Source organism: Paramisgurnus dabryanus, chromosome 8, assembly GCF_030506205.2.
Source record: "Paramisgurnus dabryanus chromosome 8, PD_genome_1.1, whole genome shotgun sequence".
Lineage (NCBI taxonomy): Eukaryota > Metazoa > Chordata > Actinopteri > Cypriniformes > Cobitidae > Paramisgurnus > Paramisgurnus dabryanus.
Window position 1 is genome coordinate 4,295,680 of NC_133344.1, and position 121,896 is coordinate 4,417,575.

A 121,896-nucleotide genomic window follows, 5' to 3' on the forward strand; every position below is an offset into this window, starting at 1 on the left:
TGTTTTTTGTATCCACTTTTTTATTTAAGCCATAATGCAGGGCTCCAGGCTAACATTTAAAAGGAGTGGCACTGGCGCCACCAAATTGTACAGCTGGTAGCGCTGGGCCTTAATTTGGTGGCACCAGTCACTGGTTGGTGTAAAAACAAAAAATAAACACTTAAACTAAGTCCAAAAAATTTTTACTGCAACAATAAATTCATTACAAATACAGATAATGTTTTTCATTATATACGTTTTTATTTTCACTTTACGTTTCACATATATTTGCCTTACTGTAACTATCAAACTTACAATCAACTTTTTTCTTACTTTGTTGTAAAAGCTTAAGGCTTTTCAACCACATGGGGGAGCTGTAAGTCATTTTTACATGGAAACTACATAGTGTTGCTTTAACACGTGAGACTGGATTGTTTTTGTGGTGTGAACGCACATCTGTTCGAATGTCTTCAAATAGCCACACAAGTTCGCCTTTTCTCCCCCGATTTATCTAATCTGATGCACTGAGCACAATATTTGACATCTTTTCTGACTTCTAGCGCAAACACACAGTGTACAGCGCTATCTTTAGGCTTTCATTGATAAAACTAAAGCGGCTGATCTCCACGTCTTTCATTAGTTTCATTTTGCAAGCGCGTAAAAGTTGTGCGATCTTATTTCATCAATTGTGCTGAAATATCAGAGAAAGCTCATAAAATATTCATGTAAAAAACACTGTGCAGCATGTTTACGTAAAACACAAGCAGCGGACTCCCGCTCCGTTTTAAAGGACAGCAGAGAGACTCGCCCACAGTCTCCACAGACCACCCTTACATCATTCAAAAGCATTTCTTTGTTCTGTGAAAACAGCTTGTATAAATGTGCAAATTACTTGCAAGCGTATTCTGTGTCTGTACGCTGACCACTCCGTCAGTAGGAGATGTCAGTAGCATGTGTCGTAGCCTAGTCATGAACGCACACTGAACAACCAAGGAGGAGAAACAAGTGAATAAAATCTTTCATATAGTTTTCTTTGAGCACAAAAGTGTTTTCGTCACTTCATGATAATATTATTATTGAAAGACTGATATGGCGCATGGACCTTTTTGGTGATGTCCTTCATTATTTTCTAGGGAAAAGAATTGTGAAACTAACTGAAGTCAATGGGACAGACAGAAGACTCACAGTTTTCATCAAAAACATCTAAAAATGTGTTGTGAAGACAATCGGAGCAATTTGGGGTTTAGAACGACACATGTGTAAGTGATTTATGATAAAATTAACATTTCAGGGTGAACTATCCTTTAAAAAAGACTTAATCTCATTCTAGAAGTATCTCCATATAATGCAAAAAGGATTTTGAAAGTCTCTGAAAATAAAAATAATAATAAAAAATTGCTCCATTTGACAACTACTACAAAATAGTGGAATACTCACAAATAATCATGCATTACATTTATGTTTTGTTAATCACTAGTTATGTTGTCTCTATTTTAATAAAATATTTGGATATGTTTACAAATGTTGATTTATTTGATGTGCAATGACCCAGCTGTAATAACAGGACTGACACCTGTCTTCTGTCTATATGTGTGAATCTAGAAAAAGATACAGAATCTCAATTCTTCATCCTTCTTTGTGTAAATAAGAGTGAAAAGACAATTTAATTGTTTCGTGTTTTTTTCAGATGTGAAGAGTGATTCATGTTTGGATATAGAAATAACGTCCTCAACATCAAAAGAGCGAATGACAGCACAAACTCTTTCCTGCATCACCTGTGGAAAGACATTCAGCTCACAGAGACATTTAGAGAGACATGAGAGAAAACACACAGAACAGAAACTCTTCACCAGATCTGAGATCAGCTTTACTACCTTACAAGAGAAGAAACTTCATTCAGAAGACCACAGAGAGAAGAAGAAGAAGAAGAAAAAGAAGAAGCAGTTTCACTGTGAGCAGTGTGGGAAGATTTTTGGCTCTTCTTCTAATCTAAAAGTTCACATGAGGACACACAGCGGTGAAAAGCCTTTCAACTGCACTGAATGTGGAAATTCCTTCAAAAACAAACAACATCTTAAAATTCACCAGAGAGTTCACACTGGAGAAAAACCTTACGAGTGTCCTCACTGTGAGAAGAGATTTCGCTGTAAATATAATCTGAAGAGACATGTGCTTTCACACACCAATGAGAGACCGTATCAGTGCAGTGAATGTGGAAAAACCTTTAGGGATTCACGCTCATTAAAAAAACACGAGAATACTCACAATAAAGAGAAACTCTATCATTGTTCACACTGTGATAAACGTTTCTTTCATAAATATCAGCTGATAGTCCATCAGAGAATTCACACTGGAGAGAAACCTTACAAATGCTGTCAGTGTGGAAAGAACTTCACTAGTTCATCTAAATTCAGAGATCATCAGAGAGTTCATACTGGAGAGAAACCTTATCAATGTAGTGTCTGTGGGAAGAGTTTTAGTCGCGGGTATACATTACTAAATCACAAGAGAATTCATACAGGTGAAAAACCTTTCAAATGCTCTCAGTGTGACATGACGTTTTCTCATTCAGGTCACTTCAAAATCCATCAGAGAGTTCACACTGGAGAGAAACCTTACGTCTGCTCTCACTGTGGAAAGAACTTCATTAATTCATCTCATTTCAGAGTTCATCAGAGAGTTCATACTGGAGAGAAACCTCATCACTGTAATGTTTGTGGGAAGAGTTTTAGTCAAGGGTCTTCATTACTAAAGCACAAAAGACTTCATACAGGTGAAAAACCTTACAAATGCTCTCAGTGTGACAAGACGTTTGCTCAGTCAAGTTCCTTAAAATACCATCAGAGAGTTCATACTGGAGAGAAACCTTATCACTGTAGTGTCTGTGGGAAGAGTTTTAGTCAAGGGTCTTCATTAGTAAAGCACAAGAGGATTCATGGACCCAATCCATCGTGCCATTTGCTGTTGCCAGTTATAGGTCTCATCACTGTAGTGTCTATAGGTCAAACAAGAAGCCATATCTAAACATAACTCAAAAGCGCATGCGTTTTCTCTGGGCCAAGGCTCATTTAAAATGGACTTTGGCAAAGTGGAAAACTGTTCTGTGGTCAGACAAATCAAAATTTGAAGTTCTTTTTGGAAAACTGGGACGCAATTTCATCTGGACTAAAGAGGACAAGGACATCCCAAGTTGTTATTAGTGCTCATTTAAGAAACCTGCATCTCTGATGGTTTGGGGCTGCATGAGTGCGTGTGGCATGGGCAGCTTACACATCTGGAAAGGCACCATCAATGCTGAAAGGTTTATCCAAGTTGTAGAACAACATATGCTCCCATTCAGACGTCGTCTCTTTTTCTCTAGGGAAAACCTTGCATTTTCCAACATGACAACGCCAGACCACATACTGCAACTATTACAACATCAAGACTGCGTAGAAGAAGGATCTGAATACTGAAATGACCCGCCTGCAGTCCAGATCTGAAAACATTTGGCGCATCATAAAGAGGAAGATGCGACAAAGAAGATCTCACACAGTTCAGCAACTAGAAGCCTGTTTTAGACAAGAATGGGACAACATTTCTATTCCTAAACATTGGTCCCCCTCCAGCTGTTCCTTATATGTACATTTAACTTTCCGGCCTCTTATTGCTACCTGTCCCAACTTTTTTTTGGAATGTGCAGCTCTCATGAAATCCAAAATGAGACAATATTTGGCATGACATTTCAAAATGTCTCACTTTCAACATTTAATATGTTATCTATATTCTATTGTGAATCAAATATAAGTTTATGAGATTTGTAAATTATTCCATTCCTTTTTTACTCCCAATTTCTACAGTGTCCCAACTTTTTCTGATTTAGGGTTGTACAACAACGCCCTCACTTGTATGATGTCACAGCAGTAGGCAGCGCAAATATAACGACATGCCTGTAATCCCTCCCACTCTGAAGTAATACTACCTCGATGGAAAAGCAAATCAGTGCGGCTCTGACGGCCTGGTAGAGTAATAATTTGAATGAGAAATCATTTGTATTGTGTACAGTCGTGTATCGACAGTCGAGTCCGGCCGGACAGTTTACATTGGTCAACTTATCTGTTACCGTACACCCAATAGACTGAATGGATTTTTTAAATACTTTTTTCTCTTTATATTGTTAGGATTTTACTGTAGAACCATAACCAGCATCTAAACGAGGTTATTAATAATGAACAATCTTTGAAATCGTAGACCATAGCTTTAAGTCTGCTCTCACTGTGGAATAAGCTTCTGTAATCCATTTCAATTCAGAGATCATCAGAGAGTTCATACTGGAGAGAAACCATAACACAGTAGTGTCTGTGGGAAGAGTTAATCAACAGTCAAACTTTGTATACCACCAGTGACCTTAATAAGGTTATGACACAAAAAATAGCTTTAAATATTATTAAATAGTAACTAAACCCTAAACCAACTTTTTTAGTTAATGATCTGTAAGAATGGGGCTGTATTGGTGCTGTTCATTGATTTGAGTAACTTTTTTGACATTTGGGTATAAGTTATTCAATGCTACAATATATGGTGTAAAAATGCCTGACTGCTGCCCTCCTCAGGTCGATCGGTGGCTACTGAAGTTGAATTTTCCTATTGGATGTTGCGGTACTAAGTTACTTAAGCTGTACGATGTGACGTAAGCAGTATCAAGCGTTACGATCTCACCACACCCTTGACAAAATTCTCCATTGCAGCCCCCAAACTTTTCTTGCATTTTGAAATATTGCACTGGGTAGAGTCAGGGGTTTAGTTACCCTTTAATAGTAAAATAAGAACAAATAATCAAATGATGAGCAATATCGCAGATAAATACAACAGAACAAACATACAAATGAAATAAAACTGTGCTGCTCATGTTTTCAGATTGATCTAACAGTTCTGTATTTTGGAGGTAAGGTGCCAAGCTGGTAAAGGGTGTATGTGTCTGGGAGCAAACATACTGTTCATAACTATATACAATAGTGTTAATTCATGTTGTTTTTCATATTTTATTTACACATTTATCATTTTTATCTCTTTTATAAACTATTTTTTATGTGTCAAACTCTTTTATTTTATATTGTGTGCTGTGTGATTTTACATATTGGTTTCAAAGTTTTAAAGTCATGGGACCACAATGTCATTAATTGTTCATTTAAGAAAGGAACTGTTCAGATTATTCAGTAAATGCTTTGTTCATTTTAACAATTATTATGTCTTTTGACTTCAGCTATAGGTCTATTATCTGGGCTGGTAAATTAAAGTGTACATAATTATTCAGTATTTTGTCAGTCTTCTTATTCTTTCTAGGAAAGCTAAAGGAGCTGTTATTGCATTGAGATCATCTTGACCAGATGCCAGTTTGATATGGTAGCACAATAGAAATGAACTGCAAGAGCTTGTAGAGAGGAATAAAGACTGCGTAGAGGAACACCACTATATTTTGCATAATGGACAAGTTTGTCACACTTTCACTGCACAGATACCATATATTGTATTGAATAACAGGTTTCTTTTTACTTTATTATTAGTATTTTAATGACAATCACAGTTAAATGTAATGTTGTAATAAAAAAAGAAGAATGTCATTGTAGGTATCTATACAGATGAAAATGAAGGCTTTGAACTTCAACTGCACTTTTAATTTGCATATTCAAGAGAGAATAATTAAAAATATTTATTTGGTTCCTGTTTATTAAAAGGAAACTGTAGAATTCATAATCTTAAAACAGAAGTTATATGATAAAAATAGAGAATAACAACCTACCAGGGATGATAGAATAGAAACAGTTTTGCTACTGTATTTGTATATAGCCATGTATTTGTAGTAAACAAATGGCAATCAAACAGCTTTACTGTATGTTTATTTTTTTATGAGGGAGGATAAGTAAACTTGATTATGAATTTAGGTCAGATAGATAGATAGATAGATAGATAGATAGATAGATAGATAGATAGATAGATAGATAGATAAAGTGTTGCGGTGACTGCCAATCAGTCACTCACAGAGGTTGTGGGCGAATGCTGTTTGACTCGTGTACCAGTAACAATGTCCATATCTTCATGTTCTCATTCTATATTTCGTTTATTCATATATAGTTTAAATATTAAAAAGAGTTTACAAAGGTCACAAATTCTTACAGATGTTACATATGGCTTTTCAATGCCATTCTAATCACGGTCAAAACTGGTATGCTCATTACCCGCACCTGTGCAGCATTACTTCTTTACTTATTTTATACATTTCCCAAACTCAATAGTCCACCTAGTGTACAAAATAAGAATAACACCATAAATGGCTCTTACATGAAGAGTTTCGTTGCAGAACGAGATAAATACGTTTTATCTCATTTTTGGTTCTTAATTCCAATTAATATCAATGCAACTGCAGTTGGTTTGTTTTGATTTAAACCTTCATAACTTTAAAAATACAGCTAAGTAGCACCATAAAACAAAATAATAACATGATAACATAATAATAAACGTGTTTTTACAAAAATGTTAAAAAATTGATTTTTCTCGGTTTTTATACGTATGTATGTATGTATATATATATATATATATATATATATATATATATATATATATATATATGTACGTACACACACACACACACACACACACACACAGTGATGGGAGAAATTAAAGGGGCCATGGCATGAAAATGAGACTTTTTCCATGTTTAAGTGCTATAATTGGGTCCCCAGTGCTTCTATCAACCTAGCAAATGTGAGTTTTGGTAAACCATTCTCTACAAGCACATACAAAAATAGGTCGTTGAAATTTGGCCTCCTTTATGATGTCATAAGGAGCTCTTATTAGAGTAATACTGCCCCCTTAATCTGCACTATCCAATCACAGCACTGCCATTTAGTGCAGAGAAAAAGAGGGAGAAAAAATAATTCACAACACAATTGAGTTTCAATTGCAACAAACCACCATCATTGTGATCAGTGTTTGCACTTCATCAGCTCATTTGCATTTTAAAGGACACACCCAAAACGGCACATTTTTGCACACACCAACAAAGTGTCAATTTTAACATGTTATAATAAATTATCTATTTGGTATTTTGAGCTAAAACTTCACACATGTGCTCTGGGGACACCAAACATTTATTTGACATCTTAAAAAAGTCTTGTGCCATGGCCCCTTTAAGCTTTTCGAAGCTTCGAATCAATTGGTTCGAAACACCACACACGCTGGCGACCCCTGCTGGTCAAAATAGTGTAAAAGCAGATATGTCCAAACATTTTACACTTTTTTAACAAAATAATAGCAAGATTTGTATTAAAATATGTTTAAAAAATTATTTAACTTAATTAAGACATATTTAAAAGTATATTATGTGTTTTTAGTTTTATTTAGGGCAAACAAATCATACAGTGTACCGCAGGGATCAGTTTTAGGTCCTATCCTGTTCTCGTTATACATGTTACCCCTAGGAGACATTATCAGGAAACATAACATAAGTTTTCACTGCTATGCGGATGATACCCAGCTTTACATCTCCTCGCATCCCAGCGAAACACACACGTTTTCTAAGCTAAAAGACTCCATTAGCGATGTTAGTTACTGGATGGCACGTAACTTTCTTAAGCTTAACTCCAATAAGATAATAATACTTATTATTGAACCAAATCGCTACAAACATAATATGTCAGATAACAAATTGCACATAGATGGCTGTACTGTGGTGCCATCTTCCACGGTTAGGAACTTAGGTGTGATGTTCGACAGCAACTTATCCTTTGATAGTCATATCGCCAACGTCTGCCACACAGCATTCTTCCATCTTAGAAATATCTCAAAAATACGCCATATACTGTCTACATCTGATGCAGAGAAGCTTATTCATGCTTTTATGACCTCTAGAATAGACTATTGTAACTCGCTACTCGGGGGATGCCATTCAAATCAGGTCAACAAGCTTCAGCTAGTTCAAAACGCTTCTGCAAGGGTACTTACTCGATCTAAGAAGTATGACCACATAAGCCCAATTCTGGCATCTTTACACTGGCTACCAGTTAAATATCACATACAATTTAAAATATCACTAATCACCTACAAAGCTTTAAATGGCTTAGCACCCTCATATCTTAGAGAATTGCTATCAGAATACAATCCATCACGCACACTACGGTCGCAAAATTCTGGCCTATTGATTATCCCTAGACTATCAAAAGTGTCTAAAAGTGGAAGATCCTTTTCCTACTTAGCCCCTAAGCTCTGGAATGATTTACCAACCGATGTCCGAGAATCAGACACAGTCGATAATTTTAAATCTTAAAACTTAAAACTTTTCTCTTCAACAAAGCATTCGCATAATTTGTCTAGTAAAGGTACTTAACTCGCAATAGTTATTTTTACGGAACAAAGCACTCACGGTCATAACACAGATCAACCAAATAAATAAATAAAACCCTTTTCTGCATGAACACTTAAAATGAATTGCATTAAATAGTTTGCCACCGTTTGCCACTTAACCTGCATTAACGACTACAGTGGGGCTTCCGGCCTTAGTCAAACGGTTTGGCACGTATGGTTGGGTTGCGATTTTGGTGCTTTTGTGTGTCTTGTGAATAGTATGCCATACCGACCCGTTTGCCACTGAACCTCCATTAACGACGACAGTGCCTCCAGCCTTAGTCAAACGGGTTGGCACGTACGGTCGGGTTGCGTTTTTGGCCCTATCGTAAGTCTTGTGAATAATATGCCATACAGACCCGTTTGCCACTGAACCTGCATAAACGACGACAGTGGGGCCTCCAGCCTTAGTCAAACGGGTTAGTATGTAGGGTCGGGTTGCGTTTTTCGCGCTTTCGTGTGTCTTGTGAATAGTATGCCATACATACTCGTTTGCCACTGAACCTGCATTAACGACGACAGTGGGGCTTTAGGCCTTAGTCAAATGGGTCGTCAGGTTTCATTTTCTCTTAAAGATCGGAAGGTGACCCTTATTTACCATATATACCTTGGCACTGGGCCCCCAGTTTGCTAAATCCTCAACTGTGGATAATATAATTATGCCGCAATAGTTAGTCTGTCTGGAACTAAGCTGAGTTAAACCACATCACTGTGTGACACTTCAATACATATGAACGGCCGCTACGCTAATACGATTTTGTTTTTCTCTCCCTGTCTCGTCCTCGACCCGAGGACAACGAGACAAACAGACCCAGTCCCGGTAGATGTGAAAGTCGGCACACCTCTGATCTACTGGCCGTCCTTCACATGATGCCCAGCTGATGCCTGACCAACGATCACCGGCAGAACCAGCTTAATCTCCGCTAAATCTCCTTATCCGTTCTCCCAAGGGTTTTTCCCTCCTAGGACTTATTTTTCCTCGGATAAAAGCCCGGGGTTTTTTTTCTCCTAGGGGGTATTTCACCCCGGGGAGGCAGCCTTTTTGGGCTTTACTTAGCTTCCTCTTTTAGATGTTACTTTAGTAATACGTTCACTTATAATATTGAGTCATAGCCGCAGCAAATTTAACTGCTTATGCTATCATGTATTTTGTTGTGCTATCTGTAGTTTTTCTGTGCTTTTCACTGCTTCTATTTATGTAAAGCTGCTTTGAAACAATTGACTTTTGTGAAAAGCGCTATATAAATAAAATTGAATTGAATTGAATCATTAAAACTAACTACCCTTTTAATTATGCAAATTTTTGTCATTAAATCTGTCTATAAACAAAAAGTAGACAAAATGGCAGTGTTATTAGTCAGAAGGATAAATGTATATTATAAATACATATATACATATGTACACACACACACACACACACATATATATATATATATATACACACATACATACGATCCCGCCATCCAAAGTCACACCTCACTTGTTTTGTTAAATCCATTGTAAAGCAGTGAGCGTCTTCTCTCTCCAGTACAGCAGGAGGCGCTGCAGCTCTTTAGTCCGCAGATAAACTCACTAAAGAAAGAAAGAAAGAGCGCGACTCTAGTACCACACTTCCAGTCCGGATGGTGGCGGTAATGCACTATTAAAGTTAGTTGCCAACCACCATTAAAACGGAAGAAGAAGAAGAAGAAGAAGCGCGCGTGTGACGTGTTTGTGTATCCTCGGTGTTTTTCTCTCTTGCGTGTTTCATTGAGTGTAAACGAAGTATTGTCTCGGTGTATTTAAGTGTTAAGACGATGCGGGACACTGCAGTGTGTGACAGTAAACAGAGCTTACAGGAGGATCAAACCTCCACAGAATCTCTGGATTCTGTCTGTAACGCTGGAGAACAGCAGCAGATCCTGCAGACCAAACTGAAGATGTGTTCAGTTAAACTCATCGACTGCACGAACCTAATGAAGAAGATTAAAACTGAATCCACAGAAATCAAAACTGAACCAACAGAAATCAAAACTGAACCAACAGAAATAAAAACCGAACCCACAGAAATCAAAACTGAACCCACAGAAATCAAAACTGAACCCACAGAAATCAAAACTGAACCCACAGAAATCAAAACTGAACCCACGGAAGAGGAAGATCGCACTGATGAAGATGATGATTTTATTCCATCAGGTATGTCTCCTTTTATTTTTTGTTGTGTTTTTTACACTTTTAACTGTCATGTGAGCACCTGTTTTGCGTTTTCAGTCACAAACTCACTAATCAAAAGACCCAAAAATGTAAATTTTAAAGGCTTCCCTGTCAACACACCCATGTGGGGCCCATAAGGGATGGATATGGGCTGGTGAGTGGGCCCCATGTGGGCTGCCCAGATGGGGCCCAGTTAGTTTTGTCTGGGGGTTCCATGGTGGCCCCACATGGGTTTGCCCACATGGGCTGAAGATGGGCTCTTGATGGGCCCCTTATTGGGCCCATATGGGTAGACCAGGTAGATCCCATATGGGACCCACATGAGACTACCCACATGGGTTAATGATGGGGCCCAGATAGGACTTATTTAGGGCACTTATGGGTTACAACTGGTATATTTATGGGCTACAATATTTGTTGGTTTGGGTTACCTTATTTTACAGTAAACCCCTAAATACAAAACTTCCAAGCATTAAACTTCAATAAAATGTTAAAGGTATTCAATAAACAGAAAACAGCAGTTCATGATTTACTTCATTATGCAGTTTATTAATAATTTGAACATGACTATTAGGACTTGTACATTTAAAACTTTATAAAACACAACTAAAGAAAGGGAAAAAAATTACATTTACAGGGTTATGTTTATCCAAAATTTAAATTTCTCTCATTAATTAGTTACCCTCATGTCATTCCAAGGTTTTGCCTTGTGTGGAAAGACATGAGGAAAAGTAAATACTTACAGATTTTTCATTTTTTGATGGACTAACGCTTTAATTCACTCTTGTAAAACTTTATTTGGAAAAACTTGTTTTTATATATGCATATCAGAAAAATCTAAAATAAAGGTTTTTACAAACAAGACAACATTACTGCAGCTCCTCACTCCTATGTTGTCGCTGTCCCAACGGCCCTTTGAAAAAAAAATATAAAATTACCCTTCATGACATTATTTTAAAGGTTAAGTTCATCCAAAAATGAAAATAATGTAATTTATTACTTTCCATCATGTTGTTCCACACTCGTAAGACCTTTGTTAATCTTCAGAACACAAATTAAGATATTTTTGATGAAATCTGATGGCTCAGTGAGGCCTGCAAGGCCAGCAATGACATTTCCTCTGTCAAGATCCATTAATGTACTAAAAAGATATTTAAAACGGTTAATGTGAGTGTAGTGGTTTAATATTAATATTATAAAGTGATGAGAATATTTTTTGTGTGCAAAAAACAAAAGAAAAAGAACCCCACTTATATAGTGATTAGGGATGTTAACCGATGACCGTTTGACCGATGGTTGACCGTATCAACGTTAACCGGTCAAAGTTGTCGGTTGTCGGTTAAAAAAAGGGATCTGTAAATTAGGCTATTATAGACAGTGGACTAAACCCTACTACAGTTAGTCATCTCTTTCTTTCCAAGATCATTTTGTGTGAAGTGAACAAATCCCTCACACTCAGTTTTTCATAACTGGTCTGTTTGTACTTTATAAACCAATAAAAAAACATTTGGCGCGAGGTCACTGCGTTTGGTTTCGCATGCTCACAAGGTTTGCGAAAAGTAAATGCTACAGGCTATTTTTTGATAAATTCCTTTATTCGAATAGTAAATAAAATACAGCAATAAAATAATTAAAATTAAAGTCTCTCCTGGTTGTGTTCCAAATTATTAACATTTATGTCTTTTAGGCTAACAGTAAAGTGCAGAGAAAGTTTTGTTTCTGTAAATCCTCAGCCATGATTTTTACCACTTTATTAAGTTTTGCTTTGTAGAAAGCATTTCTTTAAAGTGAATTTCGTTTTGTATAAATTGTATCTTAATTTTAATAAATGTTTCATCAACCAAATGCATGTATTTAATAAATAAAAAGCAAATATAGCAGAGTATATAATTACCGGTCGATGCATGAAGGCGCCGGCACGGCGCGTTCACTTGCATTGCATTGTTAATTAGAACGCACCTCATCATAAATAAATAAAACTCAGCGTAGGCCTATATGCCTCATACAAGCATTAAATATCTTTGCTGCATTTGTTCTAGAACAAACACAGTCCGAGACCGGTGCGTCTTTTACACATTCTGAAGGTGCCCGTTTAATCCATTGGTTTTATCGTGTTGCAGTCTATTAGGCAACATTCCGCATAAGATGGGTTTAGATTTGGAAATACATAACATCTATATTTCAGTGGTAACAGAAAAGGTGATGATGATCATCCTATGTCTTTATTATTACTACCCCAAACTAAAGCGCAGTCTCTTCTGAGCTGTCATTTTCTTAAATGAGCCGCGGCAATTTTCAAATGAGCTTCACAAACGCCTTTATTTTCAAGTTCAACGCGATCACCTAGTACCTAAACTATTTCGAAACTAAGCACGGCGCCGCGTTTGCGGGACTTATGTTTCGCGCTGTAGGGGATTTAAAAGTGTTGTGAGGTCTGTGTGTGTGTGTGAGCCGGAGGCAGAGCGCAGAGAGATGCAAGTTGCGAAATTGCAGGCGCGGCTCGAAATGGTAAGTATGTGACAAAAAAATATAAATACTAGAAAATTCATATATAATTATAACCATATGATAGATAATAAAAAGAACTTTAACATGGTTTTTAAATTATTAAAATCGGATAATTATTAAGAAAGTTATGGAATTTTTTATCTCGAAAATTAGGGGGCATTTTTGTACCCAATTAAAACGATAAAACTATGAAAAACTGTGACCTCTTCCGCTTGACCAAACACTTTAAAATATCATAATTTCCTCATTTCTTGGTCTATTTGCATAATTCAAACACCACATTGTAGGTAATTAAAAGCCCAACAATATTAAGATGACATCTTTTTAAAAGATATATAAAAATGTTATTATTTTTGATTAACCACTAATTAATGAAACCCAGAGCATCAATCCACGCATATCTTTCCATATGAAATCTCTCAAATAATATTGCTGTATTTTTATATATTAAAGAAACATTTAATTGTTTCTTTAATATTTCTTAATTGACTAATAATGCTGGCGAGCAATTTAAATGGTCAGATATTATTAATACATTCATTGATGATTATGTTATTTATCATTCATAAATCAATAAATGCATGCATGTTGCATGCATGCATTTATTTATATGTTTGACAAAATTATGCCAATAATGTAATCTAGAGAGTCTAATCCTTCGTTCTGTATGATTACTTTGAAAAATACTGCACGGATTGATGAAAAGGGAGAAGTTTTGGAAGCCAATATGATTGAATGGGCGATTCTGCTTTTGACAACAACGTCACTTGCGGATCTTAAAAAAGCACATGCGAATGTTACAATCAATCCCAAACTTCACCTAATTCAAGTTAAATGTATTCAAAAGTATTTGGTTTGAAACAAAAAAATACTCGCCTTCATAGAGGATTTCAATGCCAAACACGAGAGAAATTTTGCTTCACTTATAACTTTCTTCTTACGACAGCTGTCTTGGAAATTCGAACGTGAGAATCAACGTGAGGAAGTAATTTATGTCACTAGTATATGGGCTTTAGAGGTATTCACAAAGCAAAGATATTACAGATTTCCTAAGTCACCAACGTGTCTGGCGCTGAATACCTGCTGGAAGCGCTCGTGCGTATTACGTCATTTTGTCACATACCTAGAAATGGCTGTTATTTTAAATAGCATAGCATATTTTAAACTAATAGGCCTATCGGTTAACCGGTTTCAACCGGCTAATGAGGCTCGGTGGCCGGTCAAGAAAATTTTTCGTTTTCGCCATCCCTAATAGTGATTGCTAATTTCGAAACAGTGTTTCAGAAAGCAGTGGAGCGGTTATGAATCAGCGTGTCGAAGCATGATTCAGATCGTGTGTCAAGCCGCCACACTGCTGAAATCACGTGACTTTGGTGCTTCGAACACCTGATTCAACACACTGATTCATAAAAGCTCCAATACTTCCTTAAACAGTGTTTTGAAATCAGCCATTACTATAAGTTGTTACTTTGTTTTTTAGGTACACCGAAAATATTCTTGTCACTTTAAATTATTAACATTGAACCACTGAACTCACATAAACTGATTTTAATATGTTTTTAGTACATTAATCAATCTTGAGAGAGGAAATGTCATTGTTGTCAATGCAGGCCTCATTGAACCATCGGATTTAATAAAAAATATCTGAATTTTTGTTCTGAGGATGAATGAAGGTCTTACAGGTGTAGAACGACATAAGGGTGAGTAATTAATTAACTTTTTTCATTTTTGGGTGAACTTACCCATTTTAATCTCAGACAGGTCAGAATATTTAGAATACCCATGATTCAATATCTTTTGGCTACGATCATATTAGGATTATGTTCCCACAACCCAGCTAACAAAAAAAGTTCTAAGAATTTTCCCTGAAAGTTCCCATCGTTTCCCAAAAATGTTTTGCCAACATAAAAAGTGTCCAGTTTTCTTGACGCTCTAAGAATGTTTCTGGGTTGTCTGAACGTTAGAGGAATGTTACAAAATGTCATGATTTTAATGTTCACACAATGTTTAAAACAACTGTTTTTTATTTTGACTTGTTGTCTTGTTATGTAAATGATAGAGAAACATTGCATTTTATTATTTAAAAGAAACATTATTTCTAAATGTTCGGTAAAAATGTTGCTGTAGAAAACACTATTCACTTATTTGGTTTAGATGTTGATGTTTTTATTTTAAGTCACAATTATTTAAGTCACCATTATTGTGACTCTTGACATTTTTTCTAGCTTTCCCTGGTTGTGTTTACTTTGTGTTTATGAAACACATTTGTTACAGTAATGTAAAGTTAGTGCAATTCTGTGATGGTTAGAATGTAATGGTAAAGATCATCATGTAAATAATTGTTTTACTGATCAAAAGTTTTTCTTTTAATAACGTCTATGAGATCCAGCACTATCACAACAGTTCGTCATTAAGGAGTTTTAGAAACTTAAAAATTAACAGCTGTATATTTGGGCTGCACAAACATTAGGAATTGGAGTATGATTCTCAGCCATGGTGACAAAGAAAATTGTAAAAAACAATAATTATTTATCCACGCTGCAGTGCATTCTGGGAGTCCTGGATGAGATTTATAGTTTGTTAATACCAAGCATGCATTGCAGCATGAAGCTTTTCATTTAATTGTCACCATGGTTGAGATTCATACTCTTAATTCTTGATGTTTGAGCGTCCCAAATATAATGCAGTTAATTTTTGTCCATAGTTTTAAATATCCTCAATGACAAACTGCTGTAAGATTGCTGGATCTCATATACATTACTGACAGACAAGAAACTTGATGAGTAAATCAACTAATTATACTGTGTGTGATCTTCGTTATTATGTACCAACCACTACAAAATTGCACTAACTTTACATTACTATAACAAATGTGCTTTATACACACAAAGTTAACACAACCAGGGAAAAACTAGCAAGCAAAAAGGCAAGAGTCCAAATACAACACACACTAATCACCATAATGGTGACTTAAAATGAAACAGAACATCAACATCTAAACCTAATAAGGGAAAAATATTTTTTACAGCAGTATTTTACTGAACATTCAGAATAATGTTTTATAACCGTTTAAAATAATAAAATGCAACTTTTCTCTAACATTTACATAACAAGCAAGCAAACATTGTTTTAAACATTGTGTGAACATTAAAACATGACATTGTCATAACATTTGAAAATGGTAGAATGTAACATTCCTCTAACGTTCAGACAACCCAGAAACGTTCTTAGAACATCAAAAAAAGGACATTTTTGGGAATGTTGGGAACTTTCAAGGAACGTTCTTAGACCTTTTTTCTGTTAGCTGGAAAATTAAAATTCGCAAGACAAAACTAAGCTAACAGAACATGTCCCCTCCCAGTCACTGTATGTAATAGCACACACGGTATAACATTTTTGAAGTTGCATTGGGGGAAGATCACGGGGTAACGGAGTTACACTCCCACTAGATTATTTTAATGCCACTTAGCAATTGTAACTCTGTTACAGAGCACTTTCTTTCATTAAAATCATATTAAGATTTTATTTCACCAGAACATTTTGTGTTACTATTTAAGTATATGTATTGCTGAGTGACACTAAAAAATCTAGTGGGAGTGTAATGCTGAGTTTACACCAAACGCGGTTTGGGCGTCAAAATCGCGTCTACCGCGCGTGGTTTGCCGCTTGAACAATTTGGATGCATTCGCGCGTGTAGAGCGGAGTAGACGCGCGGAAAAAGCAAGCATTTGACGCGCGTCCGAAGCAAATCCGCTTCTTGTGGGAGGGGCAACTGCTGTGCGAGTGTCTGTTTGCAAGATGACTGATGTTACTTGTGCATTTATCAAGAGAGTTACCAGTTTTGTATTGGGTAACCTTACTATGGGGAAAAATAAACGCCGCGGGTAGATAAACGTCACGTGACTCAAAAGTGAAGCGTGTATTACAACTTACCAAGTTGCCCAAAGTCCTAACTCTTCCAAGCGAGGTCCTTTTTATTCCTGTCTCCTCTATAGAAATAACAACTTGTGTCATATAGCTTCGAGTGACTGCTTGAGTGAGTGACTCCGGGCGGGGCTGCCACCACAGCAGCAGGCAGGCTCCTGATTGGTTAACGCGGCGCGAAATTCCGCCAAAGTTCAAATTTTTCAACTCGGGCGTCAGCCGCAAATTCGCGTGAACCGCTAGATGCACAAGAAGCACCATTCGCGCTTACCGCGCGTACCGCGCACAACGCTCAATTCGCGCCTTTCGCCCGAGCTTCACGCGCGAAAGAGGCGGAAACGCGTCTTCCGCGCCGCGCCGAACGCCTCTTCCGCGCCGCGGGACCTCTTGACGCGCGTCAGCGCGTCTTCACATTGACTTAACATTGAAATCACTCGCGCTTCACGCCCTTACCGCGGTCGGTGTAAATGCAGCATAACTCCGTTATCGCGTGATCTTCCCCATTGATGTGCACTATCATTCGTCTTTTCAAACTTTGTATTTCCATTTAAAATGTAAATCTTAAGACTCACCCCATTTGTTCTCCAACATGTGCCCTTGCAGTGCGATTCCCTCCTATTTCCCGGCACCAATTAGCCACTTTGACACAGCCTTTTCTGCCTCTCTTCTTGTTATTTTGTTTGTTAGGGCATTTTTTTCAAGTTTCCTGTAAAATCCATAAAGAGCATTAAAGTGAGATTAAATTTCATCTGAGCTTTGCAAGAAAGAAGCAGTCATCTACATTTTTCAAAAATACTATAACAATATCAGATATATTATTCTGTCATACACAAATGGTTAGATAGATAGATAGATAGATAGATAGACACTAGACAGACAGACAGATAGATAGAGTAAGATATTTGTCAGAAGTACAGAATGTTAAATTTTATTAACCTTTAACAATAACCTTTGATTATGTTTTAACACATACATGCATGCTTTCCTAAAAAAAGAACAACAACCTTAAATACTTACTTCTGACATTCTGATATTCATCTTTCCAATTTCTCGTTTCCACAGCAAACAGAAACACTTTGTCTGTATGGTCCCATATGTAGGGCACAGTGTGAAACTGCAACACAAACAGTACAGATTAAACAATACTTTATACAAACACAGAATAGACGAGCATGTAATTAGTGGTCTCAGTGTTAATGTATACAGCTTATCTGAAATATCTGTAAACCTACAGTTTTTTGCATTCCCTATGCATATTAAAGTTAACTTAGAGAATCTCTTAAGATAGTGACATGAAATACAAACCGATTTTAGACCAAACTCATGTTTTCTTATGTTGAGTATCTCATGTTGTTGTAAGAAGCAATTACAACATACAGTACAGTATACAGCGAGACAAGCATCGATCGATTTTCGTCATTCTGTTGTACAGTCACGTGTACAGTATTTCGGAGGTTGCGCACGTGTAACTATGTCTGACTGCAAACAGGTCGCGCATATAATGGCGGATACACGTGTGAAGTTTTGCTTCAAGTATTCATGTCATCCTACACTGTGTTCTGCGTGTTTCTTGATGAAACCGCACCAGATGATTCAGTTTTTGAAGCGATCTGAACAATTCATTTAAACTGATTCGCGAACCAATTCAAAACTTTTGACAGTTTGTTTTGTAAAGAATCGACTCAAAAGACTCATTCATTTGTAATACGTTGTAAGGAAACGACTCAAACGAGTCATTAATTCGCGGATACCCTAGAAACACGACAGCAATTAAAAATATACATTTAGTAATGAATTAACATCCAGTAATGAATGAACGCAAGGCAAAGTACAACTTTTCCATTAAAAAAATATACTTAAAGTAAGAGTAAACGTACTTATTTTTTTTGTAAATGTACTATATTACCAAAAATTTTAACTCAAGTGTATGTTAACGAAGTAAATGTACCACGTAACCAACTGTGGTGCACACCTATCGTTAAACAAATAAAGAAATTACTGCAATTGTGGGATTTATATTGTAAAACTGTGGTAAAATATAAAGCTAGGTTCTGAAATTCAGTCAAGTTGGACAGAGTTTGTGTATCAACAATTAACTTATTTAAAAAGAAGATCGTTTTGTAATGGCAGAAAATGGCGCGAACTAGGGAACTGGATATCTAACTGAAATTCTAACTTGACAAGTACATGTTTTGTTAAATATTATGCTTTAAAAACAATGTATTTTGATTAAAATCGATTTTTTTTTTATATATTGTGTGCAATTATTCGGTTCTTACCTTGAATACATTGACAGTGAAAGTCTCCTCCGGAAAATTGCAGCAGAATGGCAGTGAGTGTCATCATGGTGCCCGCGAGATTCAAAGAGGGGTGGGGGATGGGTATTGCTGTATAAAATCTCGCGAGATCCATCCTGCAGTTTTGTAAACTCTCAAATGTATTTTTTAGCCTTTATTTCTCTGTATCTGCATGCTCTTAATGCTTTTAAATTGCACAAAATTGGGTAAAATTGACTTTTTGATTAGATCAAAGTATTGTGTTAAAGTGGCGAAATAACAAAACATATATTTGTGCATTAAGTTTAATTATATTTATATTAAGTATATGTATATATTAAAATAAATTAAGACCATATTTGTACTATCTACTCATGTAGATAACCTTTGGGATTTACAGTGTTTGCACTTGTCTTCTTGTTAAACTGAATCAGTAGCCCATTTCCAGCCCACGTACCCCTTTCCCATTACTAAACCAAGTGGGTCCCACATGGGGAGCCCACCTGGGTTTGCCCATGTGGGACCTACTTGGTTCAGCCCAGATGGGCCCCAGATAATATGCCCATTTGGAGCCCATGCCCACTCTGTACCCAGCTAGCCCATGTGTAACCCATATGGGCCCCACATACACGTGTTTGCAGGGTACTTATTGAGGAACATGCATGTTGGCTTATGCTGCGTTCCAGGCAACCTGTAACCCGTAACTCACGACTTCAAAACCACGACTCACGACTCTGAACTGGGAGTACATCGATCTAGTACGAGTTCACGGGTGGTAAGTCACGGGTTTGAATGCCGTTCCAGTGCACTTTCACCGGTAGAAGGATGTAGAAACACGAGTTACAGGCTGTCTGGAACGCATAAGGTCGTGAGTCGTTTTGAAGTCGTAACTCACGGGTTTAAAAACCTGCCTGGAACGCAGCATTAGTTCACCCCAAAATGAAAATTTGATCTTAATCACTTATCTCTGTGTCGTCCTTAGCTCCAAATGCTTCGATCTTTTCAGAACACATTTTTAGATATTTTTGATGAAAACCGGGAGCCCAGCAAACACAGAACGTTCCCATATGGTATTTTGGTTATTTTTTTGGGTACCAAAACCTCCCTGCTATAAAATGATAGAAACCATCACACAAATTCTATCGGATGTAATAGTTTTAATGGGAGTTTTATTGGTTGTAATGGAAACTATAATGGTCTCTACTGGTATGTGTTGGGTTATTGGATCATTTTTGTGCCAATAAAAATGAATGCAAATGATTTCAACAAACGAACGAACATGTGAAATGAGATTAAAGAAAACCCAGCTAACATTTTTGGTTCTAAAAACGTTTCCCAAACGTTAGTTTTTGGTTCCCATAATGTTCTTTTTTTTAAGGTTTGTTTTTTGTTAGCCAGGAAAGTTTTCTTTACAGAATTACAACTTTATATTTAGGTTAGTTTAACGTTCCTCTAATGTTACGTTAACGTTAAAATAACGTTATTTTTAGGTTAGTTTAACGGTCCCCTAACGTTATTCTAACGTTACCATAGGTCTACCGGTGTAGGTCTTTAAAAAAGAAAGACCTACACCGGTGGGCGGGGGCATTTCCGTTTTGGCTTGTTTCCATTGTGTTGTCATTTATTTCATTGTGTTGTCATTTATTTTGTTGTGTTGTCGTTTATTTCGTTGTGTTGTGAGCTTACGTGTGCTTTTAAAATGTTGCAGTATGTGCACCAGCTGGCCACCCTAGATCACTACTGCTGCTATCCAACAAATATTTAAGGAAATTGAAAACATCAATAAATCCATCGTATTCTTTATTAGTGTTCAAGTTGTGTGCGCTCCACAGCTGCAGCACGCGCTTCTCTTCTCCGCTCCTCCAGCACGCGCTTGTGAACTCGCCTCACGGTCGTTTAATTTTACCTCAGAAACAAACATTACTTTACAGATTCCTTTTCTCTCTTTCGTCATTTAGTAACCTAAATATTAGAGAACAAATATATATTTTTGTGGTTTTTGATCGATTTGAACATCTATATGAAGAGAATATAATATTAAAAAAGCTTTTGATTGATGTAAACACGGAGATAGCTAACGTTTTACCTCCAAGACTTTATTAATTTAGCAAATTCTTTTATCTCTTTCTTTCTTTAGTAACGTTAACTTAAATATGTGTGGACAAAAGATCTGTTGTATAGGACTTGATGTTGATATCCCTTAATGCATACTTGAGGCACCGATGAGACCCTTTGGGATGGTCAGTTGAGTGACGGTGCCCTCTGCCACCCTTCTCCTCAGTCCTTCCTTCTCCTGAGGTTGCTCCTTTCATGTAAATCAGTGCATAAACCCTTGAAATGACCTAACCTCAATCTCTAATGCCATAATCTTACCACAACCCGACCATACACGGAAAACCATTTGACTAAGGCCAGAAGCACTACTGTCGTCGTTAATGCAGGTTCAGTGGTAAACGGTTCTGTATGGCATACGATCTACCGATATACACAACACCACCAGACCACAAAAAACAGGCAACATCTCACCAAACTTAATACCTTTAGAAACTTAATACTTACCTGAGATATTCATTTTTTCCAATGTCTCCCACCTCTATTTCACAATTCTTTTCCCCAAACAAGAATCAGGGTTCCCACGGGTTCTTGAAATCCTTGAAAGTTTGTGAATCTGGGGGTGGGGGAATTCAAGGCCCTGGGAAGTTTTTGAAAATATACTTGCATAGATACAGGTCATTGAAAGTGCTTGAATCTATTTTATGCAAAAAACTGGGAAAAAATCCATATTATTCCTTGTATAGGATAATATCATACAAATTTTAGACTTTTTAAGCACACATGCAATTTTTTTTAGCTTTAAATGTTTATCTTCTGTATGCAAATGTTGATTCATACAAAATGCTTTTTTGCGTAGTTGTGTTTGACAAATGAAAACATCTCTGGTTACGTATGTAACTGTTGTTCCCTGAGAAGGGAATTTGCCATACTTCCTGCATCCCTGTAATGCCGTCTTTGGCAATATTTCAGATAGTGATATACTTCCTGGCTCCCGCGTCACCCTTTTTTTTGTCATTAAGCCTCACCATTGGTTGAATTTGATATACACATTCAGACGCACTTACCCTTGGAGGCGTCCCCAAAGTGTCACCGCAGTGACGCAGAGCGAGTTCCCTCGAAAGGGAACTGTAACAATGTATCTTAAAAGGTAACACAATGTAACCTTGGCCTTAATTTGGTGGCACCAGTCACTGGTTGGTGTAAAAACAAAAAATAAACTCTTAAACTAAGTCCAAAATTTTTTACTGCAACAATAAATTCATTACAAATACAGATAATGTTTTTCATTATATACGTTTTTATTTTCACTTTACGCTTAACATATAGTTGCTTTACTGTAAACTATCAAACTTACAATCAACTTTTTTCTTACTTTGTTGTAAAAGCTTAAGGCTACATTAAAACACAGACCTGAGTAAAGAAATCACATTCTTGTGCTGTAATCACCAGTGGATCACAAGTGGGCGAGACTAAAGACAGGTGTAAACGATGTTCAAAATGTTTTAAGCTCGTCCACTTTTGACCTTTAGAGGTTTTGACCGAATTTAGAGGTTGTCGACTTAACGCATGAGACTGGATTGTTTTTGTGGTGTGAACACACATGTGTTCGAATGTCTTCAAATAGCCACACAAGTTCGCCTTTTCTCCCCCGATTTATCTAATCTGATGCACTGAGCACAATATTTGACATCTTTTCTGACTTCTAGCGCAAACACACAGTGTACAGCGCTATCTTTAGGCTTTCATTGATAAAACTAAAGCGGCTGATCTCCACGTCTTTCATTAGTTTCATTTTGCGAGCGCGTAAAAGTTGTGCGATCTTATTTCATCAATTGTGCTTAAATATCAGAGAAAGCTCTTAAATATTCATGTAAAAACCAATGAGCAGCATGTTTACTTACAACACAAGCAGCGGACTCCCGCTCCATTTTAAAGGACAGCAGAGATACTTGCCCACAGTCTCCACAGACCACCCTTACATCATTCAAAAGCATTTCTTTGTTCTGTGAAAAACTTTCATATCGGCTGCATATCTGCTGCTTTTACGCCGATACAGATATATCTGGGACGTGCTCATATTGGCTGATATAATCGGCAAAACTATAAATCGCTCGGGGGAGGGGCAGCAACAAGGGAGAGTGACTGGATGTACTGTAGACGTAATCACCAGCGCATCATATTAACATAATTATATTTCAATTTCCCAGTCGCGCCAGTGCGACCTTTAATAAAACATAGTCACATAGGCAGGAAAAATACTTTCAAAATGCGACTCTTTACTCTCAGTCTGGAGATCTACCCATTATTCAAACATTGTAAACAATACTAGAACAGCTTGTATAAATGTGCAAATTACTTGCAAGCGTATTCTGTGTCTGTACGCTGACCACTTCGTCAGTAGGAGATGTCAGTAGCATGTGTCGTAGCCTAGTCATGAACGCACACTGAACAACCAAGGAGGAGAAACAAGTGAATAAAATCGTTCATATAGTTTTCTTTGAGCACAAAAGTGTTTTCGTCACTTCATGATAATTCATATTATTATTGAAAGACTTATATGGCGCATGGACCTTTTTGGTGATGTCCTTCATTATTTTCTAGGGAAAAGAATTGTGAAACTAACTAAAGTTAATGGGACAGATAGAAGACTCACAGTTTTCATCAAAAATATCTAAAAATGTGTTGTGAAGACAATCGGAGCACCTTGGGGTTTAGAACGACACATGTGTAAGTGATTTATGATAAAATTAACATTTCAGGGTGAACTATCCCTTTAAAAAAGACTTAATCTCATTCTAGAAGTGTCTCCATATAATGCAAAAAGGATTTTGAAAGTCTCAGAAAATAAAAATAATAATAAAAAATAGGCCTGGGCGAAAAATCGATTTAATGAATTAATTCGAATTTTTTGTTGTGGGCGATTTAAAAAATAAGTAATTCGATTTTTTTGTAATGGCGCATTTTTGGCTGCCCGGGGCTTCCGTAGCGTTATTATAGCAACATCAACAACATCATAGCACACGTGAAACAGCATCAGCAAGCGACAACATTCACTGTCTAGTTTTACTCAGATTTTAATGTATTTTTAATGCTTTCGAAAATGGTGCTACTCTCAAGGTTAATGTTTGTCTCCTTTAAGTCTCTAGACTACAAAGTGTCACTTAAAACACAGCTGGGACTTTGATTCCAAGAGGGTGTTTATTTATTTATTATTCATCTCAAAAATGGGGGTTACATTTGTCTTGCTTTTGATTAAATAAAAGCAAAATTTGCTTTAAGTTGTATGCCGTTTGTACTTATTGCCTTTCTTAATAAGTGGGGGGGGAATCGGAAAAAATCGGAAGTCGAATTAAAAAAAATAAAATCGGAGATTTTATTTTTAGGCCAAATCGCCCAGCCCTAACAAAAAATTGCTCCATTTGACAACTACTACAAAATGGTGGAATACTCACAAATAATCATGCATCAAATTTATGTTTTGTCATTAATCACTAGTTATGTTGTCTCTATTTTAATAAAATATTTGGATATGTTTACAAATGTTGGTTTATTTGATGTGCAATGACCCAGCTGTAATAACAGGACTGACATCTGTCTTCTGTCTATATGTGTAAATCTAGAAAAAGATACAGAATCTCAATTCTTCATCCTTCTTTGTGTAAATAACAGTGAAAAAGACAATTTAATTGTTTCATGTTTCTTTCAGATGTGAAGAGTGATTCATGTTTGGATATAGAAATAACGTCGTCAACGTCAAAAGAGCGACTGACGGCACAAACTCTTTCCTGCATCACCTGTGGAAAGACATTCAGCTCACAGAGACTTTTAGAGAGACATGAGAGAAAACACACAGAACAGAAACTCTTCAGCAGATCTGAGATCAGCTTTACTACCTTACAAGAGAAGAAACTTCATTCAGAAGACCACAGAGAGAAGAAGAAGAAGAAGAAGAAGAAGAAGCAGTTTCACTGTGAGCAGTGTGGGAAGATTTGTGTCTCTTCCTATAAATTAAATGTTCACATGAGGACACACAGTGGTGAAAAGCCTTTCTACTGCACTGAATGTGGAAAATACTTCAGAACCAAAGAAAATCTTCAAGTTCATCAGAGAATTCATACAGGTGAAAAACCTTACGAGTGTCCTCACTGTGAGAAGAGATTTAGCTGTAAATATAATCTGAAGAGACATGTGCTTTCACACACCAATGAGAGACCGTATCAGTGCAGTGAATGTGACAAAACCTTTAGGGATTCAGGTTCATTAAAAAAACACCAAAATACTCACATTAAAGAGAAACTCCATCAGTGTTCCCACTGTGATAAACGTTTCTTTCATAAATATCAGCGGATAGTCCATCAGAGAATTCACACTGGAGAGAAACCTTACGTCTGCTCTCACTGTGGAAAGAGCTTCTCTAGTTCATCTAAATTCAGAGTTCATCAAAGAGTTCATACTGGAGAGAAACCTTATCAATGTAGTGTCTGTGGGAAGAGTTTTAGTCAACAAACTACATTACTAAATCACAAGAGAATTCATACAGGTGAAAAACCTTTCAAATGCTCTCAGTGTGACATGACGTTTGCTTATTCAGGTCACTTCAAAGTCCATCAGAGAATTCACACTGGAGAGAAACCTTACGCCTGCTCTCACTGTGGAAAGAGCTTCTCTACTTCATCTAAATTAATAGTTCATCAGAGAGTTCATACTGGAGAGAAACCTCATCACTGTAGTGTCTGTGGGAAGAGTTTTGGTCAACAAACTACATTACTATGTCACAAGAGACTTCATACAGGTGAAAAACCTTACAAATGCTCTCAGTGTGACAAGACGTTTGCTCAGTCAAGTTCCTTAAAATACCATCAGAGAGTTCATACTGGAGAGAAACCTTATCACTGTAGTGTCTGTGGGAAGAGTTTTAGTCACGGGTCTTCATTACTAAAGCACAAGAGGATTCATGAACCCAATCCATCGTGCCATTCGCCGTTGCCAGCTATAGGTCTCATCACTGTAGTGTTTATAGGTCAAACAAGAAGCCATATCTAAACATGACTCAAAAGCGCATGCGTTTTCTCTGGGCCAAGGCTCATTTAAAATGGACTTTGGCAAAGTGGAAAACTGTTCTGTGGTCAGACAAATCAAAATTTGAAGTTCTTTTTGGAAAACTGGGACGCAATTTCATCTGGACTAAAGAGGACAAGGACATCCCAAGTTGTTATTAGTGCTCATTTAAGAAACCTGCATCTCTGATGGTTTGGGGCTGCATGAGTGTGTGTGGCATGGGCAGCTTACACATCTGGAAAGGCACCATCAATGCTGAAAGGTTTATCCAAGTTGTAGAGCAACATATGCTCCTATTCAGACGTCGTCTCTTTAGAGAAAACCTTGCATTTTCCAACATGACAATGCCAGACCACATACTGCAACTATTACAACATCAAGACTGCGTAGAATAAGGATCTGAATACTGAAATGACCCGCCTGCAGTCCAGATCTGAAAACATTTGGCACATCATAAATAGGAAGATGCGACAAAGAAGATCTCAGACAGTTCAGCAACTAGATGCCTGTTTTAGACAAGAATGGGACAACATTTCTATTCCTAAACATTGGTCCTCCTCCAGCTGTTCCTTATATGTACATTTAACTTTTCCGGCCTCTTATTGCTACCTGTCCCAACTTTTTTGGAATGTGTAGCTCTCATGAAATCCAAAATGAGACAATATTTGGCATGACATTTCAAAATGTCTCACTTTTAACATTTGATATGTTTTCTTTATTCTATTGTGAATCAAATATAAGTTTGAGATTTGTAAATTATTCCATTCCTTTTTTACTCCCCATTTCTACAGTGTCCCAACTTTTTCTGATTTAAGGTTGTACAACAACGCCCTCACTTGTATGATGTCACAGCAGTAGGCAGCGCAAATATAACGACATGCCTGTAATCCCTCCCACTCTTAAGTAATACTACCTCGATCGAAAAGCTAACCAAGCCAAAGTGAAGTGAGCTGACCCGACCTGACTCGCAAATCAGTGCGGCTCTGGCGGCCTGGTAGAGTAATAATTTGAATGAAAAATCATTTGTATTGTGTACAGTCGTGGCTCGACAGTGGAGTCGAGCTTGCTCAGGAATGGCAGCAGGCAGGTGTGAGCGCATCTGCACGCACAGTGAGGCGAAGACTTTTGGAAGATGGCCTGGTGTCAAGAAGGGCAGCAAAGAAGCCACTTCTCTCCAAAAAAACATCAGGGACAGATTGATCTTCTGCAGAAAGTATAGTGAATGGACTGCTGATGACTGGGGCAAAGTCATATTCTCTGATGAAGCCCCTTTCCGTTTGTTTGGGGCACCTGGGAAAAGGCTTGTCAGGAGAAGAAAAGGTGAGCGCTACCATCAGTCCTGTGTCATGCCAATAGTAAAGCATTCTGAGACTATTCATGTGTGGGGTTGCTTCTCATCCAAGGGAGTAGGCTCACTCACAATTCTGCCCAAAAACACAGCCATGAATAAAGAATGGTACCAAAATACCCTCCAACAGCAACTTCTTCCAACAATCCAACAACAGTTTGGTGAAGGACAATGCATTTTCCAGAACTATGGAGCACCGTGCCATAAGGCAAAAGTCATAACTAAGTGGCTCGGGGACCAGAACGTTAAAATTTTGGGTCCATGGCCTGGAAACTCCCCAGATCTTAATCCCATTGAGAACTTGTGGTCAATCCTCAAGAGGCGGGTGGACAAACAAAAACCCACTAATTCTGACAAACTCCAAGAAGTGATTATGAAAGAATGGGTTGCTATCTGTCAGGATTTGGCCCAGAAGTTGATTGAGAGCATGCCCAGTCGAATTGCAGAGGTCCTGAAAAAGAACGGCCAACACTGCAAATACTGACTCTTTTCATAAATGTCATGTAATTGTTGATAAAAGCCTTTGAAACGTATGAAGTGCTTGTAATTATATTTCAGTACATCAGTGAAACAACTGAAACAAAGATATAAAAGCAGTTTAGCAGCAAACTTTGTGAAAACTAATATTTATGTAGTTCTTAAAACTTTTGGCCACAACACTACATTTCCAACACGGGTAGCTGAGTATGCTTTGAAAGCTGTGTGTGAGCTGGACACGGAAAAAGGTATACTCGGCCCTTAAGTCTGCTCTCACTGTGGAATAAGCTTCTGTTATCCATTTCAATTTAGAGATCATCAGAGAGTTCATACTGGAGATAAGATAGTGTTAATTCATGTTGTTTTTCATATTTTATTTACACATTTATCATTTTTATCTCTTTAATTAACTATTTTTTATGTGTCAAACTCATTTTTTTTTATATTGTGTGCTGTGTGATTTTACTAATTGGTTTCAAAGTTTTAATGTCATGAAACCACAATGTCATTAATTGTTCATTAACTTTGCTTTGTATAGAAACACAGTGTGTGAGGAACTGTTCAGATTATTCAGTAAATGCTTTGTTCATTTTTACAATGATAATTTCTCCTGACTTCTGCTATAGGCCTATTCTCTGGGCTGGTAAATTAAAGTTTATATAATTATTCAGTATTCTGTCAGTCTTTTTATTCTTTCTAGGAAAGCTAAAGGAGCTGTTATTGCATTGAGAGCATCTTGACCAGATGCCAGTGTGATATGTTAGCACAATAGAAATGAACTGCAAGAGCTTGTAGAGAGGGATAAAGAATGCGTAGAGGAACATCACTATATTTTGAGTATATTTTTCATAATGGACAAGTTTGTCACACTTTCACTGCACAGACACCATATATTGTATAACAGGTTTCTTTTTACTTTATTAGTATTTTAATGACAATCACAGTTGAATGTGGAGTTGTAATAAAAAAGGAAGAATGTCATTGTAGGTATCTAGATGAAAATAAAGGCTTTAAACTTCAACTGCACTTTTAATTTGCATATTCAAGAGAGAATAATTTTTTAAATATTTTTTTGGTTCCTTTAAAAAAATGTGTTTATTTTACGGGAGAAAAGGAAACTGTAGATTTCATAATCTTAAAACAGAAGTTATATGATAAAATAGAAAATAACAACTTACCATGGATAATAGAATAGAAACAGTTTTGCTACTGTATTTTTAAATAGCCATGTATTTGTAGTAAACAAATAGTAATCAAACAGCTTTACTGCATGTTTATTTTTCATAAGGGAGGATAAGTTAACCTGATTATGAATTTAGGTCATATATATAAAGCTCCTGACTATAATGTTGGTGCGGCAAATTTCGTATGGGCTGTATGACTCATGTATGATTAACGGCTAGTTCTGTACGTTTTACATTTAAAGGCAGGGTATCTGATTTTGAAAAATTCTAACTTTAGACAGTACTGAAATCACGATCCCACAAGTCATATCTCACTTGTTTTGCTAAATCCATTGTAAAGCAGTGAGCGTCTTCTGTCTCCAGTACAGCAGGAGGCGCTGCAGCTCTTTAGTCCGCAGATAAACTCGCTAAAGAAAGAAAGAAAGAGCGCGAGTGTGATGTCTTTTGTGTATCCTCAGTGTTTTTCTATCTTGCGTGTTTCATTGAGTGTAAACAGAGTCTTGTCTCGGTGTATTTTATTGTAAAGACGATGCAGGACACTACAGTGTGTGACAGTAAACAGAGCTTACAGGAGGATCAAACCTCCACAGAGTCTCTGGATTCTGTCTGTAACGCTGGAGAACAGCAGCAGATCCTGCAGACCAAACTGAAGATGTGTTCAGTTAAACTCATCGACTGCACGAACCTCATGATGAAGATTAAAACTGAACCGACAGAAATCAAAACTGAACCGACAGAAATCAAAACTGAACCCACAGAAATCAAAACTGAACCCACAGAAATCAAAACTGAACCCACAGAAGAGGAAGATCGCACTGAGGAAGATGATGATTTTATTCCATCAGGTATGTCTCCTAATTATTGTCGTGTTTTTTTACACTTTTAACTGTCATGTGAGCACCTGTTTTAGGTTTTCAGTCACAAACTCACTAATCAAAAGACCCAAAAATTTAAATTTTAAAGGAGTTTAGGCTATATTTAATAGGCTACTTATTGAGGAACATGCATGTTGGCTTAGTTCACCCCAAAATGAACATTTTATCATAAATCACTTACGCCTGTGTCGTCCTAAACCCCCAAGTTCTTCGATTCTCTTCAGAACACATTTTTAGATATTTAGGATGAAAACCGGGATCCCAGTAAACACAGAACGTTCCAGAAATTCTATTGGATGTAATAGTTTTAATGGGATTTTTATTGGTTGTAATGGAAATTATAATGGTCTCTACTGGTATGTGTTGCGTTATTGGATCATTTTTATGCCAATAAAAATGAATGCAAATTTCAAGAAAAGAACTAAAATGTGAAATGAGAATAAAGAAAACCCAGCTAACATTTTTTGGTTCCCAAAACGTTGTCCTAACATTAGTTTTTTGTTCTAAAATTGTTCCCCTAACGTTAGTTTTTGGTTCCCATAACGTTATTTTTTAAGGTTTGTTTTTGTTTGCCAGGAAAGTTTTCTTTACAGAAATATAACTTTATATTTAGGTTAGTTTAACTTTACAGTAACATTAAAATAACGTTATTTTTAGGTTAGTTTAACGTTAGGGGAATGTTAAACTAAACTAAAAATAACATTCCCCTAACGTTATTCAAACGTTATCATAGGTCTACCAGTGTAGGTCTTTAAAAAAATAACTTTTATTTTTTTAAATAAGTATTTTTAAAAAAAATAAGTTTTATTACTTTTCCTGTGTTTTGCAAATTACCTTGCCATACTGTACAAATGCATAATGTAACAGAGTTAAGACAAGCAGACAAGAAATTAAATAAAAACATACTATAGCATATTTAAAGCTAGATACAATAGATACTAATAGCACAATGCATATGTTTCTCTGCTTTTCCTGACTTCATCGTGAATACAAACGCATGTCTTGACGGTGTACTTAATAATCACATTAAGCCATTCACACCAATAGCGCATTATTATGATAATGTATCATTGCTAAGCGCGACCTTACTAATATTGCGGCAGCGTGACACATTTTTATTCCGAAAGAGCCCCCTAGTGGTCGGGGGCATTTCCGTTGTGTTGTCGTTTATTTCGTTGTGTTGTGAGCTTACGTGTGCTTTTTAAATGTTGCAGTATGTCCACCAGCCAGCCACCATAGATCAGTACTGCTGCTATCCAACAAATATTTAAGGAAATTGAAAACATCAATAAATCCATTATATTCTTTAAGTGCGCAATTCGTGTGCGCTCCACTGCTGCAGCACGCGCTTCTCTACTCCTCTCCTCCAGCACACGGTTGCGAACTCACCTTACGGTCGTTTAATTTTATCTTAGAAACAAACATTACTTTACCAATTTCTTTTCTCTCTTTCGTCATTTAGTAACTTATATATATATATTTTAGTGGTTTTTGATCGTTTTTAAAATCTATATGAAGAGAATATAATATTAAAAAAGCTTTTGATTGATGTAAAAACGGAGAAAGTTAATATTAGGCGGCTACTGCTGTGGAAAGTGAATTAAATGTTTTATTTGTCTCTCTTTTCCTCTGAGACGTCATTAATTTAGCAAATTCTTTTATCTCTTTCTTCATTTAGTAACGTTAACTTAAATATGTGTGGAAAAAAGATCTGTTGTATAGGACTTGATGTTGATATCCCTTAATGCTGTTGGACTTATAAGGCGTCCATTGCATGTTCATAATTATAGGAAAGGCACAGTATTAAAATTAAACTATTTATTGATCAGATATGAAAAAGTTTTACTGCGCGCTGGGCAGTCTCAAGGCTACAATCAGCAAGTGACTAACCACCAGCTCCGCAAATAACATGCATATTTATAAAATATGTGACGTCGATCTTTCTTCAGAAAATCTCCTCTCCAACTGGTCTTTCTGTTTATCTGACTCCATTACCACACCCAGTTTCAGCCTGCAGGCGAAGATAGACACACACAGACAAAGAAAAAACAAACTGTTCTCCGCACAACTTTGAGAGTCCTGCAATTTGTCACTTTTCCCCCAGTACTTTTCCACTTCACATATGATTGACTTCACATAGCATGTTATAATGCTTTCTTAAAAACAAATCATTAATAAAACATTCATTTATTCATAACAAGACATAAGCTGTAAGATGAAAATGATTATTATGTAAAACACATTTCAATATCATAACATCATTTCATTATTCGTAAAATTGGTTATATGAATAAGGCACACATTAACTTCTTTAGATAGATAAACACATATTAAATCTTTTACTGCAATACTACTTCTAAGCAAACACTTTAATCATTATTAATAACCATCTGTTAGGGAGTAAAACACACACACACAAAGAACAAGCACAGGAGATTCTGTTCTTCAAGGTTGAGCTGCCATGCCCCCATTAGGTTATTCTGTATGCAACCTTTATTTCATTGGTTAATACACATTTATCAAAGACAACATCTTATATTTATTACATCAATTATTCAATGATTAATACTGATTAAGTAAGAAATACATTGCATATTTTATCCTGTAAATGTTAAAACATTGGTTAATAACATGGATGTCTGTAGGGGTGACCCAGAATAGTCGAAGAATCGATGCATCGATAGGAGAAGCCTGATTCAACTACCAATCTCATAGTCGAATCGTAGCAGATGTGTTATGAAATGAGGATCATTCAATTTTGGCCGTATGGGTGCACACATTATCTGATTTCACATATAACAGCTTTCTCACAATATATTAATATACTGCATGTTATCATAATGCTGCAAATAATATGTGAAGTAGCAGCTTTCAATAAATATTTTTTAAATGCGTTAATAAATCCAACAACCCCTGTGACCGGGCTTCACGTCCATAAGAGGTCTCTATGTTAATAAACCATTGCCTCTTTGTTTCTACATTTAAAAGACAAGGCAGGCAAATTATATTATGACTTTCGTTCTTTTAATAATTTCTATATTTTATTTTATTTATAAATCACTTTGGGTTATCTGATTTAACTATTTGGCTTGTGTTTTGTTTCCGTGCACTTGAGGCATTTTGCATATTTGTTCTTCACTTTGTTACTTCTGACCTTATTTTATTAAAAAATTGTATTTATTATAAACGTAAATTCCGATCTACTTTAAGTATGTAAATTTTGGATAGCTTTTCGTTGTATCGATGTTGCGCTATTGCGTGCTGGCCATGCTGGCGCATGTAATTTAGCCGAACGGGCTAGGTGCTCTGTATGCGTCTCATATTTCGGAGTTCATCAAACTAAACATTAAAAAACGGATGTTTTTCGACGAGTATACGTTTTTAAAATGTATTTAAAACAGAGTGGTTATATTGTCTATCTTAAAGTTAAACTACAAAACAGGTAAGCCGTTTTTTTATTTCGGTGATGAAACGGAAATTAGTATCGCACCGAACCTATTTATGCCTGACACGAATGTCTTTCTTGTGATTTAATATTATGGTCAGTCGGTGTTCACTTTCAAATGATAGCAAAGAGATTCCTGAAATAAATAATATCATCCGGTCTTTCTGTATCTAAAGTTAATACAGAGATGATCAAAGTCAAAGCAAGCAAGCAGGTATTTCTGTGCTAAATAATAACGCGTAGTGTCTATAAAATCATTAATTTCAGTGTTTTTCTTGTTATAAATTAAAGTTTAATGAATTGTATATAAAGATTAGTTTTTATCATTTACAGTCACAATCACAAATTATTTGTCATTTCTCATTTATCGGGGTTTTTTTTGGGTCATGACTGCTTTGACGCGCTATCTCCAAATTAAATAAAAACACTTAATTGTAGCCGGAGTTTCCAAGGCAGGATCACCTTTGTTATTTTTTTAGGTTTAGTTATCAAATGTATTTTTGTGTGATGTTCTGTAGATCTTGGCTTTAAAATGTTATGAGGAATAATTAAACAAATGTTGCCTTACATTTTACCTTAAAATATATATATATATAAATGCATCGTCAGTTTTGTCTTCGTTTATTACTTGAAAGACAGTTTTGGTCACTTTATCAGACAGTTGTTTATGTGTGCTGCTTGTGAAAGTAAATAAAAGTTACCAATTTGTACCTGGTCTGGCCCCCTCCCAATCCATGCACACAAACATAGATGATTCGACTATCGGTCGACTATGGAAAGATTCGAAAATTCTGATTCGAATATGTAAATCCTTAGTCGAGGACACCCCTAGATGTCTGTTTGCTTTTCTCCCTCAGACCTCGCTCTTATCTTGACCAATACCAGCTGTATACATTCCAAGCTAATCCAACCGAAACCACTGCCTTGCAGCTTTTGCACACACAAACTGCTCCCTCTCAGTAACTTTCCACTCTCTTAGACAAACACAAACAATCTTTTACTTCAGCATGCTATAATGATTATTGAAAACACTTCTAAGTAAACTATTTACAAACATATAACCTTAAAATCCCACAATGCATACTTGAGGCACTGATGAGACTCTTTGGGATGGTCAGTTGAGTGATAGTGCCCTCTGCCACACTTCTCCTCAGTCCTTCCATCTCCTGAGGTTGCTCTTTTGTCGTAACTCGGTGCATAAACCCTTGACATGAACTAACCTTAGTCTCTAATGCCAGAATCTCACCACAACCTGACCATACACGCCAACCCGTTTGACTAAGGCAAGAAGCACTACTGTCGTCATTAATGCAGGTTCCGTGGCAAACGGTTCTGTGTGGCATATTATCTACCGATATACACAACAACACCGGACCACAAGAAAACGCCAACATCTCACCGAAACCATATGCGCCAAACCATTTGACTAAGGCCAGAGGCCCCACTGTCGGTAGGTTCAGTGGCAAACTATCTACCCCATTTACCCAACAATACCGGTCTATTGTACTTGATGTTGATATCCCTTAATACTTACCTGAGGCACCGTTAAGACTCTGTGGGATGGACGTCGTGAGACCGACGGTTATAGTTGAACACCGTCATTAGAACTATAACCGCCAAAACCGTGTTATTAAAATATTTTTATTTTTTACTATAAAGAATTTTTAAATACTAATTAAAACAATTGTTCTGAGTCGGTTACACGCCTCACCATGGTTCTCACGCAGTGAAAAATACACCGCAGAGCAGACATGGACAACGCACTGACATACAGGACAGACCAGGTTACTTTTCGGTTACTTTTGAGATTAAACATATTAAACAAAGTCTCACTCTCATGAACTGCCCACCCGCTCGCTCTATCACGACCAAGTGAGACAGCGGGGAACGAACCCAATCGCAGACGAGGTTGGGGAACATGAAACAAGACTTTATTCGTTTCACAATAGAGGTGGGTGATATATCGTTTAGACCAGGGGTTTTCAAACCTGTCCTGGAGGACCACTAGTACTGCACATTTTGCATTTTTCCCTTTTGTGACACACCTCATTCAGTTACCTTACACACCCAGTTCAAGTTTTGCAGGCTCTACTAATGAGCTGAAGATTTAAACCAAGTGTGTCTAATGAGGGAGACATGCAAATTGTGCAGTACTAGTGGTCCTCCAGGACAGGTTTGAAAACCCCTGGTTTAGACGATAATATCCGAATTGTTGTTTGGGCAATACGCAAAATTTGGATATTGAATATTTCATAATTTGTACAATCCGATCACCCAAACATAAAGAGCTGAAGGGCGTTAAAAAGAAAACAAATAACGCACACTATAACCTTCTAAACAATTATATGTAGCGATTTTAAGAATGTAAAGGTTTGTCGAGATGTTCATCGAGATATTCATTTTGCCAATATCTCCCACTCCTATTTCACAATTCTTTTCCCCAAACAAGAATGAAAGTTCAGTAATAATATTATGAAGCGGCGAGAACACTTTTGTGCCCAAAGAAACAAAATGAATGATTTTGTTCAGCAATTTGTTCCCCTCCTTGGTTGTTCAGTGTTCGTTCACGACCAGAAAATGGCGCATTCTGATGACGTCACCTGCTGACCAAGTTGCCAATGTTTTTTATCCGCTTTTTTATTTAAGCCATTATGCAGGGCTCCAGGCTTACATTTAAGAGGAGTGGCACTGGTGCCACCAAATTGTACAGCTGGTAGCGCTGGGCCTTAATTTGGTGGCACCAGTCATTGGGTGGTGTAAAAACAAAAAATAAACACTTAAACTAAGTCCAAACATGTTTAATGCATTAATAAATTCATTACAAATACAGACTGGATTGGTTAATCGCGCCGCAGCCGGGTTGCAGAGGTGGGCCGGAGCGCGGTTCACTTGGGCTCAGGCGCGGAAGGCTGTGGTGTGAGCGCAATCGCGCGATTCAAAAGGTGAAGACGTTGTACCTGGGGGAGTAGGGAGGGGTGACAATCGCGCTGGGGCATGGTTTGGTTTGGTTTGGATAATGTGAGTGCGCCCTAAAATAGTGACTAAACGGGACCCAGTAACGACCCACGACCCAGTAACTCTTTGTTTAATCCAATCAACTCTTTCTTTAACTGCTGCTAAAAACATGACATTGTCTGAAAAAGTCATCATACATTTACATTGAGGCTGTACTGATGTTGCTCTCCTCATCAGTGTTGTTGTGTTATGAGCGCTTGTTTATTTTATATACGAGTGGTAGTTTTATTGTATATCGCGTGTAGCGCAGACAATTTGTTGCAAATTCTGAAATTGGTTTTACTACAGAACACGTACACGGGCAATACCGCATCATAGGTAGGGAGAGAGCTCGGACACAGACCCGCATCAGAACAGGTATGTGTGGGAAACACTACTGCTAATCTTTTGTTAAGTCACTCATGATGAACTTGATCAGCCGACTTCTCTGTCAGTAACATCCGTGACTGTTGACGTTTACGCGAAAAAGAGAAAGTACACGGAGTTAAAATACTTTTCACTGTTATGTGAGAGAGGCGTGCTGCAAAGAGAGGGGAGGGGGCCAGGGGCGCGCGCCGTTAAGAACGCTGCACACAACGAGAGAGGAAGGATGGAGGCGCGCTGAGCGCTCGCTGCAATGAATTAAGCCGTTTTAAATAGTGAAATTAAAATGTAAATGGGAATCATGAAAAATCTATTTGTGGCGGCCCGCCACAGATAAATCAATATATGGGAAACACTGACGTATGTCTTAATTAACGTAATTTAAATAAACGAAAATTAGAGTATTCGTTCTTTATGAGCTTATATTCGAATATTTAATTACTGGAAAATGCCCATCCCTAGTTTAGGCTACATTAAAACACAGACTTGAGTAAAGAAATCACATTCTTGTGCTGTAATCACCAGTGTATCACAAGTGGGTGACGCTAAAGACAGGTGTAAATGATGTTTAAAATGTTTTGAGCTCTTCCACTTTCGACCACATTTAGAGGTTTTCGACTTAACACATTAGACCGAATAGTTTTTGTGGTGTGAACGCACATGTAGTCGAATGTCTTCAAACAGCCACACAAGTTCGCCTTTTCTCCCCCTATTTATCTAATCTGAGGCACTGAGCACAATATTTTACATCTTTTCTGACTTCTAGCGCAAACACACAGTGTACAGCACTATCTTTAGGCTTTCATTGATAAAACTAAAGCGGCTGGTCTCTGCATCTTTCATTAGTTTCATTTTGCGAGCGCATGAAAGTTGTGCAATCATTTCATCAATTGTGCTGAAATATCAGAGAAAGCTCTTACATATTCATGTAAAAAAACACTGTGCAGCATGTTTACTTACAACACAAGCAGCGGAGTCTGACATTATATAATTTTTTGGCAATTTAAACCGTCATTACTACCACTCCTGTTTAAATGACAGCAGAGAGACTCGCCCACAGTCTCCACAGACCACCCCCTCACAGTATTCAGGACAATAGCGGTCGAAAGTGGACAAAAGAAACTGATGTAAATGCCAGGTATAAATGGTTGGCCATGCTTCAGACCAGCCTTCCGTCAAGCGTTAACCCTGTCGCCCCTATTTGAATGTACTGTCAGAGAGTACAGTGATATGCACCTGAGATATAATAGAAAGGTAGAGCCCGACCGATATGCTTTTTTTGGGCCGATGCCAATACAGATATTAGGGAGTAAAAAAAGACAGGCCGAAATTCTTATATTAATATTAATTAACATTATTGAACAGTAAAATAATTTTTTTGAAATGATCAGTCACAAATGTGGTGATCAAACATTTAAAATGACGTGAAGATATGTAATATAGGCAGGTGTGTTTAACAATTTAACAATAAACTTTTTATTATCCAAAATGAGTCTGACATCAGTGCACAAAACCGTAAACTTGACTTATTATATATAACTTTAAAACACATACAGAACAAAAAATATATTTAGTTAATATAGTTTTAACGAGAATAACGTTATACGGGACTTATTGAAAAGGGAAACTTATGGAGTTATTGTTTATTTACTTTACAGTAAGTTATGTACTTCACAAGTTAATTAGCAACTTCCCATTAAGATGACAATGCTTGACTGACAACATACTGATGTAGGCTAATGTGTAATGTAGCCTCTTGCACAACGTTTTATAACACCCACAGAGTACGGCGCGGACTTTAGACTTTTATAAAACTAAAGTGTCTGCTCTCAAATGAATCAATTGCTCTGAAATGAACATTTCCAGTAACAACAAAAGCAGCTGTGAACTCATACTATTAGTGCCTGCCTGCGCATCAGTTTAAAAGCGTCAGTTCTCCGCCTCACGTCATTTCTAACGTGTTTTATTTTACAACTCACAAGTGGACAAAAGAGACAGATTAAAAACATCAAATGTAAACGGGAATGTCTCTCTCTCGTCCACTTATAATCCAATTGACCAAACGCGCCTTAATACCAGTGACTGAAGTGAAGGGGGGTTGGCTGGTGTCACTACACAGTGACCTGGGTCACCAGTACCAAAACGGTGGAGCGGGCTCTGCTGGACAAATAAGTACTTACATCATTCAAAAGCATTTCTTTGTTCTGTGAAAAACTTTCATATCGGCTGCATATCTGCGGCTTTTACGCCAATACAGATATATCTACGACATGCTAATATCGGCCGATAAAATCGCAAAACGATAAATCGCTCAGGGGAGGGGCAGCAACAAGGGAGAGTGACTGGATGCACCGTAGACATAATTGCCAGTGCATCATATTAACATAATTATATTTCAATTTCCCAGTCGCGCCAGTGCGACCTTTAATAAAACGTAGTTGCATAGGCAGGAAAAATACTTGCAAAATGTGACTATTTACTCTCAGTATGGAGCCCTACCCATTATTCAAACATTGTAAACAATACTAAAGCAGCCTGTATAAATGCGCAAATTACTTGCCAGCGTATTCTGTGTCTGTACGCTGACCACTCCGTTAGTAGTAGGGCTGGGCAAAAAATAGATTTTTCGATTAATCGTTTTTTTTTTTATGTGGTCGATTCAAAATCGATTCTCAAACAGCAGAATCGATTTTTTCTTTCATATTTATTACCGCATTGAAAACAAGATTAATGTTAATCTAATTACTAGTCGTCTTCACCAGATTTTACCCTCTTTTTTGCCTTGCCCGATGTTACCAAGGAGCGAGAGGCGAGCCTGTCATTAATTTTTTTTCTGAATCACCCACCGAATCTTGCTGAAACGGTGAGCTTGAACAGGAACAAATATTGGTAAGAATTCTGATTAATAATCTCCCTTGACTTTATGCCTTCACGTCCACCCGATTACCTCATAAACAGTTAAAGATTGCCTCTAACCTTCTCCTCATGTCCATACGGTAATTTCTCTACTCGTTACGCAAATCGTTAGCCTATTTTTACAAAAACTGCTTCTACTGGGCCATAATGTAAGATACATGGTAATGGAGCCTTTTATACATTTTCGTGTTTCTTTAATTAATGGACAAATGGAGTCTTTAAACGCATCCGATGTAAAGTTAATCGCTGTCAAAGTGATGCCAAAATGAATGGGAGTCAATGGAATGCTAACAGCAGGTGGGGGTCGGCTAATCAATGGCGGAACCCAGGGAAGCTTCAATAAAATATGAAACCCTGCACCCCTGAATCAGTCTCCCTGACGACCACTAATGGAAAAGAGCACATGCGCACAGAACGCAGCCTTTCTAACACACACTGAACATCCAAGGAGTAGAAACAATTGAATAAAATCGTTTATATTGAGCACAAAAGGTTTTTCATCGCTTCATAATAATAATTATATTATTATTATTGATTGACTGATCCCAGATAGTACGTCTGCAAGTCTATGGGACAGACAGAAGACTCCCAGTTTTCATCAAAAATATCTAAATGTAAAGACAATCTGAGCACTTTGGGGGTTTAGAACGACATAGGGGTATGTGATTTATAATAAAATTAACATTTTTAAGGTGAACTATCCCTTTAAAAAAGACTTAAAAGTGATATAGAATGAATCCCAAAAAGGATTGTAAGTCTCTAAAAATAATAATAATAATAAATATTGCTCCATTTGACAACTCTTCAAAATAGTGGAATACTCACAAATAATCATGCATTAAAGCTCTACTGTGTACTTTATTGAGTTAATTCTTAACAAAAAACCATGTTTTCTTTCAAAAGTATGTGCTCATTCATGTGTAATTACTTCCCACCCACTAATGAAAGTATTCTCGTAAGTGTAGAATCTGCTATTTAAAATGCATACCGTCGAAGCGCTCTCTGGCTGAATCCATGTTGTGCCTCCATCTTTGAAATACATTCGCCGAAGAGGGACATTCCTGAAATTCAAGCTCCGCCTTTCGCGCTTTCACTCTACACTCACGCTGGCTGCTGGCTGAAGCCTTCGGAGGTTGCATGTGTAGGCGGTATACGTCATCAAGACGTATTTCAGAATATTAACAATTATAAAGCTGACAATTATTCTTAGTTAATTGTAAATTGATGTAATATGCGTATGACTTGCGAATGTAATGCTCAGTTAATTTAAATAAACCAGGCTTGATGACGTATCCAGCCTGTGACCTGCGTAGCTGAATCCTTCGGATTTTACAACAACCGCACACCGTGATGAACCTGCGATTTAATGCTTTGATCTGAAAGCCTGTTGAAGACATATTCTCGAGGACATTAAAACAAATCGCCAAGGATGCGAAACGGGGATTTTAAACGACAACGTGACAGGAAAAACATCAAGACCAAAGTCACTATTGGAGTTAGTTTTCCAAGGTGGGGCTCATGGGACACTGAAGTTGCACTTTCTATATTCTCCACAGGTAATTCAGCATATTCGTTTACATCTATACAGTCCATGTTGTAAACTTGAAGTTTTATAGTTCCTTGGCTAACTTTAGCATGATTATGCATAACACTTGTTAGTGTAAACATGCATGTGGTTTAATGTGTTTAAACAGACACACGCCGTCTCTCCGCCCATTTATGTAATCTGAGGTACTGAGATAAATGTTTTTCATCTTTTCTGACCTCTAGCACAAACACACGGTGACAGCCCTATTTTTAGCCTTTCATTGATAAAAGTGTCTGATCTGCGCGTCTTTCGTTTCATTTTACAAGCGTGTGAAAGTTGCGCGATCTTTTTTCACCAATATGAGAGAAAGCTCTTACATATACACGGACATGTAACGTTTACTTAAAACATAAGCATTGTACTCTGACATAATGTCTGACATAATACTCTGATAAAAGCGTCTGATCTGCGCGTCTTTCGTTTCATTTTACAAGTGTGTGAAAGTTGCGCAATCTTTTTTCACCAATATGAGAGAAAGCTCTTACATATACACGGACATGTAACGTTTACTTAAAACATTAGCATTGTACTTTGACATAATATTAATTCGCGTCCATTTAAACCCGTCATGGTTGCTTTTTGTATGTGATTTTAAGCGGACATATCATGACAATCAGACTTTTTTCATGTTAAACATAAATCTGTGTGCTTTGATGGATCACAGGCAAAGGACATTTCAAATTGTTCATTTTTTTTCTCATTGCTTTTGCTTTGTAGCTACATGAAGCCATGTTAACCTTGGCATGACACGGCCGGGCCACCGTACGAGTTAAAACGCGTTCCGAATGGGGGGGGCTAGAAAGTATTATTCAGTTTCTTGTCATATAGACTTTCACCGCTAGATGGGAGTAGATCTTACACAGTGGAGCTTTAAATTATGTTTTGTCATTTAACACTAATTATGTTGTCTCTATTTTAATAAAATATTAACAAAATAATCAAAAAAACAATTGCTGTATATGTTTACAAATGTTGGTTTATTTGATATGCAATGACCCAGCTGTAATAACACTGACACCTGTCTTCTGTCTATATGTGTGAATCTAGAAAAAGATACAGAATCTCAATTCTTCATCCTTCTTTGTGTAAATAAGAGTGAAAAGACAATTTAATTGTTTCGTGTTTCTTTCAGATGTGAAGAGTGATTCATGTTTGGATATAGAAATAACGTCCTCAACATCAAAAGAGCGACTGACAGCACAAACTCTTTCCTGCATCACCTGTGGAAAGACATTCAGCTCACAGAGACATTTAGAGAGACATGAGAGAAAACACACAGAACAGAAACTCTTCACCAGATCTGAGATCAGCTTTACTACCTTACAAGAGAAGAAACTTCATTCAGAAGACCACAGAGAGAAGAAGAGGAGGAGGAGGAAGAAGAAGAAGAAGCAGTTTCACTGTGAGCAGTGTGGGAAGATTTGTGTCTCTTCCTCTAATCTAAATGATCACATGAGGATACACACTGGTGAAAAGCCTTTCAACTGCACTGAATGTGGAAAATACTTCAGAACCAAAGAAATTCTTAAAGTTCATCAGAGAATTCACACAGGAGAAAAACCTTACGAGTGTCCTCACTGTGAGAAGAGATTTAGCTGTAAACGTGGTCTGAAGAGACATGTGCTTTTACACACCAATGAGAGACCGTATCAGTGCAGTGAATGTGACAAAACCTTTAGGGATTCAGGTTCATTAAAATCACACCAGAATACTCACATTAAAGAGAAACTCTATCAGTGTTCACACTGTGATAAATGTTACGGTCATAAAAGTCATCTGATAATCCATGAGAGAGTTCACACTGGAGAGAAACCTTACGTCTGCGCTCACTGTACGAAGAGTTTTTCTAATTCATCTCAATTCAGAGTTCATCAGAGAGTTCATACTGGAGAGAAACCTTATCACTGTAGTGTCTGTGGGAAGAGTTTTAGTATAAACCATAACTTACTACATCACCAGAGACTTCATACAGGTGAAAAACCTTTCAAGTGCTCTCAGTGTGACAAGACATTTGCTCAGTCACGTTACTTACAATCCCATCAGAGAGTTCATATTAAAGAGAAACTTCATCACTGTAATGTCTGTGGGAAGAGTTTTAGTCAACAGACTAACTTACTAAATCACCAGAGAATTCATACAGGTGAAAAGCCTTACAAATGCTCTCAGTGTGACAAGACCTTTGCTAAGTTAGTTTACTTGAAATCCCATCAGAGAGTTCATATTGGAGAAAAAACTCATCACTGTAGTGTCTGTGGGAAGAGTTTTAGTCATCACTCAAACTTACTAAGGCACCAGAGACTTCACACAGGTGAAAAACCTTTCAAATGCTCTCAGTGTGACAAGACATTTGCTCAGTCACGTTACTTACAATCCCATCAGAGAGTTCATATTGAAGAGAAACTTCATCACTAGTGTCTGTGGGAAGAGTTTTAGTCATCACTCAAACTTACTAAGGCACCAGAGACTTCACACAGGTGATAAACCTTTCAAATGCTCTCAGTGTGACATGACGTTTACTCATTCATGTAACTTAAAAGTCCATAAGATAATTCATACTGGAGAAAAACCTCATAACTGTATTGTTAATCAACAGTCAGTTTTTGTAAAGCTACAGTGACCTTAATAAGGTTATGACAACAAAAACTTTTAAATATTGTTAAAAAAACAAGTTAATGGTAAAATAAGAACAAATAATCAAATTATGATCAATATCACAAGTAACCAGGCTTGGGAGGGTTACTTTAAAAGTGTATTCCGTTACAGTTACAAATTACTTCATAAAAAAGTATTTAGTAAGCACAATATAAAAGTAATGTAACTGATAAGTTTTTGATTACTTAAAACAACAACTTTTATTTATTAAGAATTTAACAGAATTTTATTTAACCCTCATGTGTTGTTGGGGATGTTTTCATCCACTACAGAGTTTTTTTTACTCTTAATTTGGCCGTAACTTTCTCTCTGTTTTAGCAAATTGAATGATTTTTGGTGACAAATCTTATATTTACATATATTTTAAGAAAATGCTTTGAAATTTTTTAAAAACTCAACGATATACCGTGGGCAAATTTACTACCCTTTCGTGTTGTTAGTGGATGAAAACATCCACTAAATTCAACGGCTGTAAAAATTTATCAGATGAATATTTTTTCCAAATTTTTTTTCATAAATCTGTTAATCAACCTCAGTACTGATCAAAACTACCAAATCTTTACAAAAATTCCATGATTTTAACCCTTTAATTGCCAAGTTTATAAGGTGTGTCACTGATTTGGGGAAAAAACACACACAAAATGACCGATTTTCAATATAAAAAGTGATTGTAAACTGGATTTTTGTTTACCTTTTTCAGAGTCTTGAACATGTATAAGATTGGTAAAAACATTGGCTTTGAAACATTTTTAGTTTTTGTGTAGCATCAGTTTTAATTTTTTTCTCCCTCATTTATTGTTAGTGGCTGTTTTTGCCCCATTGACTTCCATTATAACCACATTTTTTGATTGCAGAGCTATGACACCTTTTTATCATGCATTTTTGAATGTTGGATTTTTTTCCTTTTGCTAAGAGGTCAAATTTGTAATTTTTACTGTTGATCACCATGTGGCACTATTAACCCTTTAGTAGCCCTGTGCAAAAACAAAGCTTAATTTCTGACTTGTACATTGATTTATATGGAGTATAACTCCATAATAAAAGCATATTATTGTGTGTGTGCATGTGCGTGTGTGTGTGTGTGTGTGTGTGTGTGTGTGTGTGTGTGTGTGTGTGTGTGTGTGTGTACCTGGTAATTATCACGTTGTGGGGACCAATTGTCCCCACAAAGATATGAATACCAGTGTCTTTGTGACCTTGTGGGGACATTTTGAGGTCCCCATGAGGAAACAAGTTTATAAATCAAACAAAATGATGTTTCCTGAAAATGTGAAGTTAGGAGAAGGGTTTTTGTGATGGTTGGGGTTAGGGAAATTTTCTGTAAAAATCTTCTCTGCCTCGGATTTATGAACATCATTTATTATGAACACAAAAACAACTTCAAATAAATTGAACAATGAAGCAAGAGTAGAGGATGGATGGAGAACTAAACAATCAAACTAACTTTTAGTGTGTATGTGTGCCGGGGGTGTGTTCAGTATTTCCAGCAGGACTTGCAGCATATCACTTGGTGCTCTCTGCAAGTTTGTCCACCACAACAGATGCAAGTGCTGACATGTTTGTTCTTTGCACCAATTGCATGTTCCCCTCTTCACTCCTGAGCTGCTGGTGCCTGCTGGTGTCTGTGGTTTGTGTCAAGAGAGACAGCTGCAGGAGACTGAATCTCTCTCACCAGTGCAGTAGCAAGTGGAGTGCGAGGGTGATGCTCTCTCCTCAATATTGCTGCAGAGATTTTCCCAGGTCTTCTAGGAAAGACTTCTCCTAAACAGCTTTTCACCTCCCTCGTGCATGAGTTGCTGTCCCTCCAGACAAACTTGCAGAGAGCACCAAGTGATATGCTGCAAGTCCTGTTGGAATGACTAAACACTTATGTGTTCATAATAATGATGTTCATAAATCTAATGTCTAATGCAGAGAAGATTTTTACAGACTATCTTTTTTTCATGCACATACACACACATACGCACACATACGCACGCACGCACACACACACAAACACGCACACATACGCGCGCACACACACACACACACACACACACACACACACACACACACACACAAATATGCTTTTATTATGGAGTTATACTCCTTAAAACACAATGTACAAGCCAGAAATTAAGCTTTGTTTTTGCACAGGGCTACTAAAGGGTTAATAGTGCCACATGGTAATCAACAGTAAAAATGACTAATTTGACCTCTTAGCAAAAGGAAAAAACACCAACATTCAAAAATGCATGATAAAAAGGTGTCATAGCTCTGCAATCAAAAAATGTGGTTATAATGGAAGTCAATGGGGCAAAAACAGCCACTAACAATAAATGAGGGAGAAAAAAAATGTAAACTGATGCTGCACAAAAACTAAAAATGCTTCAAAGCCAATGTTTTTACCAATCTTTGGCATGCCCAAGACTGTGAAAAAGGTTTAAAAAAATCCAGTTTACAATCACATTTTATATTGAAAATCAGTCATTTTGTGTGTGTTTTTTCCCCAAATCAGTGACACCACTTATAAACTTGGCAATTAAAGAGTTAAAATCATTGAATTTTTGTGAAGATTTGGTAGTTTTGATCAGTACTGAGGTTGATTAACAGATTTATGTAAAAAAATTTGGAAAAAATATTCATCCGATACATTTTTATAGCCGTTCAATTTAGTGGATGTTTTCATCCACTAACAACACGAAAGGGTAGTAAATTTGAACAATGCACAAGGGTTAAAGGACTATACAGGCATCGGCTACAGTGTGGTATTACAGATTGGAAGGAAATAATAAAAACACAACATTAAAAAAATTCTACACAATCTATATATTAGCTTATTTTAATATAAGCCTACATGTTGACTAAAGCCGTGATCTTTCTTAATTTGCCTGACTGAACTTGAACTATTGGCAGTGGGAGTTCCCCTGCGTTACGTAGCAGTGAAAAACGCGTCAAGTGAGAAGAGATTATGAAAGGAAATTTAGGTACTAAAAAAGGTACTCTCCTAATTTCTACAGATTTCAGCATCACTAGAAGACTTACAATTGCGATCATACAAACCACTACATTTTAAAGCAATAATAAACACATACTAGGGTCATTCTACAGAAATGTCCAATTTTGGTATGTCAAGATGTTTTTTTTTCTAACATTTAAACTTGGACCACATTATTAGATTACTCTTTGACTATATGAGTACAAATGACAGCTTAATAATTTTTTATTTTTTGTGTGCATGTACTTAAAGCCTGCATACACCATTTTTTGTCACTGATGTTACCTTACTTCTTTAGCAATATTAAAGGTGTTAATGGAATATTATTTATAATTTTTCAGCTTTAAAGCTTAATTCTTAAGTGTAGCAGAATTCAGTGCATTTAAAATTATCATCATGTCACATGTGAAAGATTTTATTTAATGTGAAAGAAAAAAAAAACAGTAACATCAGTGACACAACAAATCACCAGTGACTGGTTTTACTGATCTTCACTGCTGTGCCTGTTACCCATAAGGAAGATAACACCAGTGACAATTTTCATGAAAACTGCATTTTACAAAATTGCTGCTGCAAAGTATCAAACCACATGTTGTCAATCATTGTATACCAAGGGCGTAGGTTTGATTCTGGCATTGGTGGGGACATAAATAAAATGGTCGAATTGCAAAAACTGTTTATCACCGTTGACTTGACATAAACAACAGACAACTCAGTATGTACTTTACTCAGTGACATCTGACTCGCCACCCCCAGTGCCATCGCAAATTTAATGTACTATAATAAACAATAACAATTCGTTATGTCCTAGAGCCTAATAAACAGTAACTGTTTAAGTCTTTGTCAAAAAAAAGAAAATCACATTGTAACATATATGAATCCATATTTACTTTATAACAATGAAGAATATGCAATTAATATTTAATTCTTAATTTAATCTTGCCAAAAAAATCCCAGTGTTGAAGTTGGTATGTATATCATGCTGTTTACTGTTTTTACCATGTTGGGGTTATTTTCTTTCATGGATTAGGGACCCCCTAAATAACCTTGCTACCCCATTTATAAAAGGTTGACAAAAGTTTGCAACTCCTCAGGGTTAACATGGTGTATTGTCATGTATTGTTGAAAACACTGTCCTTGAATCATTATGTGACACAACTTGTTCCGTATTTTGTGCATGAAACAGTTACAGTGGGTATAATAATACTTTCTTCCTCACTTACTTGTAGCCCGAATAATCACGCGCGTCTTGTTGAGTGAACTTTGGCGCGTTGTACAAAGTGAAACCATCCTATCACACGTAGCGAGTAAAGACAAGCCCATAAAGTGATGTGATTTAGAGAGGCGGGACTCAAGAAATGCTAATCCAATCATATTAGCAATGTGAGTAGAGAGGCGGGACTAAAGAAATGCAAAGCCAATCATATTAGCGATGTGAGTTACGGAGGCGGGCATTGCAGAGAACGAAAGCTGTTAACCGTTTGTGTACCACATAGAGCGTCATTTTTACAGAACGGGATTGCAAAAGATTTTTAATCTCATTTAAATGATTCCTGAAAAAATATATAATTAAAAAAGTAAAGTAAAAAATAGAAAACACTAGAATAAGACGGACAGTGGTTATATATAAATACAGATTAATTGTTTGGTCGAAATTATTGCTAGGGACAATTCAGTCTTCCCTGAATATTGCTAGGGACATGTCCCTAGCGTCCCACCCTAAATCTACGACCATGTTGTATACTCACTAAATTAAGTAGTTTAATCCATTTTGTATTCTATTTTTTTTTTTGCAATTCCCAAACAATAAAGGAGGTCATACCAGTGACTTAAACTAAAAGCTTCATATGAAATCATGAGATGAATTGTTCAAATAACATAGTTTCATTTTAAAATATAAAAAATTGTAACCAAGTGTTTAAAGTGTAATATTTCTGTAAAGGCTAGGGACAGAAAGATTGGCATTTTCGTAGAATGACCCATTACAGAAAGTATCTGTCAACAACTCAGGAGTGATGAATTTATGAATTTCTTCAAAATCAATACTGTTAGAGAAAAAATAAAATTATACAACCGCCTGCTACGCTATCGCATTAGAGAGCACATAGTTAACCCAAAGATTAACTCCTATTTATTACAATAACTAAACAAGATTGCTCAAAAATCATCAAATCATCTGAAACAACAACATGCTTGATACTAATCCTACCAATCTATTAAAAGAGAAGATTGTGTTTATTTAACAAGATTTATGGATATGCTGTTTGATTTATAATTATTAGATTATTTTCACAAATTTCATTTACTCTGCTGTGCATGAACAAAGCTGTTCCTCAATTTGTGTGTTTTCAATTTGAAAGCTGCTGCTTGCACTGGGACCTATAGACTTTCTCTTAAATTTTGATTAAAATATTTACTCGGCTGCATATTATGTTGTGGATATATTTCTTAAATGTATATTGCAGTTTGGTCTTGCTCTCAGATATTTCACCTGTTCACCAAAAATTACCAATTATTTCCTTGGGAATGTCTGACACCGGTAATAGACTTGCCAGGCATGAAAGCTTGACAGGCGTAGCAACAGTAACTACCCAGGTAGCAAACAGACGTTGGGCCAACGTCAATATTGGTTGGTTACGTTGGCCCAACCTATCTGACAGAAATACAACGTTGGGCCAACGTTGGTATGGTCAGCTGCAATTACTCATCAAATGTAAATATTAGTAAAATAAAGCAGATATGTTTGGAGCAGCTAATAAATGCCTTGGCATTATTTTGTATGTATTTGCTTAATTAACTTACGTTTTCAAAATGCTAAAAAGTACTAAAATAACATTTACAGTACATTTAGTTTTGAAACATAAATGCTGTCCTGCAGTGTGACATAGTATATTAGATTTTTGTAATGGCAGTTACACGGACAGCCATATGTTTGGATGTGCTAAAGAGGTTAAAAGGTGAGTGTTAATCTCTTATTAATTTGATACATTTCCTAATTTCTTTCAGACCATGAACGTGTCAATTTTTGATAGTCCTGTGGTGAGACTGATCTAGTTCAAGAGAAAAGAAAAATATAAAAAAAATAATAATCATATTCAGGTTTAAAACAATGAACTTATTCAGTTACTGTAATGTCCAAGCTCAGTCTTGTATAGCAATGACTCAAAATGGCTGCCAAGGTGAAAAAGTCCTGTGGTGTGACAGCCCGTCCTGTAGTGTGACATAATCAAGTCAGATGTCTAGCTAGATTCTCGTCTGTTATGTTTGCAATATTAAACATAAATATAAATATACATGTCTCTATATATTAAACAAATATTGTCAATATTATATATAAGATACCTATATTATACATATATTAAACATAAATATATATCTGTCTTCATTTGTTTGTTGTATGTGTATGTTAACAGTCACTGAGTATTGTTTTTTGACAGTGATTTTGACAGTTTTTAGGCATGAGTAAAGAAAGTACAAGGAGCCCTTACGCAAATTAACCATGGTTTTATTGTGGTTCAAGTGTAGTAACCATGGTTTTTTGGTGTATTGATTACTATCACTGTCATTGGACTGCCAGCAGACCTTCTGCCAACCTAAAAAATACCTTACCAACCTTCTGCCAACTTAAAAACCACTAAAACAACATTGGGCCAACCATGTCATTGGACAGCCAGCCCAGCTAACAAAAAAGGTCATTGTGTAGGGCACCCGTACTCTCACAGGGAAGTTCGCAGGCCGGTCAGCAGACTTTCGGGACGTTTAGGGGACGTTTGCCTACTGTGGGATTTGATTTTGTTATACTAATCGTGCTGTTTATAATCTTAATTCATGTGTAGTGTTACAATAATGATTCCTGTGCTGAGTACAAAAAAGCTGTCTGTGTGTGTGAAAGTTGAGAGGCTGTGGTTTCGGTTGGGGGAGAAATCAGCAAACGCTGATAACAAAGCCCTGAAGGGAAAACACGCAGAACAGATGGTTTCAATAAACAAGTTGTTTGCTTTATAACTATGTTATATTTAGAGAACGTGAAAATTTGTATGTTTAACTAATGAATGCATTTAACCAATTCATGAACAATGGAGTATTGTTGTGTTGTTGAATAATTATGTTTTACATATTTACTGCCTACATTTCATGCTGATTACCAAAAGTGTTAAAGTTACAAAGATGTCCAAATAAGGACTGTGGAAATTGATTTTGTTCCATTTTATATTTCTTTAATTAATCATTTTATTCTATAAACATTGTGTGTTTCATATACGCACTGAGCTATTATGTAAAAATGAGGTGTTTGTATTTGAGAGTGGAAAGTTACCAGCTTTTGTGTGTGTGTAAAAAGCTGCAAGGAGGAATAGCTATAGGAATTTACGTCTGGAAATGATCAAGATAAAAGAGGCCTGAGGGGGAAAGCAAACAGGCAACCATGTTATTAACCAATGCTTTAATATTCACAGGATAAAATATGCAATGTATTTCTTACTTAATCAGTATTAATCATTGAATAATTGATGTAATAAATATAAGATGTTGTCTTTGATAAATGTGTATTAACCAATTAAATGAAGGTTGCATACAGAATAACCTAATGGGGGCATGGCAGCTCAACCTTGAAGAACAGAATCGTGTGTGTGTGTGTGTGTGTGTGTGTGTGTGTGTGTGTGTGTGTGTGTGTGTGTGTGTGTGTGTGTTTCTTCCCTAACTGATGGTTTTTTAATAATGATTAAAGTGTTTGCTTAGAAGTAGTATTGCAGTAAAAGATTTAGTATGTGTTTATCTATCTAAAGAAGTTAATGTGTGCCTTATTCATATAACCAATTTTACGAATAATGAAATGATGCTATGATATTGAAATATGTTTTACATAATAATCACTTTCATCTTACAGCTTATGTTTTTTTATGAATAAATGAACGTTTTATTAATGATTTGTTTTTAAGAAAGCATTATAACATGCTATGTGAAGTCAACCATATGTGAAGTGGAGGAGTACTAGGGAGGAAGTGACGGACTGCATGGCTCTCAGGGATGAGCGGAGAACAGTTTGTTTTTTCTTTGTCTGTGCGTGTCTATCTTCACCTGCAGGCTGAAACTGTGTGGTGATGGAGTCAGATTCACGAGGAAAAGCAGCCTTTGTGGGTGGAGATTCTAAGAAGAAGGACAACGTAACATACTCTATAAATAAATGTTTTCCCAAATGCTGTGCGTTCGCCGCTTGAGACGACCCAGCGCGCTGTAAAACTTTTTCATATCTGATCAATAAATATTTGAACTTAGATATTTGTATTTTGTGCCTTTCCTCTAAATTATGAACATGGAATGGATGCCTTAAAGTCCAACACTACACAGGAAATTTGCCAGAGTAAAATTTACTCAATTTGAAGAAAATTTTACTCTATAACAGATAACATTTGGTCCCTCTCTAAAAAGAGTAAAAGTTACTCTTTTGATTTTTTTTAGAGTTAATTATGCTCAATGTAGTGTTAATATTTTACTCTGTCATGTGATATTTGACTCTATGTAGTGTTTTTTAAAAACAACTCTAGTACCATTTTACTCGGTTCAGAGCTAAAAGAAATTGACTCGGTTGCAATTTAACCCTATTTAGAGTAATTTCAGATTTACTCTGCCACAATTTACTTCCCCTCCTGAGTTGTTTTTCATCAATTATGAGTGAATTATGAAATTACAAAATTCACGTTTTACCATTAAACAGCTCGAAAATGAAAAACATCAGTCTGAAACAAACCTGTAATTTCAGTAAAATTTTATTATCTTGCTAAAAACAGCATCTATTATACATTTTATTTGTAAAGCCTCTTTTAAACAGCATTTTTACAATTCATGACAACAACTAGGGATGTTAACCGATGACCGTTTGACCGATGGTTGACCGTATCAACGTTAACCGGTCAAAGTTGTCGGTTGTCGGTTAAAAAAAGGGATCTGTAAATTAGGCTATTATAGACAGTGGACTAAACCCTACTACAGTTAGTCATCTCTTTCTTTCCAAGATCATTTTGTGTGAAGTGAACAAATCCCTCACACTCAGTTTTTCATAACTGGTCTGTTTGTACTTTATAAACCAATAAAAAAACATTTGGCGCGAGGTCACTGCGTTTGGTTTCGCATGCTCACAAGGTTTGCGAAAAGTAAATGCTACAGGCTATTTTTTGATAAATTCCTTTATTCGAATAGTAAATAAAATACAGCAATAAAATAATTAAAATTAAAGTCTCTCCTGGTTGTGTTCCAAATTATTAACATTTATGTCTTTTAGGCTAACAGTAAAGTGCAGAGAAAGTTTTGTTTCTGTAAATCCTCAGCCATGATTTTTACCACTTTATTAAGTTTTGCTTTGTAGAAAGCATTTCTTTAAAGTGAATTTCGTTTTGTATAAATTGTATCTTAATTTTAATAAATGTTTCATCAACCAAATGCATGTATTTAATAAATAAAAAGCAAATATAGCAGAGTATATAATTACCGGTCGATGCATGAAGGCGCCGGCACGGCGCGTTCACTTGCATTGCATTGTTAATTAGAACGCACCTCATCATAAATAAATAAAACTCAGCGTAGGCCTATATGCCTCATACAAGCATTAAATATCTTTGCTGCATTTGTTCTAGAACAAACACAGTCCGAGACCGGTGCGTCTTTTACACATTCTGAAGGTGCCCGTTTAATCCATTGGTTTTATCGTGTTGCAGTCTATTAGGCAACATTCCGCATAAGATGGGTTTAGATTTGGAAATACATAACATCTATATTTCAGTGGTAACAGAAAAGGTGATGATGATCATCCTATGTCTTTATTATTACTACCCCAAACTAAAGCGCAGTCTCTTCTGAGCTGTCATTTTCTTAAATGAGCCGCGGCAATTTTCAAATGAGCTTCACAAACGCCTTTATTTTCAAGTTCAACGCGATCACCTAGTACCTAAACTATTTCGAAACTAAGCACGGCGCCGCGTTTGCGGGACTTATGTTTCGCGCTGTAGGGGATTTAAAAGTGTTGTGAGGTCTGTGTGTGTGTGTGAGCCGGAGGCAGAGCGCAGAGAGATGCAAGTTGCGAAATTGCAGGCGCGGCTCGAAATGGTAAGTATGTGACAAAAAAATATAAATACTAGAAAATTCATATATAATTATAACCATATGATAGATAATAAAAAGAACTTTAACATGGTTTTTAAATTATTAAAATCGGATAATTATTAAGAAAGTTATGGAATTTTTTATCTCGAAAATTAGGGGGCATTTTTGTACCCAATTAAAACGATAAAACTATGAAAAACTGTGACCTCTTCCGCTTGACCAAACACTTTAAAATATCATAATTTCCTCATTTCTTGGTCTATTTGCATAATTCAAACACCACATTGTAGGTAATTAAAAGCCCAACAATATTAAGATGACATCTTTTTAAAAGATATATAAAAATGTTATTATTTTTGATTAACCACTAATTAATGAAACCCAGAGCATCAATCCACGCATATCTTTCCATATGAAATCTCTCAAATAATATTGCTGTATTTTTATATATTAAAGAAACATTTAATTGTTTCTTTAATATTTCTTAATTGACTAATAATGCTGGCGAGCGATTTAAATGGTCAGATATTATTAATACATTCATTGATGATTATGTTATTTATCATTCATAAATCAATAAATGCATGCATGTTGCATGCATGCATTTATTTATATGTTTGACAAAATTATGCCAATAATGTAATCTAGAGAGTCTAATCCTTCGTTCTGTATGATTACTTTGAAAAATACTGCACGGATTGATGAAAAGGGAGAAGTTTTGGAAGCCAATATGATTGAATGGGCGATTCTGCTTTTGACAACAACGTCACTTGCGGATCTTAAAAAAGCACATGCGAATGTTACAATCAATCCCAAACTTCACCTAATTCAAGTTAAATGTATTCAAAAGTATTTGGTTTGAAACAAAAAAATACTCGCCTTCATAGAGGATTTCAATGCCAAACACGAGAGAAATTTTGCTTCACTTATAACTTTCTTCTTACGACAGCTGTCTTGGAAATTCGAACGTGAGAATCAACGTGAGGAAGTAATTTATGTCACTAGTATATGGGCTTTAGAGGTATTCACAAAGCAAAGATATTACAGATTTCCTAAGTCACCAACGTGTCTGGCGCTGAATACCTGCTGGAAGCGCTCGTGCGTATTACGTCATTTTGTCACATACCTAGAAATGGCTGTTATTTTAAATAGCATAGCATATTTTAAACTAATAGGCCTATCGGTTAACCGGTTTCAACCGGCTAATGAGGCTCGGTGGCCGGTCAAGAAAATTTTTCGTTTTCGCCATCCCTAACAACAACACGTAAATAATATAAATAGTAATACAATAGAGGAGATAAAGAATTACATGAAATAATATAGTACAATAAACAAAGCAGAAACAAACTACTACAAATACTGAAATAAGATAATACAGTTAAAGGAGACATTTCACAAGACTTTTTTAAGATGTCAAATAAATATTTGCTATCCCAGAGTATGTATGTGAAGTTCTAGCTCAAAATACCATATAGACAATTTATTGTAACATGTTAAAATTTACACTTTGTAGGGGTGAGCAAAAATGTGCAGTTGTTGGGTGTGTCCTTTTAAATGCAAATGAGCTGCACTAAATGGCAGTGGTTGAATAGTGCAGATTAAGAGGCGGTATTATTATAATAAGATCCCCTTCTTACATCACAAGGGGAGCCAAATTTCAATGAGCTATTTTTTCACATGCTTGCAAAGAATGGTTTATCAAAACTAAGTTACTGGGTTGATCTTTTTCACATTTTCTCTGTTGAGAGAAGCACTGGGGACCCAATTATAGCACTTAAACAAGGAAAAAGGTCAGATTTTCATGATACGTCCCCTTTAAACTTTATTTACAATATATAAACCATACGTTTGTTATCAGAGTCCCAAATTAAAACAATTTAAAAGTGTAAATCTGCAACTCACGTACTAGGCCCTTGTGAAAACCCAGCTGAAAAAGAAGGTACACTTCAATAACGTACTGAAAGTGCTCTCTTTTCGCACACTAATTTTGTCCTTAATAATATTAAAAATTATTGTGCTATTTTGAGACACCATGAATATAAACTAAAATGTGCTTAAAATATATTTAAAAAATGTATTTATTTACCACTTGTTTGTATGAAAGATGGGTTTAAGTTTACTACAAGCAGTAACTAAATACATTTTTTAAATATATTTTAAGCACATTTAAGTTCATATTCATGGTGTCTCAAAATAGTACAGACAAGTATCCTTAGATGTTTTTAAGATAGATTTTCTTTAAGTACTAAAGAAGAAGAATCGTTTTGTATATAAAAAAATTAGTGTGTAAAAATAGAGCACTTTCAGATGGGTTTTCACAAGGGCCTAGTACGCGAGTTGAAGATTTACAGTTTAAAATTGTTTTCATTTGGGACTCTAAATAACAAAAGCATGGATTATATGTTGTAAATAATTTTAACTGTATGACCTCATTTCAATATCACTAAGGTCAAGGTAGAAATGTTAAGAGAAACCGGTAATTTTTATTCTGATTATTTACTTAAATCTGTGCTGCATATGAATAATGCATGTCTGATGGGTAACATTGTGACTTCAATTGAAACTATAGATCTAAAGCCATTCTTCATGAATCATAACTTGTATAGCACAATAGTTACCATCTTCAACTTCAGTGGCTTCAGCATTTTGGATGCTTACAAGTCTGTGTGAGGCCACGGGTCTGTGCAATAACCTTTGGTTTTATGTTGGTAGACCACTTCTCCAACAACTTTGCAGCGGTCGACTCACCAAATAGAAGTCCAAAATCTTGATCAATCTGCAAATGATGCACCTGTTTGTGGTTGCCGTGGGCGTTTTATCCGTCCATCTGATGCTTCTTTTTGGAAAGTTTTAATTCTCCACACCAAATATCCACTTCCATCTTCTGCATTGTAATAATGCTCCTGTGAATAGAACAATACAAAGACCAAGTAGTTTTACATTTCCTTATCAATTATAATGCAAATAATATCTACACTGCAATATAAAAAGTATATCCTCCTTTAAAAGTCACGTTCTTTCTGATCCCATTTCAAATTTTAGTTAGTGTGTAATGTTGCTGTTAGAGCATAAATAACACCTGCAAAATGATAAAGCTCAAAGTTCACTGCCAGGCAATATATTTTCTTTAACAGATTCACCTTTCAAAGCCTACAGCGAACGGCGGTTTGGACTACAGCCCTCTACTTCCCGAATTAATGACGTCAATAAAACAGTTTTTGACTAAACTCCGCCCACAGGAATACGTCAGTCACCAGCTTTGGCTCAAACGGTTCTGCTAAGCTAAGCTGCTGTCAAATCAAAACACACTGAATAAACTACACAATCAGAACTCATTACATATTTCTGAAGGAGGGACTTCATAGAACAATGAAGACATCAGCCTGTTTTGAGGACAGTGAAAACAGCGGTATACAGACACTGTAAAAAAATTCTGTAGAAATTACAGTATTACTGGGTATTACTGGCAACTAGCTGCCAGTAACTTACTGTAGATTTTACATTTATGTTATTTACTGGCAACAGTTTGTTCAAAGTTAAATGAACATAAATCATTTTCAGTCTTTATCTTCTACAGTAAGTTACTGGCAACCAGCTGCATGATTACAGCTATTTTTTTACAGTGGACACTGTAAACACAATCAAAGCTTCAAAAACACAGAAAGAACGGGACCTTTAAATCACAAAGTTTGAGAGGCAACAGGTACTTACATAACTATGCTTGCTCCTGGGGTCAGCAAAGCATGGGAACATGGAGATAATACCCTTTGCACATTCTTCCTTCAAACTTCGGTAAGGGCAAGATCTACAAACAGAAACATAAACCAATTAAAACCCGTAACATCATAAACATCAATTTACAAAGTAGTGAAGTTGTAAAGATGTTTAAAATGTCTTGCAAAAAATCCCTAGCAAAATTTGTAAAGATAAGGGAGACAGAATTCTGTGCTTAAAATAGAAAGCATGCACAACTCTCTTTTACCTAATATTTTATGTTTATGGTATTATTGTTGGTGTGACAGTTCACTCAAAGTAAAGGTGGGTAAATTTGGACATATGCTACCCATTTTAGGTCTTAATGCAAATCAATCTCGATATGAATTCTGAAAACCAGCTAAAACCAGCCCAAGCTGGTTGACTGGTTTTAAGCTGGTCTCTCAGCCTGGTATTAGCTGTTCAGGATTGTGTAGCAGGATGTGTGTGGTTTTTTTTTGGCCACTTTATAGCTGGTCATGCTAAAAAACAGCTGACCCACCAGCTTAAACCAGCTTGGCTAAGCTGGTTGGCTGGTCTTAGCTGGTTCAAGATGGTCCTCCCACCCTGACCAGCTAAGACCAGCTACAAAGTGAACATACACACCTTAGAGAGAGCATAGGTCACACAGAGTACAAAAATATTTTACTATTACGTAAAATAATGTAAGTTGTCTTATATATTGATCTTTGATATTATTGTAGGTTTTGTTGTGGGTTCAGGGCATCTTGAAGTATACTATGAATAAGTGTCAGATAGATCTATTGCGAGCGACATCATTTGAATTATCTGGCACGAGGCGTCACACGTCATACTTCAACTGACACAACCGAGACGGTAGTAAAAGAGGGGAAAACTCCTTTACATTTCGACATTTTTTATACTAAATCCCATTTATTTTGTAGTTAATTGTTAGATAAGGTCATAACTTCGTCAAGTTTTCGTTACATGGTAAGATTTCTTTACCATATACAGTATTTATATTGGTTCAAGTGTGCAGTTTGATAGTTTGTATTTCCTTTATGAAATATATAGGAAATTTGTTAGCCATATTTAAGTTAACATTACTCGCCTTAGTACATTTTGGTATCGTATGTAAGCTTCGCTTAATTTAGTTCAATGTTAGAGTAAATATAAAAGGTTTTAGAATAATAATAATATATCTTTCATCCATACGCAGCGGGTAAAGTGCGCGAGCTCATACGGCCGTTTCTCAAGCGGAAGGCTGCAGCCTCTGGAGGTCGCGTGTCTTATTTCAGAAAGTTAACAAGTATAAAGTTGACTATTATTCTTAGTTAATCGTAAATTGTTGTAATATGCTTATGACTTGCGAATGTAATGCTCAGTTAACTTAATAAACCAGATTTGATAACGTATACAGCCCGCCTATGCGACCTCCGGAGGATGCAGCCTTCCGTTTGAGAAACGGCCTATACCGAGGGGGAGCGTCCGCGAAATTCTGTTTGAATTGATTCTTCAACAATGGCAGAGCAAACATTTACTGTCGTAATGATTAAACAACACATTTTAACGTTTAAATTAAAACTCTTACCTTTCCAGGGGTTTCTGTTCCTGCAGCCTTCCAGCGACACTTCAGTCGTACTGTGTGTGTACTTGCTTTCCGCGTATGACGATACGGACACGAACAATATACTGCCACCTACTGTACTGTAGTAAAATGACGTGTATGATTGAATACTGTGGCAAACGCAGTAAAAACAGACATGTAAGTCATTGTAAAAATTTGCTTAGTCACCAAAATAAGTTTGTAGATGTGGTTCATTAATTTTTCATAACTATGCAGCATAATGAATCAGCCTGAATTTATTTAGCATATAAAAATATATTTTTTTAACTTTATTTTTAAACCTATATATGCTTTTATATGGTATATGGTTAAACCCTTATATGGTAGCATACAGTGAATAAAAATCTTAAATTGAATTAAATCTCTTGTAATAATAAAAAAGCTCTTAATTATCAGCGAGGGTTGGGGGTACATCTGGGTAACATTTTAACATTTAAGCAGCTTCCTTTTTATATTATTTTACATAATTTGATGTGTATATATATTAACTTATCTTTATTTTGTTTTCTCAGCCTTTAAACATCTGATAAATGTGTACTACAAAAAGGTAAGTTCAGCACCAGAACCACTTATGTTATACTGTAATGACCTCTGTGTATGAAATGTGCTATACAAATAAACTTGCCTTGCCTTGTATTATTGATACTGGTTTGATTTAAACAACCAAATGTTTCCAGTGCAACATGAAAAAACATTGGAAAAGAATTTTCAGCCTAAGGTTAGATAATGTAGCCAATGGTCCTCTATTAATTTTGGTACAATGGTACATTTCCTTTGTGTTTTGCAAGCTGAACTTACCTATTTATATGGACTTTACTTACAGGTTTTCTGTGCTATGTGCTATAAGTCTGAGGTAGGACTATCCTTGTGGTTTGAGTGGAACAATGGGGTAAGATTTTGTTCATGTTTTATAAAATACAAATGCTAAATGAAAACAAGGTCAGCTACATATATAAAAAAAATAATAAAAAAAACACTTGTTTCTGTCTGAAGGGTATTGAGACCAAAATAAACAATGTGCCACTCTAGACAGCTGTGGACAAAATATGCAGTCAGAGTAGCCTATTTTCTCAAACAGGTAAAGTATGCAAAGTAATACCAAGCTTCTTTTTAACATCAAGTTAAAAAAATAATAGCAAGCAAAATATACAATGTTTATATGATATATATTGACCAAAGTTGTTCTATTTTGAGGCTGTAAATATACTGAAAGTCATTGTAAGTGTTAAAAGACAACTTAAATTTACTTTTGTTTTTTGTTTGCAGAAAGAGAATTCCAGGCCAAAAGGACTCAACAGAGACAGCATTGTAAGTACACAAAACAAAAAGTTGGAATGATTAAGAAAAATGCATGTTGTCTATACATATTTTCTTTAAATTTTTTTCACCGGTCAGCAGGACTGTAAATTATCTGAAGGTGAAATTATTATTAAAGGTGATATCATTGTCATTGCATTCATTGTTACTTATGATTTTAAACAGTGGGAATCATTGTGTATTTTTAATCATTATGTGAATTAATCATTATTGACAGCTATTGCACAAGTGTAAGTAAAAACTTTAAAAAAGATCCAACTGTTGAATATTTGATTGTAAAATGCTAAACGTTAAACTAAAGTGTACATGGTCCATGTTAATGTTTTTAGTATTGTTTTCAGCTGAGGAGCCAGGTAAAACTAAAAGGTCAAAATATGATTTACTATCGTATTATTATTTCATTCTGATTTTTCTCCTGTTTTTTTTCTGAGTTAGATGAGGAGCAACCAGTACATCAAAGCAAAAAGATGCTATGATGTTGTCTGAGGCACCTTATTGTGAGTACATTTATATGTTAACAGTCATTTAAATAGTCATAGCCTACTTCTGTGGAATTAAAAACATATAAGTTAGGCTCAGTTAGTATTTGTAGTATAATGATGATTACATTATTTACATTATTAATTAATAGGCAGACTTACTGTTAATTTATTGTACTTGTGTAGTTAGTAATGTTTTACTGTTTCAAAACAAATCCTATAAAGAAATCCTGGATTGTAGAATCATTCTGAAAGTAGACCAAATTTAGGACAACATCACAGCAGTGGTCGGGAAAAACATCAGTCAATGAGCAAGCCAAGCTGACTTTCAAAAGATGGTTTGTGTCATAACAACATTACTAGTCACTGCTGACTTTTTCTTGTTTAATTACGGATTGTTTTTGTTTGTAGATTTGTTATCTGTCTTCAGAGGAAAGGCAGCTTGGAGGTTGCTACAGCTACACAGGGAGAATTTCAGCAGCTCAGTTTCATACTTGCAACTAATAATGAATAATAGTGAGTCTGTGTGAATCCCAAATGTTTTTGTATATCTATTTGAAAGTAAATATGTTGTAAATAAGAATAAGTTAATAGTTAATGGTCTATTTTTAAAACAAGATACATTTTTTATTCTTTGGAATAGAACCATAGATCTATCTGACACTTATTTATAGTATACTTCAAGATGCCCTGAACCCACAACAAAACCTACAATAATATCAAAGATATATAAGACAACTTACATTATTTTACGTAATAGTTAAATATTTTTGTACTCTGCGTGACCTATGCTCTCTCTAAGGTGTGTATGCTCACTTTGTAGCTGGTCTTAGCTGGTCAGGGTGGGAGGACCATCTTGAACCAGCTAAGACCAGCCAACCAGCTTAGCCAAACTGGTTTAAGCTGGTGGGTCAGCTGGTTTTCTAGCCTGCAGCTATAAAGTGGCCAAAAAAAAAATAAAACACATCCTGCTACACAATCCTGAACAGCTAATACCAGGCTGAGAGACCAGCTTAAAACCAGTGAACCAGCTTGGGATGGTTTTAGCTGGTTTTCAGAATTCATATAGAGATTGATTTGCATTTAGACCAAAAATGGGTAGCATATGTCCAAATTTACCCACCTTTACTTTGAGTGAACTGTCACACCAACAATAATACCATAAACATAAAATATTAGGTAAAAGAGAGTTGTGCATGCTTTCTATTTTAAGCACAGAATTCTGTCCCCCTTATCTTCAAAAATTTTGCTAGGGATTTTTTGCAAGACATTTTAAACATATTCAAAAATAATTAGTTAACTTCTGAATGTGTTCATTTCGTTGTTTTAGGTTAGAAGACAGCGGAAAGAATTGGCATTGCAGAGACACACACCAAGAGACACACACACAGGCAGCTGAAGCGAGTTTGACTGACGTGCACAGGAGATCAGGCACGTGCACGGAAGGTCGTGCACGCACACACAAACATGGAGCACAGCATAAGTACAACTGTTGGATTAAAATAAAAGTACTTTGTGGTATATACAATGTTTCTCGTGTCTGTTTTATGTTTTCATTGGTTAGCAGGGAAATAAAATGACGTGCTGAGGACTTTAGGCAAACGTCCCCTAAACGTCCCGAAAGTCCGCTGACCGTCCTGCGAACGTCCCTGTGAAAGTCCGGGCTCGACGTAACGGGTACCCTACACAATGACGTTCGGGGGACGTTCACAGAGAATGTTAAGGGGACGTCCTGGGGACCTTTTTTTGTTAGCTGGGAGCTTGCTGTCCAATGACATGGTTGGCCCAACGTTGGCCCAACGTTGTTTTAGTGGTTTTTAAGTTGGCAGAAGGTTGGTAAGGTATTTTTTAGGTTGGCAGAAGGTCTGCTGGCCGTCTAATAACATGGTTGGCCCAACGTTGGCCCAACGGACAAAATTACGTTGGGCCAACGTCAGCACCCAACGTTGGCCCAACACAACAACAAACGTTGGGCCAACGTCTGTTTGCTACCTGGATAAGGAAGAGAGAGGCTTAGCAAAGGGGCAGTTTGTTGATGCTTCAGTTATTATAAGGTGTGAACCCATTTCTATGATAATGAAATGGTCCGAGTGAGACAGTGGGTGAGATGGTAGGTAATGTTGAGGGTTGGTGAAACTGAAGGGTTACTTCCTTTCAATGTTTTCATGTTAAATGCTTTCAAATTTGAGTGCTTTGTTTTCCATTGAAGGGTCTGCCTGACCCCTAAAATGTGTATGAATGCAATATAGGGCTGTAAGTCAGACTTGGTCTTGGGCTCTATGCTCTGATTTGAAGATCACTTTTTGCAATAAAGACTACAGCTCGAGGAAATCCAAGTCTCTTGGTCTTCGCTATAAAGATTTACAACACAAGAGAACGCAAAAATTTTGCTAGAGAATGCAAAAGCTGTTCAAATAAAATGTCCTCTCATCCTAAATATTGTCCACTTCCATGTCTTCTATGGGCTCTGTACAAGTATGGCCAGAAATCATCACAAGCTATTTTATAAAGTAATGACTAAATAAAAAGAAGGGTTGAAAAATGTGCTGAAGAAAGAAAATAAAGAAAACATCAGACTTTTAATATCATAAAGAAAGAAACATGCAAGATGCAATTAGGATCAGATTAAGAATACCAGCATAAAATGTTTTTTTACAACTTTACCCAATGTTGTATTTTGGTTTTAATTTGGTAATGTTGCACCACAAAATAAAACCACACCCTAAATTTACAAAATTTGTAAAAATACCTAATTGGTTCATTTTCTTTATGCAGTCAAAAAACTTAAATATCACATCTGTTCACTACGAAAACAAAAACACACTAAAATGCAACATTTGTGAGCCCTTTTGTTTAGGTGTTAAAATAACGTAATCATAATGTTGTAATAAGACGTTTAAAGAACATCATGAACATACCAAAATACAACCAGTGTTGGTTTAAATGTATCTCAGCTTTATTATTAGTGTTTTGTTTTATAATGGTAGGCAGGGCTGGATTGGTAATCAGGCATACCGGGCATTTTCTTGGTGGGGCGACATACATTTAAACCAAAGTAACATAAACACCTGGCTGTATTTTGGTCATGATGTTCTTTAAAATTCTTATTTCAAGGTTTAACAGCTAAACAAAATGTCTCAGAAATGTTGCATTTTGGTCTGGTTTTGTTTTCGTAGTGAACAAATGTGATCTATGTTTTTTACTACCTAAGGAAAATCAATTAAGTACTTTACAATGTTTTTAAAACGTCCTTTTTGTTTTTACTTAGGGTGTGGTTTTTAAAACGTTTTTAAAATGTTATGCTGCAACATTACCTAATTACAATGAAATACAATGTTGTAAAAACTTTTGTGTTTGTATTTTTAATCTGATCATAATCTCTTTGTCCTACAATGTCCTATCTTTATGACTTTGAAAGCTTGATGTTTTGTCTTTATTCTTCAGCAATTATTTTCCACTACTTCTTTTCATTTAGTCATTACTTAGTTTATAAAATAGTTATTAAGGATTTCTGTACATAATTGAGACGCATACTTGTTTTGCTAAATCCATTGTAAAGCAGTGAGCGTCTTCTGTCTCCAGTACAGCAGGAGGCGCTGCAGCTCTTTAGTCCGCAGATAAACTCACTAAAGAAAGAAAGAAAGAGCGCGCGTGTGATGTGTTTGTGTATCCTCAGTGTTTTTCTCTCTTGCGTGTTTCATTGAGTCTAAACAGAGTCCTGTCTCTGTGTATTTAAGTGTTGAGACGTTGATGATGAGATGTGCTGTGCTGTAAATCAGTAGGAACTGATCTGTTCATGCTGATATATTGATGATTTTATCACAGAAATCTCTCAGCTGAAGAAAGAGGAGATTTAGCAATGAAACGAGAGGTTTGTACAGCTTAAACATCATTTACCTGAATCAGACAACATCAAATAATTTCTAATCTTACTGTCTGTGTGTGTTGTGTTGTCAGGATGTGGATTGTTGTGAATCTTCAGTGTATGTGACTGATGATGGGAGTCTGGATTCAGTGTGGATGAGCAGAGATCAGAGCCGCACACCACAGCCACTGCTGGACTCTAAACTCTCTGAAGAGAAATCCAGACACACACAGGACTCCGATCTCAGTCTGACTTTACTCTGTTATACTGAGTCAAAGCCCACAGACACTCAGGACACTACAGTGTGTGACAGTAAACAGAGCTTACAGGAGGATCAAACCTCCACAGAGTCTCTGGATTCTGTCTGTAACACTGGAGAACAGCAGCAGATCCTTCGGACCAAACTGAAGATGTGTTCAGTTAAACTCATCGACTGCACGAACCTCATGATGAAGATTAAAACTGAACCCACAGAAATCAAAACTGAACCCACAGAAATCAAAACTGAACCGACAGAAATCAAAACTGAGCCCACAGAAATCAAAACTGAACCCACAGAAATCAAAACTGAGCCCACAGAAATCAAAACTGAGCCCACAGAAATCAAAACTGAACCCACAGAAATCAAAACTGAGCCCACAGAAATCAAAACTGAACCCACAGAAATCAAAACTGAACCCACAGAAATCAAAACTGAGCCCACAGAAATCAAAACTGAGCCCACAGAAATCAAAACTGAAGCCACAGAAATCAAAACTGAACCCACAGAAATCAAAACTGAACCCACAGAAGAGGAAGATCGCACTGAGGAAGATGATGATTTTATTCCATCAGGTATGTCGTTTTTTTTTACACTTTTAACTGTCATGTGAGCACCTGTTTTGGGTTTTCAGTCACAAACTCACTAATCAAAAGACCCAAAAATGTAAATTTTAAAGGAGTTTAGGCTATATTTAATAAGCTGCTTATTGAGGAACATGCATGTTGGCTTAGTTCACCCCAAAATGAAAATTTTATCATAAATCACTTAACTCGGTGTCATCCTAAACCCCAAGTGCTTTGATTCTCTTCAGAACACATTTTTAGATATTTTTGATGAAAACCGGGAGCCCAGCAAACACAGAACGCTCCCATATGGTATTTGGCTATTTTTTTGGGAACCAAAACCTCCCTGCTAAAAATGATAGAAATCATCACAGAAATTCTATTGGATGTAATAGTTTTAATGGGATTTTTATTGGTTGTAATGGAAACTATAATGGTCTCTACTGGTATGTGTTGCGTTATGGATCATTTTGTGCCAATAAAAATGAATGCAAATTTCAAGAAACAAACAAACATGTGAAATGAGAATAAAGAAAACCCAGCAAACAATTTTTGGTTCCCAAAACGTTTTCCTAACTTTAGTTTTTGTTCTAAAATTGTTCCCCTAACGTTAGAATTTGGTTCCCATAATGTTATTTTTTAAGATTTTGTTTTTGTTAGCCAGGAAAGTTTTCTTTACAGAAACAGAACTTTATGCATAAACTTTATATTTATGTTAGTGTAACCTTACAGTAATAATTAAAATAGCATTATTTTTAGGTTACCATTAGGGTAACGTTAAACTAACCTAAAAATAATGTTCCCCTAATGTTATTCTAACATTATCATAGGATTACCGGTGTAGGTCTTTAAAAAATAATGTTTAGCACAATGCATAGGTTGCACCAGTCACTGGGTGGTGTAAAAACAAAAAAATAAACACTAAAACTAAGTCCAAACATGTTTAATGCATTAATAAATTCATTACAAATACAGATAATGCATATTTTTTCCTTACTGTAAACTATCAAACTTACAATCAACTTTTTTCTTACTTTGTTGTAAAAGCTTTAGGCTACATTAAAACACAGACCTGAGTAAAGAAATCACATTCTTGTGCTGTAATCACCAGTGGATCACAAGTGGGTGACGCTAAAGGCAGGTATAAATGATGTTTAAAATGTTTTGAGCTCGTCCACTTTCGACCACATTTAGAGGTTGTCGTCTTGACACATTAGACCGAATTGTTTTTGTGGTGTGAACACACATGTGGTCGAATGTCTTCAAACAGCCACATAAGTTCGCCTTTTCTCCCGCTATTTATCTAATCTGAGGCACTGAGCACAATATTTTAGATCTTTTCTGACTTCTAGCGCAAACACACAGTGTACAGCGCTATCTGTAGGCTTTCATTGATAAAACTAAAGCGGCTGGTCTCTGCGTCTTTCATTAGTTTCATTTTGCGAGCGTGTGAAAGTCTCGCAATTATTTCATCAATTGTGCTGAAATATCAGAGAAAGCTCTTACATATTCATGTGAACAAACACTGTGCAGCATGTTTACTTACAACACAAGCAGCGGACTCTGACATTATATTAGTTTGTGGCAATTTAAACCGGCATTACTCCCGCTCGTGTTTAAATGACAGCAGAGAAACTCGCCCACAGTCTCCACAGACAACCCCCTCACAGTATTCAGGACAGAAGCGGTCAAAAGTGGACAAAGAGACAAATTTAAATGCCAGGTGTCATTGTTGATTCAGATGTGTGAATGTTCTGTCAGAGGGTACGGTAATATGCACCTGAGAAATGATTAAAAGGTAGAGCCCGAACGATATGCATTTTTTTTTGGGCCCGATACAGATGTTAGGAAGTAAAAAAAGACCGTCCGCTATTCTTTGTGTATATCATAGTACAGTACACACATACTACAGTATTTTATAAAACAGTACTGTACATAGAATACACTACACTATATACATTAACAGAATATACTACATAAAATAAATACATTTTTTCAAATGATCACTTACAAATGTTGTGATCAAACATTTTAAATGACATGAAGATATGTAATATAGGCAGGTGTGTTTAAATGACTCACATCAGTGCACAAAACAGTAAACTTGACTTATTATGAATAACTTTAAAACACAAACAGAACAAAATATATATATATATAACTTGAATCATTAGTTTTTTAACAAGAATAACGTTATATCTGGGGCTGGGTATTGGCAAGGGCCCCCGATACGATACGTATCACGACACATGTAAGGAATAATTGACGACGGGCCATTGAATTATAAGAAAATAATGCACACCCAAGGTGCAGTGCTTTTACGCCGATACAGATATATCTGCGATATGCTCATATCGGTTGATAAAATCGGCAAAACGATAAATCGCTCTGGGGAGGGGCAGCAACAAGGGAAAGTGACTGGATGCGCTGTAGACGTAATCGCCAGCGCATCATATTAACATAAATAAGTGTGCTTATTGACACAGAGACCCTGTTCAAACTTTAAAATGTTTGAGCAGTGCCGGTCTAAGTTGCTTGAAAACATGATGTCACAAATCCATGTCGTTCTTCCACCATATTGGATTGAACAGAAAACCTTAAAAAAGATTCACAGGTCACAAATTTTGTCCAAACCTACGAAACTGGACGTTCACGATCCTTGGACCAAGCCTCACAAAAGTTACTAGAAGGATATTTGATATTCGGAAACATTTGCCCATCACAGCCCAAAAGATACCCATGACGTAGTTGCCAAACAGGAAGTAGTTCATATCTCAGCTGAAAAAGTTTGAGAAACACTGCCTTAAATCATGCATGTGACTCCAAGTGTATTTAAACAGTCATGTCTTTGAGAAATTTAAAAGGAAGCAATGACACATTTAAAAACACAGTTTGCCAGAAGACTGCGCTGTCATTTACATAATCTTCAGAGAAGAAGATAAATCTGTCAGGGTTGCAGGAAGAACCCAGATGCAGACGGAGATGGAAGGGTTAACAAAAGACTTTAATAGTGAAAACACAAGACAAAACAATAGCCCACGTGGGGGCAAAACCCATCAACAGGGGATATACACTAAACAGAGACTTTACACTAAACTTCACAAACAACTAGACAGATAAACTAGACTTGACTTCTAGACGAATACAACTGGCAAACACACACGGTACAAAATGATCCTGCACAGAACAAAGGAAACAGTGACATTAAATAAGGAAACCAAACAAGATAACAAGGAGGGAACAGGTGATGGGAATTAACTAATGATTAACAATAAGCAGGAGAACGAGGGGGCGGGGACAAGAGACAAGACACCGGAGCACACAACCTAAACCACAGGCTATGAGCTACCACACCAAACATGGGTACTGCCACGATCCTGCCACATGAACTATGAATCACTATGACAGGAAGGCAGGACCATGACAGTACTCCCCCCTTAAAGGGACGCCACCGGGCGTTCCTCCAGGGGGCTGTGGCTGCGCAGACTCTGGCTGTGGCTGCGCAGACTCGGGCTGTGGCTGCGCAGACTCGGGCTGTGGCTGCGCAGACTCGGGCTGTGGCTGCGCAGACTCGGGCTGTGGCTGCGCTGGCTGTGGCTGCGCTGGCTGTGGCTGCGCTGGCTGTGGCTGCGCTGGCTGTGGCTGCGCAGGCTGTGGCTGCGCAGACGCAGGCTGTGGCTGCACCATCCCATGAGACAGCTCAAACCCGACGGCAGCCAATCCAAGAAACGGACGGATCCAGGCAACAGCCCACCTGAAAACCGGATCGGGCATGGCGGTGGCTCTCCAGAGCTCAGCAAAGAGTGCTGAGCGTTCTTGGTCCGTTAGCCAGGATGGAACAGGACCCACTTCAATGGGCAGCAGAGCCAAAACAGGAGATGCTGAGGTTGGAACCAACTCCGTCGCTGGGTTCAGGGTTGGCAGGAAGAACCCAGATGCAGACGGAGATGAAGAACACTTAAGACTTTATTTGTACAATAAAACAGAAAACAAAACCCACGAGGGGGCAAAACAACATAAACAAGATACTAAACAGGGGAAGTGAACACTAAACAAGACTAGACTATAACTACACTTAACAGGGTACACTTAACAATAAACTTGACAAAACACTTGATATATATAAAACACTAAACTAGACTTGACTTTCGGACAGAGTACTCACAGGTATTTGGAACACAATGCACAAGCACAGGACAATGAATACAAGAGGATTAAATAGGGGAACAAATCAAGAGGGGAACAGGTGATATAAATCAAACAATAATGAGGAGGATGACAAGGGAGCGGGGTAAAAGAGACAAGACACTGGGAACACGTGGTCCAGTAAATCAATACTAAGACCACGTGAACCCACACAAAACATGGGTCTGTCATGATTCTGCCACAAGACTAGATTAAATAAAGGACAAGATGGCAGAACCATGACAGAATCCCCCCCTAAAGGAGCGGCTTCCAGACGCTCCCCAGGGGAACACTAGACACGGGACAAGACAGACTGACAGACAGACAGACACCAAGAAAACATGACAAATAACATCAATGGGAGACAAGAATACAATACAAGAGGGTTGGGGTGACATAATAAAAACAACAAACAAGGGAGGGGGGGCGGAGGCACAACAGTGTTCACAAAAGGAAGTCCAGGTAGGGTGGAGCTGGGTGGGCAAGGAGTCTTGGGTTCAGGGGTAGTGGAGGGCTTAGGACGAGGAGTCCGGGCAGGCTTGGTGGGGTGCATGGAGGCAACAGGCTTGGTGGGGGATGCAGACTTGGTAAGGGGTACATACGGAGGCACGGCAGGGTTCCAGGGCGTGGTAGGGGTAGATGAGGGAGCAGAAGGGGACGAGCCAGGACTCACAGGGTAGGGGAGAGAGTTCAGGGAGGACATGGAGACAGTAACAGGGGAACAGGCAGACAAACTGGATGACAGTGCAGGGGAGAAAGCAACTGAAGCAGCCGGTGAGACGGGGGGCGCTGCGGCCGGCAGCGAAGACGAGACAGGAACAGAGACAGGGGGCGCTGCGTCCGGCAGCGGAGACGAGACAGTGACAGGGGGCGCTGCGTCCGGCAGCGGAGACGAGACAGAGACAGTGACAGGGGGCGCTGCGTCCGGCAGCGCAGACGAGACGGGGACCGTGACAGTGACAGGGGGCGCTGCGTCCGGCAGCGCAGACGAGACCGGGACAGTGACAGTGACAGGGGGCGCTGCGTCCGGCAGCGCAGACAAGACGGGAACCGTGACAGGGGGCGCTGCGTCCGGCAGCGCAGACGAGACCGGGACAGTGACAGTGACAGGGGGCGCTGCGTCCGGCAGCGCAGACGAGACCGGGACCGTGACAGGGGGCGCTGCGTCCGGCAGCGCAGACGAGACCGGGACAGTGACAGTGACAGGGGGCGCTGCGTCCGGCAGCGCAGACAAGACGGGAACCGTGACAGGGGGCGCTGCGTCCGGCAGCGCAGACAAGACGGGAACCGTGACAGGGGGCGCTGCGTCCGGCAGCGCAGACGAGACCGGGACAGTGACAGTGACAGGGGGCGCTGCGTCCGGCAGCGCAGACGAGACCGGGACCGTGACAGGGGGCGCTGCGTCCGGCAGCGCAGACGAGACCGGGACAGTGACAGTGACAGGGGGCGCTGCGTCCGGCAGCGCAGACAAGACGGGAACCGTGACAGGGGGCGCTGCGTCCGGCAGCGCAGACGGCAGGGGCTGCAGCGGAGGCTGCGCAGACGGCAGGGGCTGCAGCGGAGGCTGCGCAGACGGCAGGGGCTGCAGCGGAGGCTGCGCAGACGGCAGGGGCTGCAGCGGAGGCTGCGCAGACGGCAGGGGCTGCAGCGACTGTGAGGTCAACCCCCTTCTCCTCCTCTTCCTTCTCGGGCGTGGTGCAGATGCGGTGGCAGGTGAGGTAAGGACAGTGGTGGGAGTAGCAGGCTCCGAAGAGGACCCCTCGGACGGCGACTCCCACGAAACCCTCCTCTCACGTTTACCACGAAGGTCAGGGGGCTGGACAGAGCTGGCAGGAACTGGAGTGGTGATCGCTGGGTCCTCCAGCGCCAGAACTCCCACGGTGAGACCCTCCGGGATGGCAGACAAAGGGATGGGACCAGCGGTTCTGGCTGGCTCCCTCCTAGAATTGACCCCGGGTCCAAACAGGAGAGGATCGTACCAGGTGGGACCCGGTTCAAGTACCACAGAATAACTGCGTCCTCTCCTCGCACAGCGCCGGTACATCCAGTCTGCTGGGTTCTTAACTGGCTTGTGCATTCTGTTATGGTGATGAGTGATGAACCCAAATGTAGACCGAGATGAAGAACACTTAAGACTTTATTTGTACAATAAAACAGAAAACAAAACCCACGAGGGGGCAAAACAACATAAACAAGATACTAAACAGGGGAAGTGAACACTAAACAAGACTAGACTATAACTACACTTAACAGGGTACACTTAACAATAAACTTGACAAAACACTTGATATATATAAAACACTAAACTAGACTTGACTTTCGGACAGAGTACTCACAGGTATTTGGAACACAATGCACAAGCACAGGACAATGAATACAAGAGGATTAAATAGGGGAACAAATCAAGAGGGGAACAGGTGATATAAATCAAACAATAATGAGGAGGATGACAAGGGAGCGGGGTAAAAGAGACAAGACACTGGGAACACGTGGTCCAGTAAATCAATACTAAGACCACGTGAACCCACACAAAACATGGGTCTGTCATGATTCTGCCACAAGACTAGATTAAATAAAGGACAAGATGGCAGAACCATGACAAAATCTATATATCTAAATCTTATGCTTAGCTACTGTTAAACGGGAACACAATATATTGCATTATGCTGTCAATCACTGAGTGAAATCTTTTCTTTTATCATACATTTCAGAGAAACAGTTGTTACAAGCCTGTATAAATTTCTGTGTGTGTGTGTGTCAGAAATGCTTTCATGTATTGAAACCAAACTTTGTACATGAACTTGGGACTCCAATATGAGGATGCACAAGATAAAAACATTCTAAAATTTCACAAATCGCGTTAGTGACCGCACCAGAGCAAGCACACTTTTGCAGTTCCTCCGGAAATGCATTTTCTAGTTATATTTAAATTTACCAGTTGCGCCAGTGCGACCTTCAATAAAACGTAGTCGCATAGGCAGGAAACGTTTTATGCAACTAAGTTTTATTAAAGGTCGCACTGGCGTAACTGGGAAATTTAAATATAACTAGAAAATGCAATTTTTTTTACTTTACTTTTTTTGTTTTTTACTCTTCGTCTGGAGCCCTACCCATTATTCAAACATTGTAAACAATACTAAAACAGCCTGTACAAATGCGCAAATTACTTACCAGCGTATTCTGTGTCTGTACGCTGACCACTTTGTCAGTAGGAGACGTCAGCAGCAAGTGCCATAGTCTGGTCATGAACGCACACTGAACAACCAAGGAGGAGAAACAATTTAATAAAATCATTTATATTGTTTTCTTTAAGCACAAAAGTGTTTTCGTCGCCTTATCATAATATTATTATTGAACGACTGATATGGCACATGGACCTTTTTGGTAATGTCCTTCATTATTTTCTGGGGGAAAAGAATTGTGAAACTAACTGAAGTCAATGGGACAAACAGAAGAGACTCAGTTTTCATCAAAAATATCTAAAAAATTGTTGTAAAGACAATTTGAGCACTTGGGGGTTTAGAACAACACGGGTATAAGTGAATTATGAAACGGTTCAACCCGGCGCTCAGGTAGAATATATTTGTGATAGGTGCTCTCGTGGTAGGGAAAAATCCAAAGACAAAAAACACAAGTCCCAGGCACTCAATCAAAAATAACAAAAGGAGAAGGAATACATAAAAAGCCTTTACTGAGTGTGGCTTACATCTTATAAAATCCAAACGGCAACATGTTTTTGACCAGCAAGTGTTCTTCTTCAGGGCAAAGCAACACACACTGAGAATGTCAGCAATTTATAAGTTAAAACCACACCCCTCGTCAGAAGCCATTCCATGAACAAATCATACTTGAAACAATCAATTAGACCTAATGAGGAAATCAGGTGTAAAGGATTAGGAGACCAAACTCAAACAAAACACATCAAGAAATGAAAATAACCAATAAAGCAAAAATATAAGTTATCTAAAGATGAAAACAACTTAAGTAAAAAATATGAAATAATAAAGGACAAAAATTACAAAGCGTAATCATCATTAGAACATAGAAAACACATCATAAAAAACACTTAAACTCTATGTCATCATTGAGACCTGGATAATGAGGCGCATCCAACTGATGGATCCAGAATGTATCACGCTGGTTAAGTCTGCGGATCCTATCACCCCCTCTATCCAAAGGTCTAACATGCTTCAAAACCAAAAGGAATCATTCTTGTTATGCATATGTAAAAAATGTTGGGCCATCTGATAATCTGGATTACTGGTACGAATAGCATACTTATGCTCCGCCAATCGATCACGCAGATGTCACAGGTCGGAGCGGACCACCTTTAACGTGAATCACGCCCCTCCCTCAGTTTTCACACCGAGGCGAAGAGGTCCCAAAATGCCCCAATGACCAAACAGACGAGAGACAGAATAAAATAACAATCTTTATTAAATATTAAAAGGGAAAGGGGATTCTTAAAAGGTCAGTTCTGAGACTTTGGATGGCTCTGAGGTAAGTCTTCTTAGCCTGTCCTTGCTTTCTTCGTCCACACGTGAATTGGGTTAATTATCCTTGAGTTTATCTCCCTCTTCTTGGTTCTTCACAGCCTCTATCAGGACTTAGAGGGACAAAACACAGGTAACTGTACACAGGTAGGTACACTGGGCTTTGGGCGTACAGGTGCGTATTCAGGTAAGTACACTGGGCTCTGGGCTTTGGGCTTACAGGTGAGTATACAGGGAAGTACACTGGGCTCTTGGCTTTGGCGTACAGGTAAGTTTACAGGGAGATACACTGGGCTCTTGGCTTTGGGCGTACTTTAGACGTGCAGGTGAGTATACAGGGAAGTTCACTGGGCTCTTGGCTTTGGGCGTACAGGTTAGTATACAGGGAGGTATACTGAGCTCTTGGCTTTGGGCGTATAGGTGACTTACAGGGGAGTATGCTAAGCTTTAACTGAAATGGAGGCAACTCACAGACCCGTAGATAGGTGGACGTCAGGCTTTAGCTCTTCGAGGCTCAGGCGGCTGGAGAGGGACGTATATGCACACAGCGAACTTCTAGTCTTCCTCACTAGGACAGACTTCTAAGGAACACTTTGGACGTTGATTTCCAACTCGTAGTGGAACAATCCTACGACTACACAGAGCCCTTGGCTCGGACCTGCAGACTGGCAGCAGACAAACACACAGATTCCCTTCAAAAGTATAGTACTCTAGTGGACATTCAAGAAGAGATACAGCACCTCTTTGCTTCTGGCGAGGTAGGCAGAATGGAGGTACAGGTTGAGGCTGCTGCACGTTGGGCCTAGCACGCCCACAGATGGTATCACAAAGGTGGGTAGGTTGAGGTAGGGGGCCACACCATGGGATGTACTGCTCGAGTAGGCCACTCGCTTCCCTCTCCTCTCTTCCAAACAGCGGGACAAGAGATCTAGACAGGAACGGGCATCTAAAAGCACTCAACAGATGTATAATCATACAACAAGACAGCACATATACTTGTTCCACGCAGCAGCCAATTCACGTTTTCCCTCCTTTGATACTCCACACAATATTCATAGCAAATGCTTACTTCATATAGTTGCCGCACCGCCACAAGGTGGGGGAAAGGGGTTGAAGGGTCGCAGTCGGGTATATATATATAGAACACAGCCGCCCAATGTCACCACTCCACTCTTCTATGACAAGGCTCTTTCTTCAGCCTAAGGAGTGATGCCTGACAACACTGACACAGCACAACACTACAATTTCAGGTGTACACACGTCAGAAGACTCACCCTCCGCACTCCACACACTCACGGTGAATTAAGGTCAGAACTACAACGTTAGACTGGGGCTATCGTCCTGAAAAGTTGAAGGCTGGTGAAGAGGACGACCATATGAGAACGTCGGGACCACAATCTCCAAAACCCGCTCCTTCCTCTTCTCGGTCAGTTCTGGCTCACCCACCAAAATCCTTGTAACAGGTGGGGCCGCTCACACACTGATCGAACACACACAAGGGATACACTGTGGAAGGTAATCGATATGATATGGAAGAAGGTGACTTTGCAAGTGTGATGCTCTAATCCGCTGTTCATTGCACCTTTATGAACCACAATACAGCAAAGAGCTGAGGCAGATGGAGGAACAGAAGCCCGAGGAGTAGGCCGGAGCCTGGGCCCGGGAAGACGCCGCAACTGTCGGCCTCTGCTGCATAGCGAAGTTTGTTTATTTCAAAGATGTGTTTTGGCTTACGAGCACAAGCACTGAGCCAGTGCGTCTGTCTAGATATTGTGCGGTGGACGCGTGAATGGTTTGTTTATTTCAAAGACGTGTTTCGACTTACGAGCACAAACGGCTGAGCCACCGCGTCTATGGAGATATTGTGCGTTGGATGCGTTTGGGTGCAGGATGCAGGGATAAATGGACGTCTGACTAAAGTGAGTGTTTCTATTTTCTTTGTAATACTAATGTGGCATTTATGTACACACTAGCATATCTGAGCGGTGTTTTATATATCTATAATGTGATGCAAACTTTATTTAACCAGGAGAAATCATATTGAGACTATAGTCTCTTTTTCAAATGATCCCTGGCCAAGAAAGGCAGCACTTAAAAAAGACAAAAGTTAATACAACAAAATTTTAAATTACATAATAATCAAGACAGACAAAAACATAAGCAAAAATCTATACATTCACAAATATAGCTGAAGGTTTCACAGACTGATTGATTTAAAATATGATTTAAAATCCTAAAGTGATATAATAGTGCCTAGTTTCATCTGTTTCTGCAAAGCATTCCAGGTTGAGGGGGCATTATAAAGGAAGCAATTTTGCCAAATTCAGATTTAACAGCAGGTATAGTAAAAAGAATGCTGCTTTTTTATCTAAGATTATATCTGTTGTTTTCTACTAAAGAAAAGACTGATAAATAAGAAGGCAACAGTCCAATTATTCCCTTATAAATAAAAATAAGTCAATGATGCTGTCTACGAATTGAAACCGGAGGCCAACCTGATAAACTATACAGATTACAATGTGTAAAAAATCTGCTTTAGTAACAAAACATAAAGCAGAATGATAAATCAAGTCCAGTGAACATAAAACAGACTTTGCTGCATGCATATACAAAATATCCCCCTAGTCTATAACAGATAAAAAGGTAGAAGCAACAAGTTTCTTTCTTACTTTCAAATTAAAACAAGCCTTATTCCTATAATAAAAACCTAATTTAACTCTCAACTTTTTTACCAAGTAATCTACATGGGATTTAAAAGTAAGATTATCATCCAATAAAAAACCCAAATAATTATAACATGACACTCTTTCAATTTTCTGACCATCTTGCGTGATAATATGAGGCAAATCCTGCACATTGCGGGAGTGAGTGAATAACATAAATTTTGTCTTTTTGTAATTAAGTACCAATTTTAGTTTAAGTAAATTATTTTGTAGAGTTATGAAGGCATCCTGCAGTTTCTTTAATGCCTCATATGGAGTTTTAGCAATACTGTATTTGCTGTCACAAAGCTTTCTGTGTTTAATGTTTATTTTCCACTAGATGGCGTTTGTGTACCTTAGCACTCATTTACACAAGTTACTTTTGGTTAATCTAATTTTGTGTATTTTGATTATTTTCTAATGTTTATTGTGTTTCTATACTGAACTGTTGTTTATTTGAGCAAGATTTATTTTTTCTAAAAGATTGTTGGTTATTTTATTTTACTCCCATCATGCCTTTATATGTCACTTCCTGGTTTGTCACTTCCTGTTTGTCAGCCACATGAAGAGATGGAGCAATGTAAGCATTGCTAACTTAAGAGTGTTTCTATCTATATCATATGACATCCAACCAAGAAAATGCAAGATATAACCCCCTCTCTTAGCTCACAAGCAGGCAAAAGTGGTATGTGGATATATTTTCTGTTTTATTTAATCACGATGGACAGAAAACATGATGACATGGGTACAAAAAGACGAGATCAGACAAAGGACAGGAACATGAGGGCAAACTATAAAGGGTAAGTGATAATGATTAACAGCTGTAACTGATGATAATGATTGAAAAACACAGGTGAGACTAATTAAAGGTAATGAACACAAAGAGCAATGATGAATATCAATGAAAACAAACTAAACATAACCAAAACCCTGACAGTACGCCCCCTCCCGGTAGGCGCGACCTCGCGCCGTAGATGACATACACAATAGAGGCGAGTGGGAGGGAGCGAACAAACATAAAAGAAAGTGTCCATAAAATGGTGAAGAAAGGTGAGGGAACTGTCTGGAGCAGGCCCAAAGACCAGACAAGACGAAGCCCCAGGGTGGAGACGCTGGCGGAGGGCGCCAGGGTGATGGAAGTCTTAGTCCCACCCTGGGGACAGACTACAGCGTAAACAACGGAGGGAAGATCCAGGGCGGGGAGAACCTGGGGGAGCCGAGGATCCAGAGAGAAGGGGGAAGAGCTGCTGGGTCCCCCGACCGAGGCGTTTTCGGATTCCGGAGCCACGAGGCGGAGCCAGAGCTAGGGAGTCCCGTGGTGACGTCTTCGGGAAGGAGAAGCCCAACGAGCCGGAAGGTTGGAGTTAGAGATACACAGGGGAATGAGGAAAACACGGAGGTGAGGGCGGGATGACGACTGACCAGGGGCGGAACCAGAGCTAGGGAACCCTAACTCTGGGTGACCGAAGCCTGGTGACGTCGTAGTGGGGATGGGAGCTGACGAAGAGGAGGGAGGAGAGACCCGAAATGAGGCCGCTGGTCCGACAAGCCAAGGCGACCTCTAGGTCTCAGGGAGCAGGGGAGGAGAACTGGAGAAACCCCCGAGACAGTGGGCAGAGAGACACACCTCGGCTCCAATGAACCAGCACCGGTGAGGCGCTGAGGCTGAGCAGAGGTATGACGCTGTGTCCACTGGTGTAGCTTCGGATTGGCTGGTGCGGGAAAGCCGAAAGGGAAACCGGACGGGACCGGTAGTGCTGACCAACAGCGACTTACGAGGGGCGGGCTGGACAGAACCAGTGGTGTGGATGAGGGGTGGGGAATGTCCAACGCATAATCCGAGCTGATGTTATTAGCCCCAGGGACCGTTATTGGCTCACCCTCAGCGGCGGGGAGATGGACGTCCTCCCTGACGTCATTAGCAGCTCCCGCGGCGGCACCCCGGAAACTCCAGTCACCCAACCTGGTCAGGGGGCTCGCAGGGCACACTGCCGGGTTCTCCAACTGCGGTGGGCAGGAGTTCCGGGTAGGGTGAGTTCAGTCTGGTCTCTGGGGGTGGCGATGGTCCGTTGTACCGTCCAAAGCGATCGGACAGTCTCCCTGCTCCAAACTGAGTGACGTGTTCAACGAAAAATCCATAAATAAACTGAAAAACGAAACTGATTGTTCGGAAAACAAAAAAACTCTAGTTTGAAACACGGAGGGGAACACTAACACGCCACAAATGTTTTGGTCTGATCTTCTGTCATAGTTCTCTTTAACCAAATAGAGACGACAAAGGCAGGATTACAAAACTTACAGGCTCTAAAGTCACGTTCTGTCTTTTCTCGGTCAAATAGGCACAAAATTCTAAATTCATGTTACATTTTGACTACAAATATGACCCACTTTCAATAAAGATTAATGTTTCTAACAATGAAGTGGCCCTTTAAGTGTTGAGTGAATGCGTCAGTGTTTAAGTTGGGTAAGATCGCCATCTCGTGGATAGCGGAAATATGAATTTGAGGTAGAAACTCCTCAGGGAACGTTTTCTCTTTATTGACAAGATGAATTCACATTATTTATTTACATCTATCTGGATATCGCCATTAATTGGGCAATTGTAGACGAATTAAAAATATTATTAAAGACTGTGGTGTTTATTTTCAAAAATCAGTACGCAGCAACAGTGGCGCAGTGATACTTATGTAATGCGGTCTAAACCCTGGGTTTACCGGGGTATTTTATCACACCTTAGAACGCGTTTTAACCAATCAGAATGAAGAACCAGAACGGGCCGTTTTATAATGTTACTTATAAAACGGGCAGGTTTAAGTCTGGTCTGGTTCAGACCGCATTACATAAGTATCACTGCACCACTGTTGCTGTGTACTGATTTTTGAAACTAAACACCACAGTCTTTAATCATATTTTCATTGTGTCTTTGCTGCATCTGTGTTGCTTGAGAACTGCGCTCTGTTGCAGCCACGCTTGATTCTAAGGAACTACTTTGTTTTGCGGAAGAGTAATATTTGTACTAATATAATTATAATTACACCTTATTTGTGTTTTATTTTATGAAATCCTGCTATGCATATGAAGTAACCATTTTATAAACGCAATAAGCCCCGCAGAGCAGTTGGGTTACAGTGCATTTTATAACAGCTAAGGGGGTTTTAGGCACTCTGCTTCACGTCGTGCCTGACAACGCCCCTTCGCTGATATAAAATGCACTGGTAACCCACTGCTTCTTGGGGCTGATGCTTTATTTTAGGGTGAACTATCCCTTTAAAAAAGACTTATTCTCATTCTAGAAGTGTCACCATATAATGCAAAAAGGATTGTGAAAGTCTCAATAATAATAAAAAATATTGCTCCATTTGACAACTCCTACAAAATAGTGGAATACTCACAAAATAATCATGAATTACATTATATGTTTTATCATTGATCAATAGTTATGTTGTCTCTATTTTAATAAAATATTAACAAAAATAATAAAACAAAATAGCTGGATATGTTTACAAATGTTGGTTTATTTGATGTGCAATGACCCAGCTGTAATAACAGGACTGACACCTGTCTTCTGTCTATATGTGTGAATCTAAAAAAAGATACAGAATCTCAATTCTTCATCCTTCTTTGTGCAAATAAGATTGAAAACACAATTTAATTGTTTCATGTTTCTTTCAGATGTGAAGAGTGATTCATGTTTGGATATAGAAATAACGTCCTCAACATCAAAAGAGCGACTGACAGCACAAACTCTTTCCTGCATCACCTGTGGAAAGACATTCAGCTCACAGAGACATTTAGAGAGACATGAGAGAAAACACACAGAACAGAAACTCTTCACCAGATCTGAGATCAGCTTTACTACCTTACAAGAGAAGAAACTTCATTCAGAAGACCACAGAGAGAAGAAGAAGAAGAAGAAGAAGAAGTTTCACTGTGAGCAGTGTGGGAAGATTTGTCTCTCTTCATCTAAACTAAATGTTCACATGAGGACACACAGTGGTGAAAAGCCTTTCTACTGCACTGAATGTGGAAATTACTTCAGAACCAAACACAATCTTAAAGTTCATAATAGACTTCATACAGGTGAAAAACCTTACGAGTGTCCTCACTGTGAGAAGAGATTTAGGCGTAAACGTGGTCTGAAGAGACATGTGCTTTCACACACCAATGAGAGACCGTATCAGTGCAGTGAATGTGACAAAAACTTTAGGGATTCACGTTCTTTAAAAAAACACCAGAATATTCACATTAAAGAGAAACTCCATCAGTGTTCACACTGTGATAAATGTTACGGTCATAAATATCAGCTGATAGTCCATGAGAGAGTTCATACTGGAGAAAAACCTTATCACTGTAGTGTATGTGGGAAGAGTTTTAGTCATCAAACTACATTACTATGTAACAAGAGACTTCATACAGGTGAAAAACCTTTTAAATGCTCTCAGTGTGACATGACATTTGCTTATTCAGGTCACTTCAAAGTCCATCAGAGAGTTCACACTAGAGAGAAACCTTACGTCTGCTCTCACTGTGGAAAGAGCTTCTCTAGTTCATCTAAATTCATAGTTCATCAGAGAGTTCATACTGGAGAGAAACCTTATCACTGTAGTGTCTGTGGGAAGAGTTTTAGTCAAAAAACTACATTACAATGTCATAAGAGAATTCATACAGGTGAAAAACCTTACAAATGCTCTCAGTGTGACAAGACGTTTGCTCAGTCAAATTCCTTAAAATCCCATGAGAGAATTCATACTGGAGAGAAACCTCATCACTGTAGTGTCTGTGGAAAGAGTTTTAGTCAAGGGTCTTCATTACTAAACCACCAGAGAATTCATACAGGTGAAAAACCTTTCAAATGCTCTCAGTGTGACAAGACGTTTACTTGTACAAGTAACTTAAAATACCATCAGAGAGTTCATACTGGAGAGAAACCTCATCACTGTAGTCTCTGTGGGAAGAGTTTTAGTCAAGAGTCTTCATTACTAAAGCACAAGAGAATTCATACAGGTGAAAAACCTTTCAGATGCTCTCAGTGTGACAAGACGTTTTCTCAGTCAAATCACTTACAAGCCCATAAGAGAGTTCATACTGGAGAGAAACCTTATCACTGTAGTGTCTGTGGGAAGAGTTTTAGTGTAAATGCTACATTACTAAAGCACCAGAGAATTCATACAGGTGAAAAACCTTTCAAATGCTCTCAGTGTGACAAGACGTTTGCTCAGTCAGATTACTTACAAGCCCATCAGAGAGTTCATACTGGAGAGAAACGTTATCACTGTAGTGTCTGTGGGAAGAGTTTTAGTCAACGGACTTCATTACTAAAGCACCAGAGAATTCATACAGGTGAAAAACCTTTCAAATGCTCTTAGTGTGATAAGACGTTTGCTCAGTCAGGTTACCCACAAGCCCATCAGAGAGTTCATAATGGAGAGAAACGTTAAAGCTGAAGGTATACTAGGGAGGTCTGCATGACGTCATTTTTGTCATCAGGAGAAAATGACCATACGCATACAATACGCGTTCAACAGCGCATGTGTGAGAAAATATTGAGACAGGACATCCCACTACAAACAATTTTAAAAAGGCAATATACAGCATTTGCACACACACTATTGTTTTTTCTTCTTTTATTTTCACTTATTTCAAGAACAGAAAGCTGTGGAGCATTTCCGTCAACCTAATATTTGATTCCTGGTCTTTGTTTTCTTCTTGTTTCTTTTAAACTTTGTTTGCCATGGTGGATTGTCTACTTTCTTCACCTATCCTACATTTTTTTATGACGCTTTTCTGTTGCATAGTACCTCACGGTTTGGTTTGGGGTCAGCTTACTTTTGGGAGCTTTTCCACTGAGTGAAGTATGTAGTACCCAATACTTTTTTTAGTACCACCTCGGTTGGGGTTTCAAGCGACCTGAGCTGATAACAAACGTGACGGGAAAACACTGTAGATCACTGATTGGTCTGAGAGAGTCGTCACTATCAGTGTCATTGCTATAATCTTAAAGATAAGCTTTACCTTAGTGCTAGCTTGCGGTGTCTCGAGCAAACATGTTGTCATCTGTGCTCTGCTATAAGTTCCCAAACTCCCTTTAGCGATGAAAAACATCTACAGGTTGAGAATCAAGAACACCATAAAAGTTTTTTTTCAGACTTGCAGTTTGTGGCGGCACATTCGCGACGCGCACGTATGCTTAAATGCAACTTATGAGGCTTAGCGGAGCGTATTAACTGATGCCACAGGTGTTTGTACAGAAACTGTCATGTGAGACCGAGGTAGTGATAAATGCGATGTGCAAACATCTATTTTGATGATCAATTTTAGTTTTGTGTCAGACTGAGAAATAAATGAATGTATGGGAATGTACAACAATGCTCTCACTTGTATGATGTCACAGCAGTAGGCAGCGCAAATATAACAACACGCCTATAATCCCTCCCATCTGAAATAATACTAACTCGATGGAAAAGCTAACCAAGCCAAAGTGAAGTGAGCTGACCCGACCTGACTCGCAAATCAGTGCGGCTCTGATGGCCTGGTAGAGTAATAATTTGAATGAGAAATCATTTGTATTGTGTACAGTCGTGGCCAAAAGTTAGCAATTTGCATATACTCCAGAATGTTGAATGAATAGTGATCAGCTGAATTGCATAGTCCTTCTTTGCTATGAAAATTAACTTAATCTCAAAAAACCTTTCCACTGCATTTTATTGCTGTCATTAAAGGACCTGCTGAGATAATTTCAGTAATCGTCTTGTTACCTCAGGTGAGAATGTTGATGAGCTCAAGGCTGGAGATCATTATGTCAGGCTGATTGGGTTAGAATGGCAGACTTGACATGTTAAAAGGAGGATGATGCTTGAAATCATTGTTCTTCCATTGTTAACCATGGTGACCTGCAAAGAAACGTGTGCAGCCATCATTGCGTTGCATAAGAAATGGCTTCACAGGCAAGGATCTTGTGGCTACTAAGATTGCACCTAAATCAACAATTTATAGGATCATCAAGAACTTCAAGGAAAGAGGTTCAATTCTTGTAAAGAAGTCTTCAGGGCGTCCAAGAAAGTCCAGCAAGCGCCAGGATCGTCTCCTAAGGAGGATTCAGCTGCGGGATCGGAGTGCCACCTTTGCTCAGGAATGGCAGCAGGCAGGTGTGAGCGCATCTGCACGCACAGTGAGGCGAAGACTTTTGGAAGATGGCCTGGTGTCAAGAAGGGCAGCAAAGAAGCCACTTCTCTCCAAAAAAAAAACATCAGGGACAGATTGCTCTTCTGCAGAAAGTATAGTGAATGGACTGCTGAGGACTGGTGCAAAGTCATATTCTCCAATGAAGCCCCTTTCCATTTGTTTGGGGCATCTGAAAAAAGGCTTGTCAGGAGAAGAAAAGGTGAGCACTACCATCAGTCCTGTGTCATGCCAACAGTAAAGCATCCTAAAACTATTCATGTGTGCGGTTACTTCTCATCCAAGGGAGTAGGCTCACTCACAATTCTGCCCAAAAACACAGCCATGAATAAAGAATGTTACCAAAATGGTTAATCCCATTAGGGTTGTTGCGGTGACAGAATTTTCCCACCGGTTAATCAGCGCGTGACAAACCCGGTTTCACCGGGTGGGAGGGGCTTATAAATGCACAGAAGTGCGCATTTTATATCACTTTTGAGTTAGATGCAACTGTTGTTTAAATCCAGCGCTTGCGTACGCTGCGTTAAATCGCGTATGAATTTGCGTGCAAATGTGAGCGCAACAGCTGGTTTAAGTGCTTGAGTCAATGTGCGCAGGTACTTCTGACAGAAACCCGCCAGTCCCAAGCAGAGCAACTGGCTATTCCTCCATAAAGCGCTGCTTGAATGATGGGTTTATTATTATTCTTAATGAAAAACACAACAACAAAACGATCTCGCCTATATTAAACATCATATATGTATATTATAACAAAAACGAGTAAGCACGCGGCTTCTGCCATTGTCTGCTCGCCGCAGTCTGACAGGAATGAAATCTGACACCCGCAGCCGCTGCTCTGTGATGACGCGCGTTCAGCTCCGCTGGATTCAGCCAGCAGACACATACAGTTGTAAGTGTTTGCTCTCTCTAACGAAACTAAATGATTTAATTACAAGAAAATATCAAAACGACGGTGAAAGACGGTGTCGCGGTGGGCAAGTGATCTAACCGGTGAGAGGCTGAAGCACCGGTAATCACCGTTTCACCGACTATCACAACAAGCCTAAATCCAATTAAGAACTTGTGCAGTCAATTCTCAAGAGGCGGGTGAACAAACAAAAACCCACAAATTCTGACAAACTCCAAGAAGTGATTATGAAAGAATGAGTTGCTATCAGTCAGGATTTGGCCCCGAAGTTGATTGAGAGCATGCCCAGTCGAATTGCAGGGGTCCTGAAAAAGAACGGCCAACACTGCAAATACTGACTCTTTGCATAAATGTCATGTAATTGTCGATAAAAGCCTTTGAAACGTATGAAGTGCTTGTAATTATATTTCAGTACATCATAGAAACAACTGAAACAAAGATCTTAAAACAGTTTAGCAGCAAACTTTGTGAAAACTAATATTTATGTAGTTCTCAAAACTTTTGGCCACAACACTACATTTCCAACACGGGTAGCTGAGTATGCTTTGAAAGCTGTGTGTGAGCTGGACATGGGAAAAAGTATACCCGGCCCTTAAGTCTGCTCTCACTGTGGAATAAGCTTCTGTTATCCGTTTTAATTCAGAGATCATCAGAGAGTTCATACTGGAGAGAAACCATAACACAGTAGTGTCTGTGGGAAGAGTTAATCAACAGTCAAACTTTATAAAGCACCAGTGACCTTAATAAGGTTATGACACCAAAAATAGCTTTAAATATTATTAAATCGTAGCTAAACCCTAAACCAACTTTTTTAGTTAATGATCTGTAAGAATGGGGCTTTATTAGTGCTGTTCATTGATTCGAGTAACATTTTTGACATTTGGGTATAGGTGATGTAAGCTGTACGGTGTGACATAAGCAGGTTCAAGCTCGCCTCGCTCTTGTTACGATCACACCGCACCCTTGGCAAAATTCTCCATTTTAGAGTCTGACAGCAGCAGCCCCCAAACATTTCTTGCATTTTGCAAATATTGGCAGTGGGTGGAGTCAGGGGTTTAGTTACCCTTTGATAGTAAAATAAGAACAAATAATCAAATTATGAGCAATATCGCAGATAAATACAACAGAACAAACAAACAAATGAAATCAAACTGTGCTGCTCATGTTTTCAGATTGATCTAACAGTTCTATATTTTGGAGTTAGGTGGGAAGCTGGTAAAGGGTGTATGTGTCTGGGAGCAAACATACCGTTCATAACTATATAAGATAGTGTTAATTCATGTTGTTTTTCATATTTTATTTACACATTTATCATTTTTATCTCTTTAATGAACTATTTTTATGTGTCAAACTCGTTTATTTTATATTGTGTGCTGTGTGACTTTACAAATTGGTTTTAAAGTTTTAATGTCATGGGATCACAATGTCATTAATTGTTCATTAACTTTGCTTTGTATAGAAACACACTGTGAGAGGAACTGTTCAGATTATTCAGTAAATTCTTTGTTCATTTTTACAATGATTATGTCTTTTGACTTCTGCTATAGGCATATTCTCTGGGCTGATATTAAAGTTTACATAATTATTCAGTATTCTGTCAGTCTTTTTATTCTTTCTAGGAAAGTTAAAGGACCTGTTATTGCATTGAGAGCATCTTGACCAGATGCCAGTGTGATATGTTAGCACAATAGAAATGAACTGTAAGAGCTTGTAGAGAGGGATAAAGACTGCGTAGACTCAGAGAAACACCACTATATTTTGAGTATATGTTGCATACTTGACAAGTTTGTCACACTTTCACTGCACAGACACCATATATTGTATAACAGGTTTCTTTTTACTTTGTCATTAAAATACTAATAATCACAGTTGAATGTGAAGTTGTAATAAAAAAGGAAGAATGTCATTGTAGGTATCTAGATGAAAATAAAGGCTTTAAACTTCAACTGCACTTTTAATTTGCATATTCAAGAGAGAATAATTTGTTAAATTTTTTTTGGTTCCTTTAAAAAAATGTGTTTATTTTACGGGAGAAAAGGAAACTGTAGATTTCATAATCTTAAAACAGAAGTTATATGATAAAATAGAAAATAACAACTTACCATGGATAATAGAATAGAAACAGTTTTGCTACTGTATTTTTATATAGCCATGTATTTGTAGTAAACATATGGTAATCAAACAGCTTTACTGCATGTTTATTTTTCATAAGGGAGGATAAGTTAACCTGATTATGAATTTAGGTCATATATATAAAGCTCCTGACTATAATGTTGGTGCGGCAAATTTCGTATGGGCTGTATGACTCATGTATGATTAACGGCTAGTTCTGTACGTTTTACATTTAATGGCAGGGTATCTGATTTTGAAAAATTCTAACTTTAGACACCACTGAAATCACGATCCCACAAGGCATATCTCAAGGCATATCTTTTGTTTTGCTAAATCCATTGTAAAGCAGTGAGCGTCTTCTGTCTCCAGTACAGCAGGAGGCGCTACAGCTCTTTAGTCCGCAGATAAACTCACTAAAGAAAGAAAGAAAGAAAGAAAGAAAGAAAGAGCGCGAGTGTGATGTGTTTTTGTATCCTCAGTGTTTTTCTATCTTGCGTGTTTCATTGAGTGTAAACAGAGGCTTGTCTCGGTGTATTTTATTGTAAAGACGATGCAGGACACTACAGTGTGTGACAGTAAACAGAGCTTACAGGAGGATCAAACCTCCACAGAGTCTCTGGATTCTGTCTGTAACGCTGGAGAACAGCAGCAGATCCTGCAGACCAAACTGAAGATGTGTTCAGTTAAACTCATCGACTGCACGAACCTCATGATGAAGATTAAAACAGAAATCAAAACTGAACCCACAGAAATCAAAACTGAACCCACAGAAATCAAAACTGAACCCACAGAAGAGGAAGATCGCACTGAGGAAGATGATGATTTTATTCCATCAGGTATGTCTCCTAATTATTGTCGTGTTTTTTTTTAGACTTTTAACTGTCATGTGAGCACCTGTTTTAGGTTTTCAGTCACAAACTCACTAATCAAAAGCTCCAAAATGTAAATTTTAAAGGAGTTTAGGCTATATTTAATAGGCTACTTATTGAGGAACATGCATGTTGGCTTAGTTCACCCCAAAATGAACATTTTATCATAAATCACTTACGTCTGTGTTGTCCTAAACCCCCAAGTGCTTTGATTCTCTTCAGAACACATTTTTAGATATTTTTGATGAAAACCGGGAGCCCAGCAAACACAGAACGTTCCCATATGGTATTTGGTTATTTTTTGGGAACCAAAACCTCCCTGCTAAAAAAACGATAGAAACCATCACATAAATTCTATTGGATGTAATAGTTTTAATGGGATTTTTATTGGTTGTAATGGAAACTATAATGGTCTCTACTGGTATGTGTTGCGTCATTGGATAAATTTTGTGCCTATAAAAATGAATGCAAATTTCAAGAAACGAACGAACATGTGAAATGAGAATAAAGAAACCCAGCTAACATTTTTTGGTTCCCAAAACGTTGTCCTAACATTAGTTTTTTGTTCTAAAATTGTTCCCCTAACGTTAGTTTTTGGTTCACATAACGTTATTTTTTAAGGTTTGTTTTTGTTTGCCAGGAAAGTTTTCTTTACAGAAATAGAACTTTATATTTAGGTTAGTTTAACTTTACAGTAACGTTAAAATAACGTTAAAATTAACGTTATTTTTAGGTTAGTTTAACGTTAGGGGAATGTTAAACTAAACTAAAAATAACATTCCCCTAACGTTATTCAAACGTTATCATAGGTCTACCAGTGTAGGTCTTTAAAAAAATAACTTTTTTTTTAAATAAGTAATTTTTTAAAAAATAAGTTTTATTACTTTTCCTGTGTTTTGCAAATTAACTTGCCATACTGTACAAATGCATAATGTAACAAAGTTAAGACAAGCAGACAAGAAATTAAATAAAAACATACTATAGCATATTTAAAGCTAGATACAATAGATACTAATAGCACAATGCATAGGTTTCTCTGCTTTTCCTGACTTCATCGTGAATACAAACGCATGTCTTGACGGTGTACTTAATAATCACATTAAGCCATTCACACCAATAGCGCATTATTATGATAATGTTTCATTGCTAAGAGCGACCTTACTAATATTGCGGCAGCGTGACACATTTTTATGCCAAAAGAGCCCCCTAGTGGTCGGGGGCATTTCCGTTGTGTTGTCATTTATTTCGTTGTGTTGTGAGCTTACGTGTGCTTTTTAAATGTTGCAGTATGTCCACCAGCCAGCCACCATAGATCAGTACTGCTGCTATCCAACAAATATTTAAGGAAATTGAAAACATCAATAAATCCATTATATTCTTTAAGTGCGCAATTCGTGTGCGCTCCACTGCTGCAGCACGCGCTTCTCTACTCCTCTCCTCCAGCACACGGTTGCGAACTCACCTTACGGTCGTTTAATTTTATCTTAGAAACAAACATTACTTTACCAATTTCTTTTCTCTCTTTCGTCATTTAGTAACTTATATATATATATATATTTTTAGGGATGCAGCGATACCGATACTGGTATCAGGTATCGGCCTCGATACCACATTTCCTAAAGTACTCGTACTCATTAAAAGTCCCCCGATACCTGGAATCGATACCACGGTCTGAGAAATGTCTATGTTTGAGCGGCGTGTAAGGGGTTAATGCCTCTTGTGTTGTCCAAAGAGGCAGAGTTTACAACAAACTGGAAAACTAGTCCTTTGTTTTTTTTGTTAAATTATATGACTAAAGCTGTTACCTGTAAATTCAAATCATGTTTTTTTTATTAAGTACTCAGTATCGGTATCGGCAAGTACTGAAATGCAAGTACTCGTACTCATACTCGTATTCCAAAAAAGTGGTATCGGTGCATCCCTATATATTTTAGTGGTTTTTGATCGTTTTTAAAATCTATATGAAGAGAATATAATATTAAAAAAGCTTTTGATTGATGTAAAAACGGAGAAAGTTAATATTAGGCGGCTACTGCTGTGGTAAGTGAATAAAATGTTTTATTTGTCTCTCTTTTCCTCCGAGACTTCATTAATTTAGCAAATTCTTTTATCTCTTTCTTCATTTAGTAACGTTAACTTAAATATGTGTGGAAAAAAGATCTGTTGTATAGGACTTGATGTTGATATCCCTTAATGCATACTTGAGGCACTGATGAGACTCTTTGGGATGGTCAGTTAAGTGATAGTGCCCTCTGCCACACTTCTCCTCAGTCCTTCCATCTCCTGAGGTTGCTCTTTTGTCGTAACTCGGTGCATAAACCCTTGACATGAACTAACCTTAAGGGCGATTTATAGTCGTGCGTAGGTCCTACGGCGTAGCTACGGCGTAGGCTATCCGTAGCCTGTGCGTAGCTCTGCGTAGCTTGACGCGCACCTCACAAAATTTCTAACAGCGCGTCGGCTCTACGCGGACCGTAAGCGCTGTGATTGGTCCACCAGAACCCCTCCCGTCAGGTAAAAAAAACTGCGTCATAGGTATTTCCGTTTGAGACGGTGAAAACAAAGATGAGTCAAGTTGAGGAGTGATTTAACTCAAACTGAAACATAAGTTGCTGTTTATTTACTTCCATCATTGCTGGTCTTCTCAAATTATACACAACAAGTTGCTATTTCGTCTTCGTTTGTGGGTTAACTTGCTTAGCTTCTTCTTCTGTGACGACTTCTGCTGCTACTGTGGATACACGCGTGATTACTGCCAACCAGCGGTTTCGCGGGTGTTTGCACGTCGACGCGGACGGCGACGCACTAGTATAAATGAAAACCGACGCGGAACCTACGCCGTCGCTGCTACGCCGTAGGACCTACGCACGACTATAAATCGCCCTTTAGTCTCTAATGCCAGAATCTCACCACAACCTGACCATACACGCCAACCCGTTTGACTAAGGCCAGAAGCACTACTGTCGTCATTAATGCAGGTTCAGTGGCAAACGGTTCTGTGTGGCATATTATCTACCGATATACACAACAACACCGGACCACAAGAAAACGCCAACATCTCACCGAAACCATATGCGCCAAACCATTTGACTAAGGCCAGAGGCCCCACTGTCGGTAGGTTCAGTGGCAAACTATCTACCCCATTTACCCAACAATACCGGTCTATTGTACTTGATGTTGATATCCCTTAATACTTACCTGAGGCACCGTTAAGACTCTGTGGGATGGTCAATTGAGTGATGGCACCCTTTGGGTTGTCAAGTGGGCGCCCTCCTTCCTGGGTGTTAAAGTTTATTTTAACGATTTGGCACCTCTTATGAAGAGAATATGATGTAAGGGAGAAGCTTTTGAAATTGTTTGAGTTAAAAATAGATTGGCAACAAATAGGGGTGTGACGGTCATTACATAACCGTGAGACCGACGGTTATAGTTGAACACCGTCATTAGAACTATACCCGCCAAAACCGTGTTATTAAAATATTTTTATTTTTTACTATAAAGAATTTTTAAATACTAATTAAAACAATTGTTCTGAGTCGGTTACACGCCTCACCATGGTTCTCACGCAGTGAAAAAGACACCGCAGAGCAGACATGGACAATGCACTGACATACAGGACCAGGTTACTTTTCGGTTACTTTTGAGATTAAACATATTAAACAAAGTCTCACTCTCATGAACTGCCCACCCGGTCGCTCTATCACGACCAAGTCAGACAGCGGGGAACGAACCCAATCGCAGACGAGGTTGGGGAACATGAAACAAGACTTTATTAGTTTCACAATAGAGGTGGGTGATATATCGTTTAGACCAGGGGTTTTCAAACCTGTCCTGGAGGACCACTAGTACTGCACATTTTGCATTTTTCCCTTTTGTGACAGTTAAAATACTTTTCACTGTTATGTGAGAGAGGCGTGCTGCAAAGAGAGGGGAGGGGGCCAGGGGCGCGCACACAACGAGAGAGGAAGGATGGAGGCGCGCTGAGCGCTCGCTGCAATGAATTAAGCCGTTTTAAATAGTGAAATTAAAATGTAAATGGGAATCATGAAAAATCTATTTGTGGCGGCCCGCCACAGATAAATCAATATATGGGAAACACTGACGTATGTCTTAATTAACGTAATTTAAATAAACGAATATTAGAATATTCGTTCTTTATGAGCTTAAATATTCGAATATTTAATTACTGGAAAATGCCCATCCCTAGTTTAGGCTACATTAAAACACAGACTTGAGGAAAGAAATCACATTCCTGTGCTGTAATCACCAGTGTATCACAAGTGGGTGACGCTAAAAACAGGTGTAAATGATGTTTAAAATGTTTTGAGCTCTTCCACTTTCGACCACATTTAGAGGTTTTCGACTTAACACATTAGACCGAATAGTTTTTGTGGTGTGAACGCACATGTAGTCGAATGTCTTCAAACAGCCACACAAGTTCGCCTTTTCTCCCCCTATTTATCTAATCTGAGGCACTGAGCACAATATTTTACATCTTTTCTGATTTCTAGTGCAAACACACAGTGTACAGCGCTATCTTTAGGCTTTCATTGATAAAACTAAAGCGGCTGGTCTCTGCATCTTTCATTAGTTTCATTTTGCGAGCGCATGAAAGTTGTGCAATCATTTCATCAATTGTGCTGAAATATCAGAGAAAGCTCTTACATATTCATGTAAAAAAACACTGTGCAGCATGTTTACTTACAACACAAGCAGCGGACTCTGACATTATATAATTTTTTGGCAATTTAAACCGTCATTACTCCCACTCCTGTTTAAATGACAGCAGAGAGACTCGCCCACAGTCTCCACAGACCACCCCCTCACAGTATTCAGGACAATAGCGGTCGAAAGTGGACAAAAGAAACTGATGTAAATGCCAGGTATAAATGGTTGGCCATGCTTCAGACCAGCCTTCCGTCAAGCGTTGACCCTGTCGCCCCTATTTGAATGTACTGTCAGAGAGTACGGTGATATGCCCCTGAGATATGATAGAAAGGTAGAGCCCGACCGATATGCTTTTTTTGGGCCGATGCCAATACAGATATTAGGGAGTAAAAAAAGACAGGCCGAAATTCTTATATTAATATTTATTAATTTTATAGAACAGTAAAATAATTTTTTTGAAATTATCAGTCACAAATGTGGTGATCAAACATTTAAAATGACGTGAAGATATGTAATATAGGCAGGTGTGTTTAACAATTTAACAATAAACTTTTTATTATCCAAAATGAGTCTGACATCAGTGCACAAAACCGTAAACTTGACTTATTATAAATAACTTTAAAACACAAACAGAACAAAAAATATATATATGAATCATTGGCAGTTTTAACGAGAATAACGTTATACGGGACTTATTGAAAAGGGAAACTTATGGAGTTATTGTTTATTAGCTTTACAGTAAGTTATGTACTTCACAAGTTAATTAGCAACTTCCCATTAAGAAGACAATGCTTGACTGACAACATACTGATGTAGGCTAATGTGTAATGTAGCCTTCTGCACAACGTTTTATAACACCCACAGAGTTCGGCGCGGACTTTAGACTTTTATAAAACTAAAGTGTCTGCTCTCAAATGAATCAATTTCTCTGAAATGAACATTTCCAGTAACAACAAAAGCAGCTGTGAACTCATACTATTAGTGCCTGCCTGCGCATCAGTTTAAACGCGTCAGTTCTCCGCCTCACGTCATTTCTAACGTGTTTTTAACAACTCACAAGTGGACAAAAGAGACAGATTAAAAACATCAAATGTAAACGGGAATGTCTCTCTCTCGTCCACTTATAATCCAATTGACCAAACGCGCCTTAATACCAGTGACTGAAGTGAAGGGGGGTTGGCTGGTGTCACTACACAGTGACCTGGGTCACCAGTACCAAAACAGTGGAGCGGGCTCTGCTGGACAAATAAGTACTTACATCATTCAAAAGCATTTCTTTGTTCTGTGAAAAACTTTCATATCGGCTGCATATCTGCGGCTTTTACGCCAATACAGATATATCTACGACATGCTAATATCGGCCGATAAAATCGCAAAACGATAAATCGCTCAGGGGAGGGGCAGCAACAAGGGAGAGTGACTGGATGCACCGTAGACATAATTGCCAGTGCATCATATTAACATAATTATATTTCAATTTCCCAGTCGCGCCAGTGCTACCTTTAATAAAACGTAGTTGCATAGGCAGGAAAAATACTTGCAAAATGTGACTATTTACTCTCAGTCTGGAGCCCTACCCATTATTCAAACATTGTAAACAATACTAAAGCAGCCTGTATAAATGCGCAAATTACTTGCCAGCGTATTCTGTGTCTGTACGCTGACCACTCCGTTAGTAGTAGGGCTGGGCAAAAAATAGATTTTTCGATTAATCGTTTTTTTTTATGTGGTCGATTCAAAATCGATTCTCAAACAGCAGAATCGATTTTTTTCTTTCATATTTATTACCGCATTGAAAACAAGATTAATGTTAATCTAATTAGGCTATGTTTACATTAATGCGTTTATCCTTTAAAACGCGTTACTTTTGCTACGTTTACGCCTTTCATCTACACTACATCACCGTTTTCGACCCTCATAAACGGATTCGTTCGCAAACGCTGAAGACCCCGTTTTAGTTTGAGAACTCAGACGTTGCTCTGAGTGTAAATGAACATAGACGGAGTCTTATGTAAACGAACAGCTGATGTTAACGTGACAGCGCATCATTTTCAAAGTAAAAATTATTTTATTCATGTAAATGTTGGTTTGTTACGGAGGTTTTGCCAAAAATAGTAAACATCTACCAACCAGCTATTATAAACGCTATATCGGATTGTTTTAACATGTATCCTTATAGATAATGTCTGTTTTATATGAATGTTTGAGTATTGTTGGGTTTAATGTGTTTATGTTTTGTTTAAATGTAGTTAGCTTATGAAAGATAGACTGTCATTTTAAACGCCATATAGGCGTTGCAAAGGCCAATATGAAGGGAGAATTGTAATGGGTCAGACATTATTTTCCAGTTTAATGTAAGTTTTGTTTGCTACTTTAAAATGAATTTCGTTTCAGATAATTTGTCTCTTAATTTTAATCGATGTTTTGTTGATAAGTTTTGTGAATATAAATTAATAAAAACAATAAACTCATCGTCATTAATATATAATGCTCTTTTAGGCGTTGCGCTTTTAGCTATTTGTGTGTTGCTAGCGGAGGACGTGCACGGACCTCGCACACTTTTAAAAATTAATGCAATAAGCATTTCTGGTAAAGGCTAAAGCAATACTTCACCTCTTACTATGTTTGATTGAAGTTTGAATTTGCTGATTTATTTTTGCTTCAAGTTCGCTACTGTTCAGTACTGTTCACTTGAATGCTTTCTTTTTAAATCATAAAGACCTTTCTGTTTAGTTATAAAATCAAAATTAACCTATTAATCATATTAATATGTTGTAGGGGGGAGCTAGAACAGTATAAGTGTTTATGTTTTGTTTAAATTTAGTTAGCTTACGAAAGATAGACTGTAATTTTAAATGCCATATAGGCGTTGTAAATGCTAATATGAAGGGAGAATTGTAATGGGTCAGAAATTATTTTCCAGTTTAATGTAAGTTTTGTTTGCTACTTTAAAATTAATTTCGTTTCAGATAATTTGTCTCTTAATTTGAATCGATGTTTTGTTGATAAGTTTTGTGAATATAAATTAATAAAAACAATAAACTTATCGTCATTAATATATAATGCTCTTTTAGGCGTTGCGCTTTTAGCTATTTGTGTGTTGCTAGCGGAGGACGTGCACGGACCTCGCACACTTTTAAAAATTAATGCAATAAGCATTTCTGGTAGGCTAAATTAATACTTCACCTCTTACTATGTTTGATTGAAGTTTGCATTTGCTAAAATTTATTTTTTGCTTCAAGTTCGCTACTGTTTAGTACTGTTCACTTGAATGCTTTCTTTTTAAATCATAAAGACATTTCTGTTTAGTTATAAAATAAAAATTAACCTATTAATCATATTAATATGTTGTAGGGGGTAGATAGAACAGTATAAGACTTTCCCAAACACATTTTTATAGGTTAAAAAATAGTGTCTGTTGTAGTGGCCGGCAAAGGATCTAGCTATAAATTTTTGTCAATATCGCACACCCCTAGGCTGCGTAAACGTGCAGGTAAGCTATTATTAGAGTAATAAGTTATTTTACACTTTTATGCGCATGCCCAGTTACATGATTGGTCATGTTTCATGCGTTTATGGTGGTGTATAGTGTGGATGAAGATTCTTTTTAAAATGCCAGTATAAACGAGGATCGTTTTCATTTTAAAATGCCGTTTTAAAACGCAAATGCTCTAATGTAAACATGGCCTTACTAGTCGTCTTCACCAGATTTTACCCTCTTTTTTGCCTTGCCCGATGTTACCAAGGAGCGAGAGGCGAGCCTGTCATTAATTTTTTTTCTGAATCACCCACCGAATCTTGCTGAAACGGTGAGCGTGAACAGGAACAAATATTGGTAAGAATTCTGATTAATAATCTCCCTTGACTTTATGCCTTCACGTCCACCCGATTACCTCATAAACAGTTAAAGATTGCCTACGACCTTCTCCTCATGTCCATACGGTAATTTCTCTACTCGTTACGCAAATCGTTAGCCTATTTTTACAAAAACTGCTTCTACTGGGCCATAATGTAAGATACATGGTAATGGAGCCTTTTATACATTTTCGTGTTTCTTTAGAAATAATTAATGGACAAAAGGAGTCTTTAAACGCATCCGATGTAAAGTTAATCGCTGTCAAAGTGATGCCAAAATGAATGGGAGTCAATGGAATGCTAACAGCAGGTGGGGGTCGGCTAATCAATGGCGGAACCCAGGGAAGCTTCAATAAAATATGAAACCCTGCACCCCTGAATCAGTCTCCCTGACGACCACTAATGGAAAAGAGCACATGCGCACAGAACGCAGCCTTTCTAACACACACTGAACATCCAAGGAGTAGAAACAATTGAATAAAATCGTTTATATTGAGCACAAAAGGTTTTTCATCGCTTCATAATAATAATTATATTATTATTATTGATCGACTGATCCCAGATAGTACGTCTGCAAGTCTATGGGACAGACAGAAGACTCCCAGTTTTCATCAAAAATATCTAAATGTAAAGACAATCTGAGCACTTTTGGGGTTTAGAACAACATAGGGGTATGTGATTTATAATAAAATTAACATTTTTATGGTGAACTATCCCTTTAAAAAAGACTTAAAAGTGATATAGAATGAATCCCAAAAAGGATTGTAAGTCTCTAAAAATAATAATAATAATAAATATTGCTCCATTTGACAACTCTTCAAAATAGTGGAATACTCACAAATAATCATGCATTAAATTATGTTTTGTCATTTAACACTAATTATGTTGTCTCTATTTTAATAAAATATTAACAAAATAATAAAAAAAAACAATTGCTGTATATGTTTACAAATGTTGGTTTATTTGATATGCAATGACCCAGCTGTAATAACACTGACACCTGTCTTCTGTCTATATGTGTGAATCTAGAAAAAGATACAGAATCTCACTTCTTCATCCTTCTTTGTGTAAATAAGAGTGAAAAGACAATTTAATTGTTTCATGTTTCTTTCAGATGTGAAGAGTGATTCATGTTTGGATATAGAAATAACGTCCTCAACATTAAAAGAGCGACTGACAGCACAAACTCTTTCCTGCATCACCTGTGGAAAGACATTCAGCTCACAGAGACATTTAGAGAGACATGAGAGAAAACACACAGAACAGAAACTCTTCACCAGATCTGAGATCAGCTTTACTACCTTACAAGAGAAGAAACTTCATTCAGAAGACCACAGAGAGAAGAAGAGGAGGAGGAGGAAGAAGAAGAAGAAGAAGAAGCAGTTTCACTGTGAGCAGTGTGGGAAGATTTGTGTCTCTTCCTATGATCTAAATGTTCACATGAGGATACACACTGGTGAAAAGCCTTTCAACTGCACTGAATGTGGAAAATACTTCAGAACCAAAGAAAATCTTAAAGTTCATCAGAGAATTCACACAGGAGAAAAACCTTACGAGTGTCCTCACTGTGAGAAGAGATTTCGCTGTAATTATAAACTGAAGACACATGTGTTTTTACACACCAATGAGAGACCGTATCAGTGCAGTGAATGTGACAAAACCTTTAGGGATTCAGGTTCATTAAAATCACACCAGAATACTCACATTAAAGAGAAACTCTATCAGTGTTCATACTGTGATAAACGTTACGGTCATAAATGTCATCTGATAACCCATCAGAGAGTTCACACTGGAGAGAAACCTTACGTCTGCGCTTACTGTAGGAAGAGTTTTTCTAATTCATCTCAATTCAGAGTTCATCAGAGAGTTCATACTGGAGAGAAACCTTATCACTGTAGTGTCTGTGGGAAGAGTTTTAGTATAAACCATAACTTACTACATCACCAGAGACTTCATACAGGTGAAAAACCTTTCAAGTGCTCTCAGTGTGACAAGACATTTGCTCAGTCACGTTACTTACAATCCCATCAGAGAGTTCATATTGAAGAGAAACTTCATCACTGTAATGTCTGTGGGAAGAGTTTTAGTCAACAGACTAACTTACTAAATCACCAGAGACTTCATACAGGTGAAAAACCTTTCAAGTGCTCTCAGTGTGACAAGACATTTGCTCAGTCACGTTACTTACAATCCCATCAGAGAGTTCATACTGGAGAGAAACCTTATCACTGTAGTGTCTGTGGGAAGAGTTTTAGTCAACGGCAAAACTTGCTTAAGCACCAGAGACTTCATACAGGTGAAAAACCTTTCAAGTGCTCTCAGTGTGACAAGACATTTGCTCAGTCACGTTACTTACAATCCCATCAGAGAGTTCATATTGAAGAGAAACTTCATCACTAGTGTCTGTGGGAAGAGTTTTAGTCATCACTCAAACTTACTAAGGCACCAGAGACTTCACACAGGTGATAAACCTTTCAAATGCTCTCAGTGTGACATGACGTTTACTCATTCATGTAACTTAAAAGTCCATAAGATAATTCATACTGGAGAAAAACCTCATAACTGTATTGTAAAAACGGCTATTTCTATCTCACTAATATTACATTTCCTCTCTGTTTGTCCGCTATGCAATGAGACACACATGCACGCGTTATCCTGCCTGGACCAATGAGCGTTCAGATAACAACGCAAGTGATCTACCCCTCCCTCACAGAGACAGCAGCGGAGTTTAGCAGGATGCGGAGACACTATCAAAGTTTGCTGCAGTATAATTAATAAGACGTGCATTCGCCTGTTTGATGATGTGTTGTGCGTACATGCCGACGTAAGTGTGTCATGTTTAAATACATGTGTGTTAAGAGTTTTAATCATGTGTAAACGCGCCAGTGATGTTAATTTGTTCACGTGCATGATGTAACGTTAAGTGTATACGTTTATGTTTATTCATACGGTTATTCATATGTTTAATAACTAATGTTATCGTGAGAAGTATATTTAGACATTTGTTGTATTTTATTTAGTTTTATTAAGTTAATTGTTTGCAATGCTCCGGCGCAACTAGTGTAGACAGAGCAGCCTCGCGCCAGCAGCACGAGAACCTTAACAAGGTGTCAGGTTTCAGATGCGAGTCGGCTCTATAATATGGAACCTATATGACGCTGTTATTCAGTCAAGGTTTAAGTCTTAAAACAGTATTTTATAGTTCACTGTGGGTGTATTCTTACTGTATTTATTTTTGCAATATATTATTATGTCTGTACTTATGTGTATACTTTTATCTTTGTTTATAGAAAACCACACATATACACTCATCTTTAGAAATCAGTTGAGTGGTAACAATAAAAGGGTTATTCCTAGAAATTGACAGTCTTCGCCTAGTCTCTAATCGGACATCCTTTGGTGGGCCAGTGTCTGGAACCTTCAATTGATTTATGTGGTGAAAACTACCATACATAAGTTTCTTCATGGTCCTTCGAGCCGGATTCTGACTTACAAAAGGTGTAGAAGATGTCACACAATGCAGAGGATGAACCAAATGTGCGAGTCAGAAGGAAAATGGTTCTTCCCGCACGATATGAGGATTATGACCTCACTGGTTTCAATCTCCCAAAAGCTGTTTCACAACCCATGTTACCACTCACGTCTTCAACCCAAAGGGCTAAATGCACAGAGAAAGAACAAGCAGCTCCCCATATCCCAAAACTACCAGAGTTTGGCTTTGACAGTCCGCACCCATTGTCAGATGAAGAACAGTGGGAAACCCGATCAGACAAACTGAAGAGGGAGAACGAGGAGATGCGCAAATCGTATGATAAAATGCAGCATACTCTACAGATGGTACAGCAGGAAAGGGACACCTTTCAGAGCAAAAATGATCAATATGAACAGGAGCTCACCGAACTCAAACAACAAATGAAACAATTACAAAGTCAGATGAGGCAGCAACATGGTACTGTTCAGTTTCTTTCACCTATCATCCCTTCAAGGCAGCATAGTCCAAGTCATCCTATACCTGCACCACGTGTTCACGTATATGCCAAGTCTGATGATATAAGCTTCAGACCTGTACCAGTTCCGAGTCTCAGATCTCAGAGGGATAGGCTCACAGTTCCTACACAACATTCAACGCCAGCGGTGGCCCCACGAACTAAATTAAGTCCCTCTCCATACCACATACCCCAAGGAGCTCATGCATCAATAGAGGATGACTCTCAAGATCCAACATCCAGACACACTTCGAGGTGGGACCCGTATAGCACCCCCAAGGACTATGAAATACCATGTCAGCCACACAGCCCATCACCCCCACCTGAGCAAGAGGTGATGTATAGAGGTCCAGCCCCCACAATACCTGATTTTGTCCGCCCTAACCCAAGAGAGTTTGCACGATTAAAACTTGCTCTGGACAACATCCTACCTGCTCAAGCAACTGAAAGATTCAAATTCCAGATTCTAATGGACCATTTGAAATTAGAGGAGGCATTACTCATTGCTGACTCATATAGCCATTCACAATATCCCTACAGCAAGACAATGGCTGCCTTAAACCAGCAGTATGGTCAACCACACCAACTGGCATTGCAACGCATTGCAGAATTTATGGATGGTCCAAACATAGCCAGCGGGGATATAAAGGCTTTTAGACTGTTTGCTCTCAAAGTTCGTTCACTGGTGGGTATGCTGGAGCAGTTAGGAAGTGATGGCAGCTACGAACTACAGTGTGGCTCACATGTTTCACGATTGCTGGGGAAGTTGCCACATGATTTGAGATCAGGCTTCAGGCGGTTTGCACATCCTCAGAGTGTGCCTATTCCTACTTTGTTGGACCTTTCAGACTGGCTGGAGTTTGAAATTGAGGTGCAGGAGGATAGCACAAGATTTGCAATCGACAACCGTAGAGCCCCAGTGTCGCGAAACAGAGAGACGTACCAACTTATAACTGTACCAACTTCAAGCAGCTCACAGCTGATCAAAAGCGAAGCTGGGTGAAAGATAACAACAGATGTTGGCGCTGTGGTAGAACCCATAAGTCAGCAGAGTGTAACCTCAAAATGCGTTGCAAACAGTGCAATAGCCGACACCTCATGGTTTTACATGACATCAGTCTCAAGGGTACAGAGAATCCCACTGTAGAGCAAACAGAGGCAACAAACTCCTGTCTGCTGAACACCATGAACGAAATTCTGCTCATTCATAAACCCCCAGCCAATCGGAAGGTATTACTGAAAATCAGCAAAGTGATCCTCAGAAATGGGAAACGTAGGATGATTGCATACGCTATCCAAGATGATGGATCTGAAAGAACCATAATCCTCCACAATGCTGCTCAACAGCTGGGCCTCAAAGGACAGCCTGAGGATCTCCCACTGCGAACAGTCAGGCAGGAGTTGCAAGTACTCAGTGGTGCAACAGTCTCATTCACAGTCTCTCCAATAGGTCAGCCCAGTAAAAGATATCTCATTAAGGGTGCCTTCACAGCTCAAAAGTTAAGTTTAGCCGAACACACACACCCTGCAAAGACTTTGAGAGAGAAATATCAGCATCTTAAAGGGCTTCCTCTGCATGACTTTAATGAAGTCTGTCCAGTCCTACTCATCGGGTCTGATTACCCCCATCTAATCACCCCAGTGGAACCGGTGAGGCTAGGCCCACCAGGGGGACCGGCTGCTGTAAAAACTCGTCTGGGCTGGACATTACAGGGTCCGGTTCAACACATGCGGTTAGAGATGACTGATCAACAATGCCTGTTTGCCTCAGTTTCCTCCCCACAATCAGATCTCCAAAAACAAGTGGAGAAATTATGGCAAATGGATGTCCTACCATGGCGCAGCGAAAAAGCATGCATTCGCTCCAAAAGGGATCAGGAGGCAGTGGAACTTCTAGAAACTAAAACAATCAGGGTCAATGTGGATGGTGTCAAGCGATATGCAACTCCCCTCTTGCGTGCTAAAAACATGCCCGAAATGAAAGCACCAAAAGAAGCTGTCTTATCACAGTTGCGATCTACTGAGAGAAGACTGACAAAAAATCCAGAGCAAGCAGCCGCTTATATAGCTGAAATTTCAAAACTAGATCATGCTGGCTATGTGAGCAAAGTGGCACATAATGTTGAGTCAGAAGATTCAGGATGTGCATACTCCTGGTACATCCCACACCATATGGTGCAGCACAATGAGAAAAACAGGATAGTTTTCAATTGCTCATTCCAGCATCGGGGTATATCCCTGAATGAGTATTTGCTTCCTGGACCAGTGTTGGGCCCATCTTTACTTGCCGTTCTACTCAGATTCAGAGAACATTCAGTTGCCGTCAGCAGCGACATAAAAGGAATGTTTCACCAGATAAGATTGCTTCCAGAAGACAGACCACTACTGCGGTTCCTCTGGCGAGATCTGAAGTTGCAGGGACAACCCAGTGTGTATGAATGGCACGTTCTGCCATTTGGCACCACATGCAGCCCCTGTTGTGCTATCTTTGCCCTGCAAAAACACGTGCTGGACAATAGCCAACCTGGTGATGACATCCGCCATTCTGTCCTGAAATCCTTCTATGTAGACAATTGTCTACAAAGTTTCACCTCAACAGAAGAAGCAAAACAGTTTGTTGACCGAATCAAGAATGTACTGGCAGATGGAGGCTTTGAGCTGAGACAGTGGTCCAGCAATAAACTCTCAACAATAAGTCACCTTCCAGCAGAGGCTATTTCTGGCAGTACAGAGCTCTGGATTTCTCAAGAACGAACAAACATGCAAGAATCCACTCTGGGGCTCCTCTGGAACCAGGAGACTGACTCTATCTCCTACAAATACCGGGCCATAGGAAGCACTGACACAACCATGAGACATATCTACAAGATTCTGGCTAGTCAGTATGACCCTTTGGGTTATCTCATTCCTTATACCACACGAGCCAAGATTATTGTGCAACGTCTTTGGGACAAAAAACGTGATTGGGATGACCCACACTTGCCCAGTGATTTACTGCAAGCTTGGACCGTATGGCAAGAAGAGCTACCATCATTACAGTATATAAACCTCCCTCGATGTTACTCCAGTCCCTTGAAAGACACAGAGATGAGTAAAAGAGAAATACACATCTTCTGCGATGCCTCTGAACGTGCATATGGATCAGTTGCATATCTCAGGACTGAGGACCAGCATGGGGAGGTAGAGGTAGCTTTCATAACAGCAAGATCACGTGTAGCTCCCAAAAAACAACAATCTGTTCCTCGCTTGGAACTGTGTGCTGCTCTTACTGGGGCTCAACTCGCTACAGTACTTCAAACAGAGTTAACCCTGAGCATAGAACACATCACCTTATGGACTGACTCCACCACTGTCCTCACATGGTTGCAGTCTGACTCATGTCGGTTTAAGGTATTCGTGGGTACTCGAGTGGCGGAAATCCAAGACCTCACTGAACCACACAGCTGGCGATATGTGCCTTCATTAAGTAATCCAGCTGATGACATCACAAGGGGTAAGAGTCTTTGGGAGCTTGGTACAAGCAGCCGTTGGAGTGAGGGACCAAACTTCCTAAAAGATCCATCTAATATGTGGCCCAAATCTCCAAACCCTGTGGCCATAGATGATACTGAAGTACGTAAAAAGGATTCCTGTACTTTAGCCTGCTTTACATTCTCAGATTTTAGTCAGTTTAAAACCTTTGAGGAGCTAGTAGAGTCTACTGCCCTTCACGGGGCGGCGAACAGTAGCCCAACAGCCAGCGACTACAAAACAGCTGAGATGACTGTTCTGCAACAAGCCCAGCAGGAATGTTTCCCATCTGACTTTGAACTACTAAAGAATGGCAAACCCCTTGCTCGTAATAGCCGCCTACGAGATCTAGACCCAGAATTCGATACAGAGATAGGCTTAATCAGAGTGGGCGGACGTCTACGGCACAGTCCATATCTTGATCCAGACAGTAAACACCCTATCGTGCTTGACCCCAAACATCCAATCACTAATCTTATCATACAAAGCTATGACACAAAACTCTGTCACTCAGGTGCTGAGAGGGTATTTGCTGAAATTCGCCGGAAATACTGGATTATTCGTGGCAGAGCAGCCATAAAACATTGGCAGCGAGTATGCTTTGAGTGTCAAAAATGGAGAAAAAAACCAGAAGTACCAAAAATGGCAGACCTCCCCCCTGCCAGGCTACGCCTATTTAAACCTGCCTTTTATTCAACGGGCATGGACTGTTTTGGTCCTTATGTAGTGAAAGTAGGTCGTCGCAACGAGAAAAAATGGGGAATTATATTCAAGTGCCTTACCACCCGTGCAGTGTATATTGACCTTCTGCATAGTCTCGAGGCAGACTCCTTTCTTATGTCCCTCCGACGGTTCACAGCAAGACGAGGGAAACCCCATGAGCTGTGGTCAGATCAAGGCACCAACTTTAAGGGAGGTGAAAAGGAACTAAAGGAAGCATTCGTAGCTTTAGTCCCAGAACTGCAAAGACAATTAGCTAGTCAACAGATTCAATTTAATTTCAACCCTCCAAACTCACCGCACTTTGGAGGTTGCTGGGAGCGAGAAATCCGCTCACTGAAAAATGCCCTCAGAGTAACTCTAGGAGCTCAATCAGTAAACTTTGAGGTCCTCCAAACGGTGCTTGTGGAAATTGAAGGAATCTTGAACTCAAAACCACTGGGCTATGCTTCCTCGGATGTGTCAGACGCAGACCCAATTACTCCAAATTGTCTCCTGATGGGGCGGCCAGACGCTTCACTCCCTCTGACAATATACCCACAGTCTGAGTTGGTCAGCCGACGTCGATGGCGTCATAGTCAGATCCTTGCAGACCAATTTTGGAAATGTTTCCTTAAATTCTACCTCCCTGGTCTTCAGAATCGTCAGAAATGGCAGAAGGACTCAGTAGACATCCAACTTGGTACTACTGTACTGATTATTGACCCCCAACTACCCAGAGCTCTTTGGCCAGTAGGACAAGTCAAAGAAATCATCCCTGGAGCTGATACTAAAGTGAGGATAGCCAGAGTTAAGGTGGGGGACAAAACATACACCAGACCAGTTGCACGGCTTATACAATTAACTGCAATTCCTGACTAAATAAAATAACAATACATTTCACAGCAGCATAGAAGCCTTTTGGAAATGTACATATTTCACACGGAAATATGGGGGCGGCTGTAAAAACGGCTATTTCTATCTCACTAATATTACATTTCCTCTCTGTTTGTCCGCTATGCAATGAGACACACATGCACGCGTTATCCTGCCTGGACCAATGAGCGTTCAGATAACAACGCAAGTGATCTACCCCTCCCTCACAGAGACAGCAGCGGAGTTTAGCAGGATGCGGAGACACTATCAAAGTTTGCTGCAGTATAATTAATAAGACGTGCATTCGCCTGTTTGATGATGTGTTGTGCGTACATGCCGACGTAAGTGTGTCATGTTTAAATACATGTGTGTTAAGAGTTTTAATCATGTGTAAACGCGCCAGTGATGTTAATTTGTTCACGTGCATGATGTAACGTTAAGTGTATACGTTTATGTTTATTCATACGGTTATTCATATGTTTAATAACTAATGTTATCGTGAGAAGTATATTTAGACATTTGTTGTATTTTATTTAGTTTTATTAAGTTAATTGTTTGCAATGCTCCGGCGCAACTAGTGTAGACAGAGCAGCCTCGCGCCAGCAGCACGAGAACCTTAACAAGGTGTCAGGTTTCAGATGCGAGTCGGCTCTATAATATGGAACCTATATGACGCTGTTATTCAGTCAAGGTTTAAGTCTTAAAACAGTATTTTATAGTTCACTGTGGTAGTATTCTTACTGTATTTATTTTTGCAATATATTATTATGTCTGTACTTATGTGTATACTTTTATCTTTGTTTATAGAAAACCACACATATACACTCATCTTTAGAAATCAGTTGAGTGGTAACAATAAAAGGGTTATTCCTAGAAATTGACAGTCTTCGCCTAGTCTCTAATCGGACATCCTTTGGTGGGCCAGTGTCTGGAACCTTCAATTGATTTATGTGGTGAAAACTACCATACATAAGTTTCTTCATGTATTGTTAATCAACAGTCAGTTTTTGTAAAGCTACAGTGACCTTAATAAGGTTATGACAACAAAAACTTTTAAATATTGTTAAAAAAACAAGTTAATGGTAAAATAAGAACAAATAATCAAATTATGATCAATATCACAAGTAACCAGGCTTGGGAGGGTTACTTTAAAAGTGTATTCCGTTACAGTTACAAATTACTTCATAAAAAAGTATTTAGTAAGCACAATATAAAAGTAATGTAACTGATAAGTTTTTGATTACTTAAAACAACAACTTTTATTTATTAAGAATTTAACAGAATTTTATTTAAAGGACTATACAGGCATCGGCTACAGTGTGGTATTACAGATTGGAAGGAAATAATAAAAACACAACATTAAAAAAATTCTACACAATCTATATATTAGTTTATTTTAATATAGGCCTACATGTTGACTAAAGCCGTGATCTTTCTTAATTTGCCTGACTGAACTTGAACTATTGGCAGTGGGAGTTCCTCTGCGTTACGTAGCAGTGAAAAACGCGTCAAGTGAGAAGAGATTATGAAAGGAAATTTAGGTACTAAAAAATGTACTCTCCTAATTTCTACAGATTTCAGCATCACTAGAAGACTTACAATTGCGATCATACAAACCACTACATTTTAAAGCAGTAATAAACACATACTAGGGTCATTCTACAGAAATTTCCACTTTTGGTATGTCAAGATGTTTTTTTTTCTAACATTTAAACTTGGACCACATTATTAGATTACTCTTTGACTATATGAGTACAAATGACAGCTTAATGATTTTTTATTTTTTGTGTGCATGTACTTAAAGCCTGCATACACCATTTTTTGTCACTGATGTTACCTTACTTCTTTAGCAATATTAAAGGTGTTAATGGAATATTATTTATAATTTTTCAGCTTTAAAGCTTAATTCTTAAGTGTAGCAGAATTCAATGCATTTAAAATTATCATCATGTCACATGTGAAAGATTTTATTTAATGTGAAAGAAAAAAAAAACAGTAACATCAGTGACACAACAAATCACCAGTGACAGTAACACCAGTGACAATTTTCATGAAAACTGCATTTAACAAAATTGCTGCTTCAAAGTATCAAACCACATGTTGTCAATCATTGTATACTCACTAAATTAAGTAGTTTAATCCATTTTGTATTCTATTTTTTTTTTTGCAATTCCCAAACAATAAAGGAGGTCATACCAGTGACTTAAACTAAAAGCTTCATATGAAATCATGAGATGAATTGTTCAAATAACATAGTTTCATTTTAAAATATAAAAAATTGTAACCAAGTGTTTAAAGTGTAATATTTCTGTAAAGGCTAGTGACAGAAAGATTGGCATTTTCGTAGAATGACCCATTACAGAAAGCATCTGTCAACAATTCAGGAGTGATGAATTTATGAATTTCTTCAAAATCAATACTGTTAGAGAAAAAATAAAATCATACAACCGCCTGCTACGCTATCGCATTAGAGAGCACATAGTTAACCCAAATATCAACTCCTATTTATTACAATAACTAAACAAGATTGCTCAAAAATCATCGAATCATCTGAAACAACAACATGCTTGATACTAATCCTACCAATCTATTAAAAGAGAAGATTGTGTTTATTTAACAAGATTTATGGATATGCTGTTTGATTTATAATTATTAGATTATTTTCACAAATTTCATTTACTCTGCTGTGCATGAACAAAGCTGTTCCTCAATTTGTGTGTTTTCAATTTGAAAGCTGCTGCTTGCACTGGGACCTATAGACTTTCTCTTAAATTTTGATTAAAATATTTACTCGGCTGCATATTATGTTGTGGATATATTTCTTAAATGTATATTGCAGTATGGTCTTGCTCTCAGATATTTCACCTGTTCACCAAAAATTACCAATTATTTCCTTGGGAATGTCTGACACCGGTAATAGACTTGCCAGGCATGAAAGCTTGACAGGCGTAGCAACAGTAACTACCCAGGTAGCAAACAGATGTTGGGCCAACGTCAATATTGGTTGGTTACGTTGGCCCAACCTATCTGACAGAAATACAACGTTGGGCCAACGTTGGTATGGTCAGCTGCAATTACTCATCAAATGTAAATATTAGTAAAATAAAGCAGATATGTTTGGAGCAGCTAATAAATGCCTTGGCATTATTTTGTATGTATTTGCTTAATTAACTTACGTTTTCAAAATGCTAAAAAGTACTAAAATAACATTTACAGTACATTTAGTTTTGAAACACAAATGCTGTCCTGCAGTGTGACATAGTATATTAGATTTTTGTAATGGCAGTTACATGGACAGCCATAGGGGTCTTTTAGTCAACCCCTTTACCAGGAAATCCCCCAGATGTTTGGATGTGCTAAAGAGGTTAAAAGGTGAGTGTTAATCTCTTATTAATTTGATAAATTTCCTAATTTCTTTCAGACCATGAACGTGTCAATTTTTGATAGTCCTGTGGTGAGACTGATCTAGTTCAACAGAAAAGAAAAATATAAAAAAAATAATAATCATATTCAGGTTTAAAACAATGAACTTATTCAGTTACTGTAATGTCCAAGCTCAGTCTTGTATAGCAATGACTCAAAATGGCTGCCAAGGTGAAAAAGTCCTGTGGTGTGACAGCCCGTCCTGTAGTATGACATAATCAAGTCAGATGTCTTGCTAGATTCTCGTCTGTTATGTTTGCAATATTAAATATAAATGTATATGTCTCTATATATTAAACAAATATTGTCAATATTATATATAAGATACCTATATTATACATATATTAAACATAAATATATATCTGTCTTCATTTGTTTGTTGTATGTGTATGTTAACAGTCACTGAGTATTGTTTTTTGACAGTGATTTTGACAGTTTTTAGGCATGAGTAAAGAAAGTACAAGGAGCCCTTACGCAAATTAACCATGGTTTTATTGTGGTTCAAGTGTAGTAACCATGGTTTTTTGGTGTATTGATTACTATCACTGTCATTGGACGCCCAGCAGACCTTCTGCCAACCTAAAAAATACCTTACCAACCTTCTGCCAACTTAAAAACCACTAAAACAACGTTGGGCCAACCATGTCATTGGACAGCCAGCCCAGCTAACAAAAAAAGGTCATTGTGTAGGGCACCTGTACTCTCACAGGGACGTTCGCAGGCCGGTCAGCGGACTTTCGGGACGTTTAGGGGACGTTTGCCTACTGTGGGATTTGATTTTGTTTTACTAATCGTGCTGTTTATAATCTTAATTCATGTGTAGTGTTACAATAATGATTCCTGTGCTGAGTACAAAAAAGCTGTCTGTGTGTGTGAAAGTTGAGAGGCTGTGGTTTCGGTTGGGGGAGAAATCAGCAAACGCTGATAACAAAGCCCTGAAGGGAAAACACGCAGAACAGATGGTTTCAATAAACAAGTTGTTTGCTTTATAACTATGTTATATTTAGAGAACGTGAAAATTTGTATGTTTAACTAATGAATGCATTTAACCAATTCATGAACAATGGAGTATTGTTGTGTTGTTGAATAATTATGTTTTACATATTTACTGCCTACATTTCATGCTGATTGCCAAAAGTGTTAAAGTTACAAAGATGTCCAAATAAGGACTGTGGAAATTGATTTTGTTCCATTTTATATTTCTTTAATTAATCATTTTATTCTATAAACATTGTGTGTTTCATATATGCACTGAGCTATTATGTAAAAATGAGGTGTTTGTGTTTGAGAGTGGAAAGTTACCAGCTTTTGTGTGTGTGTAAAAAGCTGCAAGGAGGAATAGCTAGGAATTTACGTCTGGAAATGATCAAGATAAAAGAGGCCTGAGGGGGAAAGCAAACAGGCAACCATGTTATTAACCAATGCTTTAATATTCACAGGATAAAATATGCAATGTATTTCTTACTTAATCAGTATTAATCATTGAATAATTGATGTAATAAATATAAGATGTTGTCTTTGATAAATGTGTATTAACCAATTAAATGAAGGTTGCATACAGAATAACCTAATGGGGGCATGGCAGCTCAACCTTGAAGAACAGAATCTTGTGTGTGTGTGTGTGTTTTCTTCCCTAACTGATGGTTTTTTAATAATGATTAAAGTGTTTGCTTAGAAGTAGTATTGCAGTAAAAGATTTAATGTGTTTATCTATCTAAAGAAGTTAATGTGTGCCTTATTCATATAACCAATTTTACGAATAATGAAATGATGCTATGATATTGAAATATGTTTTACATAATAATCACTTTCATCTTACAGCTTATGTTTTTTATGAATAAATGAACGTTTTATTAATGATTTGTTTTTAAGAAAGCATTATAACATGCTATGTGAAGTCAACCATATGTGAAGTGGAGGAGTACTAGGGAGGAAGTGACGGACTGCATGGCTCTCAGGGATGAGCGGAGAACAGTTTGTTTTTTCTTTGTCTGTGTGTGTCTATCTTCGCCTGCAGGCTGAAACTGGGTGTGGTGATGGAGTCAGATTCACGAGGAAAAGCAGCCTTTGTGGGTGGAGATTCTAAGAAGAAGGACGACGTAACATACTCTATAAATAAATGTTTTCCCAAATGCTGTGCGTTCGCCGCTTGAGACGACCCAGCGCGCTGTAAAACTTTTTCATATCTGATCAATAAATATTTGAACTTAGATATTTGTATTTTGTGCCTTTCCTCTAAATTATGAACATGCAATGGACGCCTTAAAGTCCAAAACTACACAGGAAATTTGCCAGAGTAAAATTTACTCAATTTGAAGAAAATTTTACTCTATAACAGATAACATTTGGTCCCTCTCTAAAAAGAGTAAAAGTTACTCTTTTGAGAGTTATTTTTTTAGAGTTAATTATGCTCAATGTAGTGTTAATATTTTACTCTGTCATGTGATATTTGACTCTATGTAGTGTTTTTTAAAAACAACTCTAGTACCATTTTACTCGGTTCAGAGCTAAAAGAAATTGACTCGGTTGCAATTTAACCCTATTTAGAGTAATTTCAGATTTACTCTGCCACAATTTACTTCCCCTCCTGAGTTGTTTTTCATCAATTATGAGTGAATTATGAAATTACAAAATTCAGGTTTTACCATTAAACAGCTCGAAAATGAAAAACATCAGTCTGAAACAAACCTGTAATTTCAGTAAAATTTTATTATCTTGCTAAAAACAGCATCTATTATACATTTTATTTGTAAAGCCTCTTTTAAACAGCATTTTTACAATTCATGACAACAACACTAAAATAATATAAATAGTAATACAATAGAGGAGATAAAGAATTACATGAAATAATATAGTACAATAAACAAAGCAGAAACAAACTACTACAAATACTGAAATGAGATAATACAGTTAAAGGAGACATTTCACAAGACTTTTTTAAGATGTCAAATAAATATTTGCTATCCCAGAGTATGTATGTGAAGTTCTAGCTCAAAATACCATATAGACAATTTATTGTAACATGTTAAAATTTACACTTTGTAGGGGTGAGCAAAAATGTGCAGTTGTTGGGTGTGTCCTTTTAAATGCAAATGAGCTGCACTAAATGGCAGTGGTTGAATAGTGCAGATTAAGAGGCGGTATTATTATAATAAGATCCCCTTCTTACATCACAAGGGGAGCCAAATTTCAATGAGCTATTTTTTCACATGCTTGCAAAGAATGGTTTATCAAAACTAAGTTACTGGGTTGATCTTTTTCACATTTTCTCTGTTGATAGAAGCACTGGGGACCCAATTATAGCACTTAAACAAGGAAAAAGTCAGATTTTCATGATACGTCCCCTTTAAACTTTATTTACAATATATAAACCATACGTTTGTTATCAGAGTCCCAAATTAAAACAATTTAAAAGTGTAAATCTGCAACTCACGTACTAGGCCCTTGTGAAAACCCAGCTGAAAAAGAAGGTACACTTCAATAACGTACTGAAAGTGCTCTCTTTTCGCACACTAATTTTGTCCTTAATAATATTAAAAATTATTGTGCTATTTTGAGACACCATGAATATAAACTAAAATGTGCTTAAAATATATTTAAAAAATGTATTTATTTACCACTTGTTTGTATGAAAGATGGGTTTAAGTTTACTACAAGCAGTAACTAAATACATTTTTTAAATATATTTTAAGCACATTTAAGTTCATATTCATGGTGTCTCAAAATAGTACAGACAAGTATCCTTAGATGTTTTTAAGATTTTCTTTAAGTACTAAAGAAGAAGAATCGTTTTGTATATAAAAAATTAGGGCCCTATCTTGCACCCAGCGCAATTGACTTTGTCAGTGACGCATGTATCATTCGTATTTTGCGCCGGCGCACAGCGGGGTTTTTCCCTCCACAGATGCACGTCAGCAAACTAGGGAATGAACTTGCGCTCCCTGGGCGGTTCAGCGCAAAAAGGAGGCGTGTTGCGGCGCAAACCATCTCTTATGCTATTTTGCAGTTTCAAAAAACAATTGCGCTACTAACCAAAAAAATCTAGTCTAAAGTCAGTGGCGCGTTGCGCGTGGTTCATTATACTATTTTAAGGGCGCATGCTTGACCATAATGTATAGCGTGCACAACGCGCATACACTTTGCTTATCTAATCTACACAGATGCAACAGTTATTTTTGCAAATCATAAATTGTTACACTTAAAAATATTAATACACGAGATAAGGGGAATCATAGTGGTGAGCATTGTGTTGATAGTTTTTATTTATTCTCATGCAAATAACGATTAAAATATTTTCATAACTTTGTTGTGTGGCTGTATTACGTTTATTTTATGTAAATAATAGTTAAAATGTTTTCATAAGAAACCTTAATGTATATGAACTTGATTTGTAAGAGTACTTTGGGGTTGGACCTTGCTTGCGTTTCTTGGGTCCGATTTCAAAGCCCCCAAACCCTTTCAGCGGTGAGGGTGGACGCAGCGATGTCCTCTGCTGGCGTCAAGTCCTGAGGCAGATCCACCTCCCGTTACACGGCGTGCCCGATTTATGCTGGCAAGCGTGGGATTCCCCCGTACAAGGACGTCGGTCTCCTCGGCTGTAAACCGCTCCTGGCGTACGCCTGGTAAATCCGTCATAATAATAGCAACCCGCCATGGAACTTGCGCCCTTGCGTTTAAAGGGAATGTTGGCTAGCGTTCTGATTGGTTTATTTGACGTTACGCCCAAACCACACCTATGAATAATGAACCTACTTCAGACCAACCCCTTATTGATTTGCGCCCGGCGCAAGAGTTATTTCTCACGCCGGGAAAATAGCAACAGCGCCCAAGATCCGCCCACAAACTCACTTGCGCGTTGCGCTTCGCACTTGCGTTTCAGATCGTTAAAATAGAGCCCTTAGTGTGTAAAAATAGAGCACTTTCAGATGGGTTTTCACAAGGGCCTAGTACGCGAGTTGAAGATTTACAGTTTAAAATTGTTTTCATTTGGGACTCTAAATAACAAAAGCATGGATTATATGTTGTAAATAATTTTAACTGTATGACCTCATTTCAATATCACTAAGGTCAAGGTAGAAATGTTAAGAGAAACCGGTAATTTTTATTCTGATTATTTACTTAAATCTGTGCTGCATATGAATAATGCATGTCTGATGGGTAACATTGTGACTTCAATTGAAACTATAGATCTAAAGCCATTCTTCATGAATCATAACTTGTATAGCACAATAGTTACCATCTTCAACTTCAGTGGCTTCAGCATTTTGGATGCTTACAAGTCTGTGTGAGGCCACGGGTCTGTGCAATAACCTTTGGTTTTATGTTGGTAGACCACTTCTCCAACAACTTTGCAGCGGTCGACTCACCAAATAGAAGTCCAAAATCTTGATCAATCTGCAAATGATGCACCTGTTTGTGGTTGCCGTGGGCGTTTTATCCGTCCATCTGATGCTTCTTTTTGGAAAGTTTTAATTCTCCACACCAAATATCCACTTCCATCTTCTGCATTGTAATAATGCTCCTGTGAATAGAACAATACAAAGACCAAGTAGTTTTACATTTCCTTATCAATTATAATGCAAATAATATCTACACTGCAATATAAAAAGTATATCCTCCTTTAAAAGTCACGTTCTTTCTGATCCCATTTCAAATTTTAGTTAGTGTGTAATGTTGCTGTTTGAGCATAAATAACACCTGCAAAATGATAAAGCTCAAAGTTCACTGCCAGGCAATATATTTTCTTTAACAGATTCACCTTTCAAAGCCTACAGTGAACGGCGGTTTGGACTACAGCCCTCTACTTCCCGAATTAATGACGTCAATAAAACAGTTTTTGACTAAACTCCGCCCACAGGAATACGTCAGTCACCAGCTTTGGCTCAAACGGTTCTGCTAAGCTAAGCTGCTGTCAAATCAAAACACACTGAATAAACTACACAATCAGAACTCATTACTTATTTCTGAAGGAGGGACTTCATAGAACAATGAAGACATCAGCCTGTTTTGAGGACAGTGAAAACAGCGGTATACAGACACTGTAAAAAAATTCTGTAGAAATTACAGTATTACTGGGTATTACTGGCAACTAGCTGCCAGTAACTTACTGTAGATTTTACATTTATGTTATTTACTGGCAACAGTTTGTTCAAAGTTAAATGAACATAAATCATTTTCAGTCTTTATCTTCTACAGTAAGTTACTGGCAACCAGCTGCATGATTACAGCTATTTTTTTACAGTGGACACTGTAAAAACAATCAAAGCTTCAAAAACACAGAAAGAACGGGACCTTTAAATCACAAAGTTTGAGAGGCAACAGGTACTTACATAACTATTAGGGTTGTGACAATTAATCGGGCAAATGCGCGTTTTCTCAATGAATGAATTTGAATGAATTACGGTGAAATGCAGGCACATCCAAAAGCCAGGGGGCGCTCTCGCTTAGAAACACCATTTGTGCCACAGAAGAAGTAGTATACCAAACACTATTCCAGGAAATGTCTAAAGGAATATTTATATCGCTGTTCTTCAGATTGTTTCAGGTATTTTCATGATAATAAAGAATATTTTAAATGATTGTGTTTGACGAGTGTTGCTTTTTTAAATGCACGTTATAAACGAGTCAAACTTGTAGTGATTTTAGATTGATAAGGACTTCCTACTGATCACGGAGCCGTAGTACACGCACAAGCTGTGCATGAAACACTGAATCGGAGCCTTACGATTCAGAATCGATTTCAGACAGGTCTTTTTAATGGGAGCGCGATGCATCGATGCACATCCCTAATAACTATGCTTGCTCCTGGGGTCAGCAAAGCATGGGAACATGGAGATAATACCCTTTGCACATTCTTCCTTCAAACTTCGGTAAGGGCAAGATCTACAAACAGAAACATAAACCAATTAAAACCCGTAACATCATAAACATCAATTTACAAAGTAGTGAAGTTGTAAAGATGTTTAAAATGTCTTGCAAAAAATCCCTAGCAAAATTTGTAAAGATAAGGGAGACAGAATTCTGTGCTTAAAATAGAAAGCATGCACAACTCTCTTTTACCTAATATTTTATGTTTATGGTATTATTGTTGGTGTGACAGTTCACTCAAAGTAAAGGTGGGTAAATTTGGACATATGCTACCCATTTTAGGTCTTAATGCAAATCAATCTCGATATGAATTCTGAAAACCAGCTAAAACCAGCCCAAGCTGGTTGACTGGTTTTAAGCTGGTCTCTCAGCCTGGTATTAGCTGTTCAGGATTGTGTAGCAGGATGTGTGTGGTTTTTTTTGGCCACTTTATAGCTGGTCATGCTAAAAAACAGCTGACCCACCAGCTTAAACCAGCTTAGCTAAGCTGGTTGGCTGGTCTTAGCTGGTTCAAGATGGTCCTCCCACCCTGACCAGCTAAGACCAGCTACAAAGTGAACATACACACCTTAGAGAGAGCATAGGTCACACAGAGTACAAAAATATTTTACTATTACGTAAAATAATGTAAGTTGTCTTATATATTGATCTTTGATATTATTGTAGGTTTTGTTGTGGGTTCAGGGCATCTTGAAGTATACTATGAATAAGTGTCAGATAGATCTATTGCGAGCGACATCATTTGAATTATCTGGCACGAGGCGTCACACGTACTTCAACTGACACAACCGAGACGGTAGTAAAAGAGGGGAAAACTCCTTTACATTTCGACATTTTTTATACTAAATCCCATTTATTTTGTAGTTAATTGTTAGATAAGGTCATAACTTCGTCAAGTTTTCGTTACAGGGTAAGATTTCTTTACCATATACAGTATTTATATTGGTTCAAGTGTGCAGTTTGATAGTTTGTATTTCCTTTATGAAATATATAGGAAATTTGTTAGCCATATTTAAGTTAACATTACTCGCCTTAGTACATTTTGGTATCGTATGTAAGCTTCGCTTAATTTAGTTCAATGTTAGAGTAAATATAAAAGGTTTTAGAATAATAATAATATATCTTTCATCCATACGCAGCGGGTAAAGTGCGCGAGCTCGTACGGCCGTTTCTCAAGCGGAAGGCTGCAGCCTCTGGAGGTCGCGTGTCTTATTTCAGAAAGTTAACAAGTATAAAGTTGACTATTATTCTTAGTTAATCGTAAATTGTTGTAATATGCTTATGACTTGCGAATGTAATGCTCAGTTAACTTAATAAACCAGATTTGATAACGTATACAGCCCGCCTATGCGACCTCCGGAGGATGCAGCCTTCCGTTTGAGAAACGGCCTATAACGAGGGGGAGCGTCCGCGAAATTCTGTTTGAATTGATTCTTCAACAATGGCAGAGCAAACATTTACTGTCGTAATGATTAAACAAACATTTTAACGTTTAAATTAAAACTCTTACCTTTCCAGGGGTTTCTGTTCCTGCAGCCTTCCAGCGACACTTCAGTCGTACTGTGTGTGTACTTGCTTTCCGCGTATGACGATACGGACACGAACAATATACTGCCACCTACTGTACTGTAGTAAAATGACGTGTATGATTGAATACTGTGGCAAACGCAGTAAAAACAGACATGTAAGTCATTGTAAAAATTTGCTAAATCACCAAAATAAGTTTGTAGATGTGGTTCATTAATTTTTCATAACTATGCAGCATAATGAATCAGCCTGAATTTATTTAGCATATAAAAATATATTTTTTTAACTTTATTTTTAAACCCTTTATATGCTTTTATATGGTATATGGTTAAACCCTTATATGGTAGCATACAGTGAATAAAAATCTTAAATTGAATTAAATCTCTTGTAATAATAAAAAAGCTCTTAATTATCAGCGAGGGTTGGGGGTACATCTGGGTAACATTTTAACATTTAAGCAGCTTCCTTTTTATATTATTTTACATAATTTGATGTGTATATATATTAACTTATCTTTATTTTGTTTTCTCAGCCTTTAAACATCTGATAAATGTGTACTACAAAAAAGGTAAGTTCAGCACCAGATCCACTTATGTTATACTGTAATGACCTCTGTGTATGAAATGTGCTATACAAATAAACTTGCCTTGCCTTGTATTATTGATACTGGTTTGATTTAAACAACCAAATGTTTCCAGTGCAACATGAAAAAACATTGGAAAACAATTTTCAGCCTAAGGTTAGATAATGTAGCCAATGGTCCTCTATTAATATTGGTACAATGGTACATTTCCTTTGTGTTTTGCAAACTGAACTTACCGATTTATATGGACTTTACTTACAGGTTTTCTGTGCTATGTGCTATAAGTCTGAGGTAGGACCATCCTTGTGGTTTGAGTGGAACAATGGGGTAAGATTTTGTTCATGTTTTATAAAATACAAATGCTAAACGAAAACAAGGTCAGCTACATATATAAAAAAATAATAATAAAAAAACACTTGTTTCTGTCTGAAGGGTATTGAGACCAAAATAAACAATGTGCCACTCTAGACAGCTGTGGACAAAATATGCAGTCAGAGTAGCCTATTTTCTCAAACAGGTAAAGTATGCAAAGTAATACCAAGCTTCTTTTTAACATCAAGTTAAAAAAATAATAGCAAGCAAAATATACAATGTTTATATGATATATATTGACCAAAGTTGTTCTATTTTGAGGCTGTAAATATACTGAAAGTCATTGTAAGTGTTAAAAGACAACTTAAATTTACTTTTGTTTTTTGTTTGCAGAAAGAGAATTCCAGGCCAAAAGGACTCAACAGAGACAGCATTGTAAGTACACAAAACAAAAAGTTGGAATGATTAAGAAAAATGCATGTTGTCTATACATATTTTCTTTAAATTTTTTTCACCGGTCAGCAGGACTGTAAATTATCTGAAGGTGAAATTATTATTAAAGGTGATATCATTGTCATTGCATTCATTGTTACTTATGATTTTAAACAGTGGGAATCATTGTGTATTTTTAATCATTATGTGAATTAATCATTATTGACAGCTATTGCACAAGTGTAAGTAAAAACTTTAAAAAAGATCCAACTGTTGAATATTTGATTGTAAAATGCTAAACGTTAAACTAAAGTGTACATGGTCCATGTTAATGTTTTTAGTATTTTTTTCAGCTGAGGAGCCAGGTAAAACTAAAAGGTCAAAATATGATTTACTATCGTATTATTATTTCATTCTGATTTTTCTCCTGTTTTTTTTCTGAGTTAGATGAGGAGCAACCAGTACATCAAAGCAAAAAGATGCTATGATGTTGTCTGAGGCACCTTATTGTGAGTACATTTATATGTTAACAGTCATTTAAATAGTCATAGCCTACTTCTGTGGAATTAAAAACATATAAGTTAGGCTCAGTTAGTATTTGTAGTATAATGATGATTACATTATTTACATTATTAATTAATAGGCAGACTTACTGTTAATTTATTGTACTTGTGTAGTTAGTAATGTTTTACTGTTTCAAAACAAATCCTATAAAGAAATCCTGGATTGTAGAATCATTCTGAAAGTAGACCAAATTTAGGACAACATCACAGCAGTGGTCGGGAAAAACATCAGTCAATGAGCAAGCCAAGCTGACTTTCAAAAGATGGTTTGTGTCATAACAACATTACTAGTCACTGCTGACTTTTTCTTGTTTAATTACGGATTGTTTTTGTTTGTAGATTTGTTATCTGTCTTCAGAGGAAAGGCAGCTTGGAGGTTGCTACAGCTACACAGGGAGAATTTCAGCAGCTCAGTTTCATACTTGCAACTAATAATGAATAATAGTGAGTCTGTGTGAATCCCAAATGTTTTTGTATATCTATTTGAAAGGAAATATGTTGTAAATAAGAATAAGTTAATAGTTAATGGTCTATTTTTAAAACAAGATACATTTTTTATTCTTTGGAATAGAACCATAGATCTATCTGACACTTATTCATAGTATACTTCAAGATGCCCTGAACCCACAACAAAACCTACAATAATATCAAAGATCAATATATAAGACAACTTACATTATTTTACGTAATAGTTAAATATTTTTGTACTCTGTGTGACCTATGCTCTCTCTAAGGTGTGTATGCTCACTTTGTAGCTGGTCTTAGCTGGTCAGGGTGGGAGGACCATCTTGAACCAGCTAAGACCAGCCAACCAGCTTAGCCAAACTGGTTTAAGCTGGTGGGTCAGCTGGTTTTCTAGCCTGCAGCTATAAAGTGGCCAAAAAAATAAATAAAACACATCCTGCTACACAATCCTGAACAGCTAATACCAGGCTGAGAGACCAGCTTAAAACCAGTGAACCAGCTTGGGATGGTTTTAGCTGGTTTTCAGAATTCATATAGAGATTGATTTGCATTTAGACCAAAAATGGGTAGCATATGTCCAAATTTACCCACCTTTACTTTGAGTGAACTGTCACACCAACAATAATACCATAAACATAAAATATTAGGTAAAAGAGAGTTGTGCATGCTTTCTATTTTAAGCACAGAATTCTGTCCCCCTTATCTTCAAAAATTTTGCTAGGGATTTTTTGCAAGACATTTTAAACATATTCAAAAATAATTAGTTAACTTCTGAATGTGTTCATTTCGTTGTTTTAGGTTAGAAGACAGCGGAAAGAATTGGCATTGCAGAGACACACACCAAGAGACACACACACAGGCAGCTGAAGCGAGTTTGACTGACGTGCACAGGAGATCAGGCACGTGCACGGAAGGTCGTGCACGCACACACAAACATGGAGCACAGCATAATTACAACTGTTGGATTAAAATAAAAGTACTTTGTGGTATACAATGTTTCTCGTGTCTGTTTTATGTTTTCATTGGTTAGCAGGGAAATAAAATGACGTGCTGAGGACTTTAGGCAAACGTCCCCTAAACGTCCCGAAAGTCCGCTGACCGTCCTGCGAACGTCCCTGTGAAAGTCCGGGCTCGACGTTACGGGTACCCTACACAATGACGTTCGGGGGACGTTCACAGAGAATGTTAAGGGGACATCCTGGGGACCTTTTTTGTTAGCTGGGAGCTTGCTGTCCAATGACATGGTTGGCCCAACGTTGTTTTAGTGGTTTTTAAGTTGGCAGAAGGTTGGTAAGGTATTTTTTAGGTTGGCAGAAGGTCTGCTGGCCGTCTAATAACATGGTTGGCCCAACGTTGGCCCAACGGACAAAATTACGTTGGGCCAACGTCAGCACCCAACGTTGGCCCAACACAACAACAAACGTTGGGCCAACGTTGGGCCAACGTCTGTTTGCTACCTGGATAAGGAAGAGAGGGGCTTAGCAAAGGGGCAGTTTGTTGATGCTTCAGTTATTATAAGGTGTGAACCCATTTCTATGATAATGAAATG

General features: G+C 37.8%; 5 protein-coding genes, 5 long non-coding RNA genes and 1 pseudogene across 16 annotated transcripts in view; 8 read left to right on the forward strand and 3 right to left on the reverse strand.

Moving 5' to 3' along the window:
* LOC141282444 (uncharacterized) overlaps window positions 1–5,623 on the forward strand; it is an 11,469-nt gene extending 5,846 nt beyond the window's left edge. The window contains exons 1-2 of one of the 2 annotated variants that reach the window (XM_073815412.1): window positions 1,062–1,238; window positions 1,667–5,623. In XM_073815412.1, coding sequence (XP_073671513.1) covers window positions 1,235–1,238; window positions 1,667–3,003 — 1,341 coding nt within the window. In that variant the 5' untranslated portion in view covers window positions 1,062–1,234 and the 3' untranslated portion in view covers window positions 3,004–5,623. Of the gene's footprint in view, window positions 1–1,061; window positions 1,239–1,666 lie in introns of those variants that run through there. The other variant, XM_073815411.1, reaches the window with a different exon arrangement.
* A 4,439-nt stretch (window positions 5,624–10,062) lies between these two features.
* LOC135771649 (uncharacterized) lies at window positions 10,063–44,463 on the forward strand (annotated as a pseudogene).
* On the reverse strand, window positions 11,073–19,563 carry LOC135771774 (uncharacterized). 3 transcript variants are annotated; one of them, XR_010543038.2, is made up of 4 exons: window positions 19,263–19,563; window positions 18,001–18,097; window positions 17,556–17,689; window positions 11,073–11,464 (listed from the first exon to the last, which is right to left on the reverse strand). It is a non-coding gene; the product is annotated as an uncharacterized lncRNA (long non-coding RNA). The 3 variants fall into 3 exon arrangements; XR_010543039.2 differs by lacking the exon at window positions 19,263–19,563 and adding an exon at window positions 18,289–18,790; XR_012337140.1 differs by lacking the exon at window positions 19,263–19,563 and having other exon boundaries at window positions 18,001–18,277.
* Window positions 44,464–56,598: 12,135 nt separating the features above from the next.
* On the reverse strand, window positions 56,599–59,758 carry LOC135770267 (uncharacterized). Its single transcript, XR_010542576.2, has 3 exons — window positions 59,613–59,758; window positions 58,019–58,112; window positions 56,599–57,210 (listed from the first exon to the last, which is right to left on the reverse strand). It is a non-coding gene; the product is annotated as an uncharacterized lncRNA (long non-coding RNA).
* Window positions 59,759–60,644: 886 nt separating this feature from the next.
* Window positions 60,645–62,911, forward strand: LOC135770266 (uncharacterized). 2 transcript variants are annotated; one of them, XR_010542574.2, is made up of 5 exons: window positions 60,645–60,726; window positions 60,915–60,956; window positions 61,401–61,462; window positions 61,856–61,960; window positions 62,775–62,911. It is a non-coding gene; the product is annotated as an uncharacterized lncRNA (long non-coding RNA). The 2 variants fall into 2 exon arrangements; XR_010542575.2 differs by having other exon boundaries at window positions 60,659–60,726; window positions 61,397–61,462.
* A 2,187-nt stretch (window positions 62,912–65,098) lies between these two features.
* On the forward strand, window positions 65,099–66,978 carry LOC135771647 (uncharacterized). The gene is made up of 3 exons (XM_073815477.1): window positions 65,099–65,315; window positions 65,402–66,143; window positions 66,965–66,978. Exons 1-3 carry the CDS (start codon window positions 65,304–65,306, stop codon window positions 66,976–66,978), a joined length of 768 nt encoding a protein of 255 aa, XP_073671578.1. The 5' UTR covers window positions 65,099–65,303.
* A 14,205-nt stretch (window positions 66,979–81,183) lies between these two features.
* On the forward strand, window positions 81,184–87,192 carry LOC135770663 (uncharacterized). The gene has a single exon (XM_065280346.2). It carries the CDS (start codon window positions 81,495–81,497, stop codon window positions 82,878–82,880), a length of 1,386 nt encoding a protein of 461 aa, XP_065136418.1. The 5' UTR covers window positions 81,184–81,494; the 3' UTR covers window positions 82,881–87,192.
* A 941-nt stretch (window positions 87,193–88,133) lies between these two features.
* LOC135771704 (uncharacterized) lies at window positions 88,134–99,645 on the forward strand. Its single transcript, XM_065282076.2, has 2 exons — window positions 88,134–88,548; window positions 98,219–99,645. Exons 1-2 carry the CDS (start codon window positions 88,263–88,265, stop codon window positions 99,502–99,504), a joined length of 1,572 nt encoding a protein of 523 aa, XP_065138148.1. The 5' UTR covers window positions 88,134–88,262; the 3' UTR covers window positions 99,505–99,645.
* A 132-nt stretch (window positions 99,646–99,777) lies between these two features.
* Window positions 99,778–111,808, forward strand: LOC135771659 (uncharacterized). 2 transcript variants are annotated; one of them, XR_010542977.2, is made up of 3 exons: window positions 99,778–99,928; window positions 100,395–106,516; window positions 106,983–111,808. XR_010542977.2 is itself a non-coding variant. In XM_065281985.2 (2 exons), exon 2 carries the CDS (start codon window positions 102,156–102,158, stop codon window positions 106,179–106,181), a length of 4,026 nt encoding a protein of 1,341 aa, XP_065138057.1. In that variant the 5' UTR covers window positions 99,778–99,928; window positions 100,395–102,155; the 3' UTR covers window positions 106,182–111,808. The 2 variants fall into 2 exon arrangements, 1 of the variants encoding a protein (XP_065138057.1); XM_065281985.2 differs by having other exon boundaries at window positions 100,395–111,808.
* A 501-nt stretch (window positions 111,809–112,309) lies between these two features.
* LOC135771784 (uncharacterized) lies at window positions 112,310–118,047 on the reverse strand. Its single transcript, XR_010543052.2, has 3 exons — window positions 117,976–118,047; window positions 116,440–116,480; window positions 112,310–115,119 (listed from the first exon to the last, which is right to left on the reverse strand). It is a non-coding gene; the product is annotated as an uncharacterized lncRNA (long non-coding RNA).
* Window positions 117,254–121,308, forward strand: LOC135771772 (uncharacterized). Of its 2 annotated transcripts, none has more exons than XR_010543036.2 (9): window positions 117,254–117,375; window positions 117,984–118,149; window positions 118,525–118,560; window positions 118,837–118,902; window positions 119,008–119,092; window positions 119,281–119,322; window positions 119,763–119,828; window positions 120,222–120,326; window positions 121,146–121,308. It is a non-coding gene; the product is annotated as an uncharacterized lncRNA (long non-coding RNA). The 2 variants fall into 2 exon arrangements; XR_010543035.2 differs by having other exon boundaries at window positions 119,767–119,828.
* Window positions 121,309–121,896: the final 588 nt, after the last annotated feature.

Coding starts and splice junctions, on each gene's coding strand:
- LOC135771659 (XM_065281985.2), top strand. CDS start 102,156: ATGCGTTGCAAACAGTGCAATAGCCGACACCTCATGGTTTTACATGAC.
- LOC135771704 (XM_065282076.2), top strand. CDS start 88,263: ATGCAGGACACTACAGTGTGTGACAGTAAACAGAGCTTACAGGAGGAT. Junction 88,549..98,218: donor TGATGATTTTATTCCATCAG/GTATGTCTCCTA, acceptor TGTTTCTTTCAG/ATGTGAAGAGTGATTCATGT.
- LOC135770663 (XM_065280346.2), top strand. CDS start 81,495: ATGAGGACACACAGTGGTGAAAAGCCTTTCTACTGCACTGAATGTGGA.